The following is a 105,571-nucleotide window of genomic DNA, read 5'->3' as shown; positions in this document are numbered from 1 at the left end:
GTATGCCTGTAAGAGGTGTTGGAATAAGATTCAGATTTGATGGAGGCCTGTTCAACCTGAAGGGCCTCAGAGCAAAATCTCGTACAAAGTTTATCGAGGAACTTCAATATTCAGACGACTGTGCACTTATCGCTAGCAGCCCAGAAGATTTACAGATAGTGTTGGACACCTATAAACATATATACGAAGCTTTGGGCCTAAGACTCAATATTGACAAAATCGCAATCCTGGTAAGTCCGCCAGAAAACCTTCAAACAGATATCAGCCTGGAAGATGAAACTCTAGAACAAGTAGAGCAGTTCAAATACTTGGGAAGCTTCATAAATACTGACCAAGACAGCTGTTTACAAAGCAGTGGTCCTCCCAACGCTTCTTTACGGAAGCGAAAGCTGGACCGCCTACAGGCGACACATTGAACAGTTTGAACAAACGCAACAACGTCATCTAAGACAAATAATGCACATCAGATAGTTCCACACGTTTCAAATGCTGAAGTCTTGCAGCGCGCGAGTTGTATAACAATTTATACTCGAGTAACGAGGGCCCGACTCAGATGGAGCTGCCATATTCTGAGGGTGCAAGACACAAGACTCCGCAAACTAGCTCTGTATGGCGAATTCACAGCGGAGCTCGGAAACCAGGAGGCCAGTATAAGCGGTTTGAGGATATACTGCATCAATCCCTAAAATCAGTTAATGCCAATCATATCTGGGAACAACTAGCGTTAGACAGATCTCAGTGGAGGTCTTTGGTCCACAGCTATAATGGACACTCGAGATGAATACCGCGGCGACCCGATCTGGTTGGTGACTATCCATGCCCAGAGTGTGAAAGGATCTGCAGGTCACGGTTGGCACAGAACACACCCATACATGACTTACTTTATGACGGTTGGGTCCCTTCAGTCACAGGAGGGTACACAATCGCAAGTAGCCCTAAGAAATTATAAGTTATTTGATCGCACCGACGGTCTTTTTGTAGATTTATTCTCGGTAACGAGATTCAGCAATGGATGGATGGACAACAGCTAGCGGCAGCGGCGGTCAAGTTAATGATTTCACATTTGGCCGTTGGCGTCATCGGAAAATTTGATCCTTTTTTCGCGAAGAGAGAACTGCAGTTCATTTTGGTTGGTTTCCAGTTTTTTAGCACTTCAGAGTCTTCAGATTGTTTGTTAGTTACATTTGAACTGTGATTTCTTTTGAAAATTCGATATTCCACAACCACCCAAAATGTCAATAATTCTTATGTGGATATTTAATTAACTAAGCGTTGCAGATATGGGTAAATATCTCAACCAGAGGTGATAACCTACGGCATCAATTTGGAAATAATCTACAAGAACTACAAGAAGTGACAGCACAGGAATATCCTAGGTGATATCCATCATATACAGGGTTGGGATAAAGTTTGGCACCAAATTAATATCTTTAAAACAAAACGGGCGATATTTTTGAAATTTGGCAGCTGAGTGTAATGGACCACAATGCATCTGATGAGCATATTTTCATTAATGAGATACTTTCGGTTTGACCGGAATGACAAAACTTTTTTTTATTTAAATGGGACGCCCTGTATATATTTCTGCAGATTCTGAAAGTGAACCTTGCTTCGGATCTGTCCATATCGGGTTCCATGTAAAAATTATCTGTAAAAAGAAGAAATTCAGTCTTTTTGTACATTTGAGAAATAATCCATTCAAATAAATAAATCGTTGTTATTTGTATCAATAGTGAGAAATAAAACGAAATAATTTGTATTAGATAACTCTTTCTGCTTTTCATGACGTGTTTTTTATGAAAATCTATAAAAAGAAGAAATACAGGGCTTTTACTAGTAGAAAAAATTTATTGAAAATAATTTGAAAAAAAATCATTTTAAATGTTCGAAGTGCTTGCCATTCACCTCCTGACAAGAAATTTCAAAATTACCGTCCGTTCCGTTTTAAATATATTAATTTGGTGCCAAACTTTATGGTGGCGAAAACATGCCAAAAAAGGTGGCCGATACAGTTATATCATCATGAGGTATATCATCGCCCAAAGTTAATAAGCTTTAACAGAAGAAAATTCAAAAAACAAAAGCTTCTTAAATGAAGGAGAATAATGAATAATGGGATTACCATATTACATGCTTGGCAGTTTGAGTAACTCGCGGCGATTGGATTCAGCCTATTGGCGGCACATTTGGAACCCGTCTCTTGTCTTGTGAATATCATTAGAGTCGGAAATCAAATCTAGGTTTCAGAACACCTTAATTTTGGAGGGAAAAATTTGATAATAATGTAGAGATAATAGTAATATTATTCATTAATGTAACTTGAAAAAGATTATACGATTTTTACAAAATGATTTTTCAAACCACGACACGTGTTTCGCTATCACAATAGCATCTTCAGTTGTGGGTGAAGGTAAAGTTTACCTTCTATTCAATATTCATTTATTATTATAATAATTCCACGAAGTAGAGAATAATAATTTCAATGTCATCCTTTATTTTGAAGGAATGAACAAAGTGTTATAATTCATATCAAAATCAATTCGAAATCCCAGTAAACAATTTGTAACCTCAACAAAAATTTTATGTAATTGAGACGTAATGCTAACGGCCGGTTTCATAATCAAACCTAAAGTCCCTTTAATTTTAAAGCCTCCTTTAACCCTACTAAAAATGGCAGTAAAGGAAGCTTAAAGTGACTTTAAATTTGATTATGAAACTGGACGTAATACATTATATTGATGTCAAATTTACATTTCGGGGATTGGTTACAAATTTCTCAACATGTGATGAATTCCTTACATTATATAGGTAATGAAACTTTATTTATGACATATGATATATATATGATGTAATATATGGGTTATGTGATGTAATTATGGGTTCATTGAATATTTTTGTTCACGGTAAATTGATAATTTCAAGTGAATGAAGACAATTATTTTTACTACTGATGTCTGAAACTAGAGGCAAACAAAAATTAATTGTCACACTTTGATTTTGCTACGAAACAATGAACGAATAGAATTTCGATCACTGGCATTATAGTGTGAATATGCAAAATGGATGGGAATGAAATGAATTAAAATAGGTAGTCGAGTTATTTCTTATAATATAAAAAATTTGCTGACAGATCGGTTTTTGAAACTAAATTTGGTTTTCGTATTTGTATTCGAATCGATTTTCATTCTATGAATGGATTCATACAAAAGTACTATGTTGCGGATTTGAAAAAATGTACATGTTTCCGATAGCTAGATGGGACAGGCCACATGGGCAAAACTCTAGATACGAGATCTCGACAACAAGGAAGAACTTTCTAGCCCAAGTGGGGCACTCTGGGCTTGCATTGCGGTACCTTGGGTGGCATAACTCAACATCAACAAAGTTAAAAGAAATCAGATACCGATTCGATAAAAGTATTCCGACTATACCTATCACAATTCTTTTGTTATGTCAAATCTGTTGTTGTTTAATTTATATTTGGAATGAACATAACAGTGACATTTAACGGACATAAAAGTGAAGTACTTTAGTGATATAATCTGCTTCATCAAATAGCTTATGTAAAATATACATTTGAGATAAACATATCAGTGATATTCAAATAAAGGCGAAAGGTTCGGACATTTCGCGTCACTGGTGAGTTACAGTGAAGTTGACTGTGACCTTATATGTTACCTATATAACAAGATCACAAATTATAAAATTCATATCACTACTTCATAATAATTGTGTTTACTGGGATATTATATCGTGTTGTTGGGAAGGTGTTGAAAAATTTCGAGCCCCTAGTTTGAAGCGAATAAATACCTACTCCATCCTCCACAAACTTCTGGTCTCAACTTGCAGATCATGGTAGACACTGAAGAGTACCTCTAAGGTGCTACCTCAGAATTCTCGGATGAAAACAAGCTTCAATTCTATGAAAATTTTAATACGCAAATAAACATCAGTCATCAATGATTGTTGAAGAAAAGGGAGCAAACTCAAATGATTCGAATGTATCAAATATAAAGACTTATATATACATATATATAATGATGAATTTTTATGTTGAAAAAATACATTCAAAATGGTCTTTACCAAATAAGCAAACTCGTCCTATAAATATAAGTTTTACAATATTCGTAAATATTAGTTGGGGCGGCTATAATTCATGCTTTAGTGGTTGTATCTATTATAAAAAAAATTTCAAAATGGGCGAAAAAATATCATGTTTTAATAATAAATCCATTACGTCCTTTGGCACTCAAAACTTTACATATGTCCATCACAAAGGCGCAGCACTCGAGTTCTTAGTTCTATATTTAGAAAGCACCGTTATATTCATTTATCATCTATATATCACAAATTAAAACCTTAATCCAGTCGTTTTTTCATGCCACGTTCGCATTGGATATTAAGGATAATGATGAAAACTGTTATATTCGGAAGAAGACTTCAGAATAGTGATCGGATTTTCAGGAGTAGACTAACTGAATATCTCAATTTCCATCGTACAATATGTTTTTTCAAATACACAGTTACTAAGTGATAACTTGAGTGTTTCAACGTATGTATATGGGAATAAACTAACAAAATCACTGTTTATCAGTTGATTAGGTAAATGAAAAAAATGGTGAAATTCAACAGTCTGGAGGTCATACAAGTTAGCACACAGCCAAATTTGTACCTAGCACAACGCCCCTCTTAAAGGTAGCATATGGGAGTTCTTGGAATAAAGATTAGCACCACCAAATCCTCCCAACACTTCAGAAATAAAGCGTGCAAAATGTGCCTTCACAATGATGCCTTGATATAGTAAACAAAAAAATTCACTCTGATCATACAAACTACATCTCTGACATTCTCGTTGAAATTAACATAATATCGAACCTAAATTATGAATTTCATAAGTTGTGATGACAACACCAGATTACTGGTAAATTTTCATCTAAATTGGAATTCTGGTTTCCAACAGTCGAAAAAAGATCATTACATAACAATTTTTATGATAAAAAATGTTTTCTAAAAACGAATAAAGAATTTAAATTAGCGAATTTAACCCGATGCTAATTCATTCACATGATATTGAAATGTTAATTACTATACACATTTCAGATTTTGTTCACCGTTATTCTTGAAAGTAACGAAAAATCGGCTTAGGCACCATTTCATCGACACAAACTAGATTTTAACAAATTCGACGGGGAGTTTGAAGCGTTTCAAATAGAAACTGGTAAGTACTGGTCAGAAAATTCGCACTGTAAACGAACACCTAAAACTCTCCATGATCGAAGGTATGGTGGATTGAGGCAGCAGACGATTTCCTAGTACTGGAGTTGGAGGAGCTGGAACTCCAGCTGGATATCCTGATAGGCATGTAGCTGTCGTGTGTCAGAGTGGCGGTCATCTCGTTCGGACTAGAGGGTCGGCTGGTGTTCCCACCAGGTGAAAAATCCGGATAGTCCATCTAGAAAACGTTCGACTTTATGTTGATGTAAAAGTACAGTGGCATCTATCTTGAAGATTAATTTACATGTGAAGTAATCTTCGAAGTAGAAATAAAGATTCATATTCTAAGGTTTTTTTTTAATGAAAATTATTTTCAAATGTGCGGTCGCAGTAAACTCAGCTTTGGGCTTTCAAAGGTTGATGTTCAGTTTTTGACGATTCACAGATTGAATCTCTGGTGTGAAATTCCTGCTCCTGGTTCATTATTACTGAAGATGAGTATCAGCAATCAAGTATGAACAGAAAAATCATAACCACACTTTCTTCTGAAATTTTACACTTTTATAGGAGAGATATATGATATGAGTGTTTACCTGGTTGTGGTTCATGATGGCCACCGCTCTGATCTCTGGAAGGGGGCTGATTTCCCCCACTAAAACGTCTGGATTATCGCTGTCAAGGCTAGCTATTTCTTCGGCGTGCACCTGAAAAATACTCTCCTGGCTTCCTGTAAACTGGAGATTAACTTCGTTCAATCGGTTGAATCGGTCGATATTGATGAATTTACTAACTTGGTTTTAGTGGCTGAAAGCTAAGTGTCTCATTGAAATGAAATATTCTTGGAACGAAAGAAAGTGCGAGGTTATGTGAGGATTGTTAGTGGTTAATTTCAAGTTACACAGTTGGAAACAGAAAGCAGAAACAACAATATACGGGTTCTTTTGTTGTATTGCTGAAAAACCAAGTTTGGTGAAGAAGCAATGCAATCTACGAGGCTCCTCTGACAAGAATCTAATGAATCATTTCTAGCAAAAGAGTATTTCGAAAACGAATAAATCCTATTTATTAATATTATATTAATATTTAGGTACTTGTGCACTCTGTTACACTATCTGCAGGAAAAACCATAACAATATGAATCTCCAAGATTTGTAATGGAGATGCAGGGTCATTTTTCTCTTAACCCCATACAAAAATATACGGAAGTATTTCAGATATTTTCATGGAATACATTTTCAGTATGTTAACCGAGATGAAAATCCGAAATATTTCGTGTTTCAAATGAGAACTTCAATAAAATATAAAAAATATGTTTATTGAATTGGTCTGGCCAATACTTGTTAAAAATCCATAATTGAACAGATATTACTTTTTTTACGAAATGCGTTTTTAAACCACGACATGTGATTCGCTATTACAATAGCCTCTTCTAGGTGTTTAGTTGATATACCAGGTGGCCAAAAAGCAGTTTTCAGCTTTCTTCAAATATTGAATTGATGTGGCCGATACTTGATGAAAACCCATAATTGAACTTGAAACAGATTATACTATTTTCACAAAATGAGTTTTTAAACCACGGCACGTGTTTCGCTATCACAATAGCATTTTCAGGTGTTAGTAAACACCTGAAGATGCTATCTGGTATTACAAGTAAGAAATACCAGATGGTATTTCTGGTTTCAGCTTTCTGAAAATCCATAATTGAACTCAAAATAGATTATGCAATTTTCACAAAATAAGAGTATAAACTACGACACGCTATCACAATAGCATCTTCAGGTGTTTACTTAAAATACAGGCCATATTAATTCAATATTTGAAGAAAGCTGAAACCAGTTTTTGGGCTACCTGGTATTTCAAGTGAACATGTGCATGAAGATGCTGATAGCGAAACACGTGTCGTGGTTTAAAAACTCAATTTGTGAAAATGGTTTCAAGTTCAATTATGGATTTTCATCAAGTATCAGCCACATCAATTCAATTTATAACAGTAAGTTACCCCGTTAATAGTCAGATGGCGACACAGTCGTCTTCCGCATCTGCATTAGCGAACAAACGCACGTACAACATTGGAAAAACCCATATTAAAATTTTTGAAGGTTCCTTCCGTAACCGAATAATATCGAAAAACCACGTAGTTTCCGGAAAATTAAATCAATAGAATTTATATACGTAGAGACGTTTTCATACACAAAGATCGATGACCATTAAAATCAACTCACTGGTAACGGCAGGATGGAAATTATAGATGTAGGGAATCCAGGGACGGACCGAAATCGAATTGTTGGTGGGAGGTGAACTGGGGTGGAATGCACCGAAAATTTTTCTACTGCTATGAAATTTTTATGACTGCTTTGAATTTCTTCCAGATCCTTTGAAAATTTTCCAAGTCCGTAAAATTGAAGGGAAATCCTTCAACGACTTTTGTGTTTCTCCTGATAAGCACAAAATTCAAAAAAAAATACAAAGATTATGGTGGGATTCCATTTTCCGTGAGGATTTCCACGAGCCCAAAGACGGTATATGTTTTTCATTTGAAAAAAGTGGGTGGGTGTGCGACTACGACGTTGAGGAAAATTGCTCAATATTATTGCTAGATAATGAGGGTAATTAAAAATCCATTTATGGGTTTCAACTTTTTCATTTTGAGTTATTGTTTGGGAAATACTAATTGTATTCCAGACTTATGACCAACCCGGCATAAAAAGGCTAAGAGATGGTCGTCGTGCAGTACGAGCAAAAAGTATCACAACAGCATCTTCGGTAGGGTGAGGGCAAACTAAAAACTTTCACCCACTTGAAGATGCTATTGGGATAACGAAACAAGTGTCGTGGTTTAAATACTCATGTGAGTGAAAATTATGTACATAATTCTAAAATTAATTTTTAGTTCAATAGGGAATACTCCTTCTGTCGAAAATGATGTATTTTTTATTAAATATTTTTGAAACTTCACATTTTGAAATAACCATTTCAACCGTTTCCCAAAAAAATTATTTCAAGCACTTAAAAATGAAAAATAAAAATGAGTATTTAAAGTTTAAAGCGTTTCATCCCGATTGCACAAGTTGGCAACATCGACTGAAATATGCCTTGATAATAAAGGACAACAAATGCATTGTCTTGATGAGATAGACAAAGATGGCTGTCTATGAAGTCTGCGACGAACGAGGAAGGTCGTAAAATTGTATGAGATTTTTATGGCCGGTTGCAGTTGAAGCTCGCCAGTAAGTACGCGCCTATAGATCAACAGCTGTTATTTTATAAACAAGCTGATCGGACATTGTTCTTCTCATTGTCTTGTATGAGCTGTTGCCAAATCGTAAACTCCGCACAAAGCGATTTAAATTTTAAAACCCCATATTTGAAGGATGATTTTGAGTAGTAGTTTCCGCGGTGAATTTGAAAAAATCATGAATGAAACTCCTAATTATTCAGTTTAAACTTGCATATGCTGTGATAACCCAAACTGAGGAGGATTCCTCATTATGGTCTTTCATCAAGTATCGGCCACAACAATTCAATATTTCAAAAATATTCGTTTCAACACAAGTTTTTCGGAAATATCTTCCAGAATAACCCATGTGGCTCAAAATACTTTTTGATGCTTAATTTAAGCGGAAAATTTCAAGAAAAAATTTAAAATTGTGTTTAATATTTTCCGATTTGTTTTTTGTTGACATAGATTTGCAGTTGTTCAAATTATAATATTCATACATTTGTAGTGATGTTTAAATTATTTTACCCATATTATGACAATTTATACACCGTCTATAAACAAAAAATTGAACAACAGCGTTACTTTAGTTGAAGAAAATATTTATTTTATTATTAAATATGAACAATCTCTCTAATATGGCAGTTTCGAAGTGTACTTCTAATATTACTCTACACTCTACCATAAAGTTAAATCACAGAAATTATCAGTGGAATATTTTTCATAGTTAAGATCGCTGCGTTACCAAGGTATCAATGAAAAACTTTAATTTTCTGATGAAGCCGAAAAAACAAAATGTAATACCAACTAGCGATAGGAGCATCAGCTTATGCTCAACAGTAAATAAATATGTATGAAGTTACAACATTATTTATTAATCGGAAGCTTGTATAATACTGTAAAAAACTGGGGACACAAAGTAATGCAGTAGTAATCATTCGAAGGGACCGAATTTTAGGCATCAAAAAGTATTTTGGATATCGATTGAAATTTATTTTGGGAGGATTTTGCATCTCTTCACAAACCTTTTAGGGCTTTCACTCGCAATCTCTGAAACAAAATCAATTAAAAATGAAATCAACGATTTGCTCCTGCGTGAATTCTTGCACTAATTTGTCAGGAGCAAATTAACTAGAAAAAATTGTTGCGACAATTCCAGAAGATTTTCAAAAGTAGATTTTTTCGTCTGATGAAGGAGTCTGATATAGACTCCGAAACGTTACGAAGAATTATAGTTTCAACGTTATTTATTTTGAGTTCATTGTCAGGCAACAATTTTTTCTAGTTAATTTGCTCCTGACAAATTAGTGCAAGAATTCACGCAGGAGCAAATCGTTGATTTCATTTTTAATTGATTTTGTTTCAGAGTTTGGGAGTGAAAGCCCTAAAAGGTTTGTGAAGAAAAAGTATTTTACCCATATATTCACGACAAAAGTTAGTCAACAAGAGCATGTCAATATGAGCATTAGGTATATTCTATAATGAATGAAAACAAGAGCGTCTCTTTGTGGTTTGTCAACCATTTGGAAATAATTAAATTTCGATCATCATCAATAGCAAAATCAGCTATGGCATTTAAAAATCTCAAAACTCAATTACCCCAAGATTAAGCCATATTCAATCATCTAAAAAAGTCGAAAAATTCAAACCACTAAACATAGCAGTAGAAAATGTGAAAAGTCAACCAAAACTTTTACATCAATTTTCTTGTTACCGCACCGATAGGAGTCCACTTCATTTCAAAGTCAGATCATCACCATCTGTTTATAATCTCTTCACACACAATAAACTTGTACGTTATTTTCAATCCCAGACCAACCGGTATCTAACACGCATTGAAAAAAATTGAGGAGTAGAGTAATAAATAATACACTCAGTTAAGTCATTTGCAACTAAGCTTACCGAATATATTTCGAGGCTTGTCGAGACGTTCTTTTCAATATACGTGCATCTCTTCTAAATTTGAATTTCCGCATAAGGTTCAAAAAACAATAATTCTGATTCATGAAAAATTGGGAAATCTACAATATAAATATAAATTAACTCGATTTTTTCATGCGTATGGTCAGTAGCTTTTTTAGACTTCACTTTCATCATTTTATGGGTTTTTTGGATTCGAAAAAAGCTGGTGTTGAAGCGAATATTTTTCTTCATTCTCAAAAATTGGTGAAATTTCAAGATTCCGCAATACGAAAACCTGAAAGCCAGTAACCCAAAATTTAATGCACCACATATTTCATATCGACAATTGGATATGAATGGATGAGATATTATCGAAAACACCCCTTCAGCCTTCAGGGGGCACATTTTATCCCCTCCCTCCTGATGCACAAGCCCGCCAAAAGGAAAAAACCTAGGATATTCGTATTGGGACATTTTTAAGGTTTTTTCAGCAATAAATTCCTTAATTGCAATTTTTCATAAATAAGTAGACTTTAGAATCAAACGCTATTGGCCAGGTATACCAGGTTGTCTTTGCTATTGGCCTATTTTATCCGGGAAACCCTCAGGGGCATTGAAACGCAACTGGCCGAAATAACCACTGAATCCTCTTGTTAATACTCTTTACTTGAATCAGCGAATAAGCAGCATGGTTGATAACCACGCTGTACGATAATAACGATGAAAAATACTTTCTGACCAAATTCGAAGCAGATCCAACTGCAGTGGTGAAATTGCCACAATGGAATATATGGTTCACATTGTATACAGCACAACAATATCTTTCCGCCCAGAACATCAGTATGAAATATGAGAACATTCTTTTTAAATAGCCATTGAAAATGTTTATATGTACTTCTAGTTTTCTTGCAACGACTGTTATTCATGTTATTAACATGTCCCTAACTGGCTGTTTAATGACTTATTACCTGTCATGTAATGTCAACTGTCGCGAGGATATGCAGGATTCATATTATGTATTTGTAAGCAAAAAACATAATTTGCTAAAGAAATAATTAATCATTTCATCATAAATACCTCAGAAAAAAGTGGATGCCACATATGTAGTATATACCACTTATTTTGGTATGATTTGAGTTTATACACTTTTTTTCATAAATTAGTAATTCATTTTTGCTTCAAAAAGTATCAATTGGCTATCAGTTGGGTAGCTTTATAATTAATTGTTTTCGGAAACAAGGTAGAAAATTCTTAAGCTCTCATTTGAGGTTGCAAATGACCTCTAGGACAGAGTTTGCCTCTGCCTGTAGTATAACCGCCATGAAGAATCAATTCGAATTTTCAATTTAACAGTGCCTCACTAGGAAAAAAAGAAAATATTAAAATGAAATCTACAACCAGCTCTTTGTCCATTGACTGTATTCCAATCGCCCTTGATCTGTCGGAAATTCAAAACTATGGAGCTAAAACCGTAACCGAACAAAGCGTCTCAAGAATGAACACGTTCGGGTACCGAATATCAATACCGACTACCGATTTAATATTCGCATACCGTACCTGACTTTTCGTTTGATTTCATTTCAATTTCGTGATGTTATGACTGCAGAGTAAGAGCTAACGAACCAACTTTGCCTTGGTTTTATTTATGGAAGCCCGACTTTATAGGAAGCCCAGCTGGCTCTTGTTCTTTGTTTCGAACGGCGAAAACAACTCCTTTCCGTTTACGGTCAACGGGGTACGTACGTGGAAGACGTCGAGACATGGAAGGCGAACAAAAGATATCTGAAGAACCCTGGAATTAGTGCAACTCCTTTGGAAAATTGGGGCAAAATAAGAGGTTCACTCTATGGTTAAGGATTGTACAGGGGTGTCACCTGAAAAGTGTCATTTGTTCTTCTCCAAAATCATGCCAGATATGATTATGCCCTTGCTTCTCGTTTTTAGAGGTGAATTCCCAATTTTGTACATCCATTATGACCTCTTCATTTGAAATTATGAAAAGAACCTCAATATCTTCAGTGTTTTCATGATCCTCTCGTCTTCATTGAACTTTTATAAATTATTTATATGGCAAAACAACGTTTGCCGGGTCAGCTAGTAAACACTAGCTGACCCGGCAAACGTTGTTTTGCCATATAAATAATTTCCATGTTGTATCATAAAAAAATAGAAATTAAAAATTTTGTCTAAAAAATAAAAAAAAAATTTAGGGGTGGACTACCCCTAACATTTAGGGGGATGAAAAATAGATGTTGGCCGATTCTCATAGATACCGGATAAGCACAAAAAATTTCATCAAAATCGGTCAAGCCGTTTCGGAGGAGTATGGTAACGAAAACTATGACACGAGAATTTTATATATTAGATTGAAAAATGAGAAATATTTTATTTTTTGCTAGAATGATTCTCAGAAACTTACCTTCATTAATCTGTTTCTATGGGAGCCAAGTAGATCGAATTTGATACAATGAAAACAGAGTTGGGATGAAGTATGTATGGAACCAAATATATAAATAGACAGTGAGTCTGCATGACTCGAAAAAATAATTCAACAGTGGATTATTGATGTCAAATGAAACCATTTTTTCCTAAACCATTTTTTCCGATTCAGTCGTGATAAAAATGTATACGGTCGATTTCATAATCACGCCTAAAAGCGGGTTTCATAAAACTTTGATTGTGCTATCAACGATTTGACAGTTACTTGATTTCTAAAACGAAATCACTGAAACCTTTTCATTACTGAATATATTGAACAAGTAGCAATTGAGAATAATTTAATGGACGTAAAAACATCATAATTCGATGCGAGAATGATATTCAGAATGATCATGACTAAATTATCGATTGAAAACAAATTGACGTCTGTTGGTCAATCAAGCTTTGATTTCCTGATCAAGCTTTATGAAACCCGAAGTGAGTCCTCTAATTTTAAAGCTTCCTTCCACTCTACTAAAAATGACAGTTTAGGAAGCTTTAAGCTTAATGTGACTTTAAATTTGATTATGAAACTGGACGATAGCTGTTTTAAGTTTTCATAATGAGCACTGCCACCAGAATCAAAATTACCTTCAGAATAACTAGCTAAATCTGTGACACTACACATCTGTAGATCTTTTTAAAAGAGTTGCATTCGATCAAAGTACCCGATTTTTCGAATTTCACAGGTATTTTTGAACAAATTACTCGAAAACGGCGCATTATACGGGGAATACTTTTATTTTACGAAACGTTCTAATATTCATTAGATAGCGCCCAACTTAGTTTCAAGAGTTGGCTTCTTTGAATTTTTGATATTCTTATGGTACGTAATGGTCATAATGATAAAACTGGAATACGGGGGTAATATCTTGTGTTCGAAAAAGATTCATAAAATAAGTGAAAAACTATATTTCGTAATTCATTTCATTCGATAAAACCGTTTGTGAGAGAGAACTAAAAATAACATTTTTTATGGTTTTTCAACAGCCTGTATCTCCGTTTCTTTTGACCTCAAGAATCTACTGTGAAATATTTGCACGTGTCAAAGACTCACCGTGTTATATACCTTTAAAAAGAACTATATTTATTCCACATTTTTTCGAATTATTTCCACTAAACTTACTATGTGCGAATTCGAAATAAAAGGTCTTTAATCTTCAAAAATGCAGGGTCTTTCATTTAAATTAAAAAAGTACAGAATAAATAGAAAGGTGGCATCAAATGCGTTATGCTTCATTATACTTTCCTGCAAAGTGTCATAAATAAGTCCTTTTCTTTTCGTATTCATTCGGTTACATGCTTCATTATTACCCTGTATTTTTTATACAATTATATGCATCTCTGGCTTTTTATCAAGTATATGGAATTTCCGCTTTATCAAATTTACCTCACAAAAAATGAAACGGAAATTAATCCTTCACAATTGACTACTATCTACTCACCACCAAGCTTTCAATCAGTGTTAAGGGATTAGTCCATATAAGAAATACATTCCGCCTACGAGCCATAAACAAAACCCTAGTCAATATAAAACGAATACTTAGTATTGTACAGAAATCTAGTTAAAAGGAATGTAGGTACCTACAGTAAACAGTTGCTTTCAATGATTTACGACCAACACTCTATTGTTACGTATATTTCATTGAATCTGTATTGATGAAAATTCATTTCTAATTTTATAGAAGTAAAAGATCATCGTTCACGAATTTGAAAACAGAAAGTTTCATACTACAAAATTTGAAATGATTCTTCCCGAAAACATAAAGCTCAATTCGAGTAAAAACGAGTACCTATCCTGCTGGGAATTTTTGAACTACGAAAAGATATTCGACAGAGGGATTCAATCGATATTTGTTGGTTCATTCGGAGACATTTTAAACAATTATTGTGGCAATCAGTTTTGGGAATTGTGGTAATTGAATTCATTTAATTAATATCAATGATAAGAAACATTCGCCTTAAATTATTATGCTCACGCTCAAGTTCTACAAATCATTCAGATTTTACCATTGTGTGTTATGTGTGGTGAACATCTGTTGGTGCTTTTTATGTCTTTTTAAGTCTTGAAAGATCATTCAGTTTTCCAATATACGGAGTGTTGTAAAAAGTAGAACGTAAAACGAAGTTGTGTTAAATAACGTAACTCTTCAAGTATAATTAAGAAGTTTATTATCCACCACGAGAGGTGAAAGTTTCGTGACGGAAATGGATATACTCTTTTGTTGTGGATAATTTGGTCATTGATGGAGCTGGTTATCATCTCTTTCTTAATTGAAGGAGTGAAATTATTCAACTTATTTAATTCGAAATTCGACTTTTTATGTATTTTGAGGTCAATGACATACACCTTAGAGGTGGTTGTTGTAATATCTGAAATAAAAGCACGAATACTAAAATAAGTAATCCTGTAAATGCTACATTCTTTCATCAGTTACTACCGTACGAAAAGTCATGTTTCTGATAACACATCAAAAACGTCGGTCACTAAAAATTCGAATTCAATAAGTTCCATTCCATTTCATGCTCATAATAAAATGGAGTTGATAAAAAGAACATCAATCACCAAATAAAAAAGTTAGGGTTGCCGTTGAAAATAACTCAACTCACTCATAATTGAATTTTCAACTAACTGACTTTAAATATTACAACGCAGGAATGATCGTCTTGATAGATAACAGTCCGTATACCAACTTAAGCGACATCCTGAGTCATCCAAATTTCACTACCATTTGTGAATACTAATTGTAGAAAAGAAAACCTTTTTTTCATTTTCGTCAAATCTGCTGTAGCCTCAACTAACATGATTTTATAATACAAGTATATTCATAAAGATAAATACCATTAGGCCAGGAGATCCACCTTTTAGGGACGATTTGCCTTAAAAAACGATAATAAACAGCATTCATAAATAACGAGACTACAAACAGTGCTCTTCGATATCGATCAGTTTAATCAGTACTACCCGCCCCTGTCTGTGATAGGTGCTAACCTTACTTACTTCTGTTAATTTTGTCAAACTGACGACTAACGTAGATTTATTTACATCTGCGTTTGGTAAACGTCCAAAATCTCTAATTTCTTAACCTTTTTTCTTATCTTCGATCTAACTTGTGGGTTTAAATCATTTGCTGAGACGATACGGCTATTTGTCTTTCGTTTGGCATTTTTCTCCACCCTTTATATGCAGCGGTTTGCTCACAGATATCGATTTCCCAACTCTCTAAATCACCTTATTTTTCCCCCTTACCTCTTCCACTCGGTGCTCACGAAATTAGTATACGTACAAAAATACGCAGTGGAATCATAAAAACAGAGGGAATTAATTTATTTGGAAAAAATTTTTTATTCGAGGGGATGAACTTTTGACATCCCCTAAATTTTGACTTGGGAAGATGGGTAGGTGATACCTCATTTTAACGGACTTTCTAACCTCAGTTCAGCATCCATTTGTTTTCGAAATATTCACTTCAAGTTTTTCACATCACTAGTTATTCAGTCAAGTATGATGAGTGAATGAATCCAATTTTCTCTGATTTTTTCGGAGGTTTCGTAACAATCGTTATCTGTCATACAGTAGACATAAACACAGAATGAATGAGTTAACATTCGACTAATTTACACAGCATGCTCGACGGGAAAACCAGTGTTGTTCAAAATTTTATTGTGAATATTTACATTCAGACAACGAATGGATTAAATGACAAAAAATTAAATATGCTGAGCTCAGGATGAAAAGGTCTTTCAAATGAGTTATTACTTAAACCATCTTCTCTTCTCAAAATTAAGTTGTTGGGATTCTCAAACTAAGGGTTGAATCGATTTGGTTGTGAATTTAATTCCAAAAGTGGACCACCTCGAAAGAAAAATTGATGTATCAGAACATTTTTTCTCTTCTGATCCGTTTTCAATAGCCACCCCGTATACCGATGAAGGCTACATTTTACCTATCCATATACTCCAAATGAATACTTTCAATGCATGTGATCTGAAATAGTCGATAATGATTTGATGAAAAATATAGTTGACAAAATGTCAAGAGAGAGAATTAATAAAAATGTGATTGGTTAACAATACACTACTCAATCCTCCAAAATTCGAAAAAGTGTAGAAATTATGAGCATATTTAGACAGATTGGATGATATTCTCCTTCGGTAATCATCTATCTGTAGCTAGCTCTTGTAGCAAATTGATATAATGGCTCTTGGCAGAAGTCAGTTAGTTGTTGATAAAACTATAATTATGCAAGTTTTTATATTGCCACATTAGTCACGATCAATGAACGGTGAACACAATGATTGTATAGGAAGAACTTAATGAACTTATTGATTTCAATGCTAGATTTGATTCGGTAGTTATACATGGAGAATACTCATTTTAGGTTTAATGGAGGTGGAATAAAAAGTTCACGGATTTTCTCATTCAAAACACCCTAATTTGTCGAACGAACAAACAAACGTTGAAGAATCCCTCTTATTGAACCTTTTCGAATATGTTTGGGTTGGGAATATAAGAACTTAAATACCAAGACCTATAGTAATGCTCGCATATTATCACTAGCGAAATGTAAGAGAGAAAATTATAATTTCTACAGTTCTTTGAACAATGCTTATATTCAGTCAAGAAGCAGAATGAATAATATAGGTAAGTTATTAACTTGAAATAACGTGAAAATCGAATCAAATCAGTTTCAAATTTAAACATAGGTCATTGCAGCTGGTGTCATGAAATCACTTCTTACTTGAAAAAAAAAAATTACAAATAGGAAATATGAAAAACAAGAGCATTTCTTTTTTTATCAGCATTACTTCCATCAACGGATTCTGTATAACAAAACGATCGATACATTCAATCGCTGGGGCAAAATTGCCGTGAGTATGAAATCATTTGTTTATGTCTGGTAGGCGGCAAAAATGTTAATCAATAAAATACACTCAAAGACAAGAACATAAAATAAAAGTTAAATTACCTCCACCTAACGTGTGTGAACTTAAAATTGGTCAGGCAGTACGTGTTTGTGCGGGTAAAAATATCACAGATTTTTGGGAAAATAAATTAGCTACCGCGAGTACTCTTGCGTCTAGCAGGCTAGTTTAAAACCGGATATGGTGAAACACTGACCACGAATCCGTAGTGTTGGAGGATGTCCATCTTGCACATTGGACAGGTGCGGTGTTCCAGCAACCAGGGGTCTATGCAGTCTTTGTGGAACTCGTGACTGGAAATTTTTTGTTCATAAAAAACATGTCATGATTATATTCATGGGCGTTTAGAATGGGGAACATCAATTCGATAGTTAATCAATTTCAGTGGATGAATATCGTGAAAATTTATCAGCGAAACAATGTTTTATTTATGGAACATGAATTGGTTTTGCATAATTTACTATTAAATTCAATTATTAGAGCCATCCGATCATCAAATTCATGTAAGGCTGCTTGTTGTTCAAAAATTTCAATAAAGTTTATGGTCAGTTGCACAAATTATGATGATCATTATTATTATTCATCAAACTCAAATAAATTTCCAAATCTTACTTGAAGTCTTGTTTTGGAATAAGTTGAGCTTTCATGCGTGAATTGAGTAAACTTTCATCACATTTATGAACGTGACTCGTCAAAACCAAGAAAACAACTTTTTATAAATTACTGTTCCATCAAAAACAGTGGTGGAAAGTTTTTATTACAAAAACGAATGAAATTTTTTGATCTTCAGGCAATAAAATGTAAAAAGATTGAAATGTCTGCGGAAATATTGAGTATGAATAATGGCCGTATGCATCGTTTCATTAAACGAGATTAATTTCCTAAATGTCTTTTTTTTCATAGAAATTCTAATGTTCAACGTCGTTTTTGAGAGCTTAATCTTTAATGAAACGGTGAAAACGGCCATTAAACTTTCAATGTTCAGATTTGAAAAGGATATTGAGCGTGCGAAGGTAGTATGAGAAAAACAGGCGGAGTGCCTGATAATTCGAGCGTAAAACAAAACAAGCAAATATTGACATTTACTAAAGTAATTCCCCACTAGATAGGCGATAAGATTTGTTATCACAAAAAAAAGCACAGGAACTTACGAACAAGGAAGTATCCTCAAGGTATCGCTGTGTTTGTACCTTTCTATGCACACGGCACAACACTCTCCTTCCCCCTCCACTTCCTAAAAAAAAGAGAAGAAAATGAATGGCAAGGAAGCAAACGACCAAAAAAACTCGAAAATGTGTAGGTATGTTCTCAGGCTTCTTGCAATTCTGAAAAGTTACTTGTGTGAACCAAAATATATAATCATAACCTAGGAAAGTATTTGAAATATTTAAATTCAGTAAATGCAGCATTCAAAATTGATACGATTATACTCAAAAATTTGTTCGACTAAGAACAAAAATAACAGAACAAAATTCAAAATAGTTAATACATAGAAAAATATGTAATTGGTCTATGATGGGTCAGTGTTTATTGCCAATACCAACTTAAATTCAGCAACTCAAAATCTGATTGAATGGACCATTACCAACATACATACAACTTCATTTTTTTTCGCAAATGAATCAGAATTTCACTCGAAACTTGAAATTTCGTTGATGATGAATTCTATATTATGTGCAGATGTACAAGGAGGGTAAATCTCGATGTTTTAGCACAACAGCTTCCAAACCATTGGAGATAGACAAAATCTGATACCCCATTCTCGTTCTTTTTTCCTGAGAAAGTAGCAAGAGTAGTAATCATTTTGTCCACTGTTTTTGTTTTCGATATCGAAATAATTTTATATCTCCGTTAATACTGGTAATATAGGTCAGAAATTGAAACATTATGGTGGCACTTTTTTACGTATAATCCTGTGGCGTGCTCGCCTTTTTAGCAGGACATCTAATTAAAAAGCTATGACCTAAACTTATATTTTTTTTTTAATGGGAACTATTTCTGTGCAATTTTTTGAAAGCTTAATTTTTACTGATTTCAAAAATATATAATATCAATATAAGAGAGAAAATGGTCAAAAACCTTTAATCTCAATATTCCTATTGTTTCACCTTTTGATGAGCATAGAAAAATGTAGCATCGTATCATTACCATAGTCTCCTTCTATTAGTCCTTTAATTATTATAAAAATTTATGAAATATGCATATATCTAGAGTAAAATTTTGTGAAAATTGGTGAAAAGCATGGAAACCTTGACATTGCCGGAAGGAGGCTGCTCTTGATATAGGAAGCTCTATTTTTCTGGTCTCGTCAAAAGTTGAAACCATAGAAATATGAGAAAAAAGGTTTTTGACAATTTTCTATTATTTATATTATTACAAACCATTTGGTGTTGTATATTTTTGAAATCACTAAAAAGTAAGCTTTCAAAAAATTGCACAGAAATCTAGTGTTCCCATTTAAAAAAACATAACTTTGGGCCACAGCTTCGTAATTTAAAATCATGCTTAAAGGCGAGCACGCCACTGGTTTCTACGTAAAAAGTGCCTGTATAATATTTCAATTTTAGAGGTCTATCATCAGTATTAGCGGAGATATAAAATTATTTCGATATCGCCATTTTTCGAATTCTCAGAAAAAGAGAACGAGAATGGGGTATCAGATTTTGTCTATCTCTGGTTGAAAAGCTATAACATATAAATATCCGAAATATATTATACATCGCCCTCAGTCTTTCTAAGTCATTTTAAACTACTGTTTTCTTAAAGAAAAACATACAGGGTATCCCAAAACTAGTGAGTCAAACATCAATATTAGTTCAACGAAAATGTACCCTTTCCAAAATAATCAGAATTTTATTAAAATACCTGAAGTTGCCGATTTTCGAACTCTTTTTCTTAATCACAGGGCCAGTTTGTGAAAAAGAATATCGATTTTAAATTATATTGAACTAAGATTATTGTTTTATCTCCCCTAATTGGAATTATTTTAAGCAGTTAATCGATAACCTAAGTAAATGTAAATAAAATCAATTGTTTTTTCTACATGATTTTTATTACTCAGAATAAACCCCCTCTATAGGGGTGATAATATGGGAGAAAAAAGCTATCCTTAACCACAAATTGGCCTTGTGATTGAAAAAATACTTCGAAAATCGGCAACTTTAGGTTAGGTTGTTTCAGAAACGGTACATTTTCGCTCAACTAATGTTGGTGTCATTCGATAGTATTTGATCTACTCTATCGTGGTGTGACATTTGATTCACTAGTTTTGGGACACCCTGTATCTTGATGTTGTAGCTCAGTAAATATACCTGTTGGAAAAAATCATAGTACTAGCCACTAGATCGCTATCAAAAAAGTGTCTGCATATTAATCATTTCAACATCCTAGCTTAAACAGGAACGGTGATAATGATCAAAGTTAAAAGTTGAATTTTGGCCTCCTATAACTCGAAAACAAAAGAAGATAGAGGAATGCAGTTGATGGCATTATTAGTTTCTCGAAAAAAGACGACCGTAATGTGCCATGCATTCTATCTCGTTGGGTTGAAAAAGTTGTAATTCAGGTATCACCAATTTTGCCCACCCTGTACAACACCACGTCTGTCGGGTTTGCTAGCATTCGTACATAAAACCCACATATTTCTGTTTAAAAAACCTTATGTTGGAAAATATAAATTTATTCGCTCACCTTATCATCACGTTTGATGTTTTTCGTCGGTATCTTGTCGAGCGCCTTCTTAGCGGCACTTCCGAGTTTTCTCTGGAACAAGAACGGATATTAATAGCGTCGCTCCCATTGGAATTCGATATCAAAACAACTTACCGACAACCTATCTTTGGCGTGTATGTACCTGAACCTTTGTACATAGTAGAACACGAGCCACGCCAAAGAGATGATCATCAGGATGATGAAAGTGACCGAGACGAATAGTATCGACGTTCTAGAACAAAGAGACACTTCTGTTAAATCATATAATATATATTACCTAGATATAGAGTGGATCGCTTATATGCATGGATTCTTAATATAAACATAAAATACATGCAATTCAGACCTTACAGTGGTTTATCAATATGAGGGGAAAACTATGTTATTCTTTGAAAAATATTTCAGAAATACATTTATCGAGCAATATGCAAGCAAGATTTGAATTTTGGTTGGTATCGCTGGCAATTTCAATATGAAATTTCGAACATCGTGTAGAGGAAGAGTTAAGAGAAACAATATTCTCATACTCTCACAGATTTGTACATGCACAGAAGTATCCTTTTTTTACAAAAACAATACCTAACTACTTGATTGATTGTAAAGTCGTTTTCCTCAGGTACTCGAGCGCCAGTATTCTTTAAAGCCCGTTTGCAACATCCGAGAATTCTCTTGAAAATTTACTCGAGATTTCATGCGCCGTGAATTCTTTACCGTTACATACGCACTTTCGGTAGAATTCTCTGTTCAGTTGCATACAAAATAATATCTGCCGTTTTCTTACCAAAATTTGGTAGAGAATTCTCCAGAGAATTCTCGGCTGTTACAAACGGGCTTAAAGGAAAAATAACAAACCTATCCAGGTAGCTTCGAGTCGAAGGCAAGGTTCCGCAGTGTCTGGGGTGTTAGCGACAATCAGTATTTGTCGACTCATAAAAGGAAACACAAAAGGCACTATTACAAAATCCGTCAAGTGAACAACGCAATATGATGGGTTGAACAGAAACAGTCTACTTTACAAACTTGAAAAGGTTTTCGTCGGAATCAGATACAAGTAACAATATAAAGTGATGAATTTACGAAGTGAAGCTGACAGAATGAAATCATCAGAATCAGATTTCAAACGCGATACGGGGTTTACGGACCTGCCAGAACCTATGACTCACACTCAAGGGACAATGCTATCGGAACTCAGCAAGGTTAGGGTTTGAGTAAGATGGCACAGACCTACGACTGTTCACCCCTAGGTGCTTTCTGCACACCCCGGTATCCACACCAGCAGAGTATCGTAGTAACAGTAGGGATGTACACTGGAAAGTTAGGAAAAATTAAGGAAGGGCAGCCACCCCAAAGTGCGTTCTGTACCCCCCGGGTATCCACACCAGCAGATACCCTGCTACCCGTACTTACAGTAGGGGTGGAACTCAAAATGTGGCATAGGACGGATGAGAGTGGAGGCTCTAGACGGTTCGGTTCTGGGCGTGCACTTGCACCGGAGAAGAAATATATTTCGGCGAAGCAAGAAAAAAAATGCGAATGAAAAAGGAAACTCTCAAAAAAAAAAACGAAATTACTATTCTAATATTGCACAGAACGGCTCCACTGAAAGCCTTTAAACGTAAAAATCACGAATTCGCGTAATCGACCCTTGAAGCATTTATCGGATTCAATGAATTGATTGACCTGCGAAGGGACATCTGCTTTTATACCGACCGGGGGGTTTGGAAACTAGATGTTCACGGATGTCGAAAATCGGTAAAATTTGCGTCGATGAAGACGTCTTAATTTCTGCTTATCGGTACTGGCGAACAAAGACTCACAATTCAGGATGTTTTATATGGTGCGACATCGATTTTCAGAACTGAAAACGGAATAAAAACGGTTCGGAATGTTTACAGTTCCGAACGATGTCGGAAACCTCAATTGGAAACTGAAAATTTCCCTTTCAAAAATTAAGACGAGATAAAATTATAATTTTTCTAAAATGAGGGTACATTTTTGTTGAAAAAATGATTCTTCATTACAATATACAAAAATCAGAATAATACAAGAATAATGAATGACCTGACCATTAATGGAATATAGCACGTTACATATGCATATCATTATACAGCTTGGTCCAACGAAAACTTAACATCTCGATTTTCCGACTTAAAATGAAAATGTGGAAAATCGTTCGGACCCAAATTCTGATTCGATGGAGAACAACTTTTCAGCTTTTTTCATCACCGTAACTTCAACCCTCTAACAGGGGTGATTTTGAAAAGGGATGGAGGATGAGACGATAAAAAATTTTGAAGATCGTATCGAATACTACCTGAACCTAAAATTTCGCTTCAAAATATACACCGAGAATTAAATATCAGCGAAAATAGTGAAAGAGGCAATGTGGAATTTATCTCGGGAATATTATTCGTATCTGACACATTTCGAAGGTATGCAGTTGTTATGTAATTTTTTGTCCAAAAAAGTATTAATTGTTCGTCCAAAAAAGTAGATCACTATTTTACCTGTCATTTCGTTATCGACGGAAATTTTGAAGCAGAGTTCCAGGATCAGATAGTACTCGATGAGATCTTCAACATGAGGTATCGTAACACATCTCATCCCTATTCAAAATCAAGGGGTTGTGCTCACCCCCGTTAGGAGGTTGCAGATACTGGGATGCAAAGAGCGGAAAAGTTGTTTCCCCTCAAATCAGAAATTGACGGGTCCGAGCGATTTTCCACATTATCAGGAGTATTATTGAATAAGTATAACATATTTCGTAAGGGAACTCATGAACTTATTGTTGAATTGGAACCTTACACAATTCTAGAGTTTAAAGAAGTATGTCAAAAATTACATTAGAGTAAACTATTGTTAGATCTGTGGATGACTTATTTCCACTTTGTTATTATATATTGAAATTAAATATCTTTCTTGTTGTTGTACCTGAGTGTGAGGTCTACAGTTTTCAGGCTTGAAATGAATTTTAAAAACTATTCTTTTCAATCAATCAAGCGTTGATTGCTCACTAACCGGAAGTTGTGTCTGCATACTTCTATTCATTTAGATCCGCGAATATTTTATGTAGATTTGAGGGAGTCTCCCCTATCGGTAATTAGAGTGAGCCCTCCAGATCATGTAATTTAACACCACTACTCACAAACTCCCGTGGTATTAATTACTTTTTCGTAGAAAAAAGCTCGAGCAGGTCAAGTTTTCATGTATAATTCTGGAATTTGTCATGCACCCTTTACGAAAGGTGTTGAAGGGTAGTTGAGTTTAATGAGAATCCTTACTTATTGTCCCAGAAAAGGCACATTATTGGGATGAAATGATTAAACTTATTGAATTATCATTTTTACTTTATCTTTTTCAAATACAGCCAAAGAAATACTGGGCACAGAACGCTCCCGAAAATCCCCAGACTGGTTCGCCGAGAAGGAAACTCATATCACACCCTTTTGGAGGCTAAATACAAAGCAATGAAAACAGCAATTAACAAGCCTGGCTATGTTGCAGCCCAACACAGTCTTATTAACATAAAACACGAAGTCCGTCAAGGAATAAGAAAAATCAAGGATAGCTGGTGGAGAGAAAAAGCTACAGGCGTTTTTTCGAAGCTATTAGAACTTTTTATGGTCCAAGCAGAAAAGCTGAGTTTCCTATAAGAGATGCTCATGGAGCTATCCTAGCTGATGATAGTAAAATTCGAAAGATGGAAGGAGTATTGCTCTCAGGTCTTGAATCAAAATAACGACTCGGATTTATCCATTTCAGACCGGCTCCCCGCGTTTAGTCCGATGACATCGCTTGATGACGAAATCTCAATGTCGGAAATCTTAAGTGAGCAAAAATATGAAACGGCGTTCCAGCGGAGATTTTCAAAGCCCTGAATGAAAACATCGTCCATAGTCTCCTAACACTATTCCGCAAGATCTGGGGAACAAGGAGATGTCCACAAGACTTCAGAGACGCTTTAGTTATCAACCTCTATAAGAACAAAGGCGATACGTCAAATTGCAATAATTACAGGGGTATATCGTTGCTTAGTGTGGCCGGTAAAATTCTATCGAAGATTATGGCTAATCGTCTGATTCCACTATTAGAAAAGCTATAAAATAAATCCCAGTGCGGCTTGCGACCAAATTGAGGTACGGAGGACTAATTTTTACACTGCGATAGCTGCAAGAGAAGGCCCGTAAACAAAAATCAAGGATCTATACAGCCTATATCGATTAAAATAAGGCGTTCGACTCGGTGAATCGGAGAGCGCTCATGGGACGCAGCGCCGTACCTTGGAGTACCCGAAAAATTCTTAGCAAGGTGTAAAAGCCTCCATACCAATAATACTGCTAGAATACAGCATAATGGCTATACAACCGACCATTTCTTAACCTGGAATAAAACAAGGCTGCTTGTTAGCGCCTTTACTGTTCAATATTTTAGCCATAGCTGGATAATTGCTGACATGAGTCAGCAAAAACCCGTACAAAGTTTATCACGAAATTTCAATATGCAGACGACTGCGCTCTTATCGCTAGCAGCCCAGAGGATCTACAGATAATATTGGATATTTATAAACATATATACGAAGCTTTAGGCCTTAGACTCCATATTGAAAAAACCAAAATCCTGGTAAGTCCGCAAGAAAGCCTTCAAACAGATATCAGCCCGGAGTATGAAACTCTAGAACAGGTCGAGCAGTTCAAACACTTGGGAAGCTTCATAAATACTGGGGCTAACCTGGACACGAAAATACACAACCGTATCAGTTCAGCATCACGGGCATTCTGGAAGCTAAAGGACAGAGTGTTTCAAAATCACGACCTCAATCTGAAGAATAAGACAGCTGTTTACAAAGCAGTGCTCCTCCGAACGCTTCTTTACGGAAGCGAAAGCTTGATGCCCCACAGGCGACACATCAAACAGCTTGAACAAACGCAACATTGTCATCTAAGACAAATAATGCACATCAGATAGTTCCACAAAGTTTCAAATGCAAAAGTCTTGCAGCGCGCGAGTTGTATAACTTTAGTTGAGACTCAAGTAACGAGGGCCAGACTCAGATGGAGCGGCCACATTCTGAGGATGCAAGACACAAGACTTCACAAAATAGCTCTGTACGGCGAATTCACCGAGGGAGCTCGGAAACCAGGACGCCTGTACAAGCGGTTTGAGGATATACTGCATCAATCCCTAAAATCAGTTAATGCCATAACTGGTAACAACTAGCTTTAGACAGATCACAGTGGAGGTCTTTGGTCCACAGTTATAATGGAGACTCGAGAAGAATACAGCGGCGGCCAGATCTGGTTGGTGACTATCCATGCCCGGAGTGTGGAAAGATCTCTTCTCTTCAGTCACAGGAGGCACACAGTCGCAAGTAGATCTAAGGAATTATGTGTTTGATCGCACTGATAGTTTTGTTTTTGAGTCTTTCTGTAGATTTATTATCAGTAACGAGATTCAGCAATGATGATGATGATGATGATGTTACTCTTTTCGTTTATTATGAGGCGAAAGCGTGCATTTTTCGTAAGATGAATCGTCTGAAATTAAATCAGTATTACAAAAATAGATAAACATATATTAATAATTGACACGTTCTCCTCCTTCATCAAATATCCTACAAAAAAGGCATATTTTCGAAAGCACTTCGAAAACATCAATGTACTGTGCCTATCTTTCATATTAACAAGAACGCTTTCTGTGAGTTACACAGAACGACTTATACCTTCTCCCAAGTGATCTAATTCAATCTGTATACCGGCATCTGAGACCAGATTCATCTTGATAAAAGCATATCGGAGGCCATTTCCGAAGAGTGCTCGAGATTATCGACTAGCACGAATGTTAGAATTTAGAATCACGAACGCTGCCGCATTAACGAATTAATATTCAAGGGCTGATGGAATATACCATGCAAGGTCCACTTCGCAGAGGAAGCGAAACGCGAAGGAACTTTTTTCAGTTCAAGCTGAACAACGTCGAATTTACGAATGAAATGTCGAAGGAATGAATTGCAGCTGCTTTATCGTACGTTCTAAATGTTTTTGCTCTCCGCATTACAACACACTGGAGAATTATTCATGATCTGAATGAGGTTGCATTAGAATTGGCAGTTCCAGATAATATACATCCATATATTCATGTTATATTCCCAATGTTATTTCCTAGATATATTTTGTCCTCATTCGCCAGGAAACGCAAATTTATGGCGTTAACGGCCTTAGGAATTACTCATGCTCTATTTGAGTAGGAGCTGTATTGAGTGTATTCATGTAAATAAACTACGTCATACTCGAATGTATTGGGACACCACGCAATACATATATGGAACTAATCAATCCGAAGAAATGTTTCTGTTGTGCCAATAAAATAGTAGACCTTAAGCTTTGCATACACTCAAGAATTTGCAAATTCACCTCGAGTGTGTTTTGAGATTTTTAAGAAAGAATAAGTTGTTGTGGACACACATAGATTGTCCTTATTATACATATCTATGTCTTTAGCAATGAGAAACCCGCAGTATGCGGTTTACATCAATCGCCTAACCCTAGATAAATCTCAGGGTAGATTTTTGCATTACTTGGGTAACCCACGCATGATTAGAGGAGATCTCGATAAGTACAATCTAAGGCTTCATAATGATTAGTCTCCAAAACCCCATTGTCTTCACAAGTTTTTTTGACAACTTCTAATTCAACTAATTTGAGTCTTTTATAACTGAAACAGGGAACAAACAATGTCTTCAGCTTAATATGCAGGGGAAATAAAAATAAAAACAATGAAGGATAATGGGACTACGGCAGCCTGTCAAAAACAACTTTTTAATTAAGCGACGTTTCGTCTGTATATTCAGACTTCTTCACAGCTAAAAATATGATGAATCAAAAATCAATAAAGGACATCGAACACACAACAGAGACTCACTCAAAATTAATCGTTGTAGGCTAAACAAATCATTGAATTTACAGGGTATGAGTGAAATCTCAGTCAAATATAATACATGATTAACAAATCACAGAAAACATCAAACTTAAAAATATCGAAATGCAGGAGTAGAAATGAAACAACTGACATTTTAAACATGAGAATATTACCTAACCACAATGAAAACATACGTGGTGAACTACGATAAACAAAATACAATGTTTATGTTATTCTATCTGTAAATTGGTCTCTATGAATTTTATGCAGATTTAAATGGTTGCTATAAACCACACTCAAATTTCTTGTGTCCGTTTTATCATTGACTGAGGAATTAATATTAATAAAAATCATTTCGCTGATACATCTTTTATGACTGAGGAATTAATAATAATAAAAATCATTTCGCTAGTACATCTTTTATAGTAATTATCCTCATAATCCAACACCTTTACATTTTCAAAATCAAACGCATGTAATTCATCAAAATGATGTTTGGCCAAAACTGTTTTTTTAATCTTATTACAATGTTTCGTCTGGCAATCGCAAATGCGAACATAAATATGTTCTCTAATTCTATTGTGTAAATATTGCTTCGTCTGCCCTATATAACTTCTGTCACAGTTCATACATGGTATTTGTATCATACTCCAAATTGTATGGTACCCCGTTACACTAACCTTTGCTAAAACTCATACATATGCTATATTGTTTGATAACTAAAAATGTATTGCTGACATTCAAAAGAATATATATATATATGATTTCGCCTGAACATTGAGTACAGCTTGGAAGACAATGATGGTATGAATGGAAAACTGTAATACCTCACAGTTTGGTCACGTTCACATGTGTCCTGAGGTTTTCTACAATTAAAGCCAGTGTTCCTAGTCTGAGCGATCATTCTTTTTATTAATCTAATCTAATTAATATTAATGATAACCATCCAGTTGGAGAATTACTCTTATATGGTTTTCATCCAAATCTTGAATTGAGGACTACTTAGAAAACAATGCACCTATCTTCTTAGTTTTATAAAAGACCAATTCTGCAGAAACATGATTTCGCCTTAACATTGAGTACAGCTTGGAAGACAATGATGGTATCAATGGAAAACTGTAATACCTCACAGTTTGGTCACGTTCACATGTGTCCTGAGGTTTTCTAGAATTAAAGCCAGTGTTCCTAGTCTGAGCGATCATTCTTTTTATTAATCTAATCTAATTAATATTAATGATAACCATTCAGTTGGAGAATTACTCTTATATGGTTTCCATCCGAATCTTGAATTGAGGACTACTTAGGTTATTGACTCTATGAATCAACCCCCTAATTACAGTTGTTTTATGTTTAAAATCGTGGTTCGAGAAATAATTCAACAAACATACATAAAATTCATAGAGACCAATTTACAGATAGAATAACATAAACATGTGTATTTTGTTTATCGTAGTTCACCACGTATGTTTTCATTGTGGTTAGGTAATATTCTCATGTTTAAAATGTCAGTTGTTTCATTTCTACTCCTGCATTTCGATATTTTTAAGTTTGATGTTTTCTGTGATTTGTTAATCATGTATTATATTTGACTGAGATTTCACTCATACCCTGTAAATTCAATGATTTTTTTAGCCTACAACGATTAATTTTGAGTGAGTCTCTCTTGTGTGTTTGATGTCCTTTATTGTTTTTTGATTTATCATATTTTTAGCTGTGAAGAAGTCTGAATATAGAGACGAAACGTCGCTTAGTTAAAATGTTGTTTTTGAAAGGCTGTCCTATTCCCATCTAAGAACATAGATACATGGAATGGGCATTCAGAGCTACGAATGAATTGTTTGTAGTCCACACATTCGATGTTTCTCTCTCTAGCGCGACACTAAGACAGTAGCGTTTTATTGAAAAATTCACATGCGTCCTGTCTATTCGTACTGAAAATTGATGCGCCAATGGTGTCCGAATCAACTGTCTCAATTGTGATTGGCGACACTAAGCAACTATCTCACTCCAGTCTTTGGAATGTTTATTTTCCATTCCATATTCCATGAATCTATGTTCTAAGATTCCCATTATCCTTCATTGTTTTCATAACTGAAAAAGACGTGAATATTATTGTAAAAATAAAAACATTTCTTTTATTGTCGGAAGGGTGTAACTTTTTCGGTGAAAGGTTTTTCGAAAAATTTTATACCAAATACCCAACTACATTTATTCGATGTTATTTAGATACACCCTATATAATAATATAATGGTGGTTTATTTTTCATGAATACTTATTGCAGTTCCGAAATATTTATTCCTACAGAATTCTTCTAACTTGACGTCAATTTTCGACGTTCTCGACGATGAATATGATCAATCTCATACACCACACACGCACATAAAACGATAAAACCTGAAGCTGACACACAGGTTTTACATTTTGAGGCGAACGTTCGAGTTAATGGAAACGACCTTTCTTGATCTGTTGAATTGTTGTTTTTGTTTTGATTCGGCTATTTTTAACCAGTGGGAAAAGCAGCATTATCGGACCTATTACAAACAGGTTGTTAGCGAGAAAAATATGCATTTTAAGAATAGCTTCTTTATCAGATATGTATCAAAGTTTGAAAACAGCGATTTGCGTGGTTTCAATGAAAAGGAGGAATATGTAAAATGGAGTGGAATCTTCATGAGCGTGATCTTTATGAATGGAGTCTTTCAATAACATTTCTAAACTCTTGAAGAAATGGAAACACAATATTCGATGTTGTCATTTTGTTGACTTGGATGAGAAAATCTGCAGATTATTAATTCATAGATTCTTTTTATGATTACGATCCAAGTTCATGTGTCATACCATATCAAATTATTGGTGGTATTCTGCTTTCATCTGTAAGACAATATGTTTTCATAAGCTTAAAGGAGAATTGCAATTCTGGATGTTTTAAGTAGCCTGCAGAAATCCGTAATTATTTACGAATAGTAGTTCAAAGGTAACACTGTAAAGAAGATAGTTAAAGGAACATTCACGCATACTGACAAAAAACTACCGGGAGCGAACATTAACAGTTATTGGAATTCGAAATTTTTTATAGCTTAGTCATCTGTCGTTTGGTTTGTTTATTGTGATGCATTTTGTGCTTTCGTCTCAGGTATGTTGAAATTGTGTAGAAGTTGCAATAAACCTCGTTATACCATCTTTTTTAAATTCTCTTACCTGTTTATATTAGCAGCTCTCGAAGTTGTTTTCGACGCTACAGTGATATGTACGAATACTTTATTTGATTTTTCCGTCAATGTTGCTAGTTCTTCGCCCTTCCACTTGTAAGTAAACACAGCGCAGATGTTTCCTGAAATAAAAAAAATGCAATTACAAAAAGTGAATGTTTTGATCGTTGTGTTTGAAATTAATTTTTCTTTTCGACTAGTGAAACACCCGCAATTGCACACTTTCGAACTATTGAAATTCCTTACTTTTTATTTTCATAATGAACTGAGAACTGAGGATTTTACAATTCAATTCAATAGATACCTAACCCTAATTGGAATATTTTGATCACTAATTGATCAAAAAAAATCACAAAAAATTTACCATACTTCGAAATCTGAAAATAGTACCGCCCAGATGAAAAATACCCACAGAAATCTTCCACTCTTTCAAATGAGCAGATTTCCAGGAAACAAGCAGCACAAAAGATCAGGTTGCAGAAAAATATCTTAATAGTTAACTCTTGTAACAAAAATTTTAATCTGAATTTTAAGAAAAAGAAATCAACTTATCAGAGCATCTTCTGAAATGAAGGAATCTGCTGAAGGGGAACTACAATAATATGTCCAGTACTATCAATCTTAGAAAAAACTATTGCTTCTAATCATTGAAAAGTTGTAGAGAACATGGTGATATTATCTTTTTGTATAACATCCTGCATACTTCATAGATAATTCACTATTAGTTTCACATCGGATTTTTTATAATTCTCGTCTATTTTGACCTTCCAACAGCGGATTAACAAATACCAGAATACCAGCGATATATCTCTCTTTCTACACCCACTACATAACAGGCCCGAGATTGCAAAAAGGCCATTCACTTCGAGCTAACGAAACACGTGAAATACAAGCCCATTCCCGTTAAAAAAAAACGTCGAGTGTCTATCGAATTTCTCCAGTAGTCATTTCCGCTATTCGACCTCTGCACCGAATAATGAAACGGAATATAGGTCATTTAACAATGCCGCGACATGAAGAAAGTCCCGTTTTAATTAATACGACAGTATCGTGTTGTGTTAGGGTGTAAATTCGCATATGGCGTGGCCATTTCGGTCGAGTTGGTTAATGAATTACATTGAAAGCAGAAAAACTATAATATCCGCCCGGGCTGTAATGAAAAAATTTTTTTTTCGGGTGTTTTACATATTTATGTATGATGAGAGTCGCATATATTTTGATGCAGAATAAAATAACTATGTTGTGGGAATTTTTTATATCGGAGGAAGACATGTATCCTTCCAGAGGGTCTATGGCCTGACGAGTGAAAAACGCTGAATACTGAATAAATATTAAAATATTACGAGCCGGTAATGCGAGCAGTAATGTTCTTGTTCTATTTTTCACTAAGTTAGTCAGTATTTTCCAGCACGATGTTAGATGTTATGTTTTGAGAACAAGCAATGTGATTTTATCAGAATTATTTTCATTACTTTTGAAAACAGTCTTCATTTATACACTTCAAAAGACTCTTTGCATTAGGGATAGGATAGCTCGGAAGCATGCCTCAAGAGCTTCTTCGGGAGATAAAAATCGTAAAAAACGCAGTTCATCTAAAGGCGCATTTATACCAAACGAGCATTATTCGCGAACACTGTTTGCAAACAGTAGTACGGGCGGTGTAAACAGTCATCGGCGCCGAACAGAGTTCGCAAACCTTGTTTTCGAACGTTTCAGAGAGCTCGAGCTCATTTCGCCACATGCCGGTAAAGTAACGTTTCATTATAAAGCACTGTTTGCGAACAATGCACGCAATATGCACAGGCGGTGTAAACACTGATCGACGCCGAATAAAGTTTACGAAGCCTGTTTCAAAACGTTTTAAAATGCTCGATCCCGTTCCGTCTCATGTCGGTAAACCGACGAATCATCAAAGGGATTCGGATTTCCTTGCACATCTGGCGTCATATCATCGAAATCACCGGTGGACCGTGATAAGTTATTGGGTCTTGGTATTTAATTTATTTTGAATTTTGGTGAGATCTCTTGAATCGTGATTTCATAATTAATCAATCCATTTGAAATGGAGTCCATTTACGATGGCTTCACAGACAGACGATAATAATTTTCGATATTGATGGTTTTGAAATTCGGTAAAGGTACATGACACCATAAGTAGCCTAGGCTGACCAGATTATCCAATGTTCAATGACGGACGGACCTGATCAAAAGAAAAAATTTTTTTTACCATTTTTTCCGATTCAGCCCTGATAAGAAGATATAGCCATTTTAGGTTTTCATAATGAGCTGTGCCACCCCTTGAAAAACAAATTACCTTCAAAATAACTAAATGAATCTGTGACGTCTGTGGATCTTTCAAAAAGAGTTGCATTCGGTCAAAATTACCCAATTTTTCGAATTTCACAGATATCTTTTATTTTTGAAATTACTCGAAAACTATATTTTTAAATTCATTTCATTCGATAAAGCGTAGAAATAACATTTTTTTAATATTTTTCAACAACCTGTATCTTTTAAACCGAGCCGATTCGGAAAAAACGGTATAGGAAAAAAGTGTTTCTTTTGACCTCAAGATTCTACTGTGAAATATTTGTACGAGTCTATAAGACTCAACCTGTATATGATTCCAGCTACTCAGTTTCCTACAAGGTATGGCGATAAAAAAAATCTATTTATTGAAAATAGAGAAATAATAAAAGTCTATTACAACACAAAAACGAAAATTTAATAATATTAATATAATGATTGTGCATTACACTGTGGAATGAGAAGAGTGCTTCAGGCGTTTCTAGAGAAGCTTCTTCATCCCCAAAATTTGAATGCCTCAAATATTTGGTCAGGGAGGAAGACGCTGCTGCATTAAATTTTTTTTTATGTTCGTAACTTGAAACATGCCGTACATTATCTCTTCTTCCTCTAAATGCAATCTGAATTGGCCCAAACACTTCGTACATTGGACTTCAGAATCAAGTTTTGTGTTTTAAAAAATGGAAATTCTTTCGAAAGATCTTCCATAAATTTGCACTTTCTTTTTTTAATATCCATCTCAAATAATCTTGAGAAAAATACTGAATTAAATTTAAGATTTTGAGGGACATTTTGACGGACGTTTTCCAGTGACGGACTTCTTGGACGATTGACGGACTGTCCGTCACAATGACGGACGTCTGGTCACCCTACCGTAGCCATAAATCGTTAGTGCCAGTCTAACCGACGCTGGAATGCTCTCTCGATGATTGGTGTCTTCCTTGACACTTTTTCCTCAATTTTGTCCGATAATGACATGCGGCAGAAATTTCTAAAAAGTTCAGTTTCGTCCGCTCTCAAGTCATCTAGCAGCTGGGTATAATTTCTTCCTTTCAGAAAAGAATTCACCCAGGTTGTTCGTCTCCTCCTTTGGCGTAGAGTTCATTTGAGAGATTATTACTATCAGAGACTCTGAGTACTATAGATTCAGTAGAAATTGCAATTTATTGCAATTTTTACTAATTGCATTATAGATAATGAGTGTTTCCTGTCGGTGCACTTTAGAGAGACCTCGTTGAATTATCAAGAACAACTGCTCGTTCGGACAGGCGCGGGCTGTGTGAACACCTCCCATTCTGAGTTCTCGAACGTTTGAAAACATTTCAAAACGTTTCGAAACGTTTTGAAACCTTCGAAAACAATGCTCGTTTGGTGTAAATGCACCTTAAAGGGAACAAGAAGAAGTCATTGTGTGCTAAGTTGTGTAAAGGCGCATTTATACCAAACGAGCATTATTCGCGAACACTGTTTGCAAACAGTAGTACGGGCGGTGTAAACAGTCATCGGCGCCGAACAGAGTTCGCAAACCCTGTTTTCGAACGTTTCAGAGAGTTCGAGCTCATTTCGCCACATGCCGGTAAAGTAACGTTTCATTATAAGGAACTGTTTGCGAACAATGCACGCAATATGCACAGGCGGTGTAAACACTCATCAACGCCGAATAAAGTTTACGAAGCCTGTTTCAAAACGTTTTAAAATGCTCGATCCCTTTCCATCTCATGTCGGTAAACCGACGAATCATCAAAGGGATTCAGATTTCCTTGCACATCTGGCGTCATATCATCGAAATCACCGGTGGACCGTGATAAGTTATTGGGTCTTGGCATTTAATTTATTTTGAATTTTGGTGAGATCTCTTGAATCGTGATTTTATAATTAATCAATCCATTTGAAATGGAGTCCATTTACGATGGCTTCACAGACAGACGATAATAATTTTCGATATTGATGGTTTTGAAATTCGGTAAAGGTACATGACACCATAAGAATCTCCCGTAGCCTAGGCTGACCAGATTATCCAATGTTCAATGACGGACGGACCTGATCAAAAGAAAAATTTTTTTTTACCATTTTTTCCGATTCAGCCCTGATAAGAAGATAAAGCCATTTTAGGTTTTCATAATGAGCTGTGCCACCCCTGGAAAAACAAATTACCTTCAAAATAACTAAATGAATCTGTGACGTCTGTGGATCTTTCAAAAAGAGTTGCATTCGGTCAAAATTACCCAATTTTTCGAATTTCACAGATATCTTTTATTTTTGAACTTCAAATTACTCGAAAACAATATTTCCAAATTCATTTCATTCGATAAAGCCTAGAAATAACATTTTTTTTTATATTTTTTAACAACCTGTATCTTTTAAACCGAGTCGATTCGGAAAAAACGGTATAGGAAAAAAGTGTTTCTTTTGACCTCAAGATTCTACTGTGAAATATTTGTACGAGTCTAAAAGACTCACCCTGTATATGATTCCAGCTACTCAGTTTCCTACAAGGTATGGCGATAAAAAAAATCTATTTATTGAAAATAGAGAAATAATAAAAGTCTATTACAACACAAGAACGAAAATTTAATAATATTAATATAATGGGTGTGCATTACACTGTGGAATGAGAAGAGTGCTTCAGGCGTTTCTAGAGAAGCTTCTTCATCCCCAAAATTTGAATGCCTCAAATATTTGGTCAGGGAGGAAGACGCTGCTGCATTAAATTTTTTTTTATGTTCGTACCTTGAAACATGCCGTACATTATCTCTTCTTCCTCCAAATGCATTCTGAATTGGCCCAAACACTTCGTACATTGGACTTCAGAATCAAGTTTTGTGTTTTAAAAAATGGAAATTCTTTCGAAAGATCTTCCATAAATTTGCACTTTCTTTTTTAATATCCATCTCAAATAATCTTGAGAAAAATACTGAATTAAATTTAAGACTTTGACGGACATTTTGACGGACGTTTTCCAGTGACGGACTTCTTGGACGATTGACGGACTGTCCGTCACAATGACGGACGTCTGGTCACCCTACCGTAGCCAAAAATCGTTAGTGCCAGTCTAACCGACGCTGGAATGCTCTCTCGATGATTGGTGTCTTTCTTGACACTTTTTCCTCAATTTTGTCCGATAATGACATGCGGCAGAAATTTCTAAAAAGTTCAGTTTCGTCCGCTCTCAAGTCATCTAGCAGCTGGGTATATCCTTTCAGAAAAGAATTCACCCAGGTTGTTCGTCTCCTCCTTTGGCGTAGAGTTCATTTGAGAGATTATTACTATCAGAGACTCTGAGTACTATAGATTCAGTAAAAATTGCAATTTATTGCAATTTTTACTAATTGCATTATAGATAATGAGGGTGCCATGTCGGTGCACTTTAGAGAGACCTCGTTGAATTATCAAGAACAACTGCTCGTTCGGACAGGCGCGGGCTGTGTGAACACCTCCCATTCTGAGTTCTCGAACGATTGAAAACATTTCAAAACGTTTCGAAACGTTTTGAAACGTTCGAAAACAATGCTCGTTTGGTGTAAATGCACCTTAAGGCGTACGTGTCAATTCTCTGGGAAGAGGAGGTGAAATTCACCCTTCCGAATTCAGCAAATGAAAAAGCTTTTGGAATAACCCTGTTAAGGCTCTATGAATATGTGCACCAAATTTCAAACCCTTCATTCATTTTTAAGACCAATTTTCGATTTATTCTGTGGACTCTGAGAAAGAATTCTCAGAATATCGTTCCTTAGAGCTTCATAAAAACGTACACTGAAGTTCAAACTCTTTATTCAATTTTTAGACCTATTTTCGATTTATTCCGTGAACTCTGAGATGAGGGGTGAAAGCCACCCTTCCAAGTCCTGCAAATGAAAAAACTCAGCTCTCGGAATGTCGTTTTATAGGGCCTTATGAATATGTTCACCGAATTTCAAACCCTGTATTCATTTTAGGACTTATTTTCGAATTATTCCGTGGACTCTGAGTAGGGGGGGTGGGAAATTCAGCCTTCCAAGTCCTACAAATGAAAAAGCTCTTGGAATATCGTTTTATATGGCCTTATGAATATGTACACCGAATTTCAAACCCTTTCTTCATTTTTGAGACTAATTATCGATTTATTCTGTAGACTCTGAGAAAAGGGGGGAAATTCACCTTTCCAAGTTCTGCAAAAGTAAAAGCTCTCGAAATATCGTTCCTTACGGGTTTATAAATACGTAGACCGAACTGCAAAATCTTTATTCATTTTTTACACCTATTTTCGAATTTTTCTGTGGACCTTGAGAAGGGAAGTGAAATTCACCCTTCTGCAAATGATGAATTAATCGGAATGTCGTTTTTTACGACTCTATGGATATGTGCACCAAATTTCAAACCCTTAATTTATTTTGGAGACCAATTTTTTATTATAAAGGGTGTTTCAAATTGCGCGGGTTTTTTTTTTTTTGAATAAATAAGATATAGTATAGTGAGAAGGGGTTACAGTTCACTGCGACCTTAAGGTCTATTGTGCCCAAATAAGATATAGCTGGCGCACCGAATTCGTCTAATTTTGGCATTTAAAAAGTACGATGTACGACATTTATAAAAATGGCTTCGTACATGGTACAACAACGCGTTCAAAGTGTTAAGTCATTTCATGACAATCAGCGTTCTGTGAAAAGTGTTTTTAGAAAATTACGTGAATTTTATGGTTTACATTATCGTCCATCTGAAAGCAAAGTTGGTTGAATTATTAACAAATTTCAAGAGACCGGTTCGGTTATAATCGAATTTTTGTGGCCAGAATATTGATAAAGAGGACATTTGGTTTCAACACCTCACTTTGCAAATGACACAATTGATTTATTGAAACAATAATTTCCTGAGACGAATAATCTCTAGAAACGCTGATGTCAATTGGCAACCAAGATCATATGATTTGACACCGTTGGACTTTTTTCTTTGGGGGTTATGTGAGAAGCCAGGTCTATAAGAATAATCAACAATCGATTTCTGAACTGAAGAATGAAATAATTCGTGTCATAAGTGAGTTAGAGCCTTAATTATGTCAAAATTTCATTGAAAATTTGAACAAAAGAGTAGACGACTGTAGAGCTGCAAGAGGAGGCCATTTGGCAGATATTATTTTTCGTACATAAATGACATGACTGATACTTCAATTACCAATAAAAGTTTTTGAAAACGATTGCAAATTATGTGTTTTATTTATTTTTAAAAAAAAACCGCGTAATTTGAAACACCCTTTATTTCGAATATCCACTTTAGAGGTTAAAGTCACACATCAACTTACTGAAAAATCTTTGAAATAGTATTTTGAGTGAAGACTACGAGTTTGAAAGAATTCATTCATTTCCGAGACCTAATATCAATTTCAGTATGCACAGACGAAAAAAAGTACGCGAATCCACTCGCCAAACGGCAGCTAGATCTGACTGCTAGCACCAGTAAAGACCGCTTAAAGAGTTTCTTTGATAACTGTGCACAATATACGTCAAAATTAAAAGATTTAAAGTTTTCTTTGCGATTGGTGCTTCCACATCTGCTGTAGTTCCTCAAAAAAAGAGTGACCATGCCTTAGATGGAAATAGGGTACCTACATAGCTTCACTGTGCTGAGCCCTCTGACTGTAGGTACTGCTAGCTGTGTGTGTGTGTGTCATATAATTGCTATGAATAAATAATCCACACATTCGCAGCTTCTGAGTCTGGTAGTGAAATAGATGGAACGAATGATAATTTTCATTATATCGCACCAGTAGATGATTTCTATGAAACTTTCCCCTTTGCATAAACGCAAATGTCAATCATTTCGAAATTGACAAATTCATAATCATCCCGAAATTAAGAAACCCCATTTCATCAATTCCGAACACAATCGAGGTCATCTCAAAATGGCCGAAGGCAACCATCCCTACAACGTTCCAGTGAGGCTCAGTAAAACGAACGTCTTGACAAGCGAATTCGATAACATGTGGGATAACTTCGGCAAGGAAATGAAGGCGATGCAAGAAGAGATGAACAGGTTCCAGGAAGCCATGTTCAGTAGAGCCTTCACCTCACCGCATGGCTTCACAACGCCTCTCATCCAAGACGCGGGTAACGGTCGCCAAGAACTCAAGCTTAGATTCGACGTCAGCCAGTACACGCCCGAGGAGATTGAGGTTAGGACGGAAAATAACCATCTTCTGGTGCACGCCAAACACGAGGAGAACGACGGTACGAAGAGGGTTTACAGGGAGTACAACCAGCAGTTCATGCTACCACAAGGTATCAGTCCGGATTCCGTACAGAGCAATCTTAGCGCTGATGGTGTGTTGACTGTGCAGGCGCCAATCCCTCAGCTTCCTGATGCGCAGAAACATCTGGCAATTAGAAGATGAAACTATTCTTATATGAAGCATATTCATAAACAGCAAAACAACAGTAAATGAATTTGATGAAAATGTCTGAATCTTTTATTCTAATGGACATATAGTATCTAATTGCATGTTCTAGCATTCCGAAGATTTCTGGCCGTCCTCAGCAGTAGTACGGCAGTACTTCTTTTTGTATGACACTATAGATGGTTTCGTCCAATTTCAGTTTCTTCGGTATCAGGCCTGTTGATGAAATGACAATAAGAATGGTCCTGATATCTTTCAACTTTCATTGTCTCCTGGTTTGTTCCTCGAGGTTTCTGTATTTTGAAAATTTATCGATGTGTCTATATACAGTCCCTGGCCATATTATTAGACGCATTGATTCGATGCAAAATTTCAATATTGAATTATTAAATTGAATGTATATGTTACATATACTTCATCTGTAAATGGTTTTCACATATAATATATCATATTCAATAAAAAATATTGATTTATTGATGATTGAACATGAAATTCTAATATTTTGCTGAGCCACCCTGTGTAGCTATGAGAGTTTCATACTATCAATGCAGAATTTTTCGGTTTGCTGCATTCGAAGATAATGATTTCATATGTGGATTATCGAAATAACGTCCGAACCTGCAGAATGCAAGAAGTCCACTGGAAGACATAGTACTGAATCATACTTAAGTACTTACACTACAGCATCAAAAATAAATGCCAAATAGAACAATTTAATGAGAGTCGTAGATAAAACTGACATTCTGTGGAAATGAAATTCAAATATTCTGCTTTTTCCTCGGGCAAAACCCGTAAATATAAAAAAAATCCTCAGTGCGTCTAATAAACTGGCCAGGGACTGTAGTAGGTTGTTATTATTTGGAATCGCCAGGTGGATGAAGATCTTTATTCAGTAATATGAGGTCAGGTCTATTGTGCGTAATTTTCTGGTCTGTGAGAACAGTGCGATCCCAGTAGAGCTTATGATGATCATTCTCAATACATAGTCAATACATAGTCTGGGTGGTAATTGTAATAAGGAACCTTTTTTGACTACGTAGGTTGGTATTTTATTGCCAATTCTTGGTGTAAAATCATGTCTATTCTTGTACTTTGAGGCTGCGAACTTCTGGCATCCTCCGGTGATGTGCTGGATGGTTTCATGTGTCGCACAGCCATAAAGCCATTGAGGTGTCCTTGGCGATATATTTCATATAGTTCCTTGTTGGAATCACTGGATCTTGGATGGCAATGATGAATCCCTCTGTCTCAGGAAATAACCTTCCGGAAGGATAACTGAATCTATTATTAGCGGTTGTTTGCATCCTTGGCTGTCTTTGGCGCATCCTTTCTGTTGAGTGGTGATGATGTTATTCTTTTAACAATGGTTATAAATGCGGTTTGAAATGCACGATGTGATTCACTTATTCAGCGTTGGAAGTTTGAAGACATGTGATTGATCGATATTTGGATGGATCTTCTGTATTCCTTTGGTCTTTAGGTAACAGGTATGTTGTGTCATGTGATATTTGATGACCTCATTTATTGCCACGGTTCAAATCTTATTATTATTATTATTAATCAAGGTTTCTTGATCAAGGAGTTCTGTAAACCATTAGGTCCAGGTGTTTTCCAGTTGTGAAGTTCTTTGATAGCTGATTTCACTATTTCAATTTTGATAATGACATATTGCATCGGTTCGTAATTCAGATCTTCAGATTTGTCATCTTCAATCCATCTAATATCTCCATTGAACTGAGGTTTCGTAGATAATTGCTCTGACCGGAATTGTTCAATGGTTTTCTTTGGTGGTAACTTTCCATTTTCTCCTAGAGGCGATGTGAGTGACCGGTAAAAAGTTTCTTATTATAGTCCCCTTTCCTGCTATCATTGCTTTTCTATCTCCTCAGACGTTTCGCATACAGAGTTTTAGTTTCTGCTTTAATGTGTCAAGGCAGTGGTGAGCTGTAGTATTCTTTATCTTTCGTTCTGTGTGTTCTGTTCCTAGTCATGATTTCCTTAGCCATTATTATTATTTTCGTACCTCGATTCTCTTTCAAGTACTCCGTCAGTCTCTTCTTAGAGTTTCTGTTTTGTTTTATAGTCGTTTCTGCCATGGTGGCATATATAATTTATGCAAACTTGGAATATTATTATTATACATATTATTATTATGAAATATATCAAAAACTACTGTTATCTTTAGGGATGAAGTCATTGTCAGAATAATGATATGGAGGGCTATTGTTTATGGAAGTAGGTCATCTTTGGTATTGATTAAAGGTAACATGACGTTGTCTAACAAGATAATGCCAGACCACATGCATCCAGAATTACATTGAGTCATTTGAAGACAATCAAGTAGTTTTGCTGCCTTGGCCCCCTACATCTCCTGATCTTTCACACATAGATCACTTATGTGACATTATTGTTGAAAATTAATTAGTACTGAGTATGCTTCTAGTTTTGCAGGATCATTTGGTAAGTCTACTCACCCTACTCACATATATCGCGTGCTTTGGAATGTAAGGCAGACACAAAATGTGATGGTAAGAGGATTCAGGGTTACCAGGGAGAAGATCAGATCTTCTGATTTTTATAGATTGCCACAGATCCACAATATTCTTCCCACCTATCTGAAAAGCCCACAAAGTTACTATTCTCTGAAGCGTAGAACACATCGCTGGTTGCTTGACTGTTGAACTTTTCTGATTATATTCTTTGCATTGTGTTTGTAATTTCATAGTCATGCAGCTTATCCATTACTTTGATTGGACAGAGTTCATACACAAGCCTTAGATGACTTTTCTGAGCTCTCTCAAATTTTGAATTGTATTGTTTGCTGTTAGGGTGATTATTATTAAATTATTATTAGTGTACCTTCTCACTAGTTATGAGCAATTGTTTTTAATTCAGTCGTTTCTAATGTAACATTTTCTACGCTTCCATTAACGAAGTCCTATTTGCAGATTTTCAGTTAACAAATGCATCTCTAGGTTCTAATTTTTCAACTCTCTCTCTCTCTCTCGCTCATCCCTTATTCATAACGGTAGAAATGATGGCAGCCGTAAAGCATCACGCTCAATTTCCCCCATCTCAATTGCATGAGTTCTTATCTAAATATTAATGGCCAGCATGTCAATCTAGGTTTATCAACCTCCCGCGAGGCTCTTACCGCGGCCATCATTCGAAAATTACTCTTAGCACGTGTCCGTAAGATTGGGTAAGGCTCACAGACCCGACCCCTCACAAAGATGACTAACAGCCAATTCTGTCCCATTCTACCTCCCCGATTACTATAATCGGGCACTTAAAGGCAGACGAACAGTAATGCGGGCCTCAGGCCGCTATAAATAGTGACCCCCAGGGAGGCAATAATTAAATTGGTACGTATGTGCAACAACAAACGATTGTTTCAGTGCAGTGGTCGAACAGCTGGCCGACCGTTGGTGTTTGCTGAGGCCAATGTGCACACGGAAGGCGAACGAACTTATCTCACGGGGTTGATGTGTCAACAACCGTAATTGAAAGTATCATCAGTCTTCAGCTATGTTTTCATATAAGGCTGGAACAACCAGGACGTGAGGAAACTGATAGATCAAGAATTGAGTGAAATAGAAGAATTCTCATGGAGGGAAATTGTTGTCTACTCTTAAGCGTTTAGCCCAGATTTAAATTGTTTCATATCGAAGGTTCCATTGGATGGTTAACCTTCTTGAGCATCCAGGATTGAACTATTCACTGACCTATTAAAAAAATCCTTTTACCGAAGACTTATTACACTATGTTGATAATAAAATTTAAAATTTCACCTGCACAATATTCAGTATTCTCAGTTTCATTGATTTCTAATCGTTGGATTATCTGGGCACATTTCATTCTTAATTTCGAATATAATTTAAACTTACGAAGTTTTATCACGAAAAACATTGAATTCTAGAGCGTAATGGAGAGAAAATATTTCGAAGGCACAATAGTCTCCTGATGGCATTCAGAAATGGGCGATTACTGCTATGCTTATTTCAAATTTTGGTAAATTTCATTAGCTTAACTTGTATGTTTACTCATCTACACAGGGTATTTTCAGAGATAACAAATCATAAAAAACTCAGTTAGTTATATCATGAAAAATTCCGTATATCCCCGAAGTCTTATGCAATGCCATCAAATTTCGAGTACGGGTCTGATTCTTACACAAGAAAGTCATCCGCGTGAAAACAGATGATATTTCTAAATTTCCGCTACAAACTTCATTATTTCAAATGGAACACCTTATGTATTATAACTTTTTTAGCTCCTCTATCTTCATCTGAGTATTTTTGTCACTTACATTTCTCTTCCTATTCCTGATACTTTCAGAGATATATTAACGGTTTTCCACAAAAAAATTCCAAGAATAGGCATAGAAAAGACATTTCATATTTTGAGGAGCTAAAATTTTGAAAGTAGGTCACTGAGATCCCGAGGATGAGTTTAGTGTGAAAAAAAACTCGGTTTGTGATATACAGAATATTCCAAAATTCGTCGACTTTCCTATCGATACAAAAAGTTTTTTTTTCAGATGAATAATCAATGGAAAACACCCTTCACACAATATCGCAATTTTGGTATCTCTCAAACATATAACATTTTTTAAATTCTCCCAATTGTTTCCCTATAATTTTTTTGTTTGAGTTTTTCACCAATTTTCCGATTTTGATTTCTCGATTGTGAATGTATTTTTGGATATCGATTGAAATTCATTCTGGGAGGATTCTGCATTTCCCTAAACTTTTTAGAGTTTTCACTCTACCCCGACAATGAACTGGAAATAAAAAACTTTGAAATTATATTTTTATATTGTAACGTTTTGGAGTCTATATCAGACTCCTTCATCAGACGAAAATCAATTTTCGAAAATCTTCTGAATTGTATCTTTTGTTTGACATTAATTGTCAATACATAGAAATAGAGGAACGTTGATTCATTTTATTTTGAAATTACCGGATGACAGTTCCTTCTTCAGTAAATTGATCCAAATATGATCTATTCCTACCGAATAATCTGCCAAATTATTATTTTGATCCAATAAAATACACGTACTCTTTAATCTTTCGTTTATAATGGTCCGGCTCCGTATTCCAATCCATCATGTGGTCTCCTGTGTTAGAACAAACGTGATCTGCGATCTGTGATCTATTAATTTCTCTATTTTCAATAATAATTTTCTGTTCGCGTTTTTTTATTTCTAAAGGTCTGGACGTTTCACCTGTATAAGTTTTACCTTTTACCACAAATACAGGGAATGTAATTTTTTCTAGTTGATTTGCTCCTGACAAATAAGTGCAAGAATTTACGCAGGAGCAAATCGTTTATTTAACTATTTTAATTGATTTTGTTTCAGAGATTGGGAGTGAAAACCCTAAAAAGTTTCAGGAAATCTATTTTTATGAAAAAAATTAACGGAATCATGTGACTGACGAACATCCTCAAATGAACTTTTCTGTTATTCTTTCTCAAGATAGAAATTCGTCTGAAAATTAAATGCATCATCAGGATTTTATGTAGACTGTGGGGAGCAAAATTCATATCTCCGTTGTTTACTATTTCGAAAAGGTGTTTTTTTTTCAAAGATACGCAACTTTTCATGAATAAATGAGGTGTTTGTTGAACACCCTCGATTGAGGGTTGAGGATAGTTGAGTTTTCAAAATGGTAACCCTAATGGTGATGTGAGCTCTTTCCAGATTCTTTTCGGAACCATCAGAATATGCTCCCTTTCAAAAAATTCGTCTTCACAGTTGAGAAAATGTTACTACGGTGTTCATGAATTGTTGATCGACAGAGAGTTCAGATAATGTTGGGAAATGTTGAATATTGTTCTCTTAATTGTTCAATTGTTTTTGATTCGTTTCTGTCTGTTATTTTTTTCTTGTATATTGACTCATCCTATATTGTTTGTAACAATCCTTGCATCAATTCATTATAATCATCAACTTTGGGGACATAAAAAGATAAACCTTTTATTGTTCTGAGAATGTTTTGACAATTGGTTGTGTATTTTAACAAAACTTCTTTTATTATAGGAATGAAATGGTTAAACTTATCGAAGTAAAATTTTTTCTATTTTTATTTATTTTGAGGTAAACGAAATACCCAGAAGAGATTTATGTTTTCGAAGTGTTATCGGAAACATGTTTTTTTCGTAGGGTAGAAGTTGGTGAATTATAAAAATAATAAAAATCACAATAACGAAAACAAACGAAAATGTAATTGATAGGTACTTTCTTTCATCAACTACCACTTTACGAAAACGGCATGTTTTCAATAACACATCAAAATCACCAATCACTCCCAAAGTTTATGTCATTGGAATAAATGAAATTACTCCTTATGGCATAATTTTTTCAGAAAAGTGAAATGATTTTTTTGGCATCTTTATTTTGTGGAAATAAATTTGTTTGTTTCGACCCGAACCCTGTTTTATTTTCATCGCAAGGTATAAAAATATATAACAGTATATTGATCATTCATAAAAAATTCCGTTATGACGATGGAAATAGCCTCATTATAACGAAATAACAATCCGAATGAAACGGTTTCTGAATATTACAATTCATTGAATAAACCCGGTTGAACTTTATGGCTTAATAACGATTCTAGCAACATAAATCTCAAGGATAAACACAACATAAACTTCTCAATTTTCACCTTTTTGTCTTCGACTCTTTGTGAACGATATCCCTTGAAATTCGAAACGTTTGTTCGTCCTGAATTTCATGCTTCTTGTTTTCCTTCCAGTCTATTTTATTGCATACTCGTCGAGGATTACTTTCATTTTTGTTTTTGGTATATTTGTAAATCCCATCGTATTTGTTTCAAAAATACGACATATCCGAACATATGAGGCAGCAGGTTTACTTTTGAGTAGTAGACTTGTAGAGTTGAAAAAAATGCTACATAATGGTTCAAACGCCAACTCTATCAAACGTGCCAATTAGCTTTGGGATTCAAAAAGATTCGAAGCGATTGAAATCGGATTTGGACTTAATTTGCCTCAAGCCTTTTTTCCTATCATTTCCTCATCTTTTTTATTCTCTTCAGAGAGGAATACCTTGTCGCTTGTCGGCCATCTTTCAAGGCATGCAAACTTGAAGTTAGTCCACAGGGATTTTCGTAAGGTTTCTTCTCGAACTCCTTTCATGAAGTGAGAATTTATCATGGATTTTAGGTTGTTTACTGGAAATGCGAAAAAAATTCAGGAGGTGATTTTTTGTCCGCAAATATTAATATTTCGTGAAGAACCATGGGGCCACGGTTCGTACCAAGTAGTATTGAATATAACTTTTTCAAGGTTAGATTTATTAATCAAAATTTCAAATGAACTTAAACCAGCACCAAAAAGGTACTCTTGGTAAAACCGATGATTGAATAATAAAGTAATGATAGAGTTATTAATAATTACCTACATATAATTACTCAGTATGCATTATGTGAATAAAAATTTTCGTGAATGAGACCCCATGCCCATCGATAAAACGAATACATATTAAAAAATTGGGATTGAGATCTTTCCTTTCTTGAAATTATTTTTTATTTCCTCAACGCTCATTATCTTGAATACGGATGGCGTTACAAAATTCCTTTAATGAGCAACCCCAAATATTTTTCAGTTTTCTGCCAATCCTAGAGACCGGACGGGTCACCCTTTTTGAAACACCTTATATGGGGAAAACCTAAAAAATATAGTATAGTCTAGATGATTATTTTCGAAAGGTCTCCTATTAGTTGGGGAGACCTAGTGGATTTTGAAGACTAGATGATAGAAAGAATAAACGGTTCTATGATGTATGCACTTTCACCGGTGGGGAAAGCGTCTGCAGGTTTTCAAAGATGTAAAAAAAATTGTCACTTACATACTCGAGCATGTCAGATTAATGTACTGTACTCAGTACTGTATATGCCTTACATGTCTGCGATAATAAATTTATATTTAGTTGTTTGGTAGGGCTGGCTATAAGGAAGAGTTGAAAGTGTTAAAAAAATAAAAAAAATGCGAGTGTGTCAGATTTTTGGAGGATTTGTTAATTGGACCTAAAGGGGGGATTTTCTTAATCTGACAGTTTGAAGATGATTACAAGGCATTTTTTTTAAATATCTACCTTCATGATCGTTTCTGTATTCATTATAAAAGTTGTAGATGAGAAAATTCTATACAATTGTCTGAAACAATTTTACATACTCTTAACCGTTTTCGAGTTAGAAGACGTTAAGGGCGAGGAGCTTAGCCACACATGCGAAAGGCCAAGGTCAATGTAGAAACCTAGTCTAATGTACATTCATCGTCATATATCCCACAAATGTTCGAGGGTAGAAAAAATGGCTTCGGATAAAATTTGTAGAAAATGTTATACTCTACAACTTTAAAAATGAATACGAAAAGGATTTGAAGCCCAGGAGAAGAGATAATTCCAAAAAACTGATTTTTGTGACCTTTATGTCCAATTTTTATTGTTTCGGCTTCCTGAAACTGTCAGATTATATTTTTTTCCTTATTCTTGAATCATTAGCTTCAAAATAAGAAAAAAGCCACCGCGCTCTAGAATACACACGTGACTTTTTTCACAAGTTTGGCGCCCTCCCACACATTTTCGTCACCCTTAAATTGTCAGTTTAAGAGAATATATTCACTTCAACATATAATTAACCACATAAATCTCAATCTGACACGCTCGAGTATGTAGAATGATCATTTTTTTTACTATTCTGACAGGCTAATTTTTGGTAGAGGTACTCTACAGGGTCCAAAGTATCTCTCCTTACATTAATCCGACACATTCGAGTAAATACCGAATTTCTCTCTTAACTATAAGTCGTATTATAACTCAAGTAATGCGATACGCGTGGTTAAGTGTCGGTGGATTTCTAAGCAATTTTTTCCCATATTTCCTTCATGACTTGTGTATCCTTAGGTATGCGATGAAGTATATCCTGATCAAATTTTACTAGCTGGTTTATATACTACTAGGTCCTTTTCTTCAAATGGAATCTGGACCTAGATTTCAAATTTGTCTGCAACTAGTATTTACATACCTAGATGGGTTCGGTATATTTTTCCCAACTGGTAGAATGAGTATTCAATTAACAGAAAAAGAAAATTCATGCGATAAATTAATAATCACCTAAATGAAAACATGACGATTTTCATGGTAACATGGATTTTGACCGATTCTCATTTCCTGTCTCTGTATTTATGAGAATTAACCTGTCGTCCTACGTGTAACCTGTCCAGACCATAGTTAAGTAAGGAAATCAGTGTCGCCATACATAAAAGTTTGGGCGGGTAGGTGCAGAAACACGAGAGTATCCACGTTAAGATATCATGTATGGAAAGTAGTCGACATTGCAGTTTTATTTCCGTTTGTATTGACCAACGTGCCGAGGTTACTCTACTACATCATTTCACCTGGGTCTTGACGAGTTAATCACCGATTTATCCAATGTCCGTTCATGGCCTAATAGATCAATGTTGTTTATGCTGTTGCGGAATTGTTTCCTTTTTTATTGTCCCGTGTGTTCTGTTGCACAACAATATATAATCAGTAGAAACGTATCTATATAGTAAATAGTAGTAATTAATAATTGTTGCTCAGAATAATCGAACATGAAGGATGTAATAATATGTAAACAAACTAGTCGACCGAGTAAGGCGTGGTTCAAAACTTTGAACTCAGTGGAGGTTAACTTGAGCTTAAGGAGTAAGCATGGAATGTCACGGGCAACAGGAAAAACAACAGAGATTCGAGTGTGAGGAGTGAAAAGGCCGGATAATATGAATTGAGAAGTGCACTTTGCAACCCTATTATCATTATGTTATTCTGATTCTCCATCCAGGTACCTATCGTAGTAGCTCTCAGAAGCCCTGTGAGCTTGTACTATTATTATCATGAAATTATACAGAGCGAGTTAAAAGTAACACATACTCAATTCATACCTTCGGTATTTATCATTTTGTGGAAAGATACTGGAACAAGTCGAATTTTATTTTGAATTATGCACCTTTTCATGTTGAGTTTGTCATGCACCCTCTACGAGGGGTGGAGTATTATTGAGTTTTTTCAAATAGTAGCCCCAAATTTGTGTGTGAAGGCTTAATATATAATATGAGATGTGCTGGATATTCGATCAAAATATGCAAGTTGATCGGGAATTATCTCAAAAACAGAAGATTTTACGTGAAAGTGGAAGGAGAATGCTCCACAACAAGAGATATAGGGGTATATTGGAGTACCCCAAGGGTCAGTACTTGGGCCACTTCTGTACAACATATAAATTCACGATATCCCGAAGAACCATGCTAACTTTATATGCTGACGACACAGGCATAGCAACTCGACACCGCAACCCAAAAGTAATAGAACGAGTTCTACAAGAAACGATTGACGAAACAAATGACTGGTGCATAAAATGGAAAATCAAGCTCAATAGACAAAAGAGCCGAGCAATATTACTTCAGAAGAGAAGACTGCGATCCACAACGAATCTAGAAGTTGACGGCGAAGAAGTCGATTGGAAAAATGAAGCCAAATATTTAGGAATAACGCTTGACAAAGGACTCACTTGGAAAAACCATATCAAACAAGCAATCGACAAAACGAAAGCAGCGATGAATAAACTCTACCCTCTGATAGGAAGGAGAAGCCACATATCGAAAGAGACAAAATTGAAGATAATCAAAGCCATTGCTAGGCCTCAACTGACTTATGGATCAGTTGCCTGGGGTTTAGCGGCAAAGAGCCATATCAAAAGAATTCAGGCCACTGAAAACAAGCTGCTACGCTGTGCAATAGATGCACCTTGATTTGTCAGGAATAGACAGATTTATAGGGACCTAAAATCCATCACGGAATTCATGAACAGAAAAGCAGAGAAATTATTCGAAACAGCGAAAAACCATCCGAATCAAGAACTCAGGAGACTAGTGGACTACGACCCAGAGGAAGACAAAAGGAGAATGCGAATTTATCGAAGGAGACCAAGAGATCAACTAAAAAGAGATTAAAATAACAACAGAAACTTATTGAAAATTTCAATAAAGTGTTAATCCAATAGAGGATAAACACATAAATCCCAGCACGATAGTGTGCGAGAAGAAAACCGACCAAGAGATGAACGGTTTATAGGCAAATGCCCGGAACCAATATTCAAGAAGCAGTTAAGGGTTTTTAGTGGGTCTCGAGCTCAGGAGAGTGAGTATCCCCACACTTGTTCCCCTTCAGAAGAGGGTGGTTCATCTTACTTGCAGTTGTCCCCCTGCTACACCAAAAAAAAAAGGCAGTTGCTGTTAATGATTTGGTGATTAATGGGATTTTCATCAATTTTTTGTAGTTCTAAGAATGAAATGGTTAAATTCATTGAAATCGAATTTTTACTCTTTTCATATAGTTTGGCGTCAATGCCATATATGGCATGCACTGTAGGATTATTCGATGTTTTATAAGTGTTATCAAAACGAGCCTTTTTAGGAGGGTAGTAATCGATGAAAGAGTTGTGAAAGATTGTGAGTGTTTTCATCAATTCAAAAGAACATTTCAAAAACATCAATACCTCCTGGGTTGATGAAAAACCTCTCATCAATGACCAAAGCAGCCTCAGCAACTATATATATCTTGCCTGAAAATTATGGTTGGCATTTACAAATTTCAACAACCCTCCACCCCGCGTGGAAGGTGCATCATAAACTGCTTATATGTAACATCCAGTTGCGCAACATAAAATAAAAATTGACCTATTCCAGCATTTTTCTACGAAATAGTAAATATTAAAAATATGAATTTTGTGCGTTACTTTTCACTCAATTTTAAAATCTGTATTTTACTTGATTGTCAGAAATATGTAGTATAATGACGAATAACATCTCATGTTTCCGAATTTACTTCGGAACTGCTTCTGCTCTCAGGTACAAGCTTGGTATAAGGTGAGCCTTCGACTCGTACAAATATTTTAACAGTAGATTCTTGAGGTCAAAAGAAACACTTTTTTTCTATATCATTTTTTCCGATTCGGCTCTGATGAAAATATATAGCCATTTTAAGTATTCATAATGTGCTGTGCCACCCCTGGAAAAACAAAATTATCTTCAAAATAACTAGCTAAATCTGTGACTTTACATAAGTGTGTATCTTCTAAAAAAAATTGCATTCCGTCAAAGTACCCAATTTGACGATTTTTCAACATCAAATTACTTAATTTCACGAGTTGGGTATTTTGAATTGTTGGTGTTTTTATGGTACGTAATGGTCATAATGAGAAAACTAGAAGATATGGGTGATACCTTTTGTGCAAAAAAGATGAAATTGACTTCATTAAAAAATTTCTTAGGGACAATCAATACCCGACAGATTTCATTGAAAAAACAATATCAAATTTAGGAAGAAAAATGTGTAACCAAAAACATAATGATGATCAGGAACCAAGAAACCATCAAGAACAACCAAATTTATTGAACGTCATTCCTTATGTTAATGGCCTTTCAGAAAAAATGAGAAGGTTCGGTTCCAAACTCAACATAAGAACTGTTTTTTAAACACAAAATTATGTAATATCTATACTAACAAAAATTAAATCTTTGAATGAAAAACAAAAATCAAAAGATTGTATTTACAACATTTCCTGTATTTGTGGTAAAACTTATACAGGTGAAACGTCTAGACTATCGTCTAGACCTCTGGACGAACGTAAAAATAATGTTTGTTCTGATAAAGGAGACCACATGATGGATTGGAATAACACTAAAATTTTAATGACAAAACCGGATCAATATTATAAACGAAAGATTAAAGAGTGCATGTGTATTTTGTTGGATCAAAATCAGAAATTGGCTTTCGTCTAATGAAGGAGTCTGATATAGACTCCGAAACGTTACCATTCATAATTTATAATTTGAAAGTTCCTTTTTTCGGTTCATTTTCAGGAAACAATTTTTTCTACTTGATTTTCTCCTGATAAATTAGCTCAAGAATTTACGCAGGAGCAAATCGGTTATTTCAATTTTTTAAATTGATTTTGTTGCAGAGATTGGGAGCGAAAACCCTAAAAAGTTTCAGAAAATCAAAATTCAGAATCCTCCTAGAATGAATTTCAATCGATAGCATAAACATAGGTACCTTGAAATTTTTACCAGGTGCGTTCGCCTTGGTATGTTTATTGCAGTCTCGATTGCAGTAGAGAGATTGCCGATCATTGTGATAAAATTTTTGATGAAAACAACTCATTTTTTCGTGCTCTTGAAATCTTTTATGGGGAAAAATAGGTAATAGTAGAATGATTCCAAAGTTTTCAAATTTGGAAGCAAAACTACGTCATACAAAATATTCACCAGACTACGACACCTATGCAAGACGAAACGAAACGAGACTCATTTGAAGCAAATTTAAAGCTTTACAACTATATTTTTGAAATTTCCAGTCACAGGAGGTGGTATAACTGAAAACCTGTGAAAACACCTATTTAAATCGCACATTTTAGCTCCCCGCTTCTTATGCACATTCCGCCAAAGATAAAACCTAGGTAGGTAATTCACAATATTGGGACATAGGACATGACGTATCTGAAGTTATTCCGACATTCGAGTATAACGCTACTGGCCTAGAAGATAATTTCGATGGAAAAATTTGACGAATATTTACATATATCTATTATAATGAAGAAAGTGATCACGCCTAAACAGGGAGGCAATGAATAAAAATAATGAGGATAAATTCAGATGCATACCACCCATTATTTTTATTCATTGCCTCCCTGTTTAGGCGTGATCACTTTCTTCATTATTGTATCGCCGGCATCGTACTCTGTCGATAACCGAGCGCGTCTCAGACCTCCCGTCATACGTCCGACGTTCGCAAGGCGAACCGGCGTACTGAATTAGGGAAAATATGGGACATATGCTATTGTCTTCGTCTTGGTTTCTATCTGGGGGGGATTGAATCGGATACCGTTTCATGTTGGATGGCGCTGTGGGTAAATAAATAATACCCACTAGAACATAACAACATTGAATAAAGTTCCATCAATTCCAAACGTTCTCCACCGTGGAAAAATGCTATGTTGCTCTGATGAGGCCAAATGAGGCCGAAACCATGGTCAGCATCTGCTTTTCTTCGGTGGAGCGTACTCCATTTGGGGGCCTTGACGATGACAAACTGGCTAGCTCAATTCAGATCGTAACACTTGTCGATATTCATATCGTCGGGTGGTATGCATCTGAATTTATCCTCATTATATCTATTATAGTTTTATTGCTATCGAAATAATATAATGCCATAATAGATTTAGCCTTATCCACCTTATCTTCAAATCATCATCAACTGTGCAATACTCAAACTGGATCAATAAAAAAGGGGTTTCCTTATCCTCATTATTTCATTACTTATTTATTGCAGTTCTCATTTTTAGTTTTTTATGTAGTCCGCTTGATGGATTGAATCCAGGAATTTCAAATTCCCCTAGTCAAAAATGTAGTAGTCTTTAATTTTTCACCAACAAAAATTCTTTTTCATTAAGAGCCTCCCTGCATGAATATTTTGAAGAGGCTCTTATGAAATTTGTTAAAACTCTTGGAATTGTTCTAAAGCTGGAACTCCAATGCCTCAAATGAAACAGTAATTATTGTTTCGTACACAATTACAGGAAAAAAAGCTATTAACGATATCTTTATGAGTATAATTGTGCAAAAACAGTGGGAAACGAATATTCCACCTTCATAAACCTAATTTCATTTTTCCGTCGTTCATTTCAGAACTGCATAAACGTATTCTACAGATTATTCATGCTGGGTAGGTCACACGAAAAATGTTCCGAATCAACAACCGAATTAATGACATCGAGAACCAAGAAATCAGAGTTCCACCTAATTATATTTCATAATATACTAAAAAAAAGTGCATTATTCTTGACGGTGAATAACTCAATCTATTATAGATTGGAAAGTGAACAAACGAGTTCCTTGGACGACCTCGCTGAATAAGGAACAACAAAAACAATATAAACACATAAAAACCGTTCAATCAGGACGGATACGAAGTAGATAATCGTAAAAAATATTTCCGATCATTTCATTATTCTCTGAAATCCCGATCTCTATCGGTTGTTTGTCCTTGCTTGACTGTCAGAAGCTTGTGCGTGCGAAGCCTACGAGTTGTCCGGAGAATTTAAATCGTTTACTCGATGAGCCATGGAAACAAGCACACCAGGAGGTCAAATGTTTATATGAATAAAGTACATACTAAACACATTTCCTTGCATATGTTGAAGATATTGAATTGATGTGGCCGATACTTCATGAAAATCCATAATTGAACTAAAAACTCGATTACATATTTGATTTTCGCCAACATGAGTTGTCGAACCACGACACGTGTTTCGCTATCACAGTAGCATCTTCAGATGGGTGAAGGTAAATTGACCTTCACTCAAGGATTCAAGCTGGAACCAAAGCAAATCTGTAGGTACACGTTGTTGATAGAAGCAAAAAGTAATCATTTCACCAAAATGTATTCGAATCACATACAGGATGACAATTTGTAAAATTATGTCACATCAAGGATGATTTATTGATTTCAGAGAAAATCCTCAACCCTAGGTGTAGGAGCTATCACCCCTAAATTTTCAATAGGGAATAGGGGGTGAGCTATACCTCAATTGAAAAATCACTTGACCCTTTACATGAATACTATGGTTTGAGAATTTGTATTGAGTCCTTGAAGTAGTTACAGGGGCTGACAATTTGAAAATTTGCCAGGCCAATTATGTCTCGACAAGGATGTTTTCAGAGAAAATGCCGGAACAGGTCAATTTTTTTCGGAGGGGGACATATTTTTAGCAGAATTGTAAGCCGAAATCTCCTCAATCCTAGGGTAGGGGCTATCACCCCTAAATTCTCAATAAGGAATAGAGGGTGAGCTATACCTCAATTGGAAGACAATAGTATTATGTAGAGGGACATATTGTCTTCCAATTGAGGTTCAGCTCACCCTCTATTCCCTATGAAGAATTTAGGGGTGATAGCCCCTACACATAGGTTTGAGGAGATTTCGGCTTAAAATTTTGCTCAAAATATGTCCCCTTCCCTTTAAAAATTGATCTGTTTCGGTTTTTTCTTTGAAAACATCCTTGTCGAGACATAATTGGCCTGGCAAGTTTCAAAATTTTCACCTCCTGTAACTACTTCAAGTAATCAATAAAAATTTGCAAGCCATAGTATTCATGTAGAGGGACGAGTGATTTTTCAATTGAGGTAAATCTCACCCCCTATTTCCTATTGAGAATTTAGGGGTGATAGCCCCTTCACCTAGGGTTGAGGAGATTTCGGCTTACAATTCTGCTCAAAATATGTCTCACTCCGAATAAAAATTGACCTGTTCCGGCGTTTTCTCTGAAAACATCCTTGTCACGACATAATTTACCTGGTAAGTTTTTAAATTGTCGCCCTGTATGTACTTAGACATAGGAAAAATGTTATCTTTGTATTAAATTCCAAGATGTGGCATTTTGCTTCAGCAGAAGTTAGAGAAGTGATGGAATAAATCACTTTTTTCCATTTTTTCGACCAAATCCATCCTGCAGTGAAAGGCGAAGGGAAACTGGCACCAAAGAATGGGGTTTTTCGTTGACCATCAGATGTAAACGGAAGACAGTATGAATGTAATTAAGCGAATAATTCTTCTTCCTGACAGTGCTGAGCGCCACGCCTCGAGATCAGTGCAAATGTCCTTGTTTGAAGTGGCCAGATATAAAGGTAGGCTCGGAATTGAGTCTTCAAGGGCGCTCAAACTCGTTTCCACCTCATTAAAACACCGCGCATCTGAATGTTTGCGAGAGACAAATATTTGCGAAACTAATCGAAGACATCGTACGATAGCGGGTCGAGAGAAAGTGCTTGTTCTGGTCTCGAAATAATTATATTTATATGCGTTCTTCGTCGTTATTTTTCGCCCTAATTGGAGGACGAATGTATGCAGAGTGCTTCATCTTTTTCCGAACGTTTGGACTATTAATGAAAGTGATAGGAGTGTTGCATGATATTGTCCGCATAATACTTAATTAATACAGGTGTAAAAATTAGTATTTTTGTGTAAGAAGATACAATTCTTCCAAATGAATAATTTCAATGCTATTCTATTAAATTTTGACCATATTTCAGTACATTCGAGATTCGAGAGACTTTCTGAAAAACCGTTTGGGGTCATTTGAAAAACTTGTGAAAGGAAAGTTAAGTAAAAACGGTGTAGAAGAATGGCGGCACGGTAATGAAGTATTTGTGAAATAGTTCGTGGTCGCAGGGGTATTAGCTTTGTCGACCGTTCAATTATGGACTAATTCTGATACCAGTGGCAATTTCGAATGTGCGCCGATGCAGAAGTAAAATAATAATCCAGGTTCAAAACACTCTTGAACTTGAGTCTGAAGAAAACACATTGACGTTTTTAGATCTTCTATCAATCCCACTGAATAATAAAATATATAAAAACAAATTGGTTGTAAAAGCCAATTTTTTCAACCGGCTCCGAATGATCTTGTGGATGAAGACTTACAGATTGTTGAGGGTGTTGGTCGGACCCACCAGACCTGCCTAGTTTCTCTAGGTTTAGCTTGAGAGACAAAGACCCTGTCTGTCACAGAGGATTTGCTCAATGGTTTCGTCCTCCTCTGGGCAGAGCCTACAGAGTGATTCATTGACGATACTGAGTTTGAGTAAGTGAGCTCTTAGCCTTCAAAGTCCTGTGACGACTGCCATTGTAGAGCTCAGATTGTTTCTAAAAAATCCTAGCCATTGATTGGTAGGCTGGGAGGCACCGAGATGGCCCTGTGCGAAAGGTGCAATTTAGTAATTAAAAATTCCTAAAGTTGGTTCTGAACCAATAAAAGCATTTGAGCATTTGATAACTCGTTGCCTCTACAGCCTGAGTGTCTAGGTACCCAAATAAGTTGCAGTCTATTGTGACTTTCCAATTTGGAGAAATTAGATCTGCATTCGAGTACTTGTGCAGAATTGCATTTGTGATCTGCGACTCTGCGAGAGATATGATAGCAGCTTGACTATCCGTTAGGATTTTTTTTTTTGACCTACACGTCCAACCCATGTGGTTGGCGTATAGGTTAATGGCAGAAATTTCTGCCTGTAATGCCCTGTTTGGTTCTGGAGTCATCATTAAAACAACAATGTCCTTGTAAATAGAATTCCTTGGGGCAGAGCTATTCGCCCCTGCCATTGAGTATTAATACTCAATTGAGGTTTGATACTCAATGCCCCTGTTTAGAATCAGAGGATTGAATATTCTGTCCGTGCTAGTTCTTTTGTTTATCTGGTCATTTCTTATGCCAATCATCTCGTCAGCCTACAATTGGGCTAACAGCTGATTGGGCACGAAATCAGTTTATCAGGATCATTATTCTAGGTTAGGTGGTGGAGTCAGTAAGTTGCTTGTCTGGCCTCTCCCTGGACAAGAATATGAAGTAGAGGGAGGTATAATAGCATCTACATGACTGCGGTTGAAGTAGAGCGGAATGCCCCTGAAATCATGATGCATGTCTTTCTTTGGAGTCTCAAAATTTTGTTTTGGGTTTGTTTGCGTTCTGTGCAGGACCACCAGACGATGCAACCATAGGTGACTATTGGACCAATCACCGTGGCATACAGCTAGCGGAGCAGCTTCGGCTGAATGAAGACCTAAGCATAACTCATCAAAGAAGAAAAAGAAAGATAAAACCGCGCTAGCTGGGCTCGTTTCAAAAACTGATCCGCGATTTTGTCCCTCTTTTGACTTTAATATCGCTTCAATTAAGATCAGAGAATTTTGAAAAAGCACTTACAACATGAAATAACCAGATTTAAAATCGATTAATAAAATAAGGGATAAAACTCGATACTTGGATTTCTTAAATAGTTATCCACATACGAATGAATAGCATATTTGAACTCAGAACGTCAAATTAGTCTCAGTTCTGCCATCCTGCAGAATTGCACCGTGAGCAGTTATTATTGCTACCGTATTTCTACCGCATTTTTATGCAAATTTTGTGAATAATTCATAGCTATTATAGTATTCTTGTTTTCGTTTTTTCCTCCATAAGCTTGTTCGATTTATTTTGTCGATTGTTCGATGATTAACTGTTATTACAGTTCACATTTTTGTGCTTCAGTGATGGTTATGATTTGAGATCTGCAGACAGTCTACTCATGATGAATGTCAATGAGCACGTTGCACGAAGAGGTTTTTTCTCTTCTGTATCCTAATGTTTCAAACCGAAAACCTTCTCATACAGTGTATTCTGAGGATACATTGGATCAACCATTCATATTTTGTAAAGAAACAGGAGGTCAAGTGTGCACTGAGATCTGGGGTGTCAAAAATGGAAATTTTTTTCACGTTTCCATTGAAAAAATGAAAAGGCCAGAGATATGTTAGAAATCTTTCATTTAGAACATATTAAGTACTTTGTGAAATCGTTTATAATCGACCTCTCCTAATATTACGATAATCTTTGTCGCTTATTTTTAGATTAGACGAAAGAACAATTTTTTCATTTCAACTGGGTTTGATTGAGTTTGAATGACTCAACTCAACCACATCATGGTATTTTCTCTTTTGTATTTATCTGTTATTTGGTATTCAATTCAAAGAAGATAAATATTATTAGTAAATATGTCACATGAAAAAATATCAACGAAGGAAGAAGATCTTTTGTAACCAGATATTGAGCTGCGCCTGGACCTTCAATACCTACTAGGATGTCAAGCATTCTTGAATGGACTAGCTATACATTCCACAATGCTGATCCATTGATGCATTGAAAAAACGGGGAATACAATTTTCTTCAAGGGAAAATAATTTATTACTTTGTAATTTGATGTTGTCTCGTAAACATTTCCTTATTATCTTTTAAAGTTCTTTACAAATGAAAATCGTGGAAATTACGGCTCTTTTTTTATCCAGTTCAAATGAAGAGATGCGAGTGCATGTTCATTCGTTATACAAACAGTTTTAACTTCACATTCGATAGATACGCGAATATTTCATGATAACTGCAGATAGCCGGAATATGGGATATGAAAGTAGAATATGAAAGCAGATCGTGTTTTCATTTGGCAAATACCTAAATATTTGCACAATAGAACAAATAATGGAGATGAACTCGCAAGTTCGCATCAAGTATGTAACGAAGAATTTCAAAAATTTGTAATGTGGGATTGGGAATTCGAATAAACTCAGTAGAATGTTGAATAAAAATAGTATTATACATTTTTCAATTCAAAAATTCAATATGGCTGTCATAAGGAAAAAAAATTGAATGTCATATCTTGACATTTAGTTGATTTAGTAGGCCGATTTCAATAAAAATGGTATTATAATTAAATGACGATAATATTGGAGGATTACGAAATTTCATGGGAAACGTCCGTAAAAGGAAGAAGGATATTGGAATATCATATAGGGGAAAGTGGGATAGCACCGGCCAGCGGGTATCACCGGACATTGATCGTTTTCTTGAATTTATCATTTCACCCCCTCCTTTGAATGGCCGAACGAACTGATTTTATGCAAGCGCAAATATATCTTTAGTTGACCTTGTTATTTTTAGCCGTTTCGGAAATTAACGTTAAATTGTGATTTTTTCTGATTGACACATGGACAGAATAAACTTGAGGCCTCCCTTCTCTTGATCGGTAGGTGTTCAGATGGTCTCCTAGGGATAGTGCAAGCATGAGAATGAAAACGTGCACAAACACCCTGCATTTCAAATATCCCCCCAGTAAATGGCTAATTGACAGCAAGATGCATGTGGGGTGTCACCGGACACAAGCATGTCGGGCATGACCGGACAAAAATAATTTAAATATTTAGTTATAAAAATTCCGAAGTCATTAAGTTCTAGAAAATCTCCTCAAAACCAAAATACTCCAACAAATCAATGAACAAGATACTTTATGCTCAACACAATCCACCACAGGCAGAAGCCAATGGTCAAAAAGAACATATTTTTGATGGAACAAATTCACAAAAATGTTTGGGATGATCTCGAGGAAATTTTTCCGTTTCCCAATGCTGCAGAGCACAAAATAGTTAAAAAAAATTACTTGAAAAAAGTGCTCACTTCACCTCCATTATAAATGACTTGGAAGAGAAAAATGAAAATGAGGCTGAAGGAGTAAAAAAAATTTGAACGAAATTTTAAAACAAAATGTTTCGAAACTAGTTGAAAAAAAACCAAATCTAAAGTTTTCATCCAAACGAAAGAACACAAGAGCAGGAAACTCATTAGCCATGAATGTTTCGACGAAGACAGGATCCAGTGTTGTGAGCAAAGACATCTCTCTGGTTGTGAGTGTAATGGATGGGTCTATATGAGAGATGCTCTGACGTAGAAAAGGGTCATACTTAATACATGTGTGATTATTTTTGTAATTTAGCTTTTTTCAGCAGTATCTACAAATTTTTTTTCGTGTTCGATATTACCCTCTAGTCTTGAAGAAATTCAAAATGTTCACTTTATTTTCTTTGAACGATGTATGTTCATTTTATGTGTATCTTTGTACCTTTTCAGGACATGTGAAGTATATGTGGAATAATCATTTCAAACTAAGTTTGTTGGAAAACTTCGAGAATAAATTTGTTTTAATATTTTTTCGTATCATGTCCGGTACTACCCGACTTTCCCCTACCTATTTCCGAGTTTCAATTATAAATCTATAAAAGAAAAGAAGATATTGAGATTTGAGGGACATCATGTTGGAGGACTATTTCGTCAATAACAGAATTTCTATATGGTATAGTTTGGGAGATCACCACCCTCTGTATGGTGAGAATTCGCATACGCAAGAATATTTGGCTACACCTGTTATAACTCTATACAGGGTGGGCTTTTTAAAGCGAAACAGACGAGACAACCACCTTAATTGTTGAAGAAAGTAATTACCAATAATAATTATTTCGTTGTCTAATGTTGACAATAAACGGTTACCATCGTAACCACAGAATGAATTAGTCAAATAATTGATGATTTCACATAGCATGGTTAGCGGAATGACTGGTACTGTACGAAATTCAAAATTAAATATCTCGAAAACGAATGCAATGAATGAGAAAAAATTAATACGCTGAATTCAGAATAAAAAGGCCTTTCTAATGAGGTATCACTCACCCTGTCTTTCCTATTCAAAATTTAGGGGTTGTTGTTCTAACACTAAGGGTTGAAGCGATATAGTTGTGAATTTGACCTCAAAAGTTGTCCCCCTCGAAACAAAAATCGACGTGTCCGAGCATTTTTCCGAAATAAATTTATTCCGTCCGTTATCTCGTCTGTTTCGTTTTAAGAAGCCCACCTTGTATATGTCGCAGTCGAGTCGTAGATACTTAAAATCGTCAGTTTGTGAATAACTCGGTGAAATGACTTGCCAGTTTGTAAACTGACGAACCTTTTCTGAAATGTAATTGAAATGCAGATTGTTATACAACCGGCATGAATCTTTCAGATAGTTTTTTGCGAACAACACATCCGACAGATGGTCAAATCATTGAAGGAATCTTATCCTTAAACGTTTCGTGCCTTGAGATGTCTGGTGAATTGAATGATAATATTGGCATTATCAGCTGAATTTCATTATCCTAGACGTAGGAACAATGAAGGAAATATAATAACACACTTAGTTTTCCAATATTTTATTATCGAAAGACAACAAAATGCAAAAGTTATAGGAAGAAATCAACATATTTCTTAAATTGAATTCAATAACTATTACTTACTAGCTGACCCGGCAAACCTAGTTTTGCCATTTAAATTATTTCTAGGGTAGATAATAATAACTAACTCATCGTGATTGCTCGATTGGTCGTAAGAAAAAGGAATGCCTTTTTTTCTGTTCTGTACAATTTTTTTTGGGAATATTTTGTTATATAAACCTTGCCCTAAAAATAATAAACACAACAAAAAAAGAATTGTCCAATTTAGTGCGATCGTTTGAACAATAAAGCATTTTGAAGTAAACCATAGATCCTCTTTTATTAATATAAAAAAACCTCGATTTTTGATCCACTTCACCTCGTTTGACGGTATGCCTTGAAACAAAAACACCTCTTCATGATACAGTGAAATAAAGTCGAACCTGATATAGGTTATGTTTCTTACCAGAATAGTGATTTTCGATACAAAATATCAGAGTACACTGCTTTTTCCAATTCTTCCATTTGATAGAGATATTGATCCGGCGTAATATACAACATTGCACTCCTTCATTTAGAAATTCAGTTTCAAGAGAAACCAGTTATGTTGTAAACCGATTCACAAACTGACTGAAAATTTAAGACCGATCGTGAAACAATCTGTAAATCTGACAGGTCCATGTCTCCAGCCCCCCCAAATTTGAATTTTCACCTTTTTTTGATGCTAAAGTTTTGTACTAGTTTTGTACCGAAATGTACCGTTGGAAACAAGTTTTGTACCCCCAATTTAAATGATGAAAATACGGTTTTCAGTTTGGGGGGGCCGTAGACATGCTCACCCCCCACTTTTGAAATTGCAAATTTTTTATATCTCAAAGGTTTGTACTAGTTTTGTACCGAAATGTACCGTGGAGAAAAAGTTTTGTACCCTAAGATTAAGAGGTCTTAGGAGGGTTTCAAATTGGGGGGGCTGGAGACATGTTTTTGAAATAATGAAGTTTCGGTTCCCGAAACAAGCTGAAACATGTGTACTAGTTTTGTACCGAAATGTACCGTTGAAAAAAGTTTTGTACCGTAATTAAAATGAAGCAAATACGGAGTTCAGTTCGGGGTAACAATAGACAGGATCACCCACCCACTTTTGAAATTGCAAATTTTTTATACTTCTGAGTTTTGTACTAGTTTTGTACCGAAATGTACCCTCAAGAAAAATTTTTGTACCCTAAGATTAAGGGGTCTTAGGGAGGGTTTCAAATTAGGGGGGCTGAAGACATGTTTTTTGAAATAATGAAGTTTAGGTTTCGGAAACAAGCTGAAACATGTGTACTAGTTTTGTACCGAAATGTACCGTTGAAAAAAGTTTTGTACCGTGATTAAAATGAAGAAAATACGGAGTTCGGTTCGTTTTTAATCTAAGATTGAGAGGTCATAGGCCATTCTACGAGAAAACTGAAAATCTTCAATATTCTGATAACAATTGAATCTATACTAATAATATGGAAACACATTGACGTCTTTTTTTTTCAAAAGTGTGTAGCATATTCTTACACAGACTCCAACCACTAGAGATAAAACACGAACAATCAACATACTATCAACATTGTTGATACTATGGTATGCTCTTCTTTGGTAAATTCACAAACTCTTTGTCTTTTAAGACTTTCTGATTCACAGAAAACGCTAACACATGGCGAAACAGTAAGTAGGTTCTTTCGAAAGATTGATAATCTTCAGCAATATTGGGGTACTCAATTTATCAACAGAATGTTTCAGATTTCCCTTCTGTCATTTGACCATTGCTGGAGTAGGATTCAATTATAAAAGCTTTTTGCTTATGTACATTTCGGTACAAAACTTTGAAAGAGAAAAAATTTTTATTTTCAATAGTGGGGGGTGAGTATGTGAACATCCCCTCCGAACTGAAATACGTATTTTCGTCATTTCAATTACTTTTTTCAATGGTACATTTCGGTACAGAACTTTAGCGTTAAACAAGTGCAAAATTGATGACTTTTTTCAACGTCGCGTCACCATGTATTTCTTTCTGATATTAGGTTAGGTTAGGTTAGGTAGTACAGATATTAGGTAATCAAATTTGACTTTATCAAGAAGAAAATTATGATGTGTGCAGAAGGGAGATAAATCAAGGGCGGAGGATGTTGAAAAAAAAATTGAATTAGTCTCACAATTAATTTCGTTTTTAGAACGGTACATATCGGTATCAAACTAGTACACATGTTTCGGATTGTTTCGAAAACCAAAATCTTATTACTTCGAAAAGATGTCTCCATCCCTGGAATTCTCCTAAGACCCCCAAATCTTAGAGTACAAAACTTTTATTGACGATACAAAACCAATACGAAATTTTTACATAGAGAAAATTTGCTTTTTCAAAGGTGGGGTGTACTTGCCTATAGCCCCTTGATGAAAATGATAATTCACTCATTCTATTTGGGGCTACAAATTTTTTTATCGAAGGTACATTTCAGTATCGAAAAAGTACAAAACCAATATCCCATATTCCTTGGTGTAAAAAAAAACACCCCTGAAGCCTCAGTACTTTATATGGAGCACAGGTACACCCCCGGCGTAGAGAATTGTGCCGTTTTTGTGACGGTACATTTCGGTACAAAAATAGTACACATGTTTTAGCTTATTTCAGAAACCGAAATCTCATTATTTCGAAAACATGTCTCCAGCCCCCCCAATTTGAAACCCTCCTAAGACCCCTTAAACTTAGGGTACAAAACTTTTTCTTGACGGTACATTTCGGTACAAAACTAGTACAAAACTTTGAGATAAAAAAAATTCCCAATTTCGGAAGTGGGGGGTGAGCATGTCTACGACCCCCCCAAACTTAAAACCGTATTTTCATCATTTTAATTAGGGGTACAAAACTTTTTTTCAACGGTACATTTCGGTACAAAACTAGTACAAAACTTTAGTGTCAAAAAAATTTAAAAACTCAAATTTGGGGGGGCTGGAGACATAGACCTAAATCTGACAGTGCTCCAAATTTGTATATCCTTACTGTGTAAAATAACCAACAAATATATTAAAAAATTTGAGTCTTGTTTCTATAAAAAATAAAACATTTTTGTGTAACAGGCGTGTTAGTCGGGACCTCCTGAAAATACGAAATTGCTTCGATCTAGAAATATGATTTCGGGAAGTTTACATGAGAACATGCCGATCATTCTGATCATTCCTCGGACCTTCAGAATTTATAGAACAATGAGTTTATTTTTCCGTCTGCACTCGACCTTGCCCACCTTTTCAAACATCACGTAATACCACTCCTTTTCGAATGAAAAAGCGGGAATAAATGCGTATGGCTCTTTATTGCCTAGCAATATCGTTAATAGAGTCGGATATCGGCTTTATGCGACTGACAATCGAATAATGCTAAACGCTTTTACCACACGAAATATCGGAAGTAATCAATAGAAAGCTTTCATGCATGGTCGTGTATGGAGGGATTCCAATATAACAATGTGGCCGATACTTAATGAAAATCCGTAATTGAACGAAAAACTGAATACTACACGTGTCTCGTTATGGAAATCATAATTTCGGGTGGGTGAAGTTAAACTGGTTATACAAACGAATATACAGGGTGTTTCCAAACTAGACGTGAAGTGAACCTTGGAGGCGGTGTTAGTATCACTCATTTGCTGTCGTTTGAGCCATATTTATTGATAAATAAAAAAAACAGTTTCCGAGATGAGTTCTTGTGTTTTTCAAAAAACATATGAAAATAGCAAAAGTGTAGTAAAAAAAAAGCACCTGTATATAATTAGTATGATTTAAAATTTGTTATGTGAAGAAACGAAAAATCAATAAATAATATCAATTTGCCTGCAACTTTCGAATTCCACAATTCATGTAGGAAAATATTATTTTAAAAACTTGCCAAATTCCTTCTTCATTCCCTAAAAAAGTTTTCGTTAGAATGCAGTCACTAGTTTCGTTTGAGCCGATTTTTTTATAAACAACCTTTTGAATTTCCAATATGAAAGATAGTGAATTAGTAATCAGGATAGTTTTGCTTTTTTCATACGTATCATATCTTTTTCTGATGAAAATAATCCAAAATTATAATCAAACTTGGTCAACGTAGAAAAAATTGACGAAAAATGAAGTAAGATGAGAAATTTTTTGAAAAACACAAGAACTCAAATATCTCGGAAACTGTTGATTTTTGGTTATCAATAAATATGACTCAAACTACAGCAAATGAGTAATACTAACACCTCCTTCAAGGTTCACGTCTAATTTGGAAACACCCTGTATAATATATAAGAAAGTATTTGACTTCTAATTACCTATCTGGAGGGGGTAATGATAGTTTCCAGAATTTTGAGGAATTGTACAGGGTGAGTCGTACAAATATTTTAATAGTAGATTCTTGAGGTCAAAAAAAACACTTTTTTCCTTTACCATTTTTTTTCGAATCGGCTCGGTTTCAAAGATACAGGCTGTTGAAAACCCATAAAAATGTTTATTAGATATTATTAGTTTTCACAAATGGTTTTATCGAAAAAAATGAATTTCGGAATATAGTTTTTATTTATTCAATGAATCTTATTCGAACACAAGATCACCCACGTCTTCCAGTTTTCTCATTATGATCATTACGTACTATAAAAATACCAAAAATTGAAAGAATCCAACTATTGAAAAAGTTGGACACTATCTGATAAACATTTGAACCGAGATTTGAACGTTTTGTTAAAAAACTATTCTTCATATTTTATCATATAATGCGAAGTATTCGAGTAATTTGATGCTCAAAAAGAAAAAAACATTTGTGATTTTCCGAATATCACACACACCGAGTACCCACTTTGGCTAAATACAACTCTGTTTAAAAGATCCACAGATGTGTTGTATAACAGATTTAGCTATAGTCTATCCAAATCCGAGAGGCCAGCGTAAACAAACTGACTAACGCGTGATCTTATTTGAGGTACTCCTCTTATTGGTCAAAGCTTCAGGAACGCCATGTTTGCAGGTGGGAGTAAAGCAGAACCGCATTATGTTTGATTCATTGATTGTATGCGAATTGTTGTGCAGAACTGCAGAGGTCATTCATTGCTTTTTCTTTCGTAAATTGGTTTATAGTTGTAGCAAGTTATTCAAGTTACAAGCATTTAAGATAATGTCAAGTACTGATACTGCTGAGGAATCGCGTGTTGACTTAAGTCCTCCAAAGAAGTGTCTGAACGACACTTCAGTGCCGAGATAAAAGAAATGATTTTGAATACTTATAAAATTGAGATTATTCAAAATGCAGGAATGTGTTTAAAGGACGTAGAACTCCGAGTTGCTGAGAGACTTGGCATTGGAGCTCGAAGTGTTAGGATAATTATTTCCGAATACATAAATTCCGGTATTCTATCACAGCCGGCAACAAATCAAAATCGGACCACCAAATGGGAGTCCTTATCAGATTTCGATAAAAATGTAATACGGCGAAAAGTTCATGAGTTTTTCTTCAAAAATGAACACCCGACTATAGAGAAAGTATTAAAAACAGTTAATGAAGACTCGAACTTGCCAAATTTTAAGGGGAGTACCTTCTCTATAATATTGAAAAAACTTAATTTCAAATATGGACGTCGCCAACGCAACAGTTTTTTAATGGACCGTGACGACATTAAATGTTGAAGAAGAAACTATCTCACGAAAATTAGGGCCTTCCGTGATGAAAACAGGAAGATTTACTACTTGGGTGAAACTTGGGTAAATGCCGGTCATGCTAAATCCAAAGTGTGGACCGATGAAACAGTCACATCTTCTCGGCAAGCGTTACTTGCTGGACTACCTACTGGATTAAAAAATCCGTCTGGTAAGGTCTTGAATTTTGAGTTTTACCCTCGTTTAACCCTCGGTTTCATAAAGCTTGATCAGAGAATCAACGATCGATTGACGGATGAACGTCAATTAGTTTTCAGTCGATAAGTTGGTCATAAGCATTCTGAATATCATTCTTGCACCAAATAATTATCTATACACGCCCATTTAATGATACTCAGCTGCTACTCCTCCATTATATTCGAAAATATGAAAGTTTCAATGATTTCCTTCGGGAAATCGAATGCCAAATCGTTGATCGAGCAATCAAAGTTTTTTGAAACTTGATGTAAGTACCTTTTTGGTGAAAAACAATTTCAACATTCTTTTTCAAATGAAGTGAATATATTTTTCCACGCAAAGGGCAAAGAATTATAGTGTGTCATATTGGCAGTGACACTGGACTTTCCAATCCAAAAAACTGGTGACTACCATGAAGAAATGGATGGTCAGTCCTTCGAAAAGTGGTTCGAGGGTATACTTCCTGAATTGGAGGAAAATTCTATAGTAGTTTTGGATAATGCTCCCTACCATTTAAGGAAAATGGAAAAAATTCTTAATTCACAATTCAGAAAGAGTGATATCCAACAATATTGATTTCACCTCTGACCTCATAAAAGCGCAATTGTTGCAGATAGTCAGGCATAACAAAGAAAACTTTGAAAAATACATCGTGGATGAAACCGCAAAGGCCCAAAATATTACTGTACTTAGATTACCGCCCTACCACTGCGAACTGAACCCTATTGAGTTGATTTGGGCCGATGTCAAGAATTTTGTGGCAGATAAAAACACCACATTTAAAATGGCTGACGTCCAACATCTTTTTCAAGAGGCTCTCTAACGGGTTACTTCCGAAAGATGGAGAAAGTGCGTGGAACATGTCAAACAAAAAGTTGAGGTAGACATGTGGAAACTGTATAATATTATGGATGATATAACACCAGTCATCGTCAACTTCGAAGAAAGTTCTGCATCTTCTGACGATACGGGCTAGTCACTTTTACAAAAAAATATTGTTACACATTTACATATTAATAGTATGTATTAAAGTGGGAACTTTAGATTAATTGTTCATTACTCGATACTTTCTGATGTTTTATAGATCATCTAAAAGTCTATGAGCTATGGTCTATAAAATGTTTTAAAGACGTGTGTGTGTTGTTTGGGTGAGACTCGTAGATAAGCATACATATTTTTCACCGGAACTGGAACACTCAAAAAGTTTTAAAATATAACGCTCTCGGAATTTATTAGTACACCTCTGCGTTATCACGTTCTTGACGCGTGATCACTACATGCTGCAATGTTTACTGCTGGCCTCTTGGATTTGGATATACTATAGTTATTCTGAACGTAATTTTGTTTTTCCAGAGGTGGTACAGCTCATTATGAAACTTCATCAAAATAAAGTGTTTCTTTTGATCTCAACAATCTACTGTTGAAATATTTGTACGGGTCAAAGACTCATCCCGTATATATGGCAGTTACAAATTGGAGTATAGAAGTAAGACTAACCATTTGTGCATAATAAAAACTATATTTTTCCATATGAAATCGAACACTGCCTTCTTTTAGGTTTTAAAAATATTTCCTAAAATACACAACGCAGTAATATTCTTCGTGAGAAAAATTTGAAGCGAAAGCATCCAGAACTACATATTTAAAAACCACATTCTGAGCAATCCGGAATTATCAACCTTATCTCTGATATCGAGTGTCTGAAGTAATATAACCACCCTCGTAACCACCCTTTATGTACCTAATGCAAAGATAGAAGTGTAGTCTCCTAATGGAGTGGTCTTAAGAAACTGATAAAGATCTGACAACGCCGCTTACCGCACAGCTAAAGGAACCTAGTAAAGTCAAATTGAATACCCGTCTGAGCTACATAATCTGATGTTTTGAATTTGAATATTTCATACTTCCGTGAACTGATTGCATGTATAACCAAAAGAATATTGAATAGTATGGCCTACCCATTTCATGAATCCGATAAATTACTTAATATTTTGAATTCTGATTAAATTCCTCAAATTTTATTAAAGTTTAACTACCTCTCTACATGTTTGTTAGTTCATGGCTCAGCAAGAACCTTATCAGATGCCGTATCTATAGATGCCGTCAAAACAAGAACATTGAGTGTTATGATTCGGATTTCTAAAAGAAATTTACATAGACTTTCTTGATAGACAAAATCAATTACCCTTCCAGGAATCTAATAAGACAAAAATCTCAAAAACTGAATTTGCGTAGATCAATCTGTGTTTACGACACCAGTATAAAAGCATGGCTCGGCATCGTTGCAATAAATGTACATAAAAGTCTATTTACAAAATTAACTCGAATAAATGAGTAAAATAAAACTACCACAATAAAATTTAAGAAAAAATTTTTTTGGACAAGGCATCACCTCCTGCATTTTTAACACATCTCTAGTAAATCAACCGACGATGCCAGTAGATTCTCAAACAGCACTGTTGAGCTGCATGTCGTGCTGATTCTTACATCTTCTCCAAGAGCTCCAGCTCACAAAAAATCCTTCTTAGAAGTGGAAACGCTTCCAGTTGATGTCTTTCTTTCGTTGTATAATCTCAGGCAATTCAAAATGAGGGTTAACACGCACAGGTCTGGCTATTAAGTAACGAGACTGAATCTATAAAATATTTCATGTTTCAGGAATCACCGAATAAGAATGGGTCTAGCAAAACCGACGAGTGCAGATTCTGTGGGGAGGAAGAATAAACTCCGGAGCACTTGGTGATGGGATGCGTCGCAAAAATGCGAAGAATAAGAAAATTGTAGAAGATAGGAAGTAATCTCCTTGAAGCCATCCAAGATGCTGGAGTTCATTAGAACTGGAGGGCGAGCTATTGACTACGTGATGGCGAAAACAGCTCTGATGGTGGGGACAATGGACCTTGAGGTCATTGAATTATTAAGGTTATTGGACAAAAAAGCACCTATAAGGTAAACTTATCCAAATCACAAAGACGTGGAGGCATTGCGATATGTGGACTGAAATTAAGGAGCCCCTGGGATGCTAGACCTCTGTGTTACAAGCTGTCCACACTTGTACCCAAGAAATGTTGAAAGTGCGAACATCTATATCCAAATATAAGCCAAGCCACTCCGAGGACCCTGGATACAGCCAGGGTTCTCTGCTGACATAAAAATGCCATATTATCACTAAGCAATTGGCTAGAGTTGACAAGGTGAACCTTCTGTTGGACGCAGGGCATTGTGGTGTCGAAAGAAAGAAAAAAAAATAGATGAACTTGCCAAAATTGGAGCAAGATCAACATCTGAATCTGAACCCTTGTTTAGGATTAGGAAAGGCCAGTATTAGGCAGCGGTCGAAAAATGGAAGATGAACAATAGGTTTGGAGGGGAACACCTCTGAATGCACAGGCAAAAAGATTCGTGTTGCCTTCACCGACCTTCACCTGAAAGCTTCTGAAGCTGCCATAAGCTGAGCTTCGGGTAATGGTGGAACTGATGAAAGAACAAATTTTTTGTACCGCATAGGGAGGTCACCATTTGAGACATGCAGGCTCTAAGGATCGGCAAAAGGAACAGCTGATCACATAGTATGCAAGTATTGAGTATTCATACATATTAGGAGGCCAGTCCTGGATCTCAACGAGGTGTACTAATGAGCCTTATAAGGTGTCAATGAAGATTGAAAACTATTGATGTTCCTTTGCACCTTTAAGTGGCCACAACTGACAATGAATTCTAGGAGAAGGTGTTTTCCGATGTGTATGCAGGCAGCTTAGTGACACAGCACTTGACTAGCACCAAAATGTCTGGGTTCGAGTCCCGAGTGGGGAGACACTCCCTCCAGAATTCAATAACTTCATTAATTTATCCATAAATAAGGTGTGCATGTTAACAAGTTACATTACATAATTAATGGTTGATTGTTAGTTTAGCAGAGTTTAGGAATCTCGAATATCCAAAACTTCTTGTATGAAGTTGAATATCAATTAAGATAAAAAAACTCACGTCCAGAATCCTGCGACAACTTCATCTTATCCAACGTCGAAGAGTCCCTGTCGTTGTACACCAGCACTCCCGCAGCATTGCTCTTGTAGGCGTTATCCACCTTCACCTCGAAATTACACTTGCCCCTCCTGATCAGGGCTATCCATGGTTCCCCGGGTGGGGGCAACCTCCTGTCCTCCCTCGAACTCATCAGGGGCATCTCGCAGCCCGTGTGGTCGTTGGGGTCCAGGGCGGAAGACACGTGGATGATCACTCCAGAGGCAGGTCCCACGAAACCCCCACCGTAACGTCCCACCTCCGTCTTGTCCCAAGACCAGCCGAGATTCTCGTCGAACTTGGTGACGTTCAAGTAGGCCGTGGTGTAGGAGTCCTCTTGGTAATCGTCGGAGATGTGGGAGAAGGGGGGATGGGACACCCAATCCTCCCCTCGCACTGCCAACATCTGTGTCAGAAGGGTAAACAGTAGGGTTCTGTTCTGGGTCATCTCGAATCGATTCGTTCACGTTCTTGTACTGCGGTGTTCTATATGGCGGCGGTATGGGCTTTTTGATGGTGGTTCTAAGACTACCATAGCAATCTGGAAAAAAGGAATGAATTATAACTAAAGATGATTCAGTTAAACACTAACCAAGTAAAAGGTTTTTCAATAAGAACGCAAGAATTGAATTGAATTGACATTTTTGGTGTCTTCACACATTGAGGTCTTGTAAGTGAACATGTAGTATTGTTAGTTTAAACGTTGAACTGTATTTTTATTTTCAGTTGAATCCTTGATATACTGTGTTATGAGTCAACAAAACTATATTCAATGTGTACCAATCCACTGTTCGGAATTCTAAATACCAAAAATGTTGGCCTCAATTTTTTCACCACATTTCAGAATGAATCTAATTGAACCTTCTGAAACGAAATGCGCATATATTTGACCTTATTCGATTTATTCTGCTGTTTTCAAATAATTATGTTACTTTCATGAATTTCGATATATAGGGTGTTTTATGGACATGTTTCCGTATTATGAAATTTGACGGCGACGGGACTGGATTCTAGGTTGCCTGGCGTATTTTCATCGACTAGTATTGATGAATATATGCTGGTCATATAAACATTCATCTCAAAAATCGATTAAGAATACAGGGTGGTCCCAATCTTATGTTTTCGGAAAATATGGAGCAAACTAATAAAACTCGATCTTTCACAACAGGTAGGTATTGCAGACCCTATAACCATGTGTGATTTGACTTTGTGTCCCCCTACTCGCAATTGATCTAGGTATATTCAACTATGAAACACCTTGTATACTTGGTTTTACACGAACTTCTCAAATTGCGAGAACTGGAAATAGACATGGATAACCACGAAGTACGATTCAGTACGATACATGCCAAATGAGGCCTAAGGAAACAGCGAATACATCATATTATTGTTATAATTGGTTTATAAAACTACACATGTATGTAGTAAAGATAATTGCGAGTAAAAGCAGATTTGTTGGATCCAGAAAGCTTCAAATTAAGAATGTTGAATGATTGAACAAATCACATATTAGATATCGATTGAATTTCAATCTGGGAGACCCCCATTAAGCTAGCAGAACCATTTTCGAATTTTGGATTTTTTGCTAGCTTTACCGTCAAGCTAGTAGTACCAAACCGCTGATACAATACTTATCCAGAATCTGATCACGCCATACTACACAGGCTAATTTTAGGCTAATTTATTACACTAGTGAGAAGTTTTAGTCTCTCCAATTATTGCTAGCTTTACGGTAAAGCTAGCAGAACACTTTAAAAAAAACGCTTTCAAGGGAAATCCGCAGTAGATTCAATTGAGAGTCTAAAATGGGTCTGAAATTATTATGTAATCATATATTTTAAAAACAATTGGTTATCAATTTAATCTTGGTGGCATGACTTTGAGCTTTCAGATCTCGCAGTTTCTCCCACGAATGGAGGACAAAAAATTTTATACTTGGGTAATAAATTAGCTTAAGGTTAGCCTGAAATTATGATGTAATCAGATTCTGGATAAATAATCGATTATCGGCTTTGTCCAGCTAGCGACGGGTTGGGTTAACGGAACCCCCAATTTCTCCAAAAAGAGCAAAAAAATTCTCACTAGGGTAATAAATTAGCCTAAAATTAGCCTGAAAGTATGGCGTGATAAGAGTCTGGATAAATATTGTATTAGCGGATTGGTATTGCTAGCTTGACGGTAAAGCTAACAGAACCTTTTTTTTTGTTTAAAAAAACTCATTCAGGGAAATCCGCAGTAGGTTCAAAGGAGAGCCTAAAATGAGCCTAAAATTATGATATTGTCAGATTTCTGCTAAATGTTCTATTAGCTTCTGGGTTCTGCTAGCTTAACGTTAAGCTAGCAGAACCGCCCATTTCTCCAAAAATTGGGGAGCAAAAATTGAGGTAAAAAATTAGCCTAAAATTATGGCAGCAAAAAAATTCAAAATTCGAAAGTGGTTCTGCTAGCTTTTAATGGGGGTCTGGGGGACTCTGCACCTTCAATTTTCATTCGGATAAATTACATGTTTATTCATTTCTGTAGATATAATTGAAATATTTGGTAGAATAGATTGAACTAGCAGATATTTCACTTGAAATCGGGTTCTTCTTCGATAAAAGGCTCACGCTTCATGATGATCTTTAAGCAACATCGAATGTCACCTCCATAGATACCAGAAAATCGATTCCTTGAAGGAAGAACGCAAGAAGATGAATTTATAGCGCTGTTGTTATTTAATAGCAGGGGACCCAAGAGGGAAATTTGGGATTTTCTCTAGCGTGTAGGTGTAGAGTAATATAAGGAGGGATACCTCATATCCTATAGATTGTACAGTAGGTTCCTATACCTATCAAAAATTGGCCTTGTATATGGGTGGATATACCTATCATACAACACAGATATACCTATACCTACAACTTACTACTCGAAAGTGTCCGTTCAAGTTAGGTTCAGTTAATTATACAATGTGTCAATTTGCAAATCCTTTATATCTCGATCCCCATGTGCAAAATCAGAAAAAATACAACAGGAGGTAAACTTTGGTTAATAGGGGGACATTTCATACGGTTATTTCCAATTAATTTGTATCCAACCTATAAGTGTGATGTCAGCTCCCTCTAAAATTCCTTATGTTTTGTAAAGGTCCTTATGTTTTGGAAAACTTTCAATTTCTCGGCACAGCTGCGTATTCTACTCTAGAGAGCGTGGTAGCCATGGAATACGCCCAATTCTAGAAATCCATTCCACTTGGAAATTATCTGTGAGCCTCACAAAATTAGAAATTTTTTTTCCATCCCCATCACTTTCATTATTTATTTATGTATTACATCTTCAAGCAGATTTGAGTAAATATCATCAGTCAGGTATTCTTCAATGAATATAGTTCAAATAACAGGATTTCTTAGAATACTAGCGAATCCCACGTGTGAAAGATAGAACTTCAAGATGCCATGATAAACTTTTTTTTCACAGAAGAATTACTGAATTTGTTGTTGCATTCTTCAGGTACTTTCTACACTTCTTCGGAATAATAAATTAAAGAATTTGAAATGATATTCACGAATGAACAAATTATTTTTATGTACGGTTAATGTAGAAGAGAGCAAGAGAAACTGAAGAAGTTTCTGGGGATGAGTTGGAATCACAAATATGGCGTAAAATAAGTGGCAAAGTTTAGGGAATCTGGCTGTGTTACAAGCAAAAAAGTGTAAGTGTTACTCTATACATAATCTCATAAAATTCCATCTTCCATCCCCACTCTTGATACTTGCAAGGACTGAGAATTTTTTCGGCATTCCCAGATCTGTTTTGTCTGAGTTCCATGTTCCAAAGAGCTTTCCTCCTTGGTGTGACTGTCAACTATTCGGTTTGTTAGTCCCATGCAAATAAACTGGGATATATGTCCCAAAAAATTTCAGTACAATGCTAAGTAAAAGAAAAGATTGGGAACGGGAGTACACTGACTACTTTAAAATGGTATACAGAGGGCTCTAAACCGCTACAGGAGCTGGCGCTGGGATTTACGGGGCAAGTACCAAGTGTGCACTATCGTTAGGCTCCTGTACAAGAGTCCTTCAAACGGAAATACTAGCAATCGGAAGATGTCTAGACGTAAATCTAGAAAGAAACTATCAGAAGCGTGACATAGCTTTTCATACAGATAGTCAAGCTGCCGTTAAAGCACTGAGCTCCTATGTCGTTGATTCAAAGCTGATTTGGGAGTGCCGGAACAAACTCAATGAGGTACGCAAGGAAAATAAGGCCTCTTTAATCTGGGTACCCGGTCATTCGGGAATCGCAAGAAACGAGAAGGCCAATACACTTGCTAGAGAGAGCGCACAAACGCCACTCACTGGCCCAGAACCCTTCTGTGGTATAGGAAAATGCACCTACAAGAAGGAGTTTATGGAGAAGGAGAAAGCCTAAAAGGGAACAACTCTGGCGGAATCTCCCAGGAATGGATCAATCCAAAAAGTTCCTTCGGAACTTTGAAACTGCTAGATCCAAAAAATATCTGGATCTAAGTAAGAACCAACCACACCTACTCACTGGCTTTCTCACAGGACATTGTCGCCTAAAGAAGCATCTGTTGAGAATGGGTTTGTCGGACACTGACGAATGTAGATTCTATGGGGAGGAGGAAGAAACTCCTATTCACCTAGTTACGGAATGCTATGCCATTGCAAGCCAAAGGACAGATTGCTTTGGAAAAGAAACTTGTAGGAGTCGTTGAAGCCGTCCAAGATATTGGATTCCATCAGATCTCTGGAACTGGAAGACGAACTGTAAAGGGCGCGATGAAAACAGCTCTGTTAGGGGGCAAAATAGACCTTGAGGTCGCTGTGAACTGTAACCCCTTCTCACTATAACTATAACTATCTGTTCAAAGCTGCCAGATTCTTGCAGAGTGCACATCTCTATGCTGTTTCATTGACAACTCCTTTCTTCACCGAACTGAAAAATTTGTAGAACACAGTCCGAGCTGATGCGTTTTCGTCATTCAAAGTGGGAATAAACAGTCTCCCACTATCCTTTCAGACATAGTTCGCCCATTTCCGGAGCGGACAAATAAAAAACAAAAAACTACTAGAACTTTTGAGAGGAAATAATTGAACGCCCTTTTGTTACAGCTGAATATTTCGCTTCTTCCACCGCAAACCAGGACACTATGGTGAGCTCAGTCCGGCCGAAATAAATAAATCCGTTTAAACGATTTCCAGCTCAAGAACCTAATTACACGGATGTAAACAAACCGAAACTAGCCGGTGGAATCGGGAAAAATCGCATTTTTAGGAGTCTGTAACCAAGTAGGAGATTGAACGACGGAGATCGTCCTTGTAGATTGAACTTCGAAGCAACTGACGTAATGTCGTTTAATTGACGGAGAGAACTGGTATCATTGAAGTTTTCTGCACCAAATCACGGCTATCCTAATGGCGTATAATAAGATACGGCACCTCGAAGTGAGCGTAGACAGGAAAAGGGGCTCTTTGGAGTAATCGATACGCGATAAATGATAAATGGCTGCAGAATGGCTCCAGAAATCGAAGACGTTATGAACTGAAAAGCGCTTTGTAATTGAGCTCGATTCCCTGAGCATTCTCCAACCGATAAGAAACTTTAACTTATATCTGTATGTTTTGTAAAATCTAGCAAACTATTATTGATTCGCATTATGCGAGGTGCCCCATATTGAACATTCCAGCCGAATATACAGGGTTGGCCAAGAGTATGGAATGAAATGGATATTTTTTCAACTAATAGCTCAATATGAAAACGCTGAAACCCGTCAACTGATTTTCAATTACTCTCATTTTCTGGCACTTTTTTTTTATTGTTGTTATCAGAAGAAACACAAAATTCTCTCGAAAAAAATAATAATACTCACAGTAAAAGTATAATTTGGTAAAGTTTGTTTACTATGAAAAAAAATTTACTTTTTGCATCAATTTACACCATCTTCAAAAAATGACTATTCATAGCACTCATCAAAAATTGGATCTAAAAAGGAGCCAAAGAAGCATTTTTTGATTTTACTCGTCTAGAACAATATTTCATCATACAATATTCCCATTAGATACCTATCGATTGAAATTCAGTCTGAGAGGACTCTGCATCTTCTGAAATTCTTTAGGGTTTTCACTGCCAGTCTTTTAAACAAAATCACGAATTTAAATAATTGATTTTCTCCTGTGTAAATTCTTGCACTAATTAGTCAGGAGCAAATCCGATGAAAAAAATTGTTGCCTGACAATGAACGAAAAACGGATTTTTTTGGTTAATCTTCGTATAACGTTTCGGAGTCTATATCAGACTCCTTCATCAGACGAATCCTTAAAAATTTCCAGAATTGTATAATAGTTTGTCAATTGACATTTGTAAACACACGGAGACATTGATTCAAGTGATTTTGTCAGTTCGTTCCTTAGTAAATTAGTCTAAATACGATCTACTATTACTAACAATTGGCCAAATTATTTTTTCGATCCAAGAAATAATGAAATTGACTTCATTAAAAATTTTTTTGGGATAATCAGTTCCAGGCAGATTTTATGGAGAAAACAATATTAAATTTAGAAATAAAAATGTCTAACCAAAATCATAATGATGATCAGGAACAACCAAGAAACCGTCAAGAAGAACCAAATTTATTGAACGTCATTGCTGGCTTTTCAGAAAAAATGAGACGAATCGGTTCAAATTGATCATAAGAACTGTTTTCAAAACAAAAAATGATATAAGATCTATACTAACAAGAAGTAAATCATTTAATGAAAAACAAAAATAAAAAATTGTGTTTAAAACATTCCCTGTATTTGTGGTGAAACTTATACAGGTGAAACGTCTAGATGGACCTCTAGAAATAAGAAAGACCACATGATGGATTGGAATAACACTTGAATTTTAATGACAGAACTGGATCATTATAAACGAAAAATTAAAGAGTCCACGTGTATTTTGTTGGATCAAAATGATAATTTGGCCAATTGTTCAGTAGCAATAGATCGTATTTGTATTAAATTACTGAGGAACGAACTGACATTCGGTAATTTCAAAATTGAATGAATCAACGTCTCCGTGTTGACAAATGTCAATTGGCAAACTACAATTCTGAAGATTTTTAAGAATTCGTCTGATGAAGGAGTCTGATGATATAAACTCCAAAACGTTACGAAGTTTTACCAAAAAGTTCAATTTTTCTCATTGTCAGGCATCAATATTTTCCATCTGATTTGCTCCTGACAAATAGGTGCAAGAATTTACGCAAGGGCAAATCGCTTATTTCAATTTCCTAATTGATTTTGTTTCGGAGACTGGGAGTGAAGAGTCTAAGGAATTTCAGAAAATATCGTAAGTTGGGTTAAAAAAGATATACCTAAGTACTAGTAAAGTTAAAAATTCGGTCACTAGCCAAATTTCTGGTTTGAAAATTTTGCTTTTATTCAGGTTTGACTTGTTAGAAATACAATACAATATTTCTTTTTGGAAAATGATTGCTTTTTCAACACGTGAAAAGTTATATTTTCATCCTAATCATTTTCCTCACAAAAAAAAAAAACAAAAATTGTTTTTTTGTGATATTAATTCGATGGTTGGAAATTGGTATACAGGATGTCTGTTAACAAATGCGAAGGACTTAGGGAGATGATTCCTCGATGAAAATAAGCAGGGGTAGTCCAATAAATTTTTTTCGAAATCGACCTCCCTTCCAGGATACAGCCTTTGGAAGGCGATGACGAGTTGACAGTTTTCAATTTTTTTACGGGTTCAAACAAACACTGGGTCATAAAACTATACATAACTTGAAGCTCCAAGTAGATGTTACTCACACAATTTTTTTAGATTTCATAACTTTATTATTAGGGGTTGAAAACAACAACTCCTTATGATTTTCGTGGGATAGATTTTCGAAAAATAAAATTCTCTTATAGTTTTCCATTCAATTTTGGAGAAAAAGTCACTTGCAAAATTTCTATACAGTCGACACTTTTCTCGGAATACATAAAAACTTACAAGCAGTATACGAAGGTCTATAAGGCAGAGAGTTGATGCACGTATTTTAGCGGCTGGTAGTCATTCTATGGAACACTTATACGATGAAATGGAATGAACAGTGATCATGACTGCTTGTAATTTTTTATTTATTCCGAGAAAAGTATCGACTGTTTCGAAATTTTTCAAGAGACTTATTTTCTCCAGAATTGAATGGGAAACCATAAGGGAATTTTATTTTTCGAAAATCTATCCCACGAAAACAATTTTTGAAGGAGAATTATAAGGGGTTGTTATTTTCAATCCCTAATAATAAAATTATGAGATCTAAAAAATAATGTGTAAGTAACATCTACTGAGTGCTTCAAGCTATGTATAGTTTTATAACCCAGTGTTTTTTAGAACCCGTAAAAAAAATTAAAAACTGTCAACTCGCCACCGCCTTCCAAAGGCTGTATCTTGGAAGGGAGGTCGATGTCGAAAAAAGTTTATAGAAACTACCCCTGCTTAATTTCATCGAGGAATCATCTCCCTATCCTATAAGTCCTTCGCATTTGTTTACAGACACCCCGTATCTGTATCAAAAATAGTTTTTTCTCTCAATTATTTTTGTCCCTGGACTATAAGATCCAAACATAATAACTTAAGCTGAAATAAAATCTAAATACAAACTGGCGAAAGTGTTTTCCTCGCTCTCGAATATAATGTGGTTATTTCGGTACAGCGAATAAAACATTTATGGTATTTATGGTGACATCACAAAGTATTTTAACATCAGTGACGAATTCCGTAGTGAACAATTTTCCGAAGAGCATTGGTGGTCGTCAAGGTGTTGGAAGTCGGAAACAACACTGAAATCGATAAATAAATATCGATATTCTTTCCGGTAGACCGCCATTCCCTTCTTTTCCTCTCGCTGCAATGACACGATCCCAATAAAAAGTCCATTTTGATCAAGGTGATTAGGCAGGTTGTTTTTCGAGCATCATTCCCAGCAACAATCGCCGTCGGTTATTAAGTATTCAGGTCATCGAAATATCGGACTTATTTGGTCCTTTCCGAGACCTTCGTTCAAGGCCCGGAGACACTCTTCCTGATTAACCGGATTAACTGCGATCAGTGAAGATGTCAGCATTCGGATTACACCGGATTGAATCAACCAGATCATACCGAATTAGACGATTTCAAAAGAATGGAACTTATGTTATACAGAGTGTCCGCGCCAAGTGTCAGCGGTCGATTACTCTAATTCTATTAACTTTCAAATAAAACTTTCCTCTTTTTAAGTAGAGCATCTCCTAAAATTATTTAGAACTATACAAAGTGTTTCGTTTCTCCTATCAACTTCGTTATTTTAAATGAAACACCCTATATATTTTTACATTTTTGAATTCCTTGTTGAATTTGTGATTTATGTCTGAATATTGTCAACGGTTTTCGTGAAATTTGACTTTTTATTAATATTTTGACAGTTTGAGGTACTTACATAAAGGACTATAGATCCGACCCTATTCTATTGAATTGATTCAAATTTGGACTGTGTCTAGTCAATAAATGAGACACTAATTTTTTTTTTTAAATAACCATATTATATACAGGATCCACGAAAACATAGATCCATTATCAAAACAGAAATTCACCAAAATCTTCATTTTTTCAAATGACAACCCATATGTTTTCCCTTCATTATTTAAAACAACTAAAAGCGAACAAAAAATGTTTAAATAATGAAGGGAAAAAATATGGGTTGGCATTAAAAAAATGATTTTGATGAATTTCTGTTTTGATAATGGATCTACGTTTTCATGGACCCTGTATACAATATGGTTATTTACAAAGAAAATTTTCATTGTATCATTTATTGACTAGACACAGTCCAAATTCGAATGAATAACACAGAATAGGGACGGAGCTATAGTCCTTTATTCATTATTTTCTCCGTTATCACAGGTACATATCACTATAAAAATATAATGCAGTGTAGAAAATTGAATTGCCGATGCCACTGCGTCGAGAAATGTTTAATCTATTTTTTTTTGCGAAAACGTTATCATTTGAAAAAATTAAGACGCAGTGTCTTCTTCAATAGAAATAAATCAGGTCTTTACATGAAAACCTATGCAAGAGCCACCCCATTGTCGAGATTGCATCCTGAGTTAGTGAATGCAGTGTTTGAATGAAGATCGACAATGTACAGGCTGGGCAAAATTCGTTATCTACTGAGGGGATCTCGACAACTATAGCAGCTAGAAGAAAACTGATGACACATTTCCGAGCTTTTTTTCAAAGAAACAAAGAATGGTGAAAATCGTAGCCTCCTACGATTCTTCGTTTTTGTGTTATTAGCAGAAAATTAGATTTTGACGATTTTGAGAAGTTCTCATAACTTTTTTGTATTTGAAGTTACAGATCTGAATCTTTAACCTTCCACAGGCACTTTTTTATGTAGAATCCACTGAGGGGGTCAAAATATTTTTTCACTTTGAATCATTAGGCAAACTTTCGTTTTTGAAATGCAAATTTTTATTGAATTTTTGAATTGGGAAAACAAATTTTGTCGGTAGATTCTAAGTATAAAAGTGCCCAAGAAGAGTCAAGTTTCAGATCTGTAACTTCAAAGAAAAAAAAGTTATGAGAACTTTCGAAATCGTCAAAATCTCAATTTTCATTTATAACTCAAAATCTAGATATGATAGGCCGGTGCTGTTTTCAGATTTGGATTAGTTAGGAAAAAAGAGCTAAAGAATATGACATCCGTTTTCTTCTAGCTGCTATAGTTCTCGAGATCCCCTCAGTAGACAACGAGTTTTGCCCACCCTGTACAGTGCATCCCAAATTCGATGTCCCCTAAGGGTACTTCTGCAACCGTTGGGGTTGTATGAAGTTCATGGGCTACTTTTTCATGAGAAATTCAAAGGTGCTTTCAGTTTTTTTTATATACGAGGATGTATTGATATCTAGTTAGCCTAGACCAGTTCCATGCATAAAAAAAATATTGCGTTACCATAGGAACGAACAATAACTCATTAGAAGTGTCAGTGTGAAGTTTGAGGCCAAAAAAGTAAACCAGAGTTACGCAATAAATTAGAAGAAAGAAGATGTTCTCCGAAATTGTGAAAATCAAAAAACCCTTAGGGGACAGCGAATTTGGGATGCACTGTACAAAGTACCCCTTAAACGTGAATCGTCCAGATTGGTTTCTAGCCTAGCGTTTCGAAACATCGCAATGACCCATCCATCAATGATGAATTATCCTAGTTTATTCACAGGAATCTAATCGGAAATTATTTGGGATTGGAAGCAGTGAACCAGATGAACGCAAAATCCTTTTCACTTTCGTTGTATACATAAATCCACCCACGCTAGCATCGCTTTCGATTTCCTCTGAACCGGTCCCTAAATGGGATACGACCAGTTTACATACGTCCGATTATCCGGTTCGTACTCGTATCAATTAGTAAGAGCGATCCTTTTCGTAAAACGGCCAAATCCCGAGGCATCAAAGCATACAAATCAATAGCACAACAGAACAGGACATGAGTATATATGCAAATTCACAGTGTGCAATCGGTTATGCATACATTTTATAGAGTCGTATTTTTTCATCAACTTCTGTCTTATATCGATTGGAATTCAGTCTGGGGGAATTCTGCATTTTCTGAACCTTTTTAGGGTTTTCACTACCAATCTCTATATAGGTATAATTATAATTTCAAAGTTTTTTTTTACAGTTCATTGTAAGACAACAAATTTTTCTACTTGATTGGCTCCTAACAAATTAGTGCAAGGATTCACGCAGGAGCAAATAGTTTATTTCTATTTTTTAATTGATTTTATTCCAGAGATTGGGACTGAAAACCCTTAAACGTTTCAGAAAACTTCTGCCTTCTCTTATTAAAAAAGCAGAGTGTTTTCAAGAACGAATAATTTTTTTGAGGGAAGGTAGTATTCATCGAAATAAATCGTTTCATTCGTTTCTCCAAATATTGCCCATATAAAATAGTCAAGATGGCTGACTTATCTTCTCCTCAAGTCCTTTGCCATTCCATTAAATTACTGTTCCCAGATTAGAGAAGCTGCAGCACAAACTTTGTTGGTCACATTAAAATCAATCTATAAATCAAAAAACTGGGTTTATGTATTTAGTGAATAATTTTCACAAAACGAGATAGGGCTCCTCGTCTTCTTCATGTTTTACTGCCCATCCATATTGATGAATGACCACACTATCAAATATCTCTCTATTCCTGGCGGTGTGAACGAGTTCCCTATTAGATTTTATTCCGGTCCATTGTCTGGTAGTTCTTTCCCAAGACATTTGTTTTCGTCCTATACCACTTCTTCCCTCAATTTTACCCTCGATGATCAACTGCATGGTATTATATTTTTCATTTCTGAAAATGTGGCCAAAATATACAGTCTCTCCTTTTTTATTGTGGTAAGTCATCGACAAAATGTTGGAGGCTTCAAAGTGCTTTTGAAATTTTTGTAGCTAATCAGTCTCTTGCAATCGAATGATAGATCATCACAAAAATTACATAATTTTGATGCTGATCCTTTTTAAGTCTATGGATATCACTCACGTCACCATTACGTACCATAAAAATACCAAAAATTCAAAGAACCCAACTCTTGAAACTGAGTTGGACGCTATCTAATTAATATTTGAACGTTTTGTAAAATAAAAGTATTCTTCATATTTTCCCTTATAATGCGCCGTTTTCGAGTAATTTGATGTTCAAAAATGAAAAAGTATGTGGGAAATTTGAAAAATTGGGTATTTTGGCTGAATACAAGTCTGTTTAAAAGATCCACAGATGTGTAGTGACACAGATTCAGCTAGTTATTCTGAAGGTAATTTTGTTTTTTCAGGGGTGGTGAAGCTCATTATGAAAACTCAAAATGGCTTTATTTTTTTATCAGGGCTGAATCGGAAAAAATGGTATAGGACAAAAGTGTTTCTTTTGACCTCAAGAACCTACTGTTATGTAAGAGTCGATATAGGATAGTATATCGAAAAGACTAAACCCTAGAAGAAATAAAGGAGAAAGAGGTGTTTTCTACATAAGTTTCCTGTACAATGGAAGAAAAACTAAATACTACATTCACTTTTTCAACCCTTTCAGGCTCAAATTAGAAAATTTCATTCAAAATAAGCATATAATTTGAGGTCGAGAATACGTGAAATTCAATATATTTCACTCATTTTATTAAATATTTATTTTTTTTAAATGGTGGTTTCTACATGTAACCACCAGGACTCAACTAATAATACGAGTAATATAATTATTTCTTGTGGAAGGCAAGAAAACAGTTTTTTTTTGTCACTTAAGCAATGACCAACTATACACTCTGTACAGCGCCATTTTGCAGAACTGTTGCAAATTGCAACCCGCTATGAGAGACCATCTTTGACGTACTACTCTTACAGCTGTTTTGAGATTTAACCAAAGGGACGCATGACGCATGGAAAAAATATACTTCTCCACAAGAGTTAGGGATATCCCATTCAATCGTTTTCAAAAGTATGTAATCTTCGAGAAAATCGCTGAAAAATCATTTAAAACTCAATAACAACTTGAATCGATCCAATAAAAATCAGTATGAGACATTTCGTCAATCTGGTCGCCTTTTTTCTGAAGTTTGGTTCTTTGCATATGCTTCATGAATGTTCTTATTTTGAAATGAAGTCAGTTTATCAACGGCTTCGATTTGAAACGAGTTTTCTGAAAATGCCAAGACGTAAATTAACAAACACTGAGGCTAAAAGGGCTATCGAAATGCTACAGGGTGACCTAACTCAGGTTGTTTTAGCGGAAAGGCTCCAAGTTAGCCAAAGTGTGATATCTCGACTTTGGAATAGGATCAGGGAGACAGGTTCCGTGTTGGAAAGACCAAGGCTTGGTGGGCGACGAAAAACAACACCTGCTCAGGATGGTTTCATCACCGTTTCGGCGAGAAGAAACCCTACATCTACGTGTAGAATGCTACGGAATACTCTTCAAAATGCAGATGGGATCCAAGTTTCCATCGAAACCATCAGACGACGTTTGAGAGAGGTGAATCTAGGTTCTAGACGTCCATTAACACGTGACCATAAGCGTCAAAGACTGGAATGGGCAAGGCAACATATCAATTGGAACGATCAATGGCGTAGTGTCCTTTTCACTGATGAATCCAGATATGGACTATTTTCAGGTTCTCGAAGAATAAGGGTATGGACAATCCCACGCATACCCTGTAATCGTCGCAATGTCCAAGAAGTCCATCCATCCCGAGGGGGTAGTGTTATGGTATGGGCCGGGATATGTTTTAACGGGCGCACAGATCTACACATTTGTCCTGGGAATATGACCGCCTTACACTATAGGGAGCATGTCATTGACAATGTTGTGCCAAATTTTCACGCTGCTATTGGTGAAACTTTTCAATTTCTAGACGATAACGCTAGACCGCACCGTGCAGCCATAGTTGAGAATGCGCGCGAGGAGCTTGGTATTCCACATTTACCAATACCTCCGCACTCACCAGATTTGAATTGCATAGAACATGCATGGGATATGCTCCAAAGAAGATTAGATAATCATCAACCTACCCAAGAATCCTTAAATGATCTGAGAGAGCTTCTGCCTCGTTTAAGGAACCAAATTCCTCAAGAAATGTTCAACAACCTCGTGTGTAGTATGCAAAGAAGATGTCAAGCTGTTATTGATGCCCGTGGAGGCCATACATTGTATTGATAGTCTTAAAATACTTGAATTCTCTGGGAATGAAATTTCGTTATTTTACTCGATTTTTTCTTAACCACCCTGTATATGCTGCAGACCTACAGGCTAAAATCAAGCTTGAAATCATATTAATATGAATTTTCATCACAAAAATCTTATTTTAACTATATTTTTTTGCGATTTAAGTCAATATCCGTAACTCATGTGGAGCAGTTCATTATTAGAGGTGGTTTCATAGTGAAACCACTAGGAATGAAAGGGATAAAAGCAGTCGGTTGGCCATGGAAAAATTTCTATCAGTTTTTGTAACTAGAATGGAGTAAGTTTAATAAACTTTTAATGTCGTTGATACAAAAACGACGTTGCCACAACCATTTATCAGCTCCTATTTAATTTTTTTTCCTTGGATTTTTACGTAGAACGGACAACATATTTTTTATTTAAAACCCAAAAATGTTTAGACCAGCGTCATATTTCACATTTTCGTACTGTACAATGCGAAAAGTGTCAAATTCAATAGATAAGGACAATTAAAGAAGGTAATTGTATTATATAACACATGGAGTACGGTAATTCAGTTGAAATTTTCAATATTAATAACGTGATTGTGAAAAATTATCAGTATAAGCGCAGAGAATTCGATGGTTTCAATGAAATGAATATGCATAATCAAAATCGGCACGTTGTTAACCAAGCACGGGATGGGTATTTTTGTTAACGTTACTGAGGCGTTCTTCTGTTGATTTCCTAGAAGCGAGAGCCGAAAATGGTCTCAAACGAGTGGGTTTGACTCATTGATGAAAAATTCGAGGTCGAATTCAATAATTTCCTCCCGGCCATAAACCGAAAGAAAACGGCAACGGACTTGCAATAGGGTGGGTTTGGAGTCAGAGCGTTGTTCGAGTTTGTTGATGGACAAATCTCGCCCGATGGTTTCAGAGTTACAGACATCTGAGTTTTTGTTCTAATATGTAGTAGAAAAACACCGGTTCAAGGAATCAAGACGCAGTAACCAGTTATAATACCCGTATGGATAAAAAATCTATTGCTAACTTTCGTGGATATATAACATCAATCTAAAATAATTTTTTTTATTGTGAAAATAAATTTTTTCCCACAGAACCAAACAGCCTGAATGAGTTATTACTCTGGTTATGTATTCGAACAACCACCCAAAAGCACTTGAATGTGCGCCTGTGCTTTTATCAATTTTGCTCGCATTTTTGTTGTACAGGGTGGGCAAAATTGGTGATACCTGAATTACAACTTTTTCAACCCAACGAGATAGAGTAAAATGCATGGCACATTACGGTCGTCTTTTTTAGAGAAACTAATAATGCCATCAACTGCATTCCTCTTTCTTCTTTTGTTTTCGAGGTATACGTCAAAATTAAAATTTCAACTTTGGTCATTATCACCGTTTCTGTTTAAGCTAAAATGTTGAAATGAAAACATTATCCAGACACTTTTTTTATAGCAATCCAGTGGCGTACTATGATTTTTTCCAACAGGTATATTTGCTGAGCTATAACGTGAAGATGTATTTTTTCTTATGAAAACAGTACTTTAAAATGACTTAGAACGACTGAGGGCGATGTATGATATATTTCTGAAACGGTAAAAAAATGGCGATTCTTTCTAAGTCATTTTGAACTACTGTTTTCATAAGAAAAAACACAAATTTATGTTATAGCTCAACAAATAAGTCTGTTGGAAAAAATCATAGTACGTCACTGGATTTCTATCAAAAAAGTGTCTGTATTGTGTCTTCATTGCAACATCCTAGCACAGAAACGGAGATAATGACCAAAGTTGAAATCGCCCAAATTTAAATTTTGGCCTATAACTCAGAAACAAAGGGAGATAGAGGAATGCAGTTGATGGCATTATTAGTTTCTCGAAAAAACACGACTTGAATGGTACATTCATTTTTCTCATTGGGTTAAAAAGTTGTAGTTCAGGTATCATCAATTTTGCCCATCCTGTACAATTTGCCAGATGAACTGTGCTTTGGTTGTTCATTCCGTTGGTTCAATGATTGTCATTGTCATATCCTTGGTTGCCTCTAACGTGTTGAGAAATGAAAATATTTTCAGTTTTACTTTTTCTTGTTATTTGTCAAGATAGCATGAACTTCACCATTTTTCTTAATGTTTTTCAAGATAACTACACCATTTCCAGATGTAATTCAGAAATGATCAATTAAAATTAAGTATGTGAAGTTTATTTCGGCAACCGTCAAATGTATTTCAGTTTAATCAAATCAATATTCAATTTCATGAATGGTCAATTGAAATTAAGTTCAGTCACATTCATCTCAGAAAACATCAAATTTGATTCACTTCAATTGCAGAAACCATCAATAATTGTAAATCATTCGTATTTATTGGTATAACCCTCATTTTTAATTCAAAAAGTACGAATATTACGAAAAAGTACGAATATTATTCGAGGTTATATCAGATTAACCTCTTATATACTAGGCATTTTTATGATATCCGACATGATATCAGTGTAAAACTACAAACAAAAAATAATTTTCAAGTCCTTTCATTCGTACTGTATCAATTACATCTGAGATTCAAGATTATGTTACTTGTCTACAGGATTTAATCGATAGTTCAGTACAGGCTGATAGATTATAAATCTATCTATTATAAATCACATTTTTGTGCGACCCTGTAGAAGAAAAATCATACAAAAGTTTTATGATTCAAAATGAATTGTTGCAAAAATCTCTTTTCACATAAATAGGATGTTGCAGAAACCTGGACGTGATCCTATTTCCTTAGTTTTTATCCTATCTTTTCATTCTCCTGAAAATTCTGATTTTGTATCAATTATAATCAATCATGATTATGAATAGATATGTTTTTGAGACAAAAATGTCGAATTAATTCTTGATAAGAACCAGTTGTTTTGCTGTATTATCAGTCAAGGCATATTCAAATCAAATGATTTTTCTGATATATTGACGATTTCTGAAATGAATCTGACTGATCTGAATTACAATCGTTGGTTTCTGAAACAAATGTGACTAACCTGAAATACATGTGGTGTTTTCTGAATATAAATTGATTATTTCTGAATTTCAACTGGAAATGGTGTAATATAAATAAAGCGTTTCTCATAATGATATTAAAAATATTTCATTGATAATAATCTGTCGTTGTACGTTGATATTCTTTTATACGAAATATGCAAAACCAGTCGTTCGCATTCTAACTGTAGGATGATTCTAAAATAAGTACGGCCTTTCCGAAAGTAAGGAAATAGATATAGTAATCTTCGGTCAAATTTATTCCATTTTTATCCATACCCGCAACCTCCACGCATTCAAATCAACGGCACGGACACGGATAAAGTTCCGGTTTTCAATGGGTGATAATGAAAACATTTTATGGAACCCTGAAGATGAATCGTAAATAGTTATGTTGTGCTGGTGCGAGGAAGCGACTTTCGTGACTTCCTCGTTGAGAAATTAGCCGATTGCGGTTTTTCTGCGTGATAGACACTTTCCAAAGTGAGAGGATATGGGATTTCCGCCCGTCAACATAACACATACGGTATCTTCAGTCGTAACAATATACATAGCGAAGTTTTTGCCACTTCCATCCAATTTGCATTCTATCAATTTAGTTATTCTGAGCAATCAAAGTCAAATATCCCGTTCTTATTAGATGATACACGAAAAAATATATGAGTACCTATATGTTAACGGCAATGAGTATAATTCAGGCATTCTATACAATGCCTAGGTAATAGGTGTATAGAATGCCTAGCAGATCAGCAGGCATTCCATATAATACCTAGGAATTGTATATGTTACGGCTAAAGATAGGTGTGAACATAAACTTAAGATTAGCCGGCTAAACTTAGGTTTAGCTTCGGGTATTGGCTAATGTTAGTTTCTTCTATCTTTAGCCGGCTAAACTTAAGTGTAACCACATCCCATCGGCTTAAAATGTACAAGGCTTGAGGGGCGCAAATTATAAAAGAATGTAAAGAAATAGAATAACGAGTATAATTAAACTATTAATGCAATGCAATTTTTGTATGAATTTCACATATTTTAATAGCAGACAAGCATTCTGTTAAGCAGTTGAGAAATTGGACGAACATATATTTGTTTCAACTGTGTCTCAACGAATTCTTATTTACGAATCTTAAAATCTAAAAGCTTGATGACAAATTTCGAGAATTGCTCTTTTGAGTGCGAGGGAAAACTGTAGTGTTAATGATTGTTTTTCATCTTGTTATTATTCATAATTTGAGGGGAATTGAATGATAACAAGGAGAGAATGAAGACGAGAATGATGCCGCGAACTTCTTCATCAAAATACCAAAGGTCAAATTCTAGAAAAATATCAGTAGAAGTACCCAATCTTGTTTGTAGTTAACCGGACTATTTGGCTGATAAGCTTTACGATGAATGCACTTGTATCCCTCGGGATGATACATCAAGGGTGGCGTATTTTGGAACCCGTATGTTCAATGACTCGAGAAGAAATTTTCAACAAAATCAGCTGGAGAAAGTGTTTTTTCAACTATGTTCATGTTCATAGTTTTTTTTGTTCTTTTTTGCGAAAGAATTGGTTCGAAAGAAATTGCAACTTTAGAAATATAGTTCTTATTTCGTTATTTTTCCATAAATTCAATTATTGAACGGTAGGGAAAATATAATTTTGTTAATAGGAAGAATTTTCTGTGTCTAATATCTCATTTCCTTGTGGGGTCATATTATGGTTTTTCACAAATTGGGTTTGATTTGAAGAGCATTAATCTCCTAAACAGATGAAAATAACTGGTTAAATGTTGAATTGAAAACCCATGGGCGTTATGTAATACAATCCCAATACATTCAATGCTCTTTTGTATATTTCAATTCTAAAAATTTAAACAAAAAAGTGGTCGTGTGCGTTAGTCCTCTCCCATCCGACCATTCATGGACATCACCTCTCCGCGTGTACATCGAATATATTTTTAGCCGTTCCGTTTTGGGTAATGTGCACATTAGCCGGCTAAAGATGAAAAGACCTGGGGCAGATGAAAATTTTATCGAACTTTAGCCGATCCTCGAATATAAACCTAAGTTTAGCCGGCTAATCTTAAGTTTATGCTCACACCTATCTTTAGCCGTAACATATACAATTAATAAATCAATCAATCAGGAGTACTTCGGTGTGGTATTTAATTTATTTAAGTCAAAACTTATTTGATTTATTATTATTATTATTGATTTATTTATTAATTTATCCTCTGGTGTGCACAGCCATCCCCATAGTATTGTATACAATGACTAGGTAAAGTATGAAATGCCTAGAAGACCTAGCCATTCTATACACCTATTACCTAGGCAATTTATATTATTGCTTATTTCGATTGTAAAACATTTAACAACCATGTCACACCAAAATTCAATAGTCTCCAAGAAATTAAAGTTTCAAAGGTGCGAGATTAACAACAGAAATAGCATTAAATACCCAGTCATTTCTGCGATAATTCATTTGTATCATTAACATTCAGTAAATGGGGGCCAATATCTGGTAAACTAATGAATTTGGGTAGAACCGAGGGTAGAACATATGGTTGATAAAAAATGTTTCGAATTTTGTCGAAAACGAAAATAAGCAATAATATACGGGATATTCTATCAGAGAAAATATTACTAGCATTCTTCACACCTTTGTGGACGACCATGTATATTCCAATTTATCATAGATATGTAAATTTTTAACAGAAGTCCAACTTATGAGACATTAACCGACAGTACAGGCTGGGCAAAATTCGATGGGATTGAGTGGCAGCTCTGTAACCGTAAGAGTTTGGGAAAAATGGATGGCACGTTTCCGACCACGATTTTTAAAAGATTGTTGATGGACAAACCGCTTCCATCTTCTTTTGTTTTCAAGTTATAGTTGAAAACTCATTTTTCCGCTCTTGGTACTGGTGCCTCTATTACGTAAAGTATCAGTGATATCGAAAAACAAATGTTACTTTCTACAGACACTTTTTCATGTAGAATGCAGTGGTGTAGTCAATGATTTTTTTCAGTCCGCCACTTCAGTGATATAGTGATAACTATTTTTTTAAATATATCCCCTGTGTTACATATTGCATGCGTACATATTCCAGTCCCATAATTTTTTCTGATTCAAAATTTATAACATACGTCGTGTCTTTAATTGTTCTTCCAATAAAAAAAACCCAAAAACTAGATCGGTCATTTCATTGATAATAATATGTATATGATGATGAACTTTATGCTCCTAAATTGTATCAGGTTATTTGAATGACGCAGGCTTTGCCTTTAGTGGATTTCCTTAGGTTAATTATTTAGATTTTAAAATTGTAACAACCTTGTAGATTCCAAAGAATAAACCGCATTATTATTACTAATATGAAAGATTTTTGAGATCACTCTCATTCCAGATATTTGAAAGGATGAAAAATTTCCCCATATGGAATGAATCACTTTCATGAAATTTTATAAGCCTGGCTTCAACTGAATATGTTCCGAGCTTTCCAACAAGTAGATGATCTAAATACTAGTACCACAGCCTTCTCAAACACCTTCACAAATAAGGCTGTGTCAGTACTAGTATGGGTAAAGTGGTAAATATGAAGTAGTCATGAAAATTCTCATAATTTCCTCATTTCAGAGCATCTTCTCGAATATCCGGAATGAAAGTGATCTCCAAAATCTCTTATAACCTGACACAACATATTATCAATGAAAATGACCTGCCAACTTGACCGAACTAGTTTTTGAGTTTTTTTATTGCAAGAACAATTAGAGATACGACACATTTTATATATTCTGAATCAGAAAAAACTATGGTACTGGAATTTGTAAAAATAACATGAAGATTATATTCAAAAAAAATGAAAAGTCCCAGTATATCACCGAAGTGGTGTACTGAAAAAATCTTTTACTACGCCACTGCATTATACATGAAAAAGTGTCTGTAGAAATTAACATTTGTTTTTCGATATCACTGATATTTTACGAAATAGAGGCACTAGTAGGAAGAGCCGAAAAATGAGTTTTCCCATATAACTTGAAAACAAAAGAAGATAGAGGGATGTGGTTTTGGCCATTAACAATCTTTTGAAAATCGAGGTCGGAAACATGCCATCCATTTTTCCCTAGCTCTTACAGTTACAGAGCTGTCATTCAATCCCATCGAATTTTGCCCACCCTGTACGTACGGCATTTTTTCTAACTGCACCAAATGCTCGACCAAAATCAACGAAATCAAAATAAAAGATAATATTTTTAATATGCGAAAAAAATATCCAGAAACAGGCAATAAACACAACGAATTCGTAGGTCAGTATACCCCCACTAGCTATCTGAATGGGATTGAATTTATTTTCAACGGGTTATAAATCGCAATCAAACGCAACAACGTCATAGCCATTCATTGAAAGTATCGGTCGTACTCAGTGAATTGGAGTCATTAACTTTTTTTCAAGCCTTCCAGAACAATCATTGATAGAATTAACTGCCATCGTTTTATTTCGTCGATTGTTGAAACAGTGTCGTCTCCAGTTGATTTCATTATCGGCATTTTATTGCTGATAGCAGCACACCTCATATTATTAAGAAAATATCGAGTTGATAAGACAAAGTTATTTAGAAACCAGCTTTTACTCTCTATAACTACAATCAAGAGAATCCATAGCTACTTTGAACTAATTGACAGATTAATTAAAAGAAATTCGTCAAGTTTTCATAAAAATAATGTAGAATCAATGCCACCAAAAGGGTGAATTCCTTTGGGAGAAAAATAGTCGAAAATTCTCAGTTTCATATGCTGAAGTCGGGGAAGGAATAAGAAACGATACAACAATTTAGAAGCTCACATAAAACTTCAGTCACGTTTAGGAAGGTTAAGGTGAATCTAAATTTTTCCAGTGGTAAGTATAAGTAATATCATATGAAAAAACTTCTCGAAAAAGCAATATTCTCAGGACCCCCAATTAAAAACATAGTATACTATAAGTAAAATATTGCAGGAATTTGGACAGGTTGAAAAACAATCTCTCATGAGTTTGCCAACGTTTCGGAACTATTTTGTTCCTTTCTCAAGGCTAAAAAGAAGGCATTTATTTCATACACAAAACAAATTATAATAAAAGTAATATTTTAAAACTGGTCATAGCAAGTTAAGAATAAATTAATAAACAGTCTGACGTGTGACAGTCAATGAAATAAAAACAATGAAACCGAATCGGAATTACATACGTTGTTATCGATGACAGATATTCTCATATTCGGTCTCGACTTATTTGATTTATCCCAACCAGCAAATAAACAGAATTCGAGAGCATAAAAATGATGGCAGACATTTAGAAGCCGAAAACAAAACTGCCCTCACACAACACAAACACACACAGAGAGGGGCATAGGTTTAATTTTGAAGATGTAACCATCCTAGATCACGAACAGCATCATTTCAGACGTCTTTTAAGTGAAATGATACATATAAGAAGAAACGACACAGTAAATTATAGAGAGGATACCAACAACTTGAGTGCTCTTTATGAACACATGATAACAAGAATAAGAATGGATAATAATGAAAAATTGTTAGTCTGCGCGATTTGTTTCGTGTTCGTCGCCCTTTTTTATGTTTGTCTCACCTGTATATTTGCTGGTTGGGATAAATCAAATAAGCCGAGACCGAATATGAGAATATCTGTCATTGATAGCAACGTATGTAATTCCGATTCGGTTTCATTGCTTTCATTTCATTGACTGTCACACGTCGGACTGTTTATTAATTTATTCTTAACTTGCTATGACCAATTTTAAAATATTACTTTTATTAGTTGTATGATGAGGTATAATTGGTTTTGTGTTTTGTGTATGATTAATAAATGCCTTCTTTTTAGCCTTGAGAGAAGAACAAAATAGTTCCGAAACGTTGGCGAACTCATAAGAGATTGTTTTTCAACCTTTGCAAATTCCTTCGATATTTTACTTATTTAAAACATGGACGTGAATACTGCAGAATAGTATACAATGACACGTACTATGATTGTACCTATTTATTATATATCATTCTCTCATACCAAATATAAGTAAATTTTGCGCAACAAAATTTAACAGAAACGGAAATCAACATGTTAAAAAATTGATAGTTGTATGTAATCAGAGGTTTTATTCTCGGTTTTATTCAATTTAATTTGGTATTCTGAAAACAATTTTCATGTTCGATCACGAGCTGTTTGATGTTTGATCTGAATAGTTAGAAAAAAGAAAAATGATATGCAGAAACCATCACCATAAAAAAATTGATGATTGTATACTTTTACCACCCAAATTGGGATTATTTCTAAAAACAAAGGACATATTTTTACAAGGAATTTCCATCTTTGATCACCATGGAAATGATGATAGTAATATAAGATCAATTTTGAATTTTGAATTTCAATAATCCAATCAGAATTCAGATTCAGAAAAAAAACTAAGTATCAGCCATTGTATCATTAACCATTAGATTTCATGAAACGTGCATTTATCATCTAGACAGACAATATCATTAAAATTTCGACAATAATTGAACCGCATTAGCAAGTGAAGCCATTATTCATTTATCATTATATGTGATGCTATATCAATTAATTCTCCATTCTTCAAATTTTCACAAGAATCATAAAACGTACCTCAGCGCATTATATTCCCTCTCTGATTTTAATTTATGGAGGTTTTTTCTCGGGTTTTTCTATTCGTTTTCCAATCTCGATCCCAAAATTGTGTTTTTGTCAAAGGGTTGCTTTCAGGGTTCTGAGAAAAAATATTTGATATCAAGGTATCCCACTAGAAATGACTTCAGGAGGAGCTTCAGAAAGAATCTCTACAAATCCAATTTCTCATATTATGAACTGAGTTCCATTGAAAAGTTATTATAAACTATTTCACTGACACAGGCTGTTGAAGAACCATAAAAAAATGTTATTTTTAGTTCTATCTCACAAACGGTTTCATCCTCTGTTTTATCGAATGAAATGAATTTCGGAATATAGTTTTTCATTTATTGATTAGTCCTTTTCGAACACAAGATATCACCCACGACTTCCAGTTTTCTCATTCATTACGTACCAAAAATTCAAAAAACCCAACTCTTGAAACTAAGTTGGGCACTATCTAATGAATATTTGAACGTTTTGTAAAATAAAAGTACCTATTTTTTATATTTTCCCCTATAATGCGCCGTTTTCGAGTAATCATCATTATCATCATCCTCAGCCTTCACTCTTCCACTCCTGCCATAGGCCTTTCCTAATTCTATCCAATGCCCTCTATCCTGCGCCTCCCAATACCCGATTCGAGTAATAATATATAATAATTCAAAATTAAAAAAATTTCTATAAAAACTCGGTATGTCGATAAAGCGAGAGATAAAGGGTCCGAGTTAAAGTGTCCCTATACCTTATTGTGGAAACTGAAGGAGCTAGAAGAAAAAGTTAAATTCAAAACTTGTCTGTAATCGATTGAACTTTTATTTTTTATAACCCACCTTCATACAGGGTGCTCCGTTTTTTCCCTGTTGGTATCAACTTTCTTATTTTAAATGGAACACACTGTATATTATTGCATTTTTGAATTCCTTGTGAAATTTTAAGGTAACATTGGTACGACAACCATGGTCCTCTATAGCACCGATTCTGAGATATTCGACTTTTTCCTAAAATTTTGACAGCTACTAAAATCTCGACTAAAATAGCTGATACTAGTTTTCTAATGAATGTATCAAAACCAAATTTTGCCCAGCTCTTGTCAACATATTGGATCATACGTTACATCTCTATTTTTAGCAATCTGATATACAGGGTCTTCAAAAATTAAAGTTAAAAATTCAAATAGAAGTTCAATCAAAACTTAATTTTTTCAAATGGCAACCTATATTTTTTTATTTTTTATGTAGAGTAGGTACAAATGAGCACAAAATGTATTGAAATTTTTTTTGTTATGTGAATAGTTTCAGAAATATGGACGAAAAAGTGCATTTTCCCGTAAGAACCAACGATAATTGATTAATAAAGCTGATAGAATATGGAAACTATAGAAAATAGCACTTATCGAAGTGCTATTTTTAAGTTTTCTTTTGTGTTGTCAGACAACTACTTGATTATTTCGAGAAAAATGTATCTGTTAGTTGAGTCTCCCTTTGAAATTGATATAATTTAATTTTATTGGGAGCGAGTACTGATCTAGGTACTGATTATGAGTAAAAGAGTCTTTTTGTCTTTCATTAATCAATCTAGTTAATTAAATTTATCAAAAAAATCAAAGCCAACTATATAGTAGCAACACTAATTAATAATTATCGTTGGTGCTTACGGGAAAATGCACTTTGTCGTCCATATTTCTGAAACTATTCTCATTAAGAAAAAGTTCTTCACCTCGTTCATTACAAAATATAGGTACATTTTTTGCTCATTTTAACTCCTATTTTAATTTTTCACCCTTATTTTTGAAGACCCTATATATCAGATTGCTCAAAATAAAGATGCAACGTATGATCCAATATGTTGACAAGAGCTGGGCAAAATTTGGTTTTGATACATTCATTAGAAAACTAGTATCAGCTATTTTAGTCGAGATTTTAGTAGCTGTCAAAATTTTAGAAAAAAGTCGAATATCTCAGAATCGGTGCTAAATAGGACCATGGTTGTCGAACCAAAGTTACCTTAAATATACAGGGTGTTTCATTTAAAATAATGAAGTTGATACCAACAGGGAAAAAGCGGAGCACTGTATTAAGGTGGGTTATAAAAAATAAAAGTTCAATAGATTATAGACAAGCTTTGTATTCAAGTTTTTCTTCTAGCTCCTTTAGTTTCCACAATAAGGTATAGGGACACTTTAACTCGGACACCCTGTACTTTGGCTGAATACAACTCTGTTTAAAAGATGTCAGGTATATAGTGTGATTATCATGGCATGGCTCATTATGAAAATTCAAAATGAGGAACTACATCAGACCCTTTCATTTCACGTTCCTATTCCACATACATATTTCTCTGATATTATTTTTACGTTTCTGTACTTGAGGAAATTGCCATGTAAATGAGATGAAAAACTTTAGTGTGAGATTTTCCATCGTAAATATTTTCCATTATTCAAGATGTTATCGTATAAATTCTAGATCAAAATTTTGTTTCGAGTGTAAACACCAACCTCGACACCAACAATGTTTTCATAGATTATAATGATATAATTAATATGGAAAAACAATTGGATTAAATTAATTTTTAAAACATTTGTGATGATGACTACAAAAAACGATCATGTGCACAAAAATTTATATGAACAATTAAATTTTTTCGAATTTCCTATTCATAATTTTTCAGTTCTTAAATTCACTTTTTGTTGACATAGCTTTCCTTCGAGATGTAAAACATTTAATTTCTGCGGATCCGTCCCATTTCTGTTTGTCTGGGTAAACTTATCGAACGCGAGGAAATCGCTAATCCTGAATGAGACTCACACTGCGTCAAAATGGGCAAGCTCCAACCTTCCCTAACGTACACAAACGAAACACAAAAGTCGGGTCAAACTGAAAAGTGAAGATTATACACGGGATACCATCACTTTTCCTTTGATTCTCGTCGAATTTTCGTCAATAAGATTCGCGCACTGGAGCAGCACCTTTGCCGTACACCGTCTCGCGACCAACTAAAAACAAAATAAACAAACCGAGCACTTGAGCAGTCTCGCTGTCTGACTCTCCGGAGCACTATTCATCGACGCCAGACCGACAGACACACGATGTGCTTCTTGCATCGAGACGAACGAGTTTTCACGAATCGAAAAAAGCGGAGGCGTCTCTATGGATTTTTCGGACCCACGGATAGCGAGACATCTGGAGAAAATCCCATAACTTCCAAACGTTTGTGGTTCAGTTTCCTGCCCCGCCAGTTAGTTATACGCGAATTTTCGGTTTGCTCAAATGTTCTACATATACTGAGAGCTCTATTTTGTGGCCGCAAGCTTCCTGAATGGTGCACCCAAAGGAATGTGAAGTCCGAAGCAACGTAAGGTGACGATTTCTTCTTGGAAGTCTATCGACTTTCAACAGAACACAATATGAGAACAATGGTATGCCCTAAAAAATGAATAGTTGCTTCAGAATATCCTGAAGTACAATATTCTGCCATCAATATCACCAAAAGTACACTGCAATGGAGCCCTCTGGATTTCAGTCAGCAGAGTCCGGAACCGCTAGGTGCCGTCGACATTTCCCAGAACAAAGATGAATAACTTCGACATTCTCCGGCACAAAGTGGGTATTGCTCTGAACAAGGTCGAAAGCCATTGGATTGTCTGAAACACTCAAATGCCATCAGTACTCATCACAGCAAAGAAGTATAACTTCGGCATTCACCGGAAGGAAGTCCAGAGTTTCCCTGAAGAGAGTTGGCAGCAGTCGGCATTCCCTGACACAGTCTGATGACTTCGGAATGTACCAGCTTAAAAATGTGTGCTTTCGGCATTCTTTGGTTCACATTCGTCGTTTCCCTGGACATAGATGAGCGCCGCCTTCGCTTTACCTGACACAATCCACCGGAATATACCATCAGCGTTTTCCAAGAGTCCTTTCTGTTTCCCAGAACGAAGAAGTGGACCTACGGCATTCTCGCGAACTTGCTGGGCACTTCCTTGCTACAGTCAGATGTCACATGTATATTTCGTAGAAATATACGCTTTTGGCGTTCTCTCTCCAAACAAAGTGAGATGCCGTTGGAATTCTTCGCTAGAGTCGAATGAAAACCAAGGAGTATGCTTACGGCATTCTCCGGAACACGGTTAGCATATTCCTGAACAAGTACATAGTACATGTTTGTATGCCATTTACATTTCCTGAAACAGTCAGATGTCACGAGTATTTCAAATAACGAAGAATTCTGTCATTTGTCATCGATATTTCTCAAAGCAGGGTAGTCGGCATTTTCCTTAACACAGATGTCATTTCCTCATAGTGAAAAGCCCCGACATTTCCTGACCTATTGATATGCCAATACTATTTTCCAGAACAATGCATAGCTTCGGCATTCTGCTTAACACAGTGGGAATTTTCCTGAGAACACTTAAAACGCCCTCGGGATATTCCGGACAGAGATAGTGCCGTTATGTCGTAAAACGAAAGAGTATGTTTTCGAAAGCAAGCATTTCTCCTGACAAATTTGGAAGCCATTGGCATTTCCTAATACAGTCAGATGTGGCCGGTATATTCACAAGAACGAAGAAGAATGCCCTGAATGCCTTTAACATTCTACGGAACATTTGCCTGACACAATCAAACGCCATCGGTATTTCTCAGAATAGAGAAGTAGTCGGGATACAAAGGGCATATCCACATAGTGGGAAGAGTCAGCATTCCCACACATAGTTAGATGTCAACCCTATCTGCCCAAACAAAGTGGTCATTTCTCTAAAAATAGTTATGAGCCCTCGGCACTCTCCGGAATATAGTTAGCATTTCTCTGGACAAAGTCTGGAGCCGTTGACATTTCCAGATGTCACCAGTACTTCCCAGAACCAAGAAATGTGCCCCGACATTCTATTGAATATTGAGAAGTCATTTCCCTGACTGATTTCCCTGAAGTCAGATAGCACCTGTACTTCCCAAAACAAAAAAAATTATCTTCAAGATTCAACGGAACATAGAATCAAAAATATGCTTTCGAAAGCAGGCATTTAGTCAGAGCCGGAACTAGGATTCTGGCGCCTGTGGCGAATTCTCATAATGCGCCCCTAAGAAATTCTCTTTCTTATATTGATTTGTATTCATCTTTCACAATCGAATACCTAGCATTTTTTCTCGGAAAAATCTTTCCTATTTTAAAGAAATAAATACAAATAAAATCAAAATAAAAGGGATACAAAATAACAATAACATGCATTCAAAATGAACTATAATAATTTGAATTTTCCTGCTTTGGTTTTTGCAAGAATATCAATGATGTCATGATTTTTTCTATTGGCGGGACAGCTATGCTAAATAAGTCAGCCTTTCCTGTCAAGTTGAAGACCTTAAATAGGTTTTCACGAATTTCAATTTGTTGAAAGAACGTTAATATGTAGCTGCGACAGCTGTAGTTACTGATACAGTCAAGAATATTTTGTATCTCTTCATAAACTTTTTAGGGTTTTCACTCAAAATCAATTAAAAATGAAATCAACGATTTGCTCCTGCGTAAATTCTTGCACTAATTTGTCAGGAGCAAATTAACTAGAAAAAATTGTTGCCTGACAATGAACTCAAAATAAATAACGTTGAAATTATAATTCTAAGTTGTAACGTTTCGGAGTCTATATCAGACTCCTTCATCAGACGAAAAATCTATTTTTGAAAATCTTCTGAATTGTGGCTTTTGTTTGACATTAATTGTCAACACACAGAAACAGAGACTGCATAGAAACGGTGATTCATTTAATTTTGAAATTACCGGATGAGTGGCCACAAATTTGTATGAATCTGAATCGGAACTATACTTCAATGCTTTCTTGTTTAGTTCGCCAAGTACAAAGTCTTGCAGACATATTTCCTAGAGAAAGCTGTGTTCAGCAACTTCTGGCAAAATACTGAATCTTTCTTCAAGTTGCACTGAGTTCAATACTTGAATGAGGTCCTTTTTCAGTTTATTCTTCTAGTCAAAATTAAATGTTTCATCATCAGCTCCTCCTCCAGGCTTTTTTATTTTTCTTCTCTTTTCCTCATCTGTAATCTCTATATGTGATAATTTACCAGCTCTCCAGTTAGAATGATTTCCAGGCTCATATTATAGCTTCACTCAATAATTACGAATATATTATTATAAGAAGAAGTAAAACCCTTAGAAACACAAATGCACGAGAGTTGTTTGCGATAAAAGGAGCTATTTTTGTCTATGTTCTGAAGGAAATACCCCCAATCGGCTAAGGTTTTGCACCTCAATCGGTCTCCGATAGTTTTTTTGTGAGTAGATCTCGACATGGCCTTTATTATCGCGTTGGTTATTATGCGACGCCACAGCCGTCTATAGAGACGTTATTTAGAAGGCTGTGGCGACGCATTCTGTTTTCAGACTGATGGTGTGGACTAAATACTTAATAATTATTATTATTAAGTATTTGGTTATTATTCTCCAGTCTATGGTGTGGACTACGGGCGTTGTTTACAATCCCACATGTATAGTGTTCGTTTACGTTCACATTAATTCAATTCACACACATATGTATAATGTGTTATGGCATATTTTTATAACATTATATTTTGTGTTAAATATTAAATGAAAAATATTCAAATGGAGATTATACTGATTTTTTTTTTTATTTTGCGCCCCCAGATCGCTAGCGCCCGTGGCGACCGCCTCTCTCGCCACGCCCTCGCTCCGGCTCTGCATTTAGTGGAGGCCATTGGCAGTCTCTTATACATTCAGGTGTCACCTGTATTACCCAGAACGAAAATGAATGCCTTCTGCATGTGATGACTTTTCCCTGATACAATGCCATCAGTATTTCTCATAATGAAGAATGTAGACTCGGCATTCCCTTACATAGTTAGATGTCAATACTAATTTCCAGAACAAAGAAGTAAAGTTTCGGCATTCTGAGAAACACAGTAGTCATTTTCTTTGAAAATATTTAAAAGCATTCCCTGAAAGAGTTAGATTCCATAAATATTTTTCAGGACAAAAGAGGTTGCCTTCATCATTCTGCAGAACATAGTCGTCACTACACTGAACAAAGGGTGATGCCGTCCATGAAGAGATAGCCTCTAATTTCGACATCCCCGTAAATAAAAATAAAAGCTGTGTCTTCGATACTTTTCTTTAGACAGTCAGCTGTCAGCATTAATCAGCAGTATTCTAGCGTTATACACCGCCGGCATTCCCTTACACATTGCCTTCTGCCGTCAGCATTATTCTGAACACATTCGCCTGGTGTCGGTTTCCTGTGGAACACAGACGACGTTACCAGAAAAAGTTGCTTTCACCATTCTCTGGAGAACTGTTGGTATGCCTTTGAGATTCCCTTGAGAACTGTTAAAATTTCCTACTACCATTTACTACCATCGTCATCTTAAGAATCCTCTTGAATTAATTCATCAGATATTCAGAGGAATACATTTGGCTATTGCGGCATCTTGACATCTCTTTTTCCATAGTTCGCCATCTTCTGACGTTCCCCGGGAAATCGCCAGCATTCCTCGTCGATTTTCCTCGGCTGCTGAGGATTTCCGGAAACTCAAAACAGCAATAAAAATCCTATAAAATTTCACGACTTGTGTCGTTTGTTTGTCAATGTGAACGTGCTGCAAACTGAACACCTATACTCCATTCACATTTATTTTAGCACTCGGTTGGCCATGAAATAATTTTCCCAAGTTTTTGTAACTAGAACGGAGTAAGGTTGGCACTCATGAAATGTCGTTATTGCCATAACGCCGTTGCCAAACTAATATCAATTAATATTACAAAAATGCAGAAATTGATTGAAAAAGAGAGAAGACAGGGTTTCAGGAAGTACTATTTATAATTCAGGTCCGCTCATTCAAGTAGTAGGTAACCCTGATATTCTAATATCTACAATATATCTGACGATAGCGAACATATTCAATGTAAGTGAATTTATATAGGCTGTATTCGGGTTCGGCTTTCTGACAGTCCGAAAATTGTTCTAAAACTGCGCAAAGCTGTTGTATGTGTATTTAATCCTCTGCGCAGTTCTAGAACCATTCTCGGACTATCCGAAAGCCGAACCCGAATAGAGCTATAATGTTTCATCTGAATCTAAACGACTTACCCCGGGTTTCATCAAGCTTGATCGGTGAATCAACGTTTGATTGACGAATAGACGCCACTTTGTTTTCAATCGATAATTCAGTCGTGATCATTCAGAATATATTTCTCGTATCAAATTATGATGTTTATACTTCCATTTAATTATTCTCAATTGCTACTTCTTTAATATATTCAGAAATGAAAATGTTGCAGTCATTTCGTTTTAGAAATCGAGTGACTCTCAAAACGTTGATCTGACAATCAAA

The 105,571-nt window shown here is 35.5% G+C and overlaps 2 protein-coding genes across 2 annotated transcripts; one reads left to right on the top strand and one right to left on the bottom strand.

The window, feature by feature from the left end:
- Positions 1–3,916: 3,916 nt before the first annotated feature.
- LOC123309209 (protein goliath-like) lies at positions 3,917–100,327 on the bottom strand. The gene is made up of 9 exons (XM_044892195.1): positions 100,028–100,327; positions 72,787–73,363; positions 31,563–31,695; positions 21,563–21,680; positions 21,428–21,499; positions 18,889–18,971; positions 17,934–18,030; positions 5,808–5,948; positions 3,917–5,452 (listed from the first exon to the last, which is right to left on the bottom strand). Exons 2-9 carry the CDS (start codon positions 73,268–73,270, stop codon positions 5,258–5,260), a joined length of 1,323 nt encoding a protein of 440 aa, XP_044748130.1. The 5' UTR covers positions 73,271–73,363; positions 100,028–100,327; the 3' UTR covers positions 3,917–5,257.
- On the top strand, positions 39,646–40,309 carry LOC123309210 (protein lethal(2)essential for life-like). Its single transcript, XM_044892196.1, has one exon. It carries the CDS (start codon positions 39,756–39,758, stop codon positions 40,242–40,244), a length of 489 nt encoding a protein of 162 aa, XP_044748131.1. The 5' UTR covers positions 39,646–39,755; the 3' UTR covers positions 40,245–40,309.
- Positions 100,328–105,571: the final 5,244 nt, after the last annotated feature.

This window comes from Coccinella septempunctata, chromosome 3 (genome assembly GCF_907165205.1).
Source record: "Coccinella septempunctata chromosome 3, icCocSept1.1, whole genome shotgun sequence".
Taxonomy (NCBI): domain Eukaryota; kingdom Metazoa; phylum Arthropoda; class Insecta; order Coleoptera; family Coccinellidae; genus Coccinella; species Coccinella septempunctata.
This window is presented reverse-complemented; position numbering and strand designations above follow the sequence as displayed.

What these genes read in the sequence shown, in the direction of transcription:
- LOC123309209 (XM_044892195.1), bottom strand. Translation starts at nt 73,270, where the DNA reads ATGACCCAGAACAGAACCCTACTGTTTACCCTTCTGACACAGATGTTG. An exon ending in AGAGCTGCTAATATAAACAG is followed by an intron (nt 21,681 to 31,562) that starts GTAAGAGAATTT and finishes TCTTTGTTCTAG; the next exon opens with AACGTCGATACTATTCGTCT. An exon ending in ACATCAAACGTGATGATAAG is followed by an intron (nt 18,972 to 21,427) that starts GTGAGCGAATAA and finishes TCTTTTTTTTAG; the next exon opens with GAAGTGGAGGGGGAAGGAGA.
- LOC123309210 (XM_044892196.1), top strand. Translation starts at nt 39,756, where the DNA reads ATGGCCGAAGGCAACCATCCCTACAACGTTCCAGTGAGGCTCAGTAAA.